Below are 118,363 nucleotides of genomic sequence, written 5' to 3'. Positions count from 1 at the left end.
GCAGGTGGTAGATGTATTTTTGAGCACAGGCACTATGGCGTTAGGGTGGTATTGTGCTGTTAGTGCTATACTATTAGTCTTAGTCCTGTATTGACACTTTGCCTGTTTGATGGTTCGTCGGAGGGCATAGCGGGATTTCTGATAAGCTTCCGGGTTAGAGTCCTGCTCCTTCAAAGCGGCAGCTCTAGCTTTTAGCTCAGTAGGGATGCTGCCTGTAATCCATGGCTTCTGGTTGGGGTATGTACGGTGGGGACGACATCATCAATGCACTTATTGATGAAGCCAATGACAAATGTGGTGTCTGTGATAGCAAAACAGTCCTCTAGCTTAGCATCTGCTTCATCTGACCACTTTTTTATTGATCTAGTCACGGGTGCTTCCTGCTTTACTTTTTGCTTGTAAGCAGGAATCAGGAGGATGGAATTATGGGCAGATTTGCCAAATGGAGGGCGAAGGAGAGCTTTGTATGCATCTCTGTGTGAGGAGTATAGGTGGTCCAGAGTTCTTTTCCCTCTGGATGCAAATTTAACATGCTGATAGAAATTTGGTAAAACTGCATTACAGTCCCCGGCTACTAGGAGCGCCGCCTCTGGGTGAGCACTTTCTTGTTTGCTTATGGCGGAATACAGCTCATTTAATCTTAGTGCCAACCTCTGACTGTGGTGGTATGTAAACAGCTACAAAGAGTATAGATGAAAACTCTCTCGGTAGGTAGTGTGCTCTACAGCTTATGAGAAACTCTACCTCAGGCGAGCAATTGCTCCAGACTTCCTTAGATATTGTGCACCAGCTGCATGTTGATATTGTCGTCGTTCAGCCACGACTCTGTGAAGCATAAGCTGTTACAGTTTTTAATGTCCCATTGGTAGGTTAATCTTCCCAATAACTCATCCATTTTATTGTCCAAAGATTGCATGTTTGCTAGCAGAAATGAGGGGAGTGGGGGTTTATTCAATTGCCTCCTACTCCTCAGAAGGCAGCCTGCCCTCCGGTCTCTCTTTCTCCGCCTCCTTTTCACACAGATCACTGGGGGTCGGTCGGGGCCTGTTCCCGAGGGAGCCGTATATCCTCCGCCTAGTCAGAGTTGTGAAAGAAGAAAAAGGATTCTGCTAGTCCGTGGTGAGTAATCGCAGTCCTGATGTCTAGAAGTTATTTTCGGTCATAAGAGAGAGTAGCGGCAAAATTATGTACAAAAATAAGATACAAACAAAGCAGATAAACGAACACAATCGGTTTGGGGGCATGTAAAACGTCTGCCTTCTGCTTCGGTGCCATTTTACTATTAATGATGACGGTTGTTGATGCCTATCTACTGTACATAAAATGATGGTTGTTGATGTGTATGGCTGCATTTCAGATACATTTTTGTACATTTGAATGTTGCAGTAATAGGACCTAGGCCTAGCTTTTGAGCAAGTGAGCAAGATAAAATTATTTTGATTGCAAGCCCTTATCCCTACGACTCGACTGCCCCCGCTTGGAGAGAAAAATAACTGTTCATTTTCAGGGACTAATGAGGCTCATTTGAATTTCCTGATGCAGCAGGAAAATTCTCAGTGACAAAATAGCGATCAAGTTAAGATTAGACACCTGTAGTAGGCTGATGTACACTACTGTGTCTTTTACCACAATAATGTTCATGGCTGAGTGATTATGCAGTATATGTCACTGGTGAAAACTGAATAGCAGTAGGCTAATTTCATGTCTACCGGTATGTAATAACAAAATGCATGTGTTTCAAGGGCGGGATTTTTAAAATTAGTTTTTGTAGGAAAAAATGTATTTAGTGCAATAATGTTGTCCATGTATCAGTGGACTGCACTACACCAGTGCCTAGAAATGTATATTTACTGTCTATGGCCTAGCCCTAGGTGAAGTAGCAGGGCGGGACTATAGTCTATGTCCCTCCCCCGACGTTGTTTTGCATGATAGACGCACAGGTAGGCTACACAGTGCACTCTGCCATTAAAAGTTGTGAATGAGGGGATGAATTATAGTGCCACTTTGTGAAAACAATGGAGTTTTATCAAGTATCCAGAATTGTCTTTTAACAGAAAATAATGAAAGAATAAACTATGGGGACCTTCCTAATTTTATTGAACAAGCTATTTATTATCAAGCTTTTTCTTCTGTTTCTCTCCAGCGGATAAGTCCGCGAAGGTAAAGTGCAGAAAACCTGTGTGTTTTGTTTTTGCCTTATCAAAACGTTATCTCGAATTTTCCATGACTATTATTATGGTATGATAATGTGATTTGCATCTATCTATTTCATTGTTGACTCACTTGTATGTTGCAATGTAGGCCAACTGTAGAAGCGATGTAATCTTTGTTTGCATGCGATTGCTTGCATTCAGGAATTTCGATGTTTAGATCAAACCACATTCATTTGTCAGATTGTAATAATACTGCCTGTTGTTCAGGCCCTGAAGCCAGCATATGCATATAATAATTGGTACCATTGGAAAGAAAACACTTAGAAGTGTGTAGAAATGTTAAAATAATGTAGGAGAATAGAACACAATAGATATGGTAGGAGAAAATCCTAAGAAAAAACAACTGGAATTGTCTTTTTCTGAGAGACCATCCTCTTAGAAATGCAAGAGAATGCTTGCATTTTGTAAAATATGGTGCAATTCCTATGGCTTCCACTGGGTGTCAGCAGTTTATGTTCAAGGATTCAGGCTTGTATCTTAAAAAACGAATAAGAAATAACAGTTTTTGTGAGGACACCGTCTTGGAAATCCGTTTCATGGCGTGCCAAGATGAAGTTGAGCACCAGCTAAAATCGGTTTCCTATTGAACATACTTCTTTCCGAAATTGCATTTTAGGGTGTCTGAGGAGTAAATACAAACATATTTTGACTTGCTGAAAGAAAGTTTAGGGGTAGATTTTTGGATTTCTTTCTCTGCAATTTGAATGAGTGGATTACTCAAATCGATGGTGCCAACTAAACTGACTTTTTGGGATATAAAACATTATTTTATCTAACAAAACGACACTACATGTCATTGCTGGGACCCTCTGAATGACAAATCAGAGGAAGATGTGAATGTATGAAACTTGTGCCGGTGGAAAAATATTTTGATGTGGGGCGCAGTCCTCAAACAATCGCATGGCATGTTTTTTTCCCGCTTTGATAGCCACTGTAAATCGGACAGTGCAGTTAGATTAACAAGAATTTAAGCTTTCAGCCGATATAAGACTGGATTTAGGTACCTATAAGTATATGTTCCTAAATGTTTAACCGCTATAATAACTATTAGAATTTATTTGAATTATGTGCCCTCCAGTTTCAACAGAAGTTGTCCCGCTATCGGGACACCGATCCTTATATGAATCCAATTAATTAGGATATCTAGACAAGGTAGGAGGACAACTCTGACACCGACCATGTCAAGAGCATGGCATATTATTTCTGTATGCAGAAGTCTCCATTCTCCAAAAACATTGTATGAATTTGATGCCCCAAACTGGACAGATGGTAACTAATAGTAAACTGTTTATAAATGTAAATGTAATGTAAAGTGTTATCCTTGTAACGTTCTGCTGTTTCCATAATAACAGATGTAGGCTATAGTGTCAGTGAGTTGCAACTGTCTGATAGTGTTTCCCCAAATAGACCTAGAATAGTCAATAAAATGGGTGCTTTTTTTATGATGCTAATGTGATGCCAATGACTAACTCAGGTGAAAAACATGCAGTTCTGACTTAGACGACATGTTTTAGGTCAGCGTTTGCAAAGTTGTACTGTCTGACCTTATTAAATGGCACATTTCCACTATTCAGTGTGCAATCATCAAATACCAGTTGTCACCATTGGTCTGGCCTTACCTGATCCTTCTACTCCATGGGGACTGGGTGGGGAGCATACTGTAGGTCGTCCACAAATGTTCTCTACACACTCTCACTTTCCTACCATGAGTATTTAGTGTCACATATGCTCCCTCTCCGGCCTCTAGGTCACCAGGCTGCTCGTTATGGAGCACACCTGTCACCATCGTAACGCGCACCTGCGTGTCATCAGAATCACCTGGACTATCACTTCCCTGATTACCTTCCCTATGTCACTCCCTTTGGTTCAACCCACAGGTGTTATTGTTTATGTCTCAGTTTCCTGTCTGTGCGTTGATCGTGTTTCTTGTTTTGTTCATTTGTTTATTAAATGATACACTCCTTGAACTTGCTTCCTGACTCCCAGCTCACTCGTTACACTTCAATTCTTCCATCCGTTGGCCTACTGCTCCAGATATTCAGAATCTGAATGATGTCTGGTCAGCACAAGATGTCAAGTTTTCCAGTTAGGCCCCAGTTAGAATAACACTCAGGGCACGAGAGCTTACATTCATTTAATTCAGATACAGGCGACAAAGGTCACATGCTCAACAGTAGCGAGCACTTAGTCCTTCGAGCAAAGAGATCAATACTGTTAAATGCAACCTGGTATCAGAGCAGTTCGTATCATTATGTACGTAAACCAAGACACTCCATTTAGTGTGGTATGTGTAGGCCGTCATTGTAAATAATAATTTGTTCATATCTGAATTGCCTAGTTAAAAAAAGGTTAAATAAAAACATGTTACGTTTCATATTAATTTGTCCATCATCCATTTCATATGAAATGTTACGAACTACAATTCATATATGTTACCAATTGCAATTTATAAAATGTGTTACTAATTTGAGAAATGTACAATATGTTACGAATTTGCAAACGTAGCCTGTGATATGTTGCAAATTCCAATTTGCTGTTGCTAACGTTAGCTAGGTGGAAAACGCTAACGTTAGCTAGCTTTAGGGGTTAGTACCTAAAAAGTACCTAAAAAGTAATAAGTAGTTGCAAAGTTGCTAAAAACCTAAAGTTGCCACGAGATTCAAACATTCAACCTTTGGGTTGCTAGACATTCATGTTATATGCCGACCCATCCACCCCCCCTTCTTTCGTTATTGCCTCATGTTAACATACCAAACTAATTTGAGTGTCCAGGATTTACATGTACTATGTTTTTTTATTTAACAAGGCAAGTCATTTAAGAACAAATTCTTATTTACAATGACGGCCTAGGAACAGTGGGTTAACTGCCTTTCTCAGGGGCAGAATGGCAGATTTTTACTTTGTCAGCTCGGGGATTCAATCTAACCTTTTGGTTACTGTCCCAACACTCTAACCACTAGGCTACCTGCCACCCATGTTGGCTCTAGTCTATGAGACCAGGCTGTTAAATGGGATGCTGCAGAAGAGCATACCTAATTTTGCTGGCTGCAGTAAGCTAAATGTTTGTTGTTAGCATTCACATGTGCTCTAACAAAGGGAAAAATAAACTTGGACTAAATTGCTACACTTGCATACAGTGCTTTATGCAAGTTAACTAATTATGAATATCTAGATATTATTTTTGACCCCTTTTTCTCCCCAATTGGTAGTTACAGTCATGTCCCATTGCTGCAACTCTTGTACAGACATGCATCCTCTGAAACACAACCCAGCCAAGCCACACTTTTTCTTGACACAGTGCCTGCTTAACCTGGAAGCCAGCTACACCAATGTGTCAGCAGAAACACTATGTCATCATGCATTGCACCTGGCCTGCCACAGGCCTCATACTGTGACAGGGGTGTCCCCTGCTGGCCAAACCCTCCCCTAACTCAGATGATGCTGGGCCATTTGTGTGCTGCCTCATGGGTCTCCCGGTCACAGCTGGCTATAACAGAGCCTGGACTCACACCAGGTTCTACTAGTGGCACAGCTAGCACTGTGATACAGTGCCTTGGACCACTGCGCCATTCGGGAGGCCCCCAGGCTGGAATACCTTCTGAATGGTTATTGTGGACAGGTCTCTTTTTCAAATGATTATATTAATTATATTAGACATTTTTTTTAATGCGGACCAATCACATCTTTAATTCGTCTGAATTCATGTGTTTACGCACCAGCCAAACTTCTAGGAGAGCACGATGATCTTTTTAAAATGGTACCACCAAAATGGTGGCACAGTGGTCTAAGACACTGCAGCTCGGTGGTTGAGGCTTCAATACAGACACCCTGGTTTGAACCCAGGCTGTACACAACCCGGTTGTGATTAGGTGTCAAATAAGCGGCGCACAATTGGCCCAGTGTCGTCTGGGTTTGGCCGGTGTAGGCCGTCATTGAAAATAAGAACTGACTTGCCAAATAAAATATTTTAAAATGATCTTCAAAGGAAAAATAATGAAATCAACGTAGGCCGTAGTGCAGATGAACCGTAGTTCACTTGAAGAATGGTCCGTGGCAATCATTCAGAGTTCTAGGGGAGTCGCGTCAAGGCTACCCACAACATCCACATAAGAAGAGACAGAGAAAACTGGTGACAGTAGGATGTCTGAATCATGAATAGCTTTGTCTGTCAGTCTATGTTAAAATTGTGGTATTTGTCGGTAGGTCTACTTAGGCTCAAAAAGTCCAGGGCCACTATTTTTAGGGGTAACAACACTGAAATGGGCCTTCCGTCACTTGGGTTTAGAGCAGTTTGCACTTATCAGTACAGAGCTTCAGGCCATGTTTCCAGAGTCTGTCAAACACCTCCTCGCACTGCTGCAAGTGAGAGTCAATATCTAGGGAGTCCACAATTATATCGTCATGGTAAACCAGTTGAGACTGCAATTTATCCACTCAGGAAATGTTGCATTAACCCAGTCCTTCTCAAATAGTGGGGCGCGCCCCCTTGGGGGGGCTCGGAGCGATGCCCGGGGGGCGTGTGTGACCCCAGGGAACATGCTTTTTTTGCAGCAGGGAGTAGAGTTTTTTTGCACTGAACAAGAGCACACAGCACAGAGCAGGAGATATGAAGTGCAGATAACAAACCCTTAAGAGACACCATGGAAAAATATTTAACAGGGATGAAAAGAAAGGCGGAGAGAGACGGAGATAATGAGACAAACGTAAGTCTCCCGAAAGCTAAGACGAGGAGATATGATGAAGCGTATGTAGCGCTTGGCTTCACTGTGACTACGGTGGGAGACGAGGAGATATGAGGAAGCGTATGTAGCACTTGGCTTCACTGTGACTACGGTGGGAGACGAGGAAATATGACGAAGCGTATGTAGCGCTTGGCTTCACTGTGACTACGGTGGGAGACGAGGAGATATGAGGAAGCGTATGTAGCACTTGGCTTCACTGTGACTACGGTGGGAGACGAGGAAATATGACGAAGCGTATGTAGCGCTTGGCTTCACTGTGACTACGTTGGGAGACGAGGAGATATGACGAAGCATATGTAGCGCTTGGCTTCACTGTGACTACGGTGGGAGACGAGGAGATATGACGAAGCGTATGTAGCGCTTGGCTTCACTGTGACTACGTTGGGAGACGAGGAAATATGACGAAGCGTATGTAGCGCTTGGCTTCACTGTGACTACGGTGGGAGACGAGGAGATATGAGGAAGCGTATGTAGCACTTGGCTTCACTGTGACTACGGTGGGAGACGAGGAAATATGACGAAGCGTATGTAGCGCTTGGCTTCACTGTGACTACGGTGGGAGACGAGGAAATATGACGAAGCGTATGTAGCGCTTGGCTTCACTGTGACTACGGTGGGGGACGAGGAAATATGACGAAGCGTATGTAGCGCTTGGCTTCACTGTGACTACGGTGGGGGACGAGGAAAGACCAGTATGTTTATTGTGTCTAAAAATGTTGGCAGCAGGACAGCATGAAGCCAAATAAATGAAGGCGTCACATAAAGACATTACACCCCAATCACGCTGATAAGCCGCTTGAGTTTTTTCGGCGAAAACTTGCCGAATATTGCCAACAATCGTCCCGCTTTGTGAATGCTACTTCAGTAAACCAGCGAGCACTGATAGCATCATTAAAGGTGGTGTACCAAATTGCTCAGTGCAAAAAAAGCCCCACTCCATAGCAGAGGAGCTGATACTGCCTGCAGCATTAGACATGGTCTCTGTCATGCTGGATGACGCAAGTGCTGCAAAAATAACAACTATCCCTCTGTCCAATGACACTGTCGCCAGACGCATAAATGACATTGCTAACGATCTTAAAGAACAGCTGGTAGATAAACTCAAAGAGAAACGTTTCGCCTTACAGTTCGATGAAGCAACTGACCGCAACAAAGACTGTTTGTTTATCGCTTATGTACGTTTAGACATGACAAACTCCCTGTGTGAGGATCTACTGTTTTGTAAATATGTCAGAGACAGAGCCACAGCTGAAGAGCTATTCAAAATGCTGGACTGCTTCCTGACTGAGAATGGGCTAAAGTGGGAGAACTGCATTGGTGTTTGCAGTGATGGTGCACAGACCATGGCAGGGATGAGAAAAGGACTTCGGGGCACTCATCAAGAAGGCCTCACCTAATGCTGAGTGGACACACTGTGTTATACACAGAGAAGCATGGGCATCAAGGCACTTTTCCTCTGAATTAAGTGAGGTTATGACTGACATTGCAGGTGTAGGCAATTTTATAAAGACCAGACCTCTAAAAACAAGAGTCTTCTCTGCTATCTGTGAGGAGATGGGAGCTGAACATCAAGCTGTGCTGTTTCACAGTGAAGCAAGGTGGCTGTCACAAGGAAAAGTCTTGTCCCGAGTTTTTCGAGCTCAGAGAGCAGATAAGAATGTTTTCGGAGCAGGAGCACAAGTATGACCTCACAGAAAAATGTAGTGATGAGAACTTCCTGGCAAAACTGGCCTACCTGAATGACATATTTGGAAAGCTAAATTAACTAAATCTACAGCTTCAAGGGAAAGATAAACACCTCCCTCAGGTCACAGACAAGATCAGCTCTTTCACTTGAACGCTTGCAATGTGGGGCAGGCGACTTGATGAAGGAAATACTGATTCATTCGAGAACCTGCATGAATTTGTTGACACTACTGACTATGATGCCACCTCAGTGATTCCATATATTAAGGAGCATATTTCATTACTGATGGGATTCTTTAAAAAGTACTTCCCTGAAAACAGTTCCAAATATGACTGGGTGAGAGATCCTTTCAATGCACCAGCTCCAACTGGTTTCAGCTCTGCAGAGGAGGACCAGTTCAATGATATGACGTCTGACTGACACTGAATGAATTCTGGCTGAGTGCCATGGGCATTCTTCTTCCTTTTGCAACATCGAATCTTTGTGAGACTGGCTTCTCTGCTGTTGCTGCACTGAAGACCAAGTACAGGTCCCAGCTAAACGTTGAGCAGGAGCTGAGAGTTGCAGTATCATGCTTCAAACCCCGCTTCGAAAAGCTGTGCTCTGCAAAACGTGCTCATTGTAGCCATTAATCCTGACTTCCTCATTTTGATTTAAAAAAAATCAGCACAAATTGTTTTATTCATTTTTGTTTTATAGGTCAAAGTGTTTCATATATTGTGCTCCTGAGTTAATGTTGCTGATCAATTTGAATGTATTATTATTTATTGATTATATTTAATTGTATTTTTCAGTATCAAATGATCAAAAAATGTTTACAGTTAAAATACATTTCAGGCAAATTGATGCACTTTAAGTCTTTTCTGTTACAGACTAAAAAACAATGTTAATAAAGTTATTCTTTGTTGTAAGTTGATCTATATTTCTTTCTTTTTTCTTTTTTTGTTTTCTTTAATGTTAATAAGGATACAATGTTATGCAGAGGTGTACTTATAACAATTTTATAGACAAATGATACTATTTACAAATCCTATACTATTTACAAGTCTCGTCTGATGACCATCCTGACAGTAGTGGACCGGTTTTCCAAAGCCGCCCACTTCATTCCTCTCCCCAAGCTACCCTCTGCCAAATAGACGGAGCAGCACGTATTCCGGATCCATGGACTCCCAGTGGACATGTTCTCCGACCGGGGTCCTCAGTTCTCGTCCCGTGTCTGGAAGGCGTTCTGCACACTCATTGGGTCATCAGTTAGCCTGTCCCAGTCCAACGGCCAGTTGGAGCGAGTCAACCAAGACCTGGAGACGACTCTTCACTGCCTGGTCTCTGCCAACCCCACCACGTGGAGGCAGCAACTAGTGTGGGTCGAATATGCCCCCAACACGCTTCCATGCTCTGCCACGGGTCTCTCGCCCTTTGAGTGTTCCCTGGGTTATCAGCCCCAGGTCGGCATACCCTTGACCCAGATGTTTGTCCATCGCTGTCGTCGTACCTGGAAGAGAGCTCCCGTCGGGTCTTCTCAAGACCACATCCAGGTATCGACGACAAGCAGACCGCCACCGGACCCCGGCTCCCGGGTATCGTCTCAGGCAGAGGACATGGCTGTCCACCCGAGATCTGCCCCTCCGGGTGGAGTCCCGCTGACTTTCCCCCTGGTTTATCGGCCCTTTCACCATCTCCAAGATCCTTATCACCTCTGCTGTTCGTCTTCTGTTGCCCCGTACCCTCCGTATGCATCCCGCTTTTCATGTGTCTAGGATCAAACCCATGTCTCACAGCCCTTTGTCTCCTGTTTCCAGTTCGTTTTGTTTGTCAAGCCTACCAGCTTTTTCCCCTTGCTCCTGTCTTTTTCTAGTTTTGAACATTCTGACTGCCCTGATCCTGCCTGCCGTTCTGTACCTTGTCAAACAACCCTGGATTATTGACCTCTGCCTGCCCTGACCCGAGACTGCCTGCTGTTCTCTAAAAAACTTTTGTTACTTCGACACTGTCTGCATTTGAGTCTTCTTCTGAAACGTGATGAACTCCATATCTGACATGGTAGAGGTGTCTTCTTTTTAAGCCCATAACCATGTGTGTGAGGTGTATACTTTTGTTTCAAAGGAGATTTGTTTAATACTACCAAGAATCACTCTGTGTGACCCTGATTTAACCTACTGCAGTAAAAGGAAAACAGGAAAACAGATAATGTCTTGCAGAGGAGAGCTAGTTAGAACTCTTCTGTGAGGAAGATACAGTAGGTGAGAATGATCAGAGGGCAGGCAAATTTTTAGTATGAGGGGAGAGGCTCTCTCATTCACCACTCGACCTGTCTGTCTCCAACAGATGTGTATGATTGGTTCTTAGAGCTATTTAGATAATCTAGTGAATCCCACTGGTGAGATGTCTAAACTAATAACTGAAAGATACTACTTTTTGCTATTGTAAAATGCCAAACTTCCCAAATACCACCAAATAACTGAAGTAATCTCACGTCTTTCATCTCACCTCTTTTTTTTCAGGTAACCCATAAGGACAGCCTCCCCTCTGAGACAGTGTTCACGGTGAAGATGGCTCCATTCCATGGTTTCCTGGGATAAACTCTCTGGTCCCCTGGTAGTGGTGATCTTCTCACAGGTGTTGACCTATTCAACACCTGTGAGAAGATCACCACTACCAGGGGACCAGAGAGTTTATCCCAGGAGCATGTCAACACTGGCCACATCCAGCACCTCCAGGCAATGGATTATATGACCAATGAGGACCACTCTGGAAAGTGTTTTCCTGTAACTCTTTATATTCTGTTATTCAAATGTACATCTTGTCATGCAACGTTCTATTTGCAATTCAAAAGGAAATGAAATTCCAATTGATTTCATTTAAATGTCATTAAATTCAGGCGGATCCGGACCAGAGCCACGACATTTTCCTCCTGGACAAAGGCCAACGGCATCACAGAGGTCCATGACATCAGGGTCTCTGTGGATATCATCCCGCTCCATGTCTTTAGAGTGACCCCGGAGGAAGGATCATCAGAGGCCCTGACCAAGGAGGTCATATAGGTCAACAACAGACACTTCTCTCAGCTCCACCTTACCTCTACCTACATGTACAAATGACCTTGACTAACCTGTATCCCCGCACGTTGACTCGGTACCGGTACCCTCTGTATATAACCTTGTTAATGTTATTTAATTGTGTTACTTTTTCAACATTTTTTTTTACTTTAGTTTATTTAGTAAATATTTCCAGAACTCTATTTCTTGAACTGCATTGTTGGTTAAGGGCTTGTAAGTAAGCATTTCACGGTAAGGTCTACACCATGTATTGAACATGCATGCATTCCTGGACTCACCATTCCTTTCTTCACACGCAAACAGGTTAGTAAAAGGTTGAAGGTCATCTACTGTAAATTCTTATCTTCTTCAGGAGGACTTGATTGATGTAGAACCTGTTCTACCGGTAGGGTTTTGAGAGTAGTGTCTCTACTGGGCAGATAGATTTCCTAACTTCTGGGTCATTTCTGTGGTTTCAGGTGGATATTTAGGGCATATTTATTATGTCCTTGATGGAAGTGATACACTGGCAGAGAACTTCAACATCATGGCCAAGGACACCGACATCCGGAAGCACAGCTAGCCCTACACGATGTTTGTCCATGTGACGCCTGTCAACGATGAGGCCCCAGTCATAACAGCCAACGGGATATTAAGGTTGAGTGTTTTGGTGTGTTTAAAACACATACGTGTAATAACAGAGATGGAAGAACTGAAATACGCATTGGAAGGAACTTGAGAAACTGGCCCAAAACAGAGTGGAGAATGTATTACCTAAAAGTTGATTTAGTCTCATGGTTTTGTGGATGCGATTTATGAGAAAAATGTGTAATTGGATTCTATCTTTAGGTGAGTTGAGGAAACTGTGTCACTGGGTACTTAGCAACATCTTTTACTTTTCTTCTGTCATGGAAAACCATTGTGTAAGTGCAGAGTGTTAGAGTTTAAAGTTTGCCCTAATTGATCAAATACTTCACATTCTCACAGCTACCCAACACCTCTTTAGAGTAGCTGAGTATGATAATAAGAAAATGAATGACCTATGGAGTATAGCGATCTGGGAAAGGAGATAATCCTAGATTTTTTGTTCACATTTCTGAGCCACCATCCAACAGTTCAATCTGTGTTAATGAAGTGCCCAAAATGTCCATCAGGAGGCTCACATGAGCCACATTTATTTCCACCTACAGATCATTCAAGGGCATCATAGCACTCTACCCACACATATATAATTGTGTCACCATTACTTCCAGGTGTGTGTTATGTTATGCCATGTTTTGTCAGGGTTTGGGTAATGCTTTAACCCTCTGTCCTCTACTGTACTTTTCCCCCCATACAGGTGTGGGTGAACTCAGTCACAGAGATCTGCGTAGATGACCTGAGTGTTGAGGACAGTGACTCTCCTCCTGAGGACCTAGAGTTCATCGTAACCCCGCCTAGCAACATACACCGGGCACTGAAGAGCTCCCCCTCCAGGCGCATCCTGAACTTCACCCAGACACACATCCTTTGGGGACAGCTGGTGTTTGTGCACAGTGGTGAGAATGCTACAGTAGATAAATATCATTAAGGGTGTAGCTTTGCCCTGAGACATGGCTGTAGATTCTACAGTCCTGTTCAAGGCAAGGGGTCGCTGCACCTCTGCCCTTATGGCAGCTGAGGTTGGGTGTGCTGAATAGGACACTAAAAAGAAAGACTGCATGTGCAAGGGAGGATTTACAGTGGCTTGTGAAAGTATTCACCCCCCTTGGCATTTTTCATATTTTGTTGCCTTAGAACCTGTGTAACGGCTTTCTTCCGCCGAAGGAGAGGAGGACCAAAATGCAGCGTAGTTCGTGTTCAACATGTTTAGTAAAAGACGATAACGTGAACACTACACAAAGACAAAATAACAAACGTGGCAAAACCCAAAACAGTCCTATCTGGTGCAGAGAACACAAAGACAGGAAACACAAAAGAACTATGGTCAGAATGTGACAACCTGGAATTAAAATATATATTTTTTTTTGGGGGGGGGGGGGGGTTGTATCATTTGATTACACGACATGCCTACCACTTTGAAGATGCTACAAAAAAACTGAACTTGAGCGTGCATAACTATTCACTCCCCCTAAGTCAATACTTTGTAGAGCCACCTTTTGCAGCAATTGTAGCTACAAGTCTCTTGGGGTATGTCTATAAGCTTGGCACATCTAGCCCCTGGGATTTCTGCCCATTCTTCAAGGCAAAACTGCTCCAGCTCCTTCAAGTTGGATGGGTTCCGCTGGGGTACAGCAATCTTTAAGTCATACCACAGATTCTCAATTGGATTGAGGTCTGGGCTTTGACTAGGCCATTCCAAGACATTTAAACGTTTCTCCTTAAACCACCCATGTGTTGCTTCAGCAGTATGCTTAGGGTCATTGTCCTGCTGGAAGGTCCCAGTCTCAAATCTCTGGAAGAATTTCCCTGTATTTAGCAGCATCCATCATTCCTTCATTTCTGACCAGTTTCCCAGTTCCTGCCGATGAAATACATCCCCACAGCATGATGTTGCCACCACTATGCTTCACTGGATGGTGTTCTCGGGGTGATGAGAGGTATTGGGTTTGCGCCAGACATAGCATTTTCCTTGATGGCCTAGAAGCTAAATTTGAATCTCATCTGACCAGAGTACCTTCTTCCATATGTTTGGGGAGTTGCCCACATGCCTTTTGGCGAACACCAAACATGCTTGCTTATTTTTTTCTTTAAGCAATGGCTTTTTTTCAGGACACTCTTCTGTAAAGCCTAGCTCTGTGGAGTACAGCTTAAAGTGGTCCTATGGACAGATACTCCAGTCTCCGATGTGGAGCTTTGCAGCTCCTTCAGGGTTATCTTTTTGTCTTTTTGTTGCCTATCTGATTAATTCCCTCCTTGCCTTGTCCATGAGATTTGGTGGGTGGCCCTCTCTGGGCAAGTTTGTTGTGGTGACATATTCTTTCCATTTTTTAATAATGGATTTAACGGTGCTCCGTGGGATGTTCAAAGTTTAGGATTTTTTTTATAACCCAACCCTGATCTGTACTTCTCCACAACTTTGTCCCTGACCTGTTTGGAGAGCTCCTTGGTCTTCATGGTGTCGTTTGCTTGGTGGTGCCCCTTGCTTAGTGGTGTTGCAGATTCTGGGGCCTTTCAGAACATGTGTAAATGTACTGAGATCATGTGACAGATCATGTGACACTTAGATTGCTCACAGCTGGACTTTATTTAACTAATTATGTGACTACTGAAGTTAATTGGTTGCACCAGATCTTATTTTGGGGCTTCATAGCAAAGGGGGTGAATACATATGCATGCACCACTTTTCAGTTTTTTTATTTTAGATAATATTTTGAAAAATTTGATAATCATTTCATTTCACTAATTTGGTCTATTTTGTGTATGTCCATTACATGAAACCCAAAGAAAAATCAATTCAAATTACAAAATAGGAAAAACGCCAAGGGGGATGAATACTTTGCAGGGCACTGTATGTTTGATAGTGAAATATATCACACCTGAGAAGACTAACAATGGTTTGGGATTGTTTCACCATAAATGAATAAAGATGGATTATTAATGCAGGTCCCCTGTCAGGAGGATTCCACTTCCAGGTCAATGATGGGGTGAACTTTACCCGCGTCAGATCTTCAGTGGTTCTCAGCCTGGAGAGTAACCACGCCCTCATGGTGTTCCCAGGTACACAACAGGAAATGGATATATAGACCTTGAACCAGACACTTAAGGTATTCCCAGGTAACATAATAGGAAATAAAACTAAAGCCTCATTCTCTAGCCTGGTCCCAGATCTGTTTGTGCTGTCTTGTCAACTCGCGTGACAGTGACCATAGGTGTTGGCAAGACAGCACGTACAGATCTGGGACCAGGTTAGTAAAGCCTTAGTCTTTCTGCTGCATAATAGAGTCATTCTCAGCCTGTACTGAGTCAAATGATCATGGTGCGAGCGGAAGGGGGCATAGTCCGACATTATACAGTAAAGCAGTCCAATCAGCCTTGAAACCATTCTAATAGTGATACAGTATGTGATGCTTCCTGTTATCTATGCATACTTCAACAACAAAGCTTATCACATGATATTCTCAGTTTGTCTGCCTCCTGTTTATGTTTTCAATAGTGCAATCTTCCTAGATATCCTGCCTAGCAGATGAGGCTTGTGGGAGGAGCTATACAGTGAGGGAAAAAAGTATTTGATCCCCTGCTGATTTTGTACGTTTGCCCACTGACAAAGAAATGGTCAGTCTATAATTTTAATGGTAGGTTTATTTGAACAGTGAGGGACGGAATAACAACAACAAAAATCCAGAAAAATGCATGTAAAAAATGTTATAAATTGATTTGCATTTTAGTGAGGAAAATAAGTATTTGACCACTCTGCAAAACATGACTTATTACTTGGTGGCAAAACCCTTGTTGGCAATCACAGAGGTCAGACGTTTCTTGCAGTTGGCCACCAGGTTTGCACACATCTCAGGAGGGATTTTGTCCCACTCCTCTTTGCAGATCTTCTCCAAGTCATTAAGATTTTGAGGCTGACGTTTGGCAACTCAAACCTTCAGCTCCCTCCACAGATTTTCTATGAGATTAAGGTCTGCAGACTGGCTAGGCCACTCCAGGACTTTAATGTGCTTCTTCTTGAGCCACTCCTTTGTTGCCTTGGCCGTGTGTTTTGGGTCATTGTCATGCTGTAATACCCATCCACGACCCATTTTCAATGCCCTGGCTGAGGGAAGGAGGTTCTCACCCAAGATTTGACGATACATGGCCCCGTCCATCGTCCCTTTGATGCGGTGAAGTTGTCCTATCCCCTTTGCAGAAAAACACCCCCAAAGCATAATGTTTCCACCTCTGTGTTTGACAGTGGGGATGGTGTTCTTGGGGTCATAGGCAGAATTCCTCCTCCAAACACGGCAAGTTGAGTTGATGCCAAAGAGCTCCATTTTGGTCTCATCTGACCACAACACTTTCACCCAGTTGTCCTCTGAATCATTCAGATGTTCATTGGCAAACTTTAGACGGGCATGTATAAGTGCTTTCTTAAGCAGGGGGACCTTGCGGGCGCTGCAGGATTTCAGTCCTTCACGCCGTAGTGTGTTACCAATTGTTTTCTTGGTGACTATGGTCCCAGCTGCCTTGAGATCATTGACAAGATCCTCCCGTGTAGTTCTGGGCTGATTCCTCACCGTTCTCATGATCATTGCAACTCCACGAGGTGAGATCTTGCATGGAGCCCCAGGCCGAGGGAGATTGACAGTTCTTTTGTGTTTCTTCCATTTGCGAATAATCGCACCAACTGTTGTCACCTTCTCACCAAGTTGCTTGGCGATGGTCTTGTAGCCCATTCCAGCCTTGTGTAGGTCTACAATCTTGTCCCTGACATCCTTGGAGAGCTCTTTGGTCTTGGCCATGGTGGAGAGTTTGGAATCTGATTGATTGATTGCTTCTGTGGACAGGTGTCTTTTATACAGGTAACAAGACGAGATTAGGAGCACTCCCTTTACCTGTATGTAAAGACACCTGGGAGCCAGAAATCTTTCTGATTGAGAGGGGGTCAAATACTTATTTCCCTCATTAAAATGCAAATCAATTTCTAACATTTTTGACATGCGTTTTTCAGGATTTTGTTGTTGTTATTCTGTCCCTCACTGTTCAAATAAACCTACCATTAAAATGATTGACTGATCATTTCTTTGTCATTGGGCAAACGTTTCTTAATCAGCAGGGGATCAAATACTTTTTTCCCTCACTGTAGGTGGACGGGCTCATTGTATGGAATGGGATAAATGGAACGGTATCAAACCTATGAAAGGTTTGACACCTTTCCATTTATTCAATTGCAGCCATTACAATGAGCATGTCCTCTTACAGCTCCTCCCACCAGCTTCCACTGCTGCCTAGATAGCTGCACCTGAAAAAAATAATAACATGAAATTGCTACTTAGACTGCCTGTCTGTGTTCTAATGTTATTCTAGTAACGTTACAACAGACAAAGAATTTTGTACAACGTTGTTCATGTTGTTTATAGTTATAGCAGAAGTTTGTACAACATGCCTTTGACCAGACAGAGACGCACATGCTCAGAAGGTACACCTATCAGGAAGAGGCATCCAGAGAATCCGTTCAAGGAGCCACTCCATAGATGTCATCCTTACTTTACACAATACTGTTTTTTTCTATGCAGGCTCAGTGAAGATCAACTCTCAGAATGAACTTCTGGTGGTTGCCAATAACAACGGTGAGAAAGGAGGTGACCACTCGATTCTTTACAGTGTTACCAGTCCTCCAAAGCTGGGGAGACTGGTCAGAAAACAGACAGGCAACTCTACCGCAGAGATCTCCTCCTTCACACAATAGTGGAGTTAAAGGGGCAGTGGTGTCTAAATGTGATTTTTCTGTGTTTTACACCTACTCATTCAAGGGTTTTTCTTGATTTGTACTATTTTCTACATTGTAGAATAATAGTGAAAACATCAAAATGATTAAATAATACATATGGATTCATACAAATACATATACAAATACATATACAAATACATATGGATTCATACTACATTTAAAAAGTGTTAGCATTCTCTCAACCATCTTCACCTGGAATGCTTCTCCAACAGTCTTGAAGGAGTTCCCACATATACTGAGCACTTGTTGGTTGCTTTTCCTTCACTTCCTTCACTTTTCCTGCAGTCCAACTCATCCCAAACCATCTCAGTTGGGTTGATGTCGGGTGATTGTGGAGGCCAGGTCATCTGATGCCTCACTCCATCACTCTCCTTCTTGGTCAAGTAGCCCTTACACAGCCCGGAGGTGTGTTGGGTCATTGTCCTGTTGAAAAACAAATTATAGTTCCACTAAGAGCAAACCAGATGGGATGGCGTATCGCTGCAGAATGCTGTGGTAGCCATGCGGGTTAAGTGTGCCTTGAATTCTAAAGAAATCACAGACAGTGTCACCAGCAAAACACCCCCACACCATCACACCTCCTCCTCCATGCTTCACGGTGGGAACCACACATGCGGATATCATCCGTTCACTAACACTGCATCTCACAAAGACATCGTGGTTGGAACCAAAAATCAATTTTGGACTCATCAGACCAAAGGACTGAGTTCCACCGCTCTAATGTCCATTGCTTGTGTTTCTTGGCCCAAGCAAGTCTCTTCTTGTAATTGGTGTCCTTTAGTAGTGGTTTCTTTGCAGCAATTCGAACATTAATTACATAATTCATGCTGACTCCTCTGAACAGTTGATGTTGAGATGTGTCTGTTACTTGAACTCTGTGAAGCATCTATTTGGGCTGCAATATAAGGTGCAGTTAACTCTAATGAACTTGTCCCCTGCAGCAGAGGCAACTCAGGGTCTTTCTTTCCTGTGCCGGTCCTCATGAGCGACAGATTCATGACAGCGCTTGATGGTTTTTGCGACTGCACTTGAAGAAACTTTCAAAGATCTTGAAATGTTCCGTATGGACTCATCTTCATGTCTTAAAGTATTAATGGACTGTCATTTCTCTCTGTTTATTTAGCTGTTCTTGCCATAATATGGACTTGGTCTTTTACCAAATAGGGCTATCTTTTGTATACCACCGCTACCTTGTCACAACACAACTGATTGGCTCAAACGCATTAAGAAGGAAAGACATCCCAAATTAACTTTTAACAAGGCACACCTGTTAGTTGAAATGCATTCCAGGTGACTACCTCATGAAACTGGCTGAGAGATTGCCAAGAGTGTGCAAAGCTGTCATCAAGGCAAAAGGTGGCTACTTTGAAATATATTTTCATTTGTTTAACACTTGTTTGGTTACTACATGATTTCAAATGTGTTATTTCATAGTTTTGATGTCTTCACTATTATTCTACAATGTACAAAATAGTAAAAAAGAAAGAAAAACCCTTAAATGAGTAGGTGTGTCCAAACTTTTGACTGGTACTGTATTTCCACACAATGTGGTTAGAATAATACTGGGAAATTGTGGAAATTATGGTAATACCCTTTTAAGTGTAAGAACATTTATTGAAATTTCAGCTTGTTTTCCATGGGTGGAGTTTTGGCCTGGCTGGTGACATGTTAATACACCGATAACAAAGAGTTTCAAACCTCTCTGCCGATAACATCAAGTTTTCAGGTTACATATCCCTCCCATTAATTAGCCTCTTTTCTTTTTTGAATTTTAAACCCTTTTCACCCCAATTTCGTGGTATCCAATTGTTAGTAGTTACCATCCTGTCTCATCGCTACAACTCCCGTACGGGCTCGGGAGAGACGCAGGTCGAAACACAACCCAACCAAGCCGCACTGCTTCTAAACACAGCGCGCAGCCAACCCGGAAGCCAGCCGCACCAATGTGTCGGAGGAAACACCATGCACCTGGTGACCTGGTTAGCACGCACTACGCCCGGCCCGCCACTGGAGTTGCTAGTGCACGGACAAGGATATCCCTACCGGCCAAACCTTCCCTAACCCTAGGCCAATTGTGCCATGGGCCTCCCGATCGCAGCCGGCTGCGACAGAACCTGGGTTCAAACCCAGAGCCATTAGCCTCTTCTAATTAGGCCCCTCACTCAGACCACTTCTATACAATCCTTCCAACATTATTGCTTGAGAAATTGCTTTTTGCTAAGATGCTATATATGTTTAATATCAACCATTTTAATAAAAAAAAAATAAGACTAAGATACTTAACTGTTACCCAAAATTATTTAATATTGAGACAAAGAAAGCTGCATTGGACCTTTATTAAGAGAGAGAGAAACCACTGTATTTATGCCTGGAATGGGTGTTTTCTTTATAATATTTAGTCATGTTGATTACAGTGACTATAATAGCCACTTGGGTGCTTCTACAGGTAAAATGTACATGATGCATTTATAGTGTACTTGTAACTGCCCCTTGCATTTTGAAGTTACAATATCCTTTCTCTGTTCTATTGTTATTTTAAGTGAATGGGGGACTGATTAGTTATGAGCAGACCCATCCTGAATCGGTGGGATGGACTACTACAGACTCCTCCACATTCACAGTGTGGTCACCACCTGAAACCTCTTCAACCCCACATCTTCAGCATCCATGTTTCCTATGAACCCTGTCCCGCAGAGCGCAACACCATCCTCGCTGCTAACACTGGCGAGTTCTGTATTCTGTGCGGTCAGACAGAGGGTTTGTTATAATGGAGGATTCCTGTAGTGGAAAAGTCCATATTAAGCTCTTAATAGCAGAATTCCTCCTTTGCAGAATTCTATTGCATGTGCATTCATTGTCCAAATCCATCTAAAGCTATTGTTTGTTTATTTGTTTATGTAGCCATTTATTTCCCACATTTAAAATATAAAATCTGATTAGCAATGACAAATCGGATGTTGATGGATGTTCAAATAAAGCTGTGTGTGCTATTCTGTCTCGCCAGGTGCAGTGGTGACTGAGGGTGGTTGCGTTGTGATAGACCAGATGAAGCAGCATTCCCCAAGAGAGGATGGCTTTCACTTCAGCAGTGAAGTCATAAACTTCTTTGAGGAAAAGCTCATGATCATTGGAAAGCAAATTTTGGACTCCTCTTTAAAATCTGCGTATTCCTCCAAAGCTCAGCTGAGTCTGCACAACTCTGCCAGGACCTAGGATCAAGGCAGACGCTCAAGTTTTTTAATACTATATCGCTCGACAAATTGATGAAAATAGTAATGCCTCTAAACCTTCAACCTGCATACTGGACCCTATTTAAACTAAGCTACTGAAAGAGCTGCTTCCTGTGCTTGGCCCTCTTATGTTGAACATAATAAACGGCTCTCTATCCACCGGATGTGTACCAAACTCACTAAAAGTGGCAGTAATAAAGCCTCTCTTGAAAAAGCCCAACCTTGACCCAGAAAATATAAAAAACTAATCGGCCAATATCGAATCTCCCATTCCTCTCAAAAGTTAGAAAAAGCGGTTGCGTAGCAACTCACTGCCTTCCTGAAGACTAACAATGTATATGAAACGCTTCAGTCTGGCTTTAGACCCCATCATAGCACTGAGACTGCACTTGTGAAGGTGGTAAATTACCTTTTAATGGCGTCAGACCGAGGCTCTGCATCTGTCCTCGTGCTCCTAGACCTTAGTGCTGCTTTTGATACCATCGATCACAACATTCTTTTGGAGAGATTGGAAAACCAAATCGGTCTACACGGACAAGTTCTGGACTGGTTTAGATATTATCTGTCGCAAAGATATCAGTTTGTCTCTGTGGATGGTTTGTCCTCTGACAAATCAACTGTACATTTTGGTGTTCCTCAAGGTTCCGTTTTAGGACCACTATTGTTTTCACTATATACAGTGCCTTGCGAAAGTATTCGGCCCCCTTGAACTTTGCGACCTTTTGCCACATTTCAGGCTTCAAACATAAAGATATAAAACTGTATTTTTTTGTGAAGAATCAACAACAAGTGGGACACAATCATGAAGTGGAACGACATTTATTGGATATTTAAAACTTTTTTAACAAATCAAAAACTGAAAAATTGGCCGTGCAAAATTATTCAGCCCCCTTTACTTTCAGTGCAGCAAACTCTCTCCAGAAGTTCAGTAAGGATCTCTGAATGATTCAATGTTGACCTAAATGACTAATGATGATAAATACAATCCACCTGTGTGTAATCAAGTCTCCGTATAAATGCACCTGCACTGTGATAGTCTCAGAGGTCCGTTAAAAGCGCAGAGAGCATCATGAAGAACAAGGAACACACCAGGCAGGTTTGAGATACTGTTGGGAAGAAGTTTAAAGCCGGATTTGGATACAAAAAGATTTCCCAAGCTTTAAACATCCCAAGGAGCACTGTGCAAGCGATAATATTGAAATGGAAGGAGTATCAGACCACTGCAAATCTACCAAGACCTGGCCGTCCCTCTAAACTTTCAGCTCATACAAGGAGAAGACTGATCAGAGATGCAGCCAAGAGGCCCATGATCACTCTGGATGAACTGCAGAGATCTACAGCTGAGGTGGGAGACTCTGTCCATAGGACAACAATCAGTCGTATATTGCACAAATCTGGTCTTTATGGAAGAGTGGCAAGAAGAAAGACATTTTTTAAAGATATCCATAAAAAGTGTTGTTTAAAGTTTGCCACAAGCCACCTGGGAGACACACCAAACATGTGGAAGAAGGTGCTCTGGTCAGATGAAACCAAAATTGAACTTTTTGGCAACAATGCAAAATGTTATGTTTGGCGTAAAAGCAACACAGCTGAACACACCATCCCCACTGTCAAACATGGTGGTGGCAGCATCATGGTTTGGGCCTGCTTTTCTTCAGCAGGGACAGGGAAGATGGTTAAAATTGATGGGAAGATGGATGGAGCCAAATGCAGGACCATTCTGGAAGAAAACCTGATGGAGTCTGCAAAAGACCTGAGACTGGGACAGAGATTTGTCTTCCAACAAGACAATGATCCAAAACATAAAGCAAAATCTACAATGGAATGGTTCAAAAATAAACATATCCAGGTGTTAGAATGGCCAAGTCAAAGTCCAGACCTGAATCCAATCGAGAATCTGTGGAAAGAACTGAAAACTGCTGTTCACAAATGCTCTCCATCCAACCTCACTGAGCTCGAGCTGTTTTGCAAGGAGGAATGGGAAAAAATGTCAGTCTCTCGATGTGCAAAACTGATAGAGACATACCCCAAGCGACTTACAGCTGTAATCGCAGCAAAAGGTGGCGCTACAAAGTATTCACTTAAGTGGGCTGAATAATTTTGCACGCCCAATTTTTCAGTTTTTGATTTGTTAAAAAAGTTTTAAATATCCAATAAATCTTGTTCCACTTCATGATTGTGTCCCACTTGTTGTTGATTCTTCACAAAAAAATACAGTTTTATATCTTTATGTTTGAAGCCTGAAATGTGGCAAAAGGTCGCAAAGTTCAAGGGGGCCGAATACTTTCGCAAGGCACTGTATTTTACCACTTGGTGATGTCATTCGGAAACATAACTTTCACTGCTATGCGGATGACTCACAGCTGTACATTTCGATGAAACATGGTGAAGTCCCAAAATTGCCCTCGCTGGAAGCCTGTTTCAGACATAAGGAAGTGGATGGCTGCAAATGTTCTACTTTTAAACTCAAACAAAAAAGAGATGCTTGTTCTAGGTCCCAAGAAACAAAGAGATCTTTTGTTGAATCTGACAATTAATCTTGATGATTGTACAGTTGTCTCAAATAAAACTGTGTAGGACCTTGGCGTTACTCTGGACCCTGATCTTTCTTTTGTCTAACATATCAAGACTGTTTCAAGGACAGCTTTTTTTTCCATCTACATAACATTGCAAAAATCAAAAACTTTCTGTCCAAAAATGTTGCAGAAAAATTCTAGGTTAGACTACTGCAATGCTCTACTTTCCGGCTACCAAGATAAAGCACCAAATAAACCTCAGTTAGTGCTAAACACGGCTGCTAGAATCTTGACTAGAACCCAAAAATGTGTTCATACTACTCCAGTGCTAGCCTCTCTACACTGGCTTCCTGTTAAGACAAGGGCTGATTTCAAGGTTTTACTGCTAATCTACAAAGCATTACATGGGCTTGCTCCTACCTATATTTCCGATTTGGTCCTGCCATACGTACCTACACGTACCCTATGGTCACAAGACGCAGGCCTCCTTACTGTCCCTAGAATTTCTAAGCAAACAGCTGGAGGCAGGGCTTTCTCATATAGAGCTACATTTTTATGGAATGGTCTGCCTACCCATATGAGAGACGCAGGCTCGGTCTCAACCTTTAAGTCTTTATTGAATTAAGTCTTTATTGAATCTCTTCAGTAGGTCCTATGATTGAGCGTAGTCTGGCCCAGGAGTGTGAAGGTGAACGGAAAGGCCCTGGAGCAACAACCCGCCCTTGCTGTCTTTGCCTGGCCGGTTCCCCTCTCTCCACTGGGATTCTCTGCCTCTAACCCTATTACAGGGGCTGAGTCACTAGCTTACTGGTGCTCTTCCTTGTCGTCCCTAGGAGGGGTGCATCACTTGAGTGGGTTGAGTCACTGACGTGATCTTCCTGTCTGGGTTGGTGCCCCCCCTTGGGTTGTGCCGTGGCGGAGATCTTTGTGGGCTATACTCGGCCTTGTCTCAGGATGGTAGGTTGGTGGTTGAAGATATCCCTCTAGTGGTGTGGGGGCTGTGCTTTGGCAAAGTGGGTGGGGTTATATCCTTCCTGTTTGGCCCTGTCCGGGGGTATCGTCGGATGGGGACACAGTGTCTCCTGACCCCTCCTGTCTCAGCCTCCAGTATTTATGTTGCAGTAGTTTATGTGTCGGGGGGCTAGGGTCAGTCTGTTATCTGGAGTATTTATCCTGTCTTATCCGGTGTCCTGTGTGAATTTAAGTACAGTGGGGAGAACAAGTATTTGATACACTGCCAATTTTTAAGGTTTTCCTACTTAGAAAGCATGTAGAGGTCTGTCATTTTTATCATAGGTACACTTCAACTGTGAGAGACGGAATTTAAAACAAAAATCCAGAAAATCACATTGTATGATTTTTAAGTAATTCTGAGCCCTAAGGGGGACCTGAGCCCTAGGACCATGCCTCATGACTACCTGGCCTGATGACTCCTTGCTGTCCCCAGTCCACCTGGCTGTGCTGCTGCTCCATTTTCAACTGTTCTGCCTGCGGCAATGGAACCCTGACCTGTTCACCGGACGTGCTACCTGTCCCAGACCAGCTGTTTTCAACTCTCTAGAGACAGCAGGAGTGGTAGAGATACTCTGAATGATCCATTTACTCCTGAGGTGCTGACCTGTTGCACCCTCCACAACCACTGTGATTATTATTATTTGACCCTGCTGGTCATCTATGAACATTTGAACATCTTGGCCATGTTCTGTTATAATCTCCACCCAGCACAGCCAGAAGAGGACTGGCCACCCCAGCCTGGTTCCTCTCTAGGATTCTTCCTAGGTTCCGGCCTTTCTAGAGAGTTTATCCTAGCCACTGTGCTTCTAAACCTGCATTGCTTGCTGTTTGTGGTTTTAGGCTGGGTTTCTGTACAGCACTTTGAGATATCAGCTGATGTAAGAAGGGCTTTATAAATAAATTTGATTGATTCCTCTAACCTGCTGGATAAGCTATTGGAACCCCAGCGACATTCTTATGAGGTCTGGTCACCTCTCTACCCCAGCACAGAGTCATCATTGTGGGGGTAACAACCTGACCAGCACCAAACCCAAATTATTTTAGTTCATCCAGGATAAGTTCGGCATTGCATACCAGCATGACGACTCCGAGACGATCCAAGACGTGTTCACCTTCGATGCTTGACTGAACCGCATAGGCCGTCCTCCCCAGGGACCCTCAGACCACAGCCTGATAGTGACAGAGTCCTTTGACCTCACGGTGACCCCCGTCAATGACCAGCCACCCCTGCTCCAGACCAAAGCCCCCAGTCTGAGGTTGGTGCAGGGGGACACACGGTGGTCTTCAGCCCTGAGAACCTCCAGGTGGAGGATCTGGATGCCCCTCCAGAGGAGATCCACTTCAAAGGTCTATACTCGTTTTTATTTTCAGTCATATGCTTCGTGCCTTGCTTTACACCCGCCCGTGCATTATTTATACAGGACTCACAGCCCCTCGTTGTTTATACCCTACTTATTATTGTTGTAATTATTACAGTGATTTTATTTTCACCGGTGTCGTTTACACTATCAATGTTTGTGATCGAATCAACGTAATATTAGCTCCTTTAAATGCAACATACCAAGACAAATCTAACTATGCACGACTGTGATTTTATTTTAGGCAAGGCGCATCAGAGGATTCTATGGCATTGACAGGCATGTGCGGTCGAGTGTAGATGCGCTTGTTTTGAGATCAAAGCGCAGATCCACGTGGAGTCGCGTGTGCACCTTTGTTGATATTCTTTGTTAGTTAGTGAACTATTAGCCCGGTTATAGCCCCTTTCTGGATAGCAATGCTGGAGTGATTGCTTCCTACAAGAGCACAAAACGTGTACATTTCTAGCCATCTTTGAAAAGCTTTATGTCTTAAAGAGGCAGTGTTGTATTTTGAGACAGGCTTGAATAAGCTAAGAAGCCAATAGGCAGAGGATAGCATAGAGAACCGTACAAAAATGTAGGCTGTCATATTAATGGCATGGAAATAATAATATATTTTATTTTGTAAAGTGGTTTCTTGCGTCACACAGCATTTTCAGTCACCTACTTGTCTGTAGAACAAATCGATAAAAAGGTTGTCAAGCCCGGCACAATGTTTTTAAAAAGTCTTATGGAATTAGGCCTACATTGAGCTATTTCAATCTATTTCCATGTGAAAATGTCATGGGATGAATAAATGGTAGGCCACACTGATAGGCCTTCATCTCCAGATCTCAACCCAATAGAAAATCTTTGGAGGGAGTTGAAAGTCTGTGTTGCCCAGCAACAACCCCAAAACATCACTGCTCTAGAGGAGATCTGCATGGAGGAATGGACCAAAATACCAGCAACAGTGTGTGAAAACCTTGTGAAGACTTACAGAAAGCATTTGACCTCTGTCATTGCCAACAAAGGGTATATAACAAAGTATTGAGATAAACTTTTGTTATTGACCAAATACTTATTTTCCACCATAATTTGCAAATAAATTCATTAAAAATCCTACAGTTGAAGTGTACCTATGATGAAAATTACAGGCCTCTCTCATCTTTTTAAGTGGGAGAACTTGCACAATTGGTGGCTGACTAAATACTTTTTTGCCCCACTGTATATGGCTCTGTTTTTAGACTACAGTAGATCTGCCTTCAAGGTGTCTTTAGTTTAAATGCAGTCAGCCAGCCATCATGTGTTAATGATACACGTCTTCTCGTCTTGTTAGGAACAATAGACTTGACTAACACACTCTTTTGTTTGTAAATAATAATACTTCATCCAGTATTTTTTGTATCCAAATGATAACTGTATCATGCCTGTGATTCGGGCATGCCATACCCGAATCAGTGTTTTAAATGACTGAATGCATAGTAGCCTACTGTACATACAAGTAAATACAGTCTGCGGTCCACTATTCCTATGGAAATTAATATACAGCATTTGATAAGTATTACTGTGTAAATCTGTTATCACTTTTCTGTTTGACTCAGTATCATATTGTTCCTAATTCTAGTGAAATTCAAATGAAGTGACTTGGAAGATGTCTCTGGCCCTGATACGTTGTTACCATGGTAAGTCTGTACTTAGATCAGATCTACACCCTCGAGGATAGCTAGGATGAGAACACCCAGTGTCTTTTCACACGTACTCCACCCCCGCCGATGAGCATTCTGTGCTGCAGCTTGCAGAAATCACATTGTCATTTCAGAAGTTCTGCATGTATGGCAAAAGACGCAGATATCCTATACAATATATACATAATTATATGGCAAAAGATCTGTGTATTTTTTCAAATTAAATATACATGATATATACAAAAGTATGTGGACACCCCTTCAAATGAGTGGATTTGTCTATTTCAGCCACACCCGTTGCTGACAGGTGTATAAAATCGAGCACACAGCCATGCAATCTCCATAGACAAACATTGGCAGTAGAATGGCCTTACTGAAGAGCTCAGTCATAGGATGCCACCTTTCCAACAGGTCAGTTTGTCAAATGTCTGCCTTGCTAGGGCTGCCCTGGTTAACTGTAAGTGTTGTTATTGTGAAGTGGATATGTCTGGGAGCAGCAACAGCTCAACCACGAAGTGTTAAGCCACACAAGCTTACAGAACTGGACCACTGAAGCGCGTAGCGCATAGAAATCGTCTGTCCTCGGTTGCAACACTCACTACCGAGTTCCAAACTGCCTCTGGAAGCAATGTCAGCACATGAACAGTTTTTGGGAGCTTTATGAAATTGGTTTCCATGGCCGAGCAGCCGCACACAAGCCTAAGATCACCTTGTGCAATGGTTGGTAGTAGTGTAAAGCTCACCACCATTGGACTCTGGAGCAGTGGAAACATGTTCTGTGAAACACCATCTGGCAGTACGACGGACAAATCTGGGTTTGGCGGATGCCAGGAGAAAGCTACCTGCCCGAATGCATAGTGCCAACTGTAAAGTTTGGTGGAGGAGGAATAATGGTCTGGAGCTGTTTTTCATGGTTCGGGCCCCTTAGTTCCAGTGAAGGTAAATCTTACGCTACAGCATACAATGACATTCTAGACGATTATGCGCTTCCAACTTTGGGGGAGGCCCTTTCCTGTTTCAGTATGACAATGAGATACTGTCATATTGAAATGGTTTGTTGAGATTGGTGTGGAAGAACTTGACTGGCCTGCACAGAGCCCTGACCTCAACTCCATAATTCACCTTTGTGATGAATTGGAATGCTGACTGCGAGCCAGGCCTAATCGCCCAACATCAGCGCCCGACCTCACTAATGCTCTTGTGTTTGAATGGAAGCAAGTCCCCGCAGCAATGTTCCAACATGTAGTGGAAAGCCTTCCCAGAAGAGTGGAGGCTGTTATAGCAGCAAAGGTTGGGACCAACTCCGTATTAAGTCCCATGATTTTGGAACGAGATGGTCAATGAGGTCATGTAGTGTAGGTTGTGTGGATGTTTTATCCTTTGCATGCTGTTTATTTTGTAACTTGTGCCAGCCCAGTATTGCATACCTTTAAACATCATCTTAAATGAGTAGCCTATGTTGGTCTTGACTGACCTTTTTAGTTTCCTTAAAGACTATAGTTCACCTTTTGTTTCTTTATATCCTTCCATTAAGCACTACACTTTTCCACCAGACCAGTTCATGGGGGCGATGTGGGCTGGACTGGGGAAGAGTGAGGTACACACGAGGGGGAGGATATGATTTCACATACACAAACTCTGTTTAAAGGGAACTCAACAAGGTTTAAGGAAGATTCAAAAGTAACATTCCACAAACATTGCAATATGCTTCTGATTACTATCAGAAAGGACATCGGGCCCATTTTTTTTTTTTTTTTACAGTTAGGAATATTATTTAAATCAAGCTCTAACAGGCTTAGTCTGTTTCCACAGAGAGGGACAACCCAAGAGCCCCAGCCAGTGGAAATAAAATGTCTTCCTTTGTTCTGGGTAATGAATGGACTTATACTTCTTGCGTGAGCATGAACAGTAACTTCAAAAAGGTGTCGCCACAAAACAGTCTTCAATGATTGTGGACTGTGGACATTACATAAACTGTCAGTTCGGATCACATTAATAATTAAACGGGTATGATGGTAGCGGAAATCCCTCCAACTGTATAGAGAGACCGTGTTTTTGACATTGATGCCATTGCAGTTTGGCTGCACAGTTCAGAAGACTGCTATAATAGTCTGAATTTCACATTTAGAAACACCCTTCACAGCCAGACTGCAATGTAGTCGATCTCAAACATGCAGTCCTTCTGAGAGAGGAGAACAACCAGCCTGTGTAGCAATGAGTCATAACTGAATCAGCTGGTTGTGCTGTGCTTTGAACTTTGCTCTGAGAGAGAGAGCGTATGACCAAAAGCTGTTTGGTTGCTGCTTTTCCTGACTAACTTAACCCACCCAGGCAATGTTTGTGAATGTGAACTTCCGTGAGGACAGACTTGAATAGGGGTCTGGAGGATTACTGTTTCCCTCTTACTTCAAAAACGTAATGTGTATGTCCAACGATTATCAGGACATGGGCCGTGCTTGATTTGGGCTGGAGCTGTCCGGAGAGCCATACCAGCGCCTCTATAAAACAAAGTAGCCCATCACCGGCCCAGAGCCAGGACTTGAACCAATTTTTCTCTGCAGATCCTCTCATGCTCTGTCAGGTTGGAAGGGGAGCATTGCTGCTATTTTCAGGTCTCTCCAGAGATGTTCTATCGGGTTCAAGTCCGGGCTCTGTCAGGGCCACTCAAGGACATTCAGAGATTTGTCCCAAAGCCACTCCTGCATTGTCTTGACAGTGTGTTTATGGTTATTGTCCTATTGGAAGGTGAACCTTCGCCCCAGTCTGAGGTCCTGAGCGCTCTGCAGCAGGTTTTCATCAAGGATCTCTCTGTACTTTGCTCCGTTCATCTTTGCCTCGATCCTGACTAGTCTCCCAGTCCCTGCCACTGAAAAACATCACCACAGCATGATGCAACCACCCCCATGCTTCACCGTAGAGATGGTGTTAGGTTTCCTCCAGAAGTGACGCTTGGCATTCAGGCCAAAGAGTTCAATCTTGGTTTCATCAGAACAGAGAATCTTGTTTCTCATAGTCTGAGAATTTAGGTGCCTTTTGGCAAACTCCAAGCGGGCTGTCATGTGCCTTTTACTGAGGAGTGGCTTCCATCTGGCCCCTCTACCTTAAAGGCCTGATTGGTGGAGTGCTGCAGAGATGTTGTCCTTCTGGAAGGTTCTCCCCTCTCTACAGAGGAACTCTAGAGCTCTGTCAAAGTGACCATCGGGTTCTTGGTCACCTCCTTGACCAAGACCCTTCTCCCCCGATTGCTCAGTTTGGCCGGGCCCACAGCTCTAGGGAGAGGCTTGGCGATGGAGGCCACTATGTTCTTGGGGACCTTCAATGCTGCAGAAATGTTTTGGTACCCTTCCCCAGATCTGTGCCTCAACATAATCTTGTCTCGGAGCTCTACGGACAATTCCTTCGACCTCATGGCTTGGTTTTTGCTCTGACTGTCAACTGTGGGGAAATGAAAAGGGGGATACCTAGTCAGTTGTACAACTGAATGCCTTCAACTGAAATATTTCTTCCGCAGTTAACCCAACCCCTCTGAATCAGAGGTGCGGGGGGCTGTCTTAATCGACATCCACGTCTTTGGCGCCCGGGGAACAGTGGGTTAACTGCCTTGTTCAGGGGCAGAATGACATATTTGTACCTTGTCAGTATTTATTATAGATCCAGTCTTCCTGGGGTCTGATAAAATTAAGGCAGTTATACAATTATTATTATTTTTTTTTTTTTACATTACAATACATTCATTACAGAATACTTTACTATTTACATTTTTGACAACTTTTACTTCAACTACATTCCTCAAGAAAATAATGTACTTTTAAATGTACATTAATTTCTTTATGAATGTAGTGAAGTAAAATTTGTCAAAAATATAAATAGTAAAGTACAGATACCCCAAAAAAACAACTTAAGTAGTACTTAAAAGTATTTTCACTTAAGTACTTTACACCACTGAACTTCGGTAAACATAATCTAATGGATGGACTTGGGAAAAGACAGCTCCTGCACTTCTTTCATCCCGAGTCAAGCACTGGACATGGGTGAGCAAACACAACAAACCCAGTTCAGCAAGATAGCAAGATAACAAGAACAACAAACCATTTAAATTCCCTTCAAGTGTTTCAGATGTAACTTGACCCAGAGCTAGTGGAAAAGGAATCTGGTCTAAATAATGGACGCAATGGAGGTGGAGTAACTTGACCTATTGGGAGAGGAGAAGAGATGGTGTCCTATATCAATAACAGTGGGCCTGGTAGTAGTACCTGAATTGCAGCCATGCTGTCTGCTAAATGTAGACCGGGCAAACATGAGAAAAAGGACTACACAGTGTTCTTTGTGTGATCAAGTGAATATACTGTGATAAAGGTTCCTTCTACATGTATTAGGCTGTTCAGGGGCGATGTGTGTCAAGTCATCTAGCACTACCCTAATCAACCTGGTAAAATAACTTACATTCATTAGACTTTTGGCTGTCATCCGACAACTGTGTTTTGGGAGGATACCAATCAATGGTCCTTCAATCGTCAAATTCACATGCAGTACATGTGTAGGAGGAAGGATTTCATTTCAACAATGTCCTTCGACACCAGGGAATCCCACAGAGACATCATTTGCAGTATTATTCTGGCTGAGTTATTTGTGCCTCCATCTCCATTGGGAACAATACGAAGGAATAAAAAAGCAGGTGTTCTGTTCTCCTCCAGTGTTCTACAATCTTAAAGCTTGTTCCTGGCACAGAGCTCTCTGGGAGGTCTCAAATAATGAGGTTCAGAAACTACAACAGAATATTGAAATACCAACCCCCCCATGGTTGCCCCCTCTATAATAAGACACACACACACACAAACACACACACACACACACACACACACACACACACACACACACACACACACACACACACACACACACACACACACACACACACACACACACACACACACACACACACACACACACACACACACACACACACACACGTCATTCATATTTGCCATGAAACTGAAATTGTTATATTTGTTCAGAGAAAAAGGCAAATAAGGGGGATTCAATGCAACAGGTTAAACATGTATTTTAAGAGATATCTTTGCAATTCTATACAGTTCCTTATGGAAGACATCCCACTCATTTCATGAAGTGACAAGTCTTGTATGTGATGACTTAACATATCCCGTCAAGCTAGACTACGCGATCAGGTTTTGCGGACAACAACGTCAACGAAGGAGTGTCTTCAGTATCTTTCTACCCCATTTTCCCCCATCCGTCACTGCATCACCTGCATAGATCCACTCACTTCCCACTGTAGAATGGATGAATAATCTGGTCACGGAGAACTGAACAAGTCATTCAAGTGCCCCATCTCCTCCGGGGCACTTTATTTATCATCTCTAGCCATCTTTCTTTATCTCCCTCTCTAAGTCCCCCTCCTCTCTCTCCCTCTGTCCCCGCCATCCTCTCTCCATCCCTCTGTAGCCACCCTCCTTTCCTCAGGTCCCTTATATTATGTATTCGTCGTACTTCTGAAGTGCCTCCTCTAACTTCCCAGTGATCTTCTGGAAGAAGCTGATCTGCTGCTGGAGGTGGTGTTGCATCTGGCTCTTGAAGTCACGTACGCGCGTACGGTGGAAGTGCTGGATCTCAGCCAACGTGGCACAGGAAATGATGTTACAACGCTCGTTGATGGTTGATCCCTCCCCTTCCTGCTTCTGGCACTCCTTCACTTTGGTAAGGGCACCTGAGGAGAGAGGTGGCGGAGAGGGAGAGGGGGAAAAAACGTGGGTGGGAAAGGGGGCATGGAAAGGGTTTCGAGAGAAGGGGTGTCAAAACTATTCCTTAAAGTGGGGGAAAGGAAAAAATGATATCTTTAGTCATGCAAACTCTAGTTGAATCCTAAATCTGTCTCTGAAAAGTTTTTACATGACTCAGGGAAAAGAGTTGACTGTGGTTTCATGCCCTTTCTGGCCAATAGAGTAGTAGACTGAAGCCAATGCTCTACTGTCTCACTCACACAGAGTTATAATCTTCTAACTAAAAGCAGTCTGTCTAATTTACAACTTATTGCACTGTGGAGTATTCAGGCTAAGAGGTTCTCCAAGGCCGCAAACACAGAGCAACCTTTTTACTAAGTGAATAGCTAAAGAACAGCGATAGTTTTACAAGTTGTAAATGAGATATGAACCGTACAAATGTTGCAGTGAAGGACACATACTTGAGCTTTGAATGTGTAAGTGGAAGATCTGACTTAAGACTTGGCCGCTGCCTTACTGAAATAACCTTCTCTACAGCCATTAGAATAGACCCTTATCTGGGGAATACAAAATACCACACAAACGTCACACTCACGCAGTCAGTCTCCCACGCAAACGTGGATGAATAGACAGACATACTAGTGATGTGAAATGAACTTGGTTATTTTCAGCGCTCGCATGCGATTACAGTACCAAAGCACCAATAAGTTGAACTGTTTCACCGGTGCCAGTGGGAAGAGATTTGCCCAGGCATATTGTGGAGCAGCTCCCCAGATCCCCACCCTTGGAGAGGAAAATAATTTAATCCTGAGGCTGCTTCCATTCCGACATTCCAACATTCCCAGGGCAACGCCGGACAAGGGGCCCCGGAATCTCCTCCTTCTCATTCTATTCAGATGTAGGATAACCTAACCTTCGACGTCTCAATTGAACTTGGGACTGCATAGCGTGTAACAAACAGTTCCCCGTATTTGTGTATCTCCTGTGTGATAAATCAAAGTGACAAATCAGAGAATGTTGTCTTACTTGGTAAAAAACGAGAACGAGAGAGTTCCGTTGAACCGTGTGTCCTTCCTTGAAGACTAGGCCTATCTGCAGTATCTTCGAGCCCTGCGCTCTGATTGTAGGCTCCTTTATCAGAGTTCTATTCAAAAAGTTACATACTTCAGCATTTGGCAGATGTCCGTGGTTTTATGTGCCAAAGCCCCAACCTCTGATCTCACTCTCTAGAGTGGGTGTGAGACAACATTTCTGCAAGGACAGGTAATTACATGTCATGCCTTCCAGTCATGTTCGAGTGCATTACTCAACAGCATAAACTGTAACAGCAAACTTTTGCCAGCAAGCACAAAAGTTTTACATAATACAAAACATGTGTGCATCAAGCTCCCGAGTGGTACAGCGGTCGAAGGCACTGCATTGCAGTGGTAGACGTGTCACTACAGACCCTGGTTCGATCCCGGGCTGTATCACAACTGGCCGTGATCAGGAGTCCCATAGGGCGGCCCACAATTGGCCCAGTGTCGTCCGGGTTAGGGGAGGGTTTGGCCGGGTCAGGGCCGTCATAGTAAATAACAATTTGTTCTTCACTGACTTGCCTAGTTAAAGAAAGGTTACATAAATAAATGTTACATGAACTGACGCAACATTAAAAACATAAAGGATCTCGATGCAAGGGACTTCACGGAATGCCAGGGCAACATTTGTTTTTTCTCATCATTAACATAACATCCGCGTGACATGACCCCTATGGGGGTAGTGACCAAAGAAATCAAATACCTATGAGGCTACACTCAAATGGCCATGGTCAGAGGGGCTTTGACTGGTCTCTGGACTATGGCATTTCTATGGCATAGACCAGAGACAGCTGTGACACCGTACTGTACCTTTCTGAACATGGATGATATCAGGGTAGTTGGCCAGGTGTCCCTTGTACAGGTCCAGCAGGTCCGATATGGGGTCCAAATCCTGTCTGGGCTGCTCGGCAAAGTAGTCTCCTATAACCTCGTAGGCCTCTCCTGTGAATGCTATGGCACGGTTCAGTCCTACGGAATAGGCCTGTTGGTCCATCTCAAAGGCTTGGCCCAGCAGTTTGAAGGACTGGCCCACTTTCTGATACTCTTTCTTGAAGCCGGTGATCTGCTTCCTGGCGAACTCGTTGATGGTAGCGTTGACTAACAGACAATTCTCATCCATCTTCTTGGTGAAGGCTTTGAAACCGTCTATTTTGCTCTCCACCTCCTGTAGGTCCAGTGGAACGGCCGGGGTGGAGATGGTCAGGAAGAAGTTAGCGCCAGTCAACTCATCCTTCTCCGCCTTTCGCTTGCCCATCTTCCACGTCTTCTCGTCTGTGCTGGGGCAGGTGAGGAAGTGCTGGAAGACGTCACACCTGGCCAGGACAGGATGGCTCGTCATGTGGTTCATCCACCATATTAAACCTTTTCTGCGCTTGGAGACAAAGTCCTGTTCGAAGCGCCCCGTGGCCTGTTTCTCGGGCAGATGGGGGACTGATATGACAGGGAATCGTTCCACTAGGCGGGCATAGAGCCAGTCAAAGTGCTTGTACCTTCTATTCACCTGGCTCTGGGTATGAGAGGGCGTTAGTCTGTATGACATGTAACTCTTCATGCCTTTGAATTTAGTCTGTTTGGTGGGGTCATCGATAGAGCAGGCGAATGGATATGGGTCTTCTTGCCACTCTGGCCCATACTGGCCCATGACAACACAGATCTTGTCCCCGTCCTTGACAAAGGCAGCCGCCTCGCCCAACACAAAAGCCTCTCCGCCTGATTTCACAAAGGTTGAAAACCTGTTGAGGTTTTTACTCACTGTGGCTGAACTTTTGGCTTGGGCACTGCTACGTCTCTCAGGTAAACTGGTAGTGACCGTGTATGCTGTGGAACTAGTTCCATCATTGTCATGTATCGTTCCAGGTTCATCCGCCACAGTCGAGCTGTCATCCCAGTCATCATCCCAGTCGTCATCGCTACCTTGACTGGTCGGGTAACTGTGGTGCTGTGGAGTTTGCACAGGATAAGCAGAGTGGGAAGAGTTCGGGACTGTAATGCTCTCAGCACGAGAGTGGGACTGGGAATGGTATGATGAATCATATCCACTTGATGGCAACTCGGCTTGACCATGACCTGCCGACATGCCATTGTTGTTGGAGGAGATGTCAGATAAATCATTTGTGAGAATCTCCACATATGAGGCTGGAAAAAGACCAGTCTCCCCTCTGCTGTTAGTCCCCTCTAACCATCCCTCGACATCTTGTTCGCTGTACAAAGTAACAACTTCGTTCTCAGTAATCGATATCTCTCCTGGATTTTCGGAACTAAAGTCGTACAACGCTCTCGCTCTAAACGCCATAGTTTATATTAAAAAAATAGGAGCGCGCAAGACTGAGTACTGATATTAATTAGTCATGCGAGCGAAACATGGGATCACCGTTTCACTTTGTATTCAGCACCAACCTCTTTAGTTTTTAGTTTTAGTCCTTTGCAATCAATGCGGCTGTAGAATCTCGTCCGAAAATAAGTTTCGAGTTGTAAAGCATGTGCCTGTAGTCTGTAAATTCATGCGTAAAAAGCAAAGAACAATGTCTTATTTTTCTTCATGAATAGGTAGGAGGGAGAAAGTCTTATTCCAGATGCTTCAGGCTCGTAACAGGACTAGTCCTCACACGTAATAAGCCTGAATAGTCGAGGGTGGAGCTAGTTCTAGGTTACATTCAACCTGGTTTTAATGTCTATGCATCCAACAGGCAACACAGCAGCAGTCACCAACAGATTTGGTCAAGTTGCCATATTGTTGCTGTATTGTTACAATGTTGCCATATTGTTATGACGTCGTTATAATTATTATTACTGCACTATGCATGCAGTGTGCATTGGGATTTTGGAAAAATAAACGTAACCATTTCATGCAACTGGAGTCTGTCTGTTTTACTATTCTGAGAGGTTTTGGGCATTTGCAACATCTAGGTAGCCTCTACTGCGAGATTTTCACTGTCCCCGTATTTGTTATATCATTCAAATTAACCAAGAATAATCTAAACCTGAAATTATACCACGGCTGTGTGATAATGTAACACAGGTCTGTGAAGTGTGGCCTAACATTGATTGTTTCTCTGTTATCTATGTTATCCCATAAGGTACACCTCATATTCATCGTTTATATATTGTACATTTTCATTAGGCTACAATGCAGGAGTGTAAAGTACTTAAGTAAAAATATGCCAAATCAAATGTATTTATAATTAAGCAATAACGCCCGAGGGGATGTGGTATGTGGCCAATATACCACAGCTAAGTGCTGTTCTTATGTATGACGCAACGTAGAGTGCCTGGATGCAGCCCTTAGCCGTGATATATTGTCCATATACCACAAACCCCCATGGGTCTCCGGATCCTCAAAAAGTTCTACAGCTGTACCATCGAGAGCATCCTGACCACTTGCATCACCGCCATGTATGGCAACGGCTCGGCATCTGATGGCCATACAGAGGGTAGTGTGTGCGGCCCAATACATATATACTAAGCGGTGTCAGAGGAAGGCCCAAAAAATTGTCAAAAACTCCAGTCACCCAAGTCATAGACTGTTTTCTCTGCTACCGCACGACAAGCGGTACCGGGGCGCCAAGTCTAGGTCCAAAAGGCTCCTTAACAGCTTCTACTCCCAAGCCATAAGACTGCTGAACAATTAATCAAATGGCCACCCCAGGACATTGACTCGGTACTGGTACCCCCTGTATATAGTCTCGTAATTGTTATTTTATTACTTTTTACTTTAGTTTATTTAGTAAATATTTTATTAACTCTATTTCTCGAACTGCATTGTTGGTTAAGGGCTTGTAATTAAGCATTTTACGGTAAGGCCTTTAAAATATTTTTTAACCTTTATTTAACTAGGCAAGTCAGTTAAGAACAAATTCTTATTTACAATTACAGCCTAGGAACAGTGGGTTAACTGCCTTGTTCAGGGGCAGAATGGCAGATTTTTACCTTGTCAGCTCGGGGATTCGATCTAGCAACCTTTCACTTACTGGCCCAACGCTCTAACCACTGCTGGTCTACACCTGTTTTATTTGGCTCATGTGACAACACAATTTGATTTGATTTATTGCTATTAAAAACTGGTTACCAATGTAATTAGAGAAGTAAAAAATAAATGTTTTGTAATACCCGTGGTATACCATGGCTGTCAGCCAATCAGCATTCAGGGCTCGAACCACCCAGTTAATAAAGCAATTTTTACATCAGCAGATGTCACAAAGTGCTTACACAGAAACCCAGCCTAAAACCCCAAACAGCAAGCAATGCAGATGTAGAAGCATGGTGGCTAGGAAAAACTCCATAGAAAGGAAGGAACCTAGGAACAAACCTAGAGAGGAACCAGGTTCTGAGGGGTACCAATTAAGTCGTTTTTGAGGGTATCTGTACTTTACTATTTATATGTTTGACAACTTTTACTCCACTACATTCCAAAAGAAAATAATGTACTCCATACATTTTCCCTGACACCCAAAAGTACTCATTACATTTTGAATGGTAAGCAGGACAGGAAAATGGCCCAATTCGTGCACTTATCAAGATAACATCCCTGGTCATCAATCTGCTGCCTCTGATATGGCAGACTCACTAATCAAAATTGCTTCATTTGTAAATTATACTGAACAAAAATATATACGCAACATGTAAAGTGTTGGTCCCATGTTTCATGAGCTGAAATAAAATATCCCAGAAATGTTCCATAAGCACAAAAAGCTTAATTCTCTAAAATGTTGCACACACATTTGTTTACATCTGTTATTGAGCATTTCTCCTTTATCAAGATAATCCATCCACCTGACAGGTGTGGCATATCAAGAAGTGTGCAATGGGTTTGCTGACTGCAGGAATGTCCATCAGAGCTGTTGCCAGAGAATGTAATGTTAATTTCTCTAGAGAATTTGGCTGTACATCCAACCTGCCTCACTACCGCAAACCACCTGTATCACATCATGTGGTCGAGCGGTTTGCTGATATTAACATTGTGAAGAGAGTGCCCCATGAACAGAGTGCCCCAAGCACAACTTGTATCGTCACGTATAAACCACTAGAGGTCAAGACTCGCACATTATTGGAGGGAGGAAATTCTCTTACTTTGAAGATACAGTTAATTGTCATGTTTTTCAAATAATAAAACCCTGATGTAACGATGGTGACTGGTTTAGTGTAGCAAATGGGACAGCCTTGCAAAATTGTTTAATCGTTCAAGTAAATGAAGCAAATACTGTACAAAGGTCACGCGACGTCCAATGACGAGTGGGGGAGGTCATAAAATTCAAGAAAACCAACTTAAGTACGTTTCCGGGTTTCGACCAAGTTCCAAAACGGTGGTTGAGGTTTTGATTTGAACCCATCCAACTTTAATCGATAATATAGCATCAACAACATTTATTTTGATGTATAGGGTTTCAAATGTCTGCGATATATCATATAGTCAGGTGTATCCAAATTAAGACTATAGCCGGATATCACCGTTTCGCTCGAATATCTTTCATAATGCTACGCCTGATAAAGGGCTATCACTAGTTACCACAGCCACAAAATGGCTATATAAAATGGCTATATCGTAAAAATCCATGAAAACACAAACGTGATTTTTGGTCTTAATATAAGGGTAGTGTTAGCAATAAGATTAGCAGTGTGGTTAATGTTAGGTTTAAATAGGATTTTACGAAAATAAATTATAGAAATGGGCGGGTTTAGCCATAATTATGACTTTGTGTCTGTGGTAACTAGTGAAGACCCTGAAAAAACTATCCATACTTCCTGCAACATGTCCTGTACAGCCCAAAATCGGATTCTTGCTAGGGAATAAAGACCAAAACAAAGCCAGGTGAAAAGAAGGCCGTGCATAGAATATCATGTTTAGATTTATGTTAGCTAGTCTATAAGAAAATAGCAATTGCATAACCCACAGAGTTTCAACGCGTCGAAACCAACACGCTCTGCACACATTGATTATATTGCTGTTTTTGGCCAAGGTGGGGAATACAAAGGCTAAATATTTTACACCAAAACAAGATTTGAATGCATCCATTTTACCTGGAATACGCCGACCCCAACCAACTTCGTAGTTGAAATCTCATTTTTTTTGAAGAGCACGTCAAACTGAAGAATTTCATGGATTATCTGGTATGGTATATTCCTCTGCTTTTCATGCTGCCATGTGTGACTTTAGTTTACCTTAACTTCAGACAATTAGCCAGTTTTGGTGTTTTATAATTGATTGATTGAACACCGTATAAAGGCTTTTGGGGTCAGTCTATCGATCTGATCTGCTTGGAGGAGCGCTAGTTTATTGACCATTTTACACCAACAAAAATTGCAACCATTAAAACTGGGCCAACAAACAATCTTGGACTGCCTGTAGTTTTAGCCATAATAGGCTAGTAGCCTAGTCATAATGGCTATTAGACCGGCTGTTTAAAGCTTGAGCTCATTCTAATATTTTTTTATCACATTATATGGTCTTCATCGTATGTATGTATGTATGTACACTACCATTCAAAAGTTTGGTGTCACTTAGAGATGTCCCTGTTTTTGAAAGAAAGCACTTTTTTTGGTCCATTAAAATAACATAAAAATCATCAGAAGTACAGTGTAGACATTGTTAATGTTGTAAATGACTATTGTAGCTGGAAACAGCATTTAAAAAAAAAAAGTAATATATACATAGGCGTACAGAGGCCCATTATCAGCAACCATCACTCCTGTGTTCCAATGGCACGTTGTGTTAGCTAATCCAAGTTTATCATTTTAAAAGGCTACTTGATCATTAGAAAACCGTTTTGCAATTATGTTAGCACAGCTGAAAACTGTTGTTCTGATTTAAAGAAGCAATTAAACTTGCCTTTAGACTAGTTAAGAATCTGGAACATCAGCGTTTGTGGGTTCAATTACAGGCTCAAAATGGCCAGAAACAAAGAACTTTCTTCTGAAACTCGTCAGTCTATTCTTGTTCTGAGAAATGAAGGCTATTCCCATGCAAGAAATTGCAGAGAAACTGAAGATCTCGTACACAGAACAGCGCAAACTGGCTCTAACCAGAATAGAAAGAGGAGTGGGAGGCCCCTTTGCACAACTGAGCAAGAGGACAAGTACATTAGTGTCTAGTTTGAGACAGACGCCTCACAAGTCCTCAACTGGCAGCTTCATTAAATAGTACCCACAAAACACCAGTCTCAACGTCAACAGTGAAGAATAGGCGACTCCGGGATGCTAGCCTTCTATGCACACCTGGAATTGTGCAACATTTGCCTATTTATTCTTTTCACAATTCTTCAAGCTCTGTCAAATTAATTGTTTATCATTGCTAGACAACCATTTTCAGGTCTTGCCATATATTTTCCAGTAAATGTCATTTCTCATTTCTCTCAACTTGGCCACTCAGAAATGGACTACTTGGTAAGTAACTCCAATGTCAAATCTAACTTTATTTGTCACATGCACTGAATACAACAAGTGTAGACCTTACTGTGAAATGCCAAATGTGCATTTGGCCATGTGTTTTAGGACATTGTCGCGCTGAAAGGTGTATCCATATCCCAGTGTCTGGTGGAAAGCAGACTGAACCAGATTTTCCTCTAAGAGTTTCCCTGTGCTTAGCTCCATTCTGTTTCTTTTTTATCCTAAAAAAACCTCCCCAGTTCTTAACGATTACAAGAATACCCATAACATGATGCAGTCATTACTTGGCTTGACAATATGGAGAGTGGTACTCAGTAATGGGTTTTATTGGATTTGCGTCAAACCAAGCACTTTCTATTCAGAACCAAAGCTTAATTGCTTTGCCACATTTTTGTAGTATTACTTTAGTGCCTTGTTGCAAACAGGATCCATGTTGTACAATTAATTTATTTTTATTTTTATTCAATGTCAGCTTTTTTATTTTTTCATCTACCAATAGGTGCCTGCCTTTGTGAGGCATTGTAAAACCTCTGGTGTTTGCTGTTGAATGTGTTTTTGAAATGCACTACTTGACTGAGGGACCTTACAGACAGTTGTATGTGTACAGAGATTAGGTAGTCGTTCAAAAATAATGTTAAACACTATTATTGCAACTTAATATGTGAATTGTTAAGCATATTTTTTATTCCTGAACTAATGTAGAGTTGTCATAACAAAGGGGTTGAATACTTATTGACTCAATACATTTAAACTCTTCTTTTTTTAATTCATTTGTGACGTTTTTGAAAAACATAATTCCACTTTGACATTCTGGAGTATTGTGTGTAGGCCAGTGACAAATCTAAATGTAATCTATTTTAAATTCAGTCTGTAACCCAACAAAATGTGGAACAAGTCCAGGGGTATGAATACTTAATGAAGGCACTGTATTTCCAAATATGTATGAAAGTTAGCTGGCTGACTCATTGATTCTGCTTTGTCGAAGGAGATGGCCACCCATAAGGTAAGCTCATGTAAATGTCTGAAGACATTCTAGGGGTCAGAATGGGGTATGGTGGACATCGCAAGATTGTGGCCATCGAGGGGGCTGTCTATACCAGCCCTGTTTGTGTTTAGGGGCTATATGGCTAATGCTTTTGACCTGTCTGTCGGTATGACTGTCTTTTTCTTAGTTTACAGGCATAGCCACGAAGTTCAGTACTCCTGCATGAATGCAGAATTACTCCATTCATTAGCTCGTTGTTCCTTGAACTGTAAAGGTCCTTGTGTTTTCTCCCATGGGAAGAACTGATAAGAAGTTGTCGTAGGATGGAGCTTTTCCTAAAGAAGTAACTAGGCTGAAATTATCACTGCAAATGTTGGCTGCAAACCAACCAAGGGAAAGATAATGATCTTGCAGTGAAATCAAATCCATTAAACAACAGGTGTGGACTAACAGTCAAATTTTTACTTACGGGCCCTTCCCAACAATGCAGAGATTTTTTTGGGGGAGAAATAATAGAAAAGCAAAAAAGTAATAATAGATACATAATGAGTAACAATAACTTTGCTATATACAAGGTGTAACAGTACCATGTCGATGTGCAGGGGAACCAGGTAATTGAGGTAGATGTATATATTTTTATTGAACCTTTTATTTAACTAGGCAAGTCAGTTGAGAACAAATCCGTATTTACAATGACTGACGACGCTGGGCCAATTGTGTGCCGCCCTATGGAACTCCCAATCATGGCCAGTTGTGATACAGCCTGGAATCGAACCAGGGTCTGTAGTGACGCCTCTAGCACTGAGATGTGGTACCTTAGACCGCTGCGCCACTCGGGAGCCATACATATAACTACGAATAATGTGACCGATAGTAAACTGTAGCAGTAGTAAACTGTAGCAGTAGTGTATGTGATGAGGCAAAAAAGTTAGTGCAAAATGGGTAAATGCAGATAGTCCGGGTAGCTATTTAATTAACTATTTAGCAATTTTATGGCTTGGGTAGAAGCTGCTCAGGGTCCTGTTGCGGCAGCAGAGATAACAGTCTATGACTCGGGTGGCTGGAGTCTTTGATCATTTTTAGGGCCTTCATCTGACACCGCCTGGTATAGAGGTCCTGGATGGCAGGGAGCTCAGCCCCAGTGATGTACTGAGCTGTCCGCAGTACCCTCTGTAGTGCCTCGCTGTTGGATGCCATGTGGGTGAAAATGGAGTACAGGAGGGGACTAGGCATGCACCGCTGATGGGCCCCCCATGTTGAAGGGTCAGCGTGGTGGATGTGTTGTTGCCTACCTTGTCAGGAAGTCTAGGATCCAGTTTTATAGGGAGGTGTTCAGTCCCAGGGTCCTTAGCTTAGTGATGAGATCGGAGGGCATTATGGTGTTGAACACTGAGCTGTAGTCAATGAACAGCATTCTCGCATAGGAGTTGCTTTGTCCAAGTGTGAAAGGACAGTGTGGAGTGCAAGAGAGATTGCGTCATCTGTGGATCTGTTCGGGTGGTATGCGAATTGGAGTGGGTCTGGGGTGATGGTGTTGATGTGAGCCATGACCAGCCTTTCAAAGCATTTCATGGCTACAGAAGTAAGTGCAACGGGGCAATAGTAATTTAGACAGGTTACCTTTGCGTTCTTGGGCACACGGACTATGGTGGTCAGCTTGAAACGTAGGTATTACAGACTGGGTCAGGGAGAGGTTGAAAATGTCAGTGAAAACAGTTGCCAGCTGGTCAGCACATGCTCTTGAGTACACATCCAGTTAATTTGTATGGTCCTGCAGCCCTGTGAATGTTAACCTGTTTAAAGGTCTTACTCAAATCGTCTACGGAAAGAATGATCACACAGTCGTCCGGAACAGCTGGTGATCTCACGCATGGTTCAGTGTTGATTGCCTCGAAGCTAGCATTGAAGGTATTTCACTCGTCTGGTAGGCTCATGTCTCTGGCATCTCGCGGCTGAGTTTTCCTTTGTAATCCATAGTAGTTTGCAAGCCCTGTAACATCCGATGTGCTTCAGAGCCGGTGTAGTAGGATTCGATCTTAGCCCTGTATTGACGCTTTGCCTGTTTGATGGTTTTTTAGAGGGCATAGCAGGATTTCTTATAAGCGTTCGGGTTAGTGTCCTGCTTTCTGAAAGCTTAAGCTTTTCGCCTTTAGCTTAGTGCGGATGTTGCCTGTAATCCATGGCTTCTGGTTGGGATATGTACGTACAGTCACTGTGGGGACAACGTCGTTGATAGACTTATTAATGAAGCCTGTGACTGATTGGTAAACTCCTTTAATGCCATCAGATGAGTCCCGGAACATATTCCAGTCTGTGCTAGCAAAATCGTCCTGTAGCTTAGCTACTGCTTCATCAGGCCACTTTCATATTGAGCGCGTCAATGGTACTTGCTGATTTAAGTTTTTACTTGTAAGCAGTAATCGGGAGGATAGAGTTATTGTCAGATTTGCCAAATGGAGGGTGAGAGAGAGCTTTGTATGCGTCACTGTGTGTGGAGTAAATATGAACTAGTTGCACAGGTGACATGCTGGTAGAAATTACATAAGACTTATTTCAGTTTTCTGCATTAAAATCATCGGCCACTAGGAGCGCCGCCTCTGGATGAGAATTTTTGGTTTTGCCTATGACCCTATACAGCTCGTTGATTGCGGTCTTAGTGCCAGCATCGGTTTGTGGTGGTAAATAGACAGCTACGAAAAATCTAGATGAAAACTCTCTTGGTAAATGTTAGGGATGCACGATATATCGGTGAACATATCGGAATCTGCCAATATTAACTAAAAATGCCAACATCAGTATCGGCCCGATGTCTAGTTTAACACCAATGTGAAAAACCGATGTCAAAGCTGACGTGAATACCAATAGAACGTGACGTAATGACGCCACATAAAATGTAATACTACACGTGCAACACAGCATTCCTAACCTAGCACACAACGTCTGCTGTGTGGCTCGAGCAGACAAAAAGTCGAGCAGTCATTTGAAAGAGTAAGAAAATTTCAGCGAGACAATTCAAAGGTGAAATCCATTAACGTCAAGATAATGGAATTCATTGCCCTTGACAATCAATCGGTCTCTGTTGTGGGTGATGTTGGCTTTCGCCGACTGGCCGAGCACCGGTAGACACTACCAAGTGCGCTATTTTTCAGATGTTATCCTACCGGAGTTACACAGTACTAGCATCACTGCTATTAACTTCACAAAATACACACTATGGAACACCGTTTAGAGCTTTGCTTGTGTCAAAAAAGATACAGTAGCACTGTCAAAGCTGTACAAAAAAAAGTCTGCAAACACCAGCCACGAACGATGTGTTTACAATACCGTGTTGGTAGTAAAGCATAATTTGCTCGACCTAAACTTCTGGGGTAGCTAGCTTTAGCTTGGTAACGTTACCTAGCTAGCACCAATACAACCAGCCTGAAAACAATGACCAGTAGAAACTGTAGTCATTTTCATTATTCTTAGCAATGATTTAGGAATCCTTGTGAGTAAGTATTAGCTAGGTTGCCGCTTGTTATTCGCCTATTGAAATTGAACTTCAGTTCAATAAATAAATAGCTAGCCAGCTACTTAACCCTGTTTCCCAAAGCTAATGTTATTAGCAGCCAGCTAGCTTCATCTGTCTAGTGAGGCTCAACCGGAGTTTGCCTTCAAAATAAGTGTGTCATTGGCAGTGATGCAAATGAATACAAATGGTAGAATTGTGCCATACTTTTATTTTGAAGGCTAACCGCAAAGTCCACTGTTTTGGCTAATCCTTATTGTGGCTAGCTTCACATCGATGGGTCCGACCACCATTAATCAAATAAGAACTGTGTTATAGATTAGGGTTATTTTAAATATTGACACCAAGCTATATAGTTAGCTAGCTAACTATAGCTACTGGAACAGATTTTTGTTTTTGGGGAAGAACATTGTTTGCATCTGTAACAGTATAACTTTAGACCGTCCCCTCGCCCATACCCGGGCGCGAACCAGGGACCCTCTGCACACTTCAACAACAGTCACCCACGAAGCATCGTTACCCATCGCTCCACAAAAGCCGCGGCCCTTGCAGAGCAAGGGGAACCACTACTTCAAGGTCTCAGAGCAAGTGACGTCACCGATTGAAACGCTATTTAGCGCGCACCGCTAACTAAGCTAGCCGTTACACATCCGTTACACATCCATCAGCTAGCTAGCTTTTTTTTTATGACCAGCACTGTAGGTTCGCGAGACAACTTTACCAGCATCATAGCATACGTATCGATGAATCCTTGTGACATATGCAATACGAGTGATAGTGTAATCAATGTGTAATAACTACGTAAAAAATGTTTGAACGCGTTAAATTATTATGTGACATGCAGTCATATTCAGGTCCTGATTGGTCAACAAGCTTATTTCACACGTCAAATAGTGTTATTTTACGTGTATCTTTTTTGACACGCAAAGACCCAAACGGCGTTCCATAGAAATTCTGTTTGACAATGAAACGACTGAACAAATGAACAACGAAACAGCACAGCAAGTAAGTGAAAGAAATAGGTTTTGATTATGTTTTACTGGTAATGGGGACATACGTAAATGCCAACAAAATAACTTTTTGGTCAGTGTGGTGTGCGTGTAACCTTTATTTAACTAGGCAAGTCAGTTAAGAACATATATTTATTTACATTGACGGCCAAACCCGGACGACGCTGGGCCAATTGTGCGCCGTCTTATGGTACTCCCAAACACGGCCGGATGTGATACAGCATGGATTCGAACCAGGGACTGCCTCTTGCACTGAGATGCAGTGCCTTAGACCACTGCGTCCGTGTGTGTGTGTGTTAACTATTTAACTGTGCTAGAATGCTTAAAAGGCCGCAAAAATTTAAATATCGGTATCAGGTTTATTTGGCAAGGAAAATATTGGATATCGGTATCGGTGTATCACTAGTAAGTAGTATGGTCTACAGCACGTGCCGAACTCGCTCCACGGATGGCAGAGTGTCTGCGAGTTTTCGTTCCTCCCTTTTACCTAATTGATGAATTTTAAGGTCACTGATTAGTAAGGAACTAGGGCTGAGCGATATATCGAATTAATTTGAGGAATCCTAATATGTGTTTTTGCGCGATATTCCAAGAGCGTTTATGTTCTCATGTTGTATTTTTGGTCTCGTCTCTCTCGCTCCTTTTTGTCCTGTGTGCACCTCCCCAATGGGAGTCATTGTCCCAAAGGTGGGAAGGCAGGTGACAAACTTAGGACAAAAAGGGATTGTTTGGGTAGGCCTTCTCTTATTACTGTTACAGATGATGAGGTTTTATCTTTGGTGTTGTGGTATGGGCAATTCCACGTTCACTTAAAATGTATGCCAAACAAAAAACATTGATTTCACAGTTTAACAAACCATACAGCTCTATGCACAATGACTACTTTTAACAATTTACACTGAACATTTGACAAAAACACCATTTACTGGAAGAACTGTTCAGATGCCAACAGAGTTTTGGTAAAATCTCCTTCAGTTTTTTTTATTTTTATTGTTTCCTAGTTTTTCAAAAACCCTGTTAAATATCTGAAACGAATTAAGATTCAACGATGTCTGCAGAAAGAATGGGGTGCCAGCTATGACATGACACTGACAAAATGTATTTAGATGATTGAACTACAGTAAGTGTAGTGGATTTACACCCTGTAACTCCTGATCTGTGCAACACAGAAATGCATAATTATGGATATGGTGATGAATCCTAAATAGGAACACAAATGTATAAATATGCAATATCCACCTTTGTATATTTTAGGTATTATTTTACGCACTGGCTATTATTTGCCCCCAAGCATGACGACATTTGGTTGCGCCGGACCAAATCTGAACGTAGACGTCTGTTTCACAAGTTTGGACATCAAAGCACAGCTAAGTAGAGTACAGCACATAACAGTAGAGTATACTAGTGTACAGTAGAGTAGGGCTGGGCGATATGGCCTAAAACTCATATCTCTATTTTATTTTCTAACCTTTGGGCGATTCACGATATGCATCTCGATTTAAAACAAATTAGAATTATCTAAATAAACTTTGTACAATTTTCAAAGTCAAATATACTGCATTTTAAACAGCAATAATCGAATGAATTCAGAGTTTGAAATTATGCCTAGGCTGAAATATATGCCTTCCACAACCGTAAGACTCCACTAATCATTTCATTATTTTGTCAGTAATCACTGATCTGGCTTTCAGGTCTGTGTATAAAAACCATGCATAATGCACATTCAGTAATAATCTAGCAGGCATTATAGAAAATGAACACCGGCCTCATTAACAATCTTTCAAGCACAAGCCCACGTGCTAGTGAGTAGCCAGCTAATATTTATAAATCAAGTTTAGCCAAGTTGGATCTAGGTATAATTTCACAAGCTCTGAATTCAGCTAACAAGGTAAAACAGTTGAATGGTTATGAACACACCCTTCTGTCCGTCTCCAACTGTCTCCAACAGCATGCCAGCCTGTCCACTTTGTTCAGATGTTGAAATAAAGTGGCCTACCTTATTTCTCGGAATGAGAAGGAGTTGCCAATTCCTTATATAATTGTTTTATGCTTATTGCACATTTATAAAACACAGACTAAACCGCTAGTATAACAATCTTTATTTGATTAAAATGTTGCTAGCGATACGTGGTACCGTAATTGTGCACGAAACAAACTGAGTGTTAATTTTCCAGAATGAATGTTCATTGGTACATGCGTTTTATTATTGTCTATTATGATTGAAATTTGAGGAGTTGAAGCATATACAAGGAAAGGTTAACTTCTCCTCTATTACAGTAAAAATGATGTCTCCGTGTTTCGGTGTCCAAATTGCGAGTTGAAGCTGTTTGTCAGAGAGGAAGAAGTGATCTCTCATCTTTTGTTGTTGTGAGTGGTAGAGGGAGGGGCTTGGGAGAAAGAGGTGAAGAGAGAAGTTTCACTCTCCTAAAAATTTGTCCCAAAATAAGCCCCATGCGCTTATTTTGAACTTAAGCTTGTCGCCTGCCTTCCTGCCTTTGGGACAACGACTCCCATTGTTAGGGTGGAGACCATGAGAATCTCGTCATTATTTACAGATCTCGGGTGTAAATGGGAAGGTGCCCAGCACAGAAGGAGCAGACGAGACCAAAAAAAACACATGAGAACAAGTGGAAATGAACGCTCATAAAAACTACATTTACAAACAACCTCGATTCTGCGATACAGGCATTTGGAATATCGCACGAAAACATACATAGGAATTAATCAGCTTCATTCAAAATATCTCTCAGCCCTACAGTAGAGTTCAGTGCAGTAGAGCATAGTTCAGTACTCAACTCTAATGTATAGTACTGTACCGAACTATACTTACTTACTTTTCTCTACTGCGCTCTACTATGCTGTACTGTATAGTATTGTGCTGTCCAAACTTATGAACCCAACTGTGGTTTGTAACTACTTTAATTTCCCATTGTAGCCAATGAATTTGCAGAAGAATTGATAAACAAAATTGATATCAGTAAAAACACGACAACTAACTGATAAGTCTACTTTGACCTGTTACTTCTGTGAACTTTCATTATCCTCCTTCCTTATGCTGGAGAGAAATTAGAAAATATCTTAAAGACACAGTCAGTGCCTTGAGAAAGTATTCACGCCCTTTGACATTTTCCACATTTTGTTGTTTTACAAAGTGGGGTTAAAATGGATTGAATTGTAATATTGTTTTGTCAACAATTGTACACAAAATACTCTTAATGTCAAAGTGGATGGAAAAATGTAAAAATAAAAAAAATTATGTAACTAATGAAAAATAATACACTATGTTTTGATTAGATAAGTACCCCCCCCCCCCCCACCTTAGCTACATTCCCTTTCTTTTTATCCTGAAAACTCCCCAAGTGTACAGAGGAGTTGGCAAGACGATAGGATAGTGATATTACTGTGCATGGAGAGGGACTGAACCCCACTAGACTGGATCACAGGCAATAAACAGTTAAATTAAAGATTAGCTACTCGCTCTCCACTCTCCAGTCCACTCTCTACTTAACCTCAAGGATTACAATTTTCCATAGAATTTGTTGAGGGAAAACATTATTGGAGCCCTGCAGTGCATCACAGCTGTTATGATGGAAAAAAAAACATCCACGGGAGATTTTCAGCTTACATGGAATGGGTGGACCCGTTGCCCTTAACGGTTGGCACAGAGACGAGTGTTCTTTCAACTGCCAGTTGTGTTTTTTCAGATAGCTTGGCTTCCTCCACTGTGTGAGGTGGAGGAGAGGGTGGGCGCTTCTTTTATTGTTATTTTATTCACATTTTTACAACTTCTGTCTTTTCCCATCACCACAGTCCTTTCATTTGTTGTATTATGGACACGGATTCATTTCTGGATTTGACCTGACATTGTCAAATTCATTTTTTTTGAATGGCACAAAGTTATCTGCCCTTAACTCACAGAAGGAACAGGTCACCTCCATGAAAGAGGCTGTTGATTCGGGTCAAGAAATGTATATAGTGCACTACTTTTGACCAGAGCCCTTTGAGCTCTGGTCAAAAGTAGTGCACTTTATAGGGAATAGCATGCTATTTGGGATGCAGCACCACCTGTTTAACGCAGATGATCAGATGGTGACCTTTGATCACTGAAGAGATTTGAATGTCCACAATGCCTGAATGACTGAGCAGGGCAATAGGACGAAATATCCACACAGTTCAGTTGACGTCATGGCCACACTTCATGCTTGCAGCCAGGCCTAGTTTTGTTACCCGGATCTTGGGAAAGATCAGCGATATCACAAAGGCTGCGTTCACACCAGCAGCCCAATACTGATCTTTTTTCCCCCACTAATTTTCCCCACTTTTGACCAGTTACCTCAGATCTTTTCACAGCAGATCTTTTTTTCTGAGCTGATTGGTCTATGGGCGATTTCCACGCCAGCATAAGCTATTCTCACGTTGAAACTTCATTGGGAGGAAGGATGTTGTATCACATATCATTTGATATTGTTCTAAGCAATATGTATTTTTTTTTTTTTTTAAGAAATCAAAAAAGGGTACTTTGAGCTATTAATAATAATATATTTAATCTTAAATAAATGAACGGGAGAAGTTCTATTTCACAATCTAAACATAGTCCTTATTTTAAAGCATGCTATGAGGAGTATAACGACACCAAGATGTCGTCTGTACCATGTAGCGTTCACAGATCATTAAATTTTTTTGCTTACGTTGGCGGGGAATCGCCCATATAGCCTATTTAGATATAATTTAGATTACATTTATGTAGGCTATTATCTGAATATACTGTATGGGTCTGATAGTGCTAGCATGTGGGGAATTAGTCACCCGGTATCATCATTATTATCCTAGTTATTATATAAAAAATACGTCTGTGTACAGAAGGCTACATTATCTCGAGCTGCCTACTCATCGGATAAACTAGGTCTACATCCTTTTAAGGAAGTGAGGTCATTTTGGATCTAGAAGTCTTAATTTCAACTCTCTTTCTTTGGATGGGATTTAGAACCACAGGTGAAAAACAGTTCAGTTCTAGAGTCTCAAACATTCCACTCTCGCTTCCTGTCCTCTCAATGATTTTCTAGGCCTATTACAAAAATATGTAACTTTTCTTGACTAGTGAGTTTTGAGTCAAGTATCTGTCCTTTTTTTATGTCTTCTGTTTTTCACAAGTCAGTCTTAGTAAGACATCCACTTTTCCAAGTGCCTCTGCCTCCTTTCATCCAACAGTGTAGCTTGCAGTCCAAGAGTCCCTGAAGAACTCTGAGAAATTGGTTATTGGTGAGCGGTGTGGAAACCAGTTTGTAAAACATTACCAAGACAGGAGTGAGAGACTAGCCCATTGGTTCACATTCGTAGGGAAAGGTTTTGAGGATAGGAGTGTGACACAGACCGTGAGAGAACAGACTGTAAACAGAGGTACCTTTTCCAGATCTGCTTCTAATAAACTCCTCTGCAGGGCCTTGACAGACTTGACCAGCTTACTGTAGCTCAGTGGAATCAGGGTTTGGAAGGCCGGAGGACGGTAGATGTTTTTTTGCATGTTGTTATAAGGATTTTCTTTTTTTTAACTGGACATGTTGACTGTATTGTGAAGACCTGTTAATCTTCAAACTGGACATCGAGTTGACGGGACCGGTTATGTGTGATCCGCTAGTCTAACCCTTTGTAGATCAGACATAGCCTAGCAGCCATAGGCCTCGTATAGTCTGCTGAATCACCAGTGTCATAACTGTCGTTTGATCGAAATTAGTGTGAACAGATTTCCTGTCTCTCTCTCTCCTCTCTCTCTCTCTCTCTCTCTCTCTCTAGCCTCTACTTCCCAGATGAAGTTGCTGAGAGCTGGCGATGGGCTTCGTTGGATCATAACTCTGACTAGAGTCCTGTCGCTTTCCTCCTGCTGCTGCTCTGTCTCACTCTGTTCTGTCTTCCTCTCTGACTGTGTCCTCTTGTCTGTTGCTGTCGGTGGCTCGTTAAGTTGTTGAGGAAAGCGCTTGCCTTTAGCCGTGGCAATGTCTGAGTGCATGCATCTCACCCTATGCATTTGCAGGATTGGCGCCTATACGGTAAGGACAACAGCATGTGTCTTTAGCATAATAGCTTTGAGTGCACCTTCCTCCGTCTCTGTCCTGTCTGTTGTTACGTTGGTGATAAGTCTTATGTCGGTTGATAAGATTGTGTGATCTTCCATGACCCCCCCCATGAAATGTATATGAACTATTTCCTTCTGCTCCTCCCTTGGAATGTGCGTTGATTGTATACTTGGCCTATTTTGTGCTTGTACTGTAGCTAGAGAGAGCAGCTAGTGCTGTGGGCTGTGGGCAGAGAACCACCTCTGCTCCAAGGCCTCCTCTCACACTCTAGGCAGGATTCCAGAAGAGAACTCTGATCAGGCATGTCCAGTCGTGCCTTCCTTCAGGAATGCTCTGCTCTGGTCTGTCTGGCACAGAGTGATCAGCTGGAACCCACCTGATCTCTGACATTCCAGCTGTGCTGGGAACAAATCTTTTGATCCCAGAAGTCGGGTGGCAACGCTTCCCCTGCTGCTGGACTGAAGTGCATCAGATATGTGTTAAAGGAGCTAGAGTAATATGAGTGTGGTGGTTTGCTGGGTTTATGTTCAGTACGAGGTTGCAGTATGACATGGAATCCAACCAGTGCCAGAGTGTGGAAATGTCTTAGATGTTGTGCTTGGACTGGAGTCAGTTGTTTATCACGTGTGTTTTATCAGATGTTCCTGGGCCAGTTGACCTTTTGAAAGATGATGACCTATCAGCAAGCCATCCGATGGAAAAAAAATTATGACGCTGTTATTACAGTACACTGGCTGCTTCGTTTAACACTTTTCAGCAGTTATGTTTGAGTGGTTTTGAGCGATTTTTCTTTAAGGGGGGGGGGCTCTGGTTAGGCCTAGGCCGTGTGATAATAGGTAGGTTTGGTTGAGTGGCCAGCGCTCGTGGCTGTGGGTGTTAATGTCTGTCATTAGAGCTCACTGGTCTTTAGTGGAAGTGGTAATTGTGTTTTAAAATCGCTTTTATCTGCCTGATCTCTCCCTAAAGGGGGAAACGGGGTAACCGGAACCTTGTTCTAGAAGTTCACAGATATCATCATTATTCAACAGCCTCGGGGAACTGTGCTCAATGAACTGTGAAAAAACAGACATATTAGGCTACTCGAAGACGTGTCACATGCAGTAGGCAACTAGGCCTATTATTATTATTATTATTATTATTATTATTATTATTTGACCCTGCTTGTCATCCATGAACACTTGAACATCTTGGCCATGTTCTGTTATGATCTCCACCCGGCACAGCCAGAAGAGGACTGGCCACCCCTTATAGCCTGGATCCCCTCTAGGTTTCTTCCTAGGTTCTGGCCTTTCTAGGGAGTTTTTCCTAGCCACCGTTCTTCTACACATGCATTGCTTGCTGTTTTTGGGGGTTTAGGCTGGGTTTCTGTACAGCACTTTTTTTCTGCACATCTCAAGTTTCCTACGACAGGGAATTTGTAAAGGCCTGAAAGCTGTCAGTTCAAGCTTGAATGGTGAGACTTAGGCCTATGGTGATTATGAAATATTTATGTGGTCTCAAATCCCAACCCCTGTTATGTGTTGGTATACAGTTGATGGGTCATACAGTGGAGTGGAGATAGGTGATGTTTGGACTCTGGAGGGAGGGGGATGCTGAATATAGGCTACTGGGCTCCACCCAGCTCACTGCACTTCCTCACTTTGATAAAGCAGGATGTGGCAGGCCGGCCTGTCGGTCGTTCCACCCCACCAAGGGGAATATCCCACGGTTCAGTTATTCAGCTGAGATTGACCCTGCCGTTATGCGGCCAAGGCAACCACCCCTATGGCCTTCTGGGAAATGAGGGCCTTAACAAGCCCAAACAGGAAGCTATTGGAGAAAAACATCCACTGAATGGGCTGTTTGAGTTAGGGGAAACAAAAATTGATGTCTGCTTTGTGCTTCTCACGGGTCTGGAACATTAACCCATAGGCCATGGTGGAGGCAGCCTTGTTTGCCAGATGTGAGACGGGGTGGCTGCGGCAAGAGACTTTGGTGGAGGAGGTAGACTGACCAGTCAGTTACCCAACATACTGACTGGCCATTCGACAGTTAATCAAATGTTTATCCAACCCCTCTCGTGAACAAGATTCTGATTTACTCAGCTGATGATTTACAGATTTAGCTCATGATTTACCCTCTCAACAGCTTTTTCTGTTTTGCTCAGAATTTGAGTTACGATCATGCACCGTGTGTACAAAACAGTAAGGACACCTGCTCTTTCCATGACAGACTGACCAGGTGAACTCTTATTGATGCCACTTGTTAAATACACTTCAATCAGTGTAGATTAAGGGGATGAGGCAGGTTAAGAAGGATTTTTAAGCTTTGAGACAATTGAGACATGGATTGTGTGTGTGTACCATTCAGAGGATTGAAGTGCCTTTGAACGGGGCATAGTAGTAGGTGCCAGGTACACCGGTTTGTGTCCAGAACTGCAACGCTGCGGCGTTTTTTCACACTCAACAGTTTCCCGTTTCGTATCGAGAATGGTCCACCACCCAAAGGACATCCAGACAACTTGGCACAACTGTGGGAAGCATTGGAGTGCAACTCAATTAGGACGGTGTCCTTAATGTTTTGTACACTCAGTGTAGATTAGCCAGAGCTCTGAGCCTCAGCAAGACTGTCTGAATGCAGGGCCAGCCAGGGAGGGAAAATGCGCTGCTTCCCAAATGGCACCCTATTTGCTCTAGGCAAAAATAGTGCAATATATAGGGAATAGGTTGCCATTTGGGATTCACACTAGCTTTCTCTGCCAAACCGAACGGACGGACGGCATGTGAATGATACTGGGCTATAGACAGCAGGGGACCACCTCACAGTTTAGCTCTTAGCAGGAGCTTTGCGGAGTCTGACGCTAGTCGTAACATCCTGAAATATGAATACAGAAACATCCCTCTGTTGCATCATGTAGCACTCTACTTCACCACTGAGTGGAGAGAGAGTACGTACTGGAGAGGGCTAATGTCCTCATGTACACTTCTCCAAGGTCTATTGGATGATATGGCATCTATACTGTACAGATTTCCTGATTTCCTTGGGGTAGGGTATCTCAAAGACATATATAATCTCTTTCAGACATGTCGTGTGAAAAGAAAGGGATCCAACTTCTTTCTCGTAAAGGTGCGTCTATAGATCAGCATTGATGATATGTCCATTCACAGCAGACAGGGATTTAAAGACCAAATATAGTTTGAAGTGATTTAAGCATCTCTGCTATGTGTTTGTGTGCTGTTAATGTGTATTTCTGTAGCCTTTTGAATTTTTTCAATTCCAATTATGCACTTCCTCAGTTCAGTTGAGTCCCAGTCTTTATAACCTCCAATTCAAAGTCCCTTTCCTGTTTCCTGTTGTTCCCCCGGTCCCGTCCAGTTGTCAAACTGGCCGGATTCTCTGGCCTTGGCCTGGCACTGCCCACGGTTACCATGGTGACCAGAATAGGAAAACTCACTTCACGCTGCGGGCTACTTCCTGTTGCGATTCTGTACCTGTGGTTTTGCATTAGGTCTAGCCTCGTGGTCCAGCCTGTTTGTGCTTTAGTGGCCAGTCAACGTTTGTTCATTGCAGTCTATGGTTCATTGTCATGCCAAACCACAACAATCATCATGATGTATCATAAATAGCTGTATATTACAGCAAAGAGCCAGGCTAGTTTTGCATTAGCGAAGTTCTTCCCCCATGTGCAATACAGGATGTTTGTTCAGTCTGAATAATTTAGTGTGTTTGTAACCAGGGTTCCATCCAACCTTTTCATGCAAGTGAATTACATGTCGGATACATAAAAAATGTCACGGCAGGCATGATGGAAACAGCTAATTTTGTCGGTAAGCTTTCCAAATGTCTTTTTTATTTTATTTGAAATATGCTAGACAGGGTCTGATCTTTTTGTGTCGGCAATATTAATTATGCGAGAAATGGCAGTGGAAACGACATGTCGTGTGGACCTCCCACTTACGCCTCAGGAAGGCATGCAGTTTATTAGGCTACAGATGAAATAGATTATGATGCAAGTGCAAGGGGGTGAGCTTGATGCTCCTTTCCAATCAATATTGAGGGTCTTATTCTGGTGGCGTGATGATCAATGCCTGGCTGCCGTTTGACAAGTCAAAAAGAAAGTCTTGCTATTTTGTCCATGATAATCATGTAGGCTGTATCTGTGAGTTGTTGGGTAGAGTGCAGGTGTCAATACCACAGTGGGCACATTCGCTATATAACGTGACAAAACCATCAGTGGAGTTGAAAATACGACGATAAACTCATTTAACTTGTCGTTTTTATTCGGTAAATGGGAATTTGAACGCAAAAGTAATTTTTTATGGGCACTATGTCATCACGCACAGCCTTTTATTCGCAACAAGTCCATCTTTTGAATATTCACATGAAAATCTGTCGCCAACTTGATGGAAACCTAGCTATTGTGATGACGAGGCAAACCTGAAACTGCCAGATCTTTGAACTTTTACACTGTCTCTCTGATTTAGGATCCTAAGCATTTCCGTGTAAAAAGCCCCATGAGCACTAAGATGTGAAGTTCATAGGAGCATGTCAAATTCTGTCTTGAATGAAAGGTAAGAGTCTATTTTTGAGAAATTAAGGCATACAGTGTTATAATCAATCAAATATATACACTGCCTTTTGGCAGTGATTACAGCTGAGTCTTTCTGGGTAGGTCTCTAAGAGCTTTCCACACCTGTAACATTTTCCCATTTATTATTTTCAAAGTTCTTCAAGTTCTGTCAAATTGGTTGTCCATCATTCCTTGACAACCATTTTCAGGTCTTGACATAGGTATTTAAACAGATTAAGTCAAAACTGTAACTCGGCCACTCAGGAACATTCTCTGTCTCTCTCATAACTCTACCTGTTCTGTGCTGGGGGTTTTTAATTACATTTTTATTTATTTATTTAACTAGGTTTGTATAGCTATCATTCAAGTAATTGTCCTTGAAACCGGTTTATTTTTTTTTATAGTTGGACTTAAAAGACTGTCAAAATACCAGCAAATCAGCTACAAGTGATTTCATTTAGCAAATCTGTTCCAAAGTATTCCCACGCATAATAAAGAGATGTTATCATATACAAATGTAAGCAAGGCTTGAAATGATTGTGTTTTAGTCAAATAGTATAACTGTTTGAGCTTCTTGCAGGCCAATTTGCAGTCTACAAATGATTTGTAATTATGTTCCAGCCCCCAGACCATCTGCTCAAGAAAAAGCAGACCTGTTTTGCTCAGTGCCTATAGAAAGTCTACACCCTTTTGAACTTTTTTCACACTTTTTTCACAATTATACAGTGCCTTGCGAAAGTATTCGGCCCCCTTGAACTTTGCGACCTTTTGCCACATTTCAGGCTTCAAACATAAAGATATAAAACTGTATTTTTTTGTGAAGAATCAACAACAAGTGGGACACAATCATGAAGTGGAACGACATTTATTGGATATTTCAAACTTTTTTAACAAATCAAAAACTGAAAAATGGGGCGTGCAAAATTATTCAGCCCCTTTACTTTCAGTGCAGCAAACTCTCTCCAGAAGTTCAGTGAGGATCTCTGAATGATCCAATGTTGACCTAAATGACTAATGATGATAAATACAATCCACCTGTGTGTAATCAAGTCTCCGTATAAATGCACCTGCACTGTGATAGTCTCAGAGGTCCGTTAAAAGCGCAGAGAGCATCATGAAGAACAAGGAACACACCAGGCAGGTCCGAGATACTGTTGTGAAGAAGTTTAAAGCTGGATTTGGATACAAAAAGATTTCCCAAGCTTTAAACATCCCAAGGAGCACTGTGCAAGCGATAATATTGAAATGGAAGGAGTATCAGACCACTGCAAATCTACCAAGACCTGGCCGTCCCTCTAAACTTTCAGCTCATACAAGGAGAAGACTGATCAGAGATGCAGCCAAGAGGCCCATGATCACTCTGGATGAACTGCAGAGATCTACAGCTGAGGTGGGAGACTCTGTCCATAGGACAACAATCAGTCGTATATTGCACAAATCTGGCCTTTATATGGAAGAGTGGCAAGAAGAAAGCCATTTCTTAAAGATATCCATAAAAAGTGTTGTTTAAAGTTTGCCACAAGCCACCTGGGAGACACACCAAACATGTGGAAGAAGGTGCTCTGGTCAGATGAAACCAAAATTGAACTTTTTGGCAACAATGCAAAACGTTATGTTTGGCGTAAAAGCAACACAGCTGAACACACCATCCCCACTGTCAAACATGGTGGTGGCAGCATCATGGTTTGGGCCTGCTTTTCTTCAGCAGGGACAGGGAAGATGGTTAAAATTGATGGGAAGATGGATGGAGCCAAATACAGGACCATTCTGGAAGAAAACCTGATGGAGTCTGCAAAAGACCTGAGACTGGGACGGAGATTTGTCTTCCAACAAGACAATGATCCAAAACATAAAGCAAAATCTACAATGGAATGGTTCAAAAATAAACATATCCAGGTGTTAGAATGGCCAAATCAAAGTCCAGACCTGAATCCAATCGAGAATCTGTGGAAAGAACTGAAAACTGCTGTTCACAAATGCTCTCCATCCAACCTCACTGAGCTCGAGCTGTTTTGCAAGGAGGAATGGGAAAAAATGTCAGTCTCTCGATGTGCAAAACTGATAGAGACATACCCAAAGCAACTTACAGCTGTAATCGCAGCAAAGGGTGGCGCTACAAAGTATTAACTTAAGGGGGCTGAATAATTTTGCACGCCCAATTTTTCAGTTTTTGATTTGTTAAAAAAGTTTGAAATATCCAATAAATGTCATTCCACTTCATGATTGTGTCCCACTTGTTGTTGATTCTTCACAAAAAAATACAGTTTTATATATTTATGTTTGAAGCCTGAAATGTGGCAAAAGGTCGCAAAGTTCAAGGGGGCAGAATACTTTCGCAAGGCACTGTATATTTGTTCCAACAGATCTACACAACCTACTCCACATTTTCTTTTTCGAAGTGAAAGAAAGTTATTGAACGTATTTGGTTGGAAGCACCTTTGGCAGCCATTAAAGCTGTGAATCATGTTGAATAAAACTCTTATCAACTTTGCACAACTCACTTCTGTCACCATGAAGTGCTTTCCGAGGCTAGTCAAAGACCACATCACCTCCTCCCTCACAGACACACTCAACCCGCTCCAATTCGTCTACCGCTCAACAAATCCACGGACAACGCAATCGCCATGAGGATGCTGTTCATTGACTACAGCTTGGCCTTCAATACCATCGTGCCCTTTAAACTCACAACAAAGCTCACAGCCTGGGTTTAATTTCACAAGCCCTGAATTCATTAGATTATTGTTGACTGTTTGAAATGCAGTGTATTTTACCTTTAACCTCTACGGGATCGGTGTTGCCCCCCGCGGGACGGTTGAGCTAACGTAGGCTAATGTGATTAGCATGAGGTTGTGATTAACAAGAACATTTCCCATGACATAGACATATCTGATATGGGCTGAAAGCTTACATTCTTGTTAATCTAACTGCACTGTCCAATTTACAGTAGCTATTACAGTGAAAGAATACCATGATATTGTTTGAAGAGTGCAAAATTATGAGCTTGAAAATGTATTAATAAACCAATTAGTCACATTTTGGCAGTCTTGATACAACATTTTGAACAGATATGCAATGGTTCATTGGATAAGTTTAAAACTTTTCACATACACTGCTGTCATCTAGTGGCCAAAATATAAATTGTGCTTGGGCTGGAATAATACATTATGGCCTTTCTCTTGCATCTCAAAGATCAGATCGAATGTGTTTATGTTCTCCTACATTAATTTCACATTTTCATAAACTTCAAAGTGCTTCCTTTCAACTGGTATCAAGAATATGCATATCCTTTCTTCAGGTCCTGAGCTACATGCAGTTAGATTTGGGTATGTCATTTGTAGGCGGGAAAAAAAGTGTCCGATCCTTAGGGGATTTTTGTTGTTGTTGAGATATATATATTGTTTATTGTCCATACGCTTTTGAAAAAATTGAGATATGAGTTTTAGGCTATATCGCCCAGCGACTGAACTTCTCCCTACGAAACTGGGTCCTGAACTTCCTGACCGGCTGTCTTCAGGTGGTGAAGGTAGGCAACATTACCTACTCCACACTGATCCTCAACATGGGGGCCCCACAAGGGTGCATCCTAGGGCTGTTACGTATTCTAGGGCATCCTAGGGCTGTCAGTATTCCCGCCACACCAGCGGTCACGAGTAATGATGTCAGTCAAATTCCACGTAACCGTTTAGTCACGAAATTAGGCTCCTCCAAGCTCTGATGCCGCTGATGATCATTAGTAGCCTACCAAACTTGCTAACTGCCTGGTAATCAGCACTATATTGTCCCTCTAATCACTCTGACTTTCCTTGCTTTGTCTAACAACTTCCTTGCTTTGTCTAACAACAAATAAGTTGTGTGGGTCAGAGTGCAGTATTTCTTTAGTTTAATAGAAAAACTTTGTTGTTGCCTATCAACTTGACTCGGAGGGAGAACTTCTTCATGTCTCGACAAATTCCCATGATTTGTGAATCTGTTTTCGAACCGAACAGCTAGCGCTAAGATTTCTAATGCTTTCCATGTCTGGACGACCTGGAATGATAGAGTCGATTTCTAATGCTCACTAGCTTCGTCGTCCTCCTCAAAATCACGTTAATTGCGCTAAATAGCTCAACTGGCTAGTTTGCCTGTCTGTAAAGAGGAATGGTGAGCTGTATGCCTCTGATTGGATAGAGCAAATTTAGGAATAAAAAGGTATCAGCTGTTTGTTGGAGTTTAGAGTGACAACATGGCTAGATAACGCCAGCTAACAGCTCTCTGTGTCAGCATTGAGCAGCCCAAACGGAGCTGTTGCTATGTATACTCAGAGGGCAAAAATTATGACCAGGGTGAAGAGTGACTACAATTACTTAACACAACTACTGACCGCAATTACTGACCACAACCACACAACTACTAACCACACAACTACTAACCACACAACTCTTCACTTCAACCACTGACCTCAACTATTGACCACAACCACCGACCACAACCACACAAATATTGACCACACAATTACTGACCACAACTACTGACGACAAACACAACTACTGTCCAAAAATACTGACCACAACCACAACCACACAACTTCTGACCACAACCACACAACTGCTGACCACACAACTACTGACCACACATTAAATCACTATAACTACTGACCACACGCCTAGTGACCACACAACCACTGACCTAACCTTCTAACCACAACCAAACTACTGACTACAAATTACAACTACTAACCACAACCACACAACTACTGACCACTACTACTGATAAACTAAAGACCACTGCTGACTAGGGATGGGCATATGAAATGATTTCACTATTCTAGTAATATAATTATTAGTACAACTTTTTGTTTTACTTCTTCCACTACCACAAAAAGTATTTTAAAGAGCTTTAGCAAGCCCCACAACTTTACTTGTAAATTTACCATCTAGTTCAGAGTAGATATTTAAGAGTTTTTGGAAAACTGAGGGAGCTTTTTACTGTCATTCTGTTACCAAACTTTACATCTGCACTGTTCTTTGAATATTTTTTTTTTTTTGTGTGTTTAAAAAAAAAAACTTTCAGTGTAAATTCTTAAATGTAGTCCTTGTTCATAGAATTGTATGATTTGTTTAACTTACAATCAATGGTTTTTGTTTGGCGTACTTTTATAGTGAAAAATGAGTCCGCCTCATTCTGTTACCGTGGAATTGCCCTCCTTGATCACCTTCTTTACCTATTATCTTTACTATCAACACAAAGCAAAAACACATCTTTACATGGTAAGATGAGGCATTACAGTTATTGTGTATATCTGACAAAGGTATTTTCCACACTCAGAGAATGTGACCCACAGCCGCTTGTATTCAGTCAGGTTGACGCTGACTAACAAGGTGTCAATATTTTAATAACAGAAGGATAAAGTCCATTCTTCACATTGTTTGTGTTGCCATGGCACTGATTTCTTAAGTTTACAGCAATTGGGGGCATGGGATAGGATGGGTAGTTTTTAACCTCCGTTTTGAAAAGCCTGCCTTCGAGGGTGGGAACAAGGATGTATGGCTCCCTTCAGGCTGTAGTCTTTACAAAGCCAGGGAAAATGAGTCAACCTAGATATCACGCAATGTCCTGGCAGATAGGAACATCATTGAGAAAAGTCAAATTGCTCTATTGAACAAGGACAGCCATATCTACTCGCGTGATCGGCGAAACACAAAGGCCACAAAAATTGATACAAAACATGACTCCATTCATTTTTAGATCAGACAGCAATCTCAATCAACCAATGACATCACTGGTTGAACTCTCCCGGCACGAAAATTCTAAAATACAGCTATTGTGCATATTAATGTCTGAAATGCCCTCTCATCATTCCTCTCATCATTCATAATTATGTAGGGAGACTGGAACAACACCCCAGATTGTGTCTAGCTGTGAAGTTTCCCTTTAAAAAATGCAATGTCATTGTTTGAAAAGATTTTATGACCTATTTTGATGTTGATTGTAAAGGGTTGGAGAGTGAGCTCGACCCAGTCCCTACCTACAGTTGATTGTGCTTCAGTCTATGGCACATACAGGATATATAAAACATTAAAAAAATATATTTTAAGCACTAGGCCTATTTTGATGTTTATTGTTAAGTTTTGAAGAGGGCTTTGCCCCTACCTACACTTTACTAAGTTTGTCATGGACCAGGCTTTTCACACAGCCATTATGCCTTTGACACTCGGGGTGGGCGTGCCATGAGTCTGGCAAGTGAGTCTTTCCTGGACCCTGTGTGTCCTCAAGGCAGCATTTTTCTGTCAGGGAGGAGGTAAAAATGCTTCCTTAACAAAGCCTGGTGTCATCCGCTCCGATGACATGGAAGCAATCTCACACGCCTCAATTTCCTTCTTTCTGGGATATTTTCAGAGTCGGCTAAGAATAGGCCAGAGAAATCTCTCCGGTCACAGCAAGCAACACAACGTCTATTATTACACGATTAAGGCAGTCTTTGTTGTTGTGTAGTACTGTGGACTCAATGCATGTGGTTCATTACCTAGGTAACCACATTGGCTGGATGTCCTTTTTGGTGGTTGACCATTCCTAACACACACAGGAACATGTTGAGTGTGAAAAACCCAGCAGCGTTGCAGTTCTTGACACACCCAAACCGGTACGCCTGGCACCTACTACCATACACCATTTAAAGGCACTTAAATATTTTGTCTTGCACATTCACCTTCTGAATGGCACACATACACAATCAATGACTCAATTGTCTAATATCTTTCACCTGGATTACCTTGGTCAGTCTGTCATGGAAAAAGCATGTTCCTAATGTTTTGTACACTCAGTTTATGTTTATGTTAGTGTGGGTGTGTCTTGTTGCTCCTGACCACCTCTTATAGCAAGCCTGCAATAGGGGTCTGCAAGGACTTCCTCAGGTATGACTCATTGGCTATGATCAGCTGGTTCAACCTGTTGTTCATGCTCCTAAAACCCCCACAACCCACGGGAGCCCAACTACAAACACACTAGTCAAGTTGTCTGTTTGTTCTTAGACTCGCCTGTCTGTTATAGGACTGCTAGAGCTTTGTCATCTGATCTTGAAATTCTCAGTAATGGAATAACTTGCTGGCACATGCCACCTGGTGTTGGAGTTGAAATAATAAACTACACTGAACAAAAATATTAACACAACATGTAAAATTTTGGTCCCATGTTTCATGAGCTGAAATAAAACATCCCTGAAATGTTCTATACACACAAAAAGCTTATTTGTGCCGGGGACAATAAAAGGATGTGCAGTTTTGTCACAAAACTCAATGCCACAGATGTCTCAAGTTTTGAGGGAGCATGTAGTTGGCATGCTGACTGCAGGAATGTCCACCAGAGCTGTTGCCAGAGAATTAAATGTTCATTTCTCTACCATAAGCCGCCTCCATCGTTTTAGAGAATTTGGCAGTACGTTCAACCAGCCTCACATTCGCAGACCACATATGTAACTACGCCAGCCCAGGACCGGCTTATTCACCTGCGGGATGTTCTGAAACCAGCCAACCAGACAGCTCATGAAATTGTGGGTTTGCACAACTGAATAATTTCAGCTGAAACTGTCTCAGGGAAGCCCGTCTGCGTGCTCGCCGTCCTCACCAGGGTCTTAAACCTGACTGCAGTTTGGCATCGTAACCTACTTCAGTGGGCAAATGCTCACCTTTAATGGCCAATGGCATGCTGGAGAAGTGTCCTCTTCACAGCTAAATCCCGGTTCCAACTGTACTGGGCAGATGGCAGACAGCGTGTATGGCGTCGTGTGGGCGAGCAGTTTGCTGATGTCAACGTTGTGAACAGAGTGCCCCATGGTGGCAGTGGGTTTATGGTATGGGCGAGCATAAGCTACAGACAAAGAACACAATTGCATTTTATCGATGGGAATTTGAATGGACAGAGATATCGTGATGAGGTCCTGAGGCCGGCCCATTGTCGTGCCATTCATTCACGGCCATCACCTCATGTTTCAGCATGATAATGCATTGTCCTGCATTGACGTATACGACAACACATTCCATTTCCCACCAATATCCAGCAACTTCGCACAGCCATTGAAGAGGAGTGGGACAACATTCCACAGGCCACAATCAACAGCCTGATCAACTTTAATGCGAAGGAGATGTGTCACGCTGCATGAGGCAAATGGTCACACCAGATACTGACTGGTTTTCTGATCCATGCCCCAACTTTTTGTTTGTAAAGATATCTGTGGCCAACATATGCATATCTGTACTCCCAGTCATGTGAAATTTAAATAAATAATCATACATACATACATACATACAGTTGAAGTCGGAAGTTTATATACACTTAAGTTGGAGTCAATAAAACACGTTTTTCAACCACTCCACATATTTCTTGTTAACAAACTGTAGTTTTGGCAAGTCAGTTAGGACATCTACTTTGTGCATGACACAAGTCATTTTTCCAACAATTATTTACAGACAGATTATTTAATTTATAATTCACTGTATCATAATTCCAGTGGGTTAGAAGTTTACATACACTAAGTTGACTGTGCCTTTAAATAGCTTGGGAAATTCCAGAAAATTATGTCATGGCTTTAGAAGCTTCTGATAGGCTAATTGATGTCATTTGAGTCAATTGGAGGTGTACCTGTGGATGTATTTCAAGGCCTTCCTTCAAACTCAGTGCCTCTTTGCTTGACATCATGGGAAAATAAAAATAAATCAAGCCAAGACCTCAGAAAAAAATGGTAAACCTCCACAAGTCTGGTTCATCCTTGGGAGCAATTTCCCAAACGCCTGAAGGTACCACGTTCATCTGTACAAACAATAGTACGCAAGAATAAACACCATGGGACCACACAGCCGTCATACCGCTCAGGAAGGAGACTCGTTCCTTGATGCGAAAAGAGCAAATCAATCCCAGAACAACAGCAAAGGACCTTGTGAAGATGCTGGAGGAAACAGGTACAAAAGTATCTATATATCCACAGTAAAACGAGTCCTATATCGACATAACCTGAAAGTCCACTCAGCAAGGAAGAAGCCACTGCTCCAAAACCGTCATAAAAAAAGCCAGACTATGGTTTGCAACTGCACATGGGGACAAAGATCGTACTTTTTGGAGAAATGTCCTCTGGTCTGATGAAACAAAAATAGAACTGTTTGGCCATTATGACCATCATTATGTTTGGAGGAAAAAGGGGGAGGTTTGCAAGCCAAAGAACACCATCCCAACCATGAAGCACAGGGGTGGCAGCATCATGTTGTGGGGGTGCTTTGCTGCAGGAGGGACTGGTGCACTTCACAAAATAGATGGCATCATGAGGCAGGATATTTGTGGCTATATTGATGCAACATCTCAAGACACCAGACAGGAAGTTAAAGCTTGGTCGTAAATGCATCTTCCGAATGGACAGTGACCCAAGCATACTTCCAAAGTTGTGGCAAAATGGCTTAAGGCGAACAAAGTCAAGGTATTGGAGTGGCCATCACAAAGCCCTGACCTCAATCCTATAGAACATTTGTGGGCAGAACAAAAAAGCATGCAAGTGAGCAAGGAGGCCTACAAACCGGACTCAGTTACACCAGCTCTGTCAGGAGAAATGGGTCAAAATTCACCCAACTTCTTGTGGGAAGCTTGTGGAAGGCTACCCGAAATGTTTGACCCAAGTTAAACCATTTAAATGCAATGCTACCTAATTGAGTGTATTTCAACTTCTGACCCACTGGGAATGTGATGAAAGAAATACAGTGCCTTGCGAAAGTATTCGGCCCCCTTGAACTTTGCAACCTTTTGCCACATTTCAGGCTTCAAACATAAAGATATAAAACTGTATTTTTTTGTGAAGAATCAACAACAAGTGGGACACAATCATGAAGTGGAACGAGATTTATTGGATATTTCAAACTTTTTTAACAAATCAAAAACTGAAAAATTGGGCGTGCAAAATTATTCAGCCCCCTTAAGTTAATACTTTGTAGCGCCACCTTTTGCTGCGATTACAGCTGTAAGTCGCTTGGGGTATGTCTCTATCAGTTTTGCACATCGAGAGACTGACATTTTTTCCCATTCCTCCTTGCAAAACAGCTCGAGCTCAGTGAGGTTGGATGGAGAGCATTTGTGAACAGCAGTTTTCAGTTCTTTCCACAGATTCTCGATTGGATTCAGGTCTGGACTTTGACTTGGCCATTCTAACACCTGGATATGTTTATTTTTGAACCATTCCATTGTAGATTTTGCTTTATGTTTTGGATCATTGTCTTGTTGGAAGACAAATCTCCGTCCCAGTCTCAGGTCTTTTGCAGACTCCATCAGGTTTTCTTCCAGAATGGTCCTGTATTTGGCTCCATCCATCTTCCCATCAATTTTAACCATCTTCCCTGTCCCTGCTGAAGAAAAGCAGGCCCAAACCATGATGCTGCCACCACCATGTTTGACAGTGGGGATGGTGTGTTCAGCTGTGTTGCTTTTACGCCAAACATAACGTTTTGCATTGTTGCCAAAAAGTTCAATTTTGGTTTCATCTGACCAGAGCACATTCTTCCACATGTTTGGTGTGTCTCCCAGGTGGCTTGTGGCAAACTTTAAACAACACTTTTTATGGATATCTTTAAGAAATGGCTTTCTTCTTGCCACTCTTCCATAAAGGCCAGATTTGTGCAATATACGACTGATTGTTGTCCTATGGACAGAGTCTCTCACCTCAGCTGTAGATCTCTGCAGTTCATCCAGAGTGATCATGGGCCTCTTGGCTGCATCTCTGATCAGTCTTCTCCTTGTATGAGCTGAAAGTTTAGAGGGACGGCCAGGTCTTGGTAGATTTGCAGTGGTCTGATACTCCTTCCATTTCAATATTATCGCTTGCACAGTGCTCCTTGGGATGTTTAAAGCTTGGGAAATCTTTTTGTATCCTAATCCGGCTTTAAACTTCTTCACAACAGTGTCTCGGACCTGCCTGGTGTGTTCCTTTTAACGGACCTCTGAGACTATCACAGTGCAGGTGCATTTATACGGAGACTTGATTACACACAGGTGGATTGTATTTATCATCATTAGTCATTTAGGTCAACATTGGATCATTCAGAGATCCTCACTGAACTTCTGGAGAGAGTTTGCTGCACTGAAAGTAAAGGGGCTGAATAATTTTGCACGGCCAATTTTTCAGTTTTTGATTTGTTAAAAAAGTTTGAAATATCCAATAAATGTCGTTCCACTTCATGATTGTGTCCCACTTGTTGTTGATTCTTCACAAAAAAATACAGTTTTATATCTTTATGTTTGAAGCCTGAAATGTGGCAAAAGGTCGCAAAGTTCAAGGGGGCCGAATACTTTCGCAAGGCACTGTAAAAGCTGAAATAAATAATTCTCTCTACTATTATTTGGACATTTCACATTCTTAAAATAAAGTGGTGATCCTAACTGGCCTAAGACATGGAATTTTTTACAGGGATTAAAAGTCAGGAATTGTGAAAATTTGTTTAAATGTATTTGGCTAATCAACTGTGTATGTATATATATATATATATTAGGGCCTAATGAAATTATTTCAATTGACTAATTTCCTTACAGTTCATATAACTCAGTAAAATATTTTAAATGGTTGCATTTACAGTGTCTTAGGAAAGTATTCAGACCCCTTGACTTTTTCCACATTTTGTTACGTTACAGCCTTATTCAAAAATGTATTAAATAGTTTTATTAGAAAATAACTCTCTTCACAATACCCCATAATGACAAAGCAAAATCAGGTTTTTAGAAATGTTTGCAAATGTATAAAAAAAACTATCACATTTACATAAGTATTCAGACCCTTTACTCAGTACTTTCTTATACCACTGTTGGCAGCGATTACAGCATTGAGTCTTCTTGTGTATGACGCTACAAGCTTGTCACACCTGTATTTGGGGAGTTTCTTCCATTTTTCTCTGCAGATCCTCAAGCTCTGTCAGGTTGAATGGGGAGCGTTGCTGCAAAGCTATTTTCTTCAGGTCTCTCCGGAGATTTTCGATCGGGTTCAAGTCTGGGCTCTGGCTGGTCCACTCAAGGACATTCAGAGACTTGTCTCGAAGCCACTCCTGTGTTGTCTTTGCTATGTGCTTAGGGTCGTTATCCTGTTACGCTCTGGAGCAGGTTTTCATCAAGGATCTCTCTGTACTTTGCTCCGTTCATCTTTGCCTCGATCCTGACTAGTCTCCCAGTCCCTGCTGCTGAAAAACATCACCACAGCATGATTCTTCCACCACCATGCTTCACCATAGGGATGATGCCAGGTTTCCTCCAGACCTGACTCTTGGCATTCAGGCCAAAGAGTTCAATCTTGATTTCATCAGACCAGAGAATCTGGTTTCTCATGGTCTGGGAGTCTTTCGGTGCCTTTTGGCAAACTCCAAGCGGGCTGTCATGTGCCTTTTTACTGAGGAGTGGCTTCTGTCTGGCCACTCTACCACAAAGGCCTGATTGGTGGAGTGCTGCAGAGATGGTTGTCCTGGAAGGTTCTCCCATCTCCACAGAGGAACTATAGGGCTCTGTCAGAATGACCATCAGGTTCTTGGTCACCTCCCTGACCTAGGCCCTTCTTTTCTCCCGATTGCTCAGTTTGGCCGGGCGCCTAGCTCTAGGAAGAGTCTTGGTGGTTCCAAACATCTTCCATTTAAGAATGATGGAGGCCACTGTGTTCTTGGGGACCTTCAATGCTGCAGACATGTTTTGGTACCCTTCCCCAGATCTGTGCCTTGACACAATCCTGTCTCAGCGCTCTACGAACAGTTCCGACCTCATGCCTTGGTTTTTGCTCTGACATGCACTGTCAACTGTGGGACCTTATATAGACAGGCGTGTGCCTTTCCAAATCATGTCCAAACAATTTAATTTACCACTGGTGGACTCCAATCACGTTGTAGAAACATCTCAAGGATGATCAATGGAAACAGGATGCACCTGAGCTCAATTTCGACTCTCATAGCAAAGGGTCTGAATACTTATGTAAATAAAAACCTGTTTTCGCTTTGTCATTATCGGGTGCTGTGTGTAGATTGTTGAGGAAAAACATGAATTTAATCCATGGTAGAATAAGGCTGTAACGTAACAAAATGTGGGAAAAGTCAAGGGGTCTGAATACTTTCCCGAAAGCACTGTACATTTTTGTTCAGTGTAATTCACAAGCTGAACATTTTATTTGGGGTAGTTGAGGATCATCATTCTTTAGTATTTCTGAGAATGTTATTATTTTCAACCTTTTGATTAGGTATATTTATGTATACTACATGAGCCTGCCATCTTTTAGGGATTCTATTCCAGACTGGTCCTGCCATAACCATATCTCATAATAGTGATGTGAGAGAATGAGCTTTTGGCCTTTCATCAATTAGATTTGCTCACCTCCTTCGCCCTCTCTCCTCCTCTCTGACCTCCCTCGCCTCCTGAATAAGTGGTCCTGCCATAACCATATCTCATAATAGTGATGTGAGAGAATGAGCTTTTGGCCTTTCATCAATTAGATTTGCTCACCTCCTTCGCCCTCTCTCCTCCACTCTGACCTCCCTCGCCTCCTGAATAAGTGGTCCTGCCATAACCATATCTCATAATAGTGATGTGAGAGAATGAGCTTTTGGCCTTTCATCAATTAGATTTGCTCACCTCCTTCGCCCTCTCTCCTCCACTCTGACCTCCCTCGCCTCCTGAATAAGTGGTCCTGCCATAACCATATCTCATAATAGTGATGTGAGAGAATGAGCTTTTGGCCTTTCATCAATTAGATTTGCTCACCTCCTTCGCCCTCTCTCCTCCACTCTGACCTCCCTCGCCTCCTGAATAAGTGGTCCTGCCATAACCATATCTCATAATAGTGATGTGAGAGAATGAGCTTTTGGCCTTTCATCAATTAGATTTGCTCACCTCCTTCGCCCTCTCTCCTCCACTCTGACCTCCCTCGCCTCCTGAATAAGTGGTCCTGCCATAACCATATCTCATAATAGTGATGTGAGAGAATGAGCTTTTGGACTTTCATCAATTAGATTTGCTCACCTCCTTCGCCCTCTCTCCTCCACTCTGACCTCCCTCGCCTCCTGAATAAGTGGTCCTGCCATAACCATATCTCATAATAGTGATGTGAGAGAATGAGCTTTTGGCCTTTCATCAATTAGATTTGCTCACCTCCTTCGCCCTCTCTCCTCCACTCTGACCTCCCTCGCCTCCTGAATAAGTGGTCCTGCCATAACCATATCTTATAATAGTGATGTGAGAGAATGAGCTTTTGGCCTTTCATCAATTAGATTTGCTCACCTCCTTCGCCCTCTCTCCTCCTCTCTGACCTCCCTCGCCTCCTGAATAAGTGGTCCTGCCATAACCATATCTCATAATAGTGATGTGAGAGAATGAGCTTTTGGCCTTTCATCAATTAGATTTGCTCACCTCCTTCGCCCTCTCTCCTCCTCTCTGACCTCCCTCGCCTCCTGAATAAGTGGTCCTGCCATAACCATATCTCATAATAGTGATGTGAGAGAATGAGCTTTTGGCCTTTCATCAATTAGATTTGCTCACCTCCTTCGCCCTCTCTCCTCCACTCTGACCTCCCTCGCCTCCTGAATAAGTGGTCCTGCCATAACCATATCTCATAATAGTGATGTGAGAGAATGAGCTTTTGGCCTTTCATCAATTAGATTTGCTCACCTCCTTCGCCCTCTCTCCTCCACTCTGACCTCCCTCGCCTCCTGAATAAGTTCAAAGATAATCGAGGAGAGTTGATGTGAATGGAAATGCACTTGAAATGAAACGGTCGTTCTCCACTCGCGCATCATTAGCCAAATTTTACGTTTGCAAGTGCTCATAACGGGGACGACACTCTTCCATAAGCCTACTAACGAAATGACACACTCCTCAACCACTTATAGGGTTCCGGGTTATGGAGGAGAGAGGATGGAGGAGACCAGACAGAGAACGGTCTTTTACCCAAAAGAGAATCTCCCATATATTCAGTGTAGGTTGGTGCAGTTCCTACAATCACCACCAGAGCGCAGTCTCGTCCCTTGTAATGGTAGCCAACAGTTACGGAGCATTGATTACATTGTCCCTGTGTTGTTATCAGTCATATACTGATGTAGACTTTCAAAATCTCAACTTGACCTACCTTTTAATCCTTTCCTGTATATGTTATGTTATGATACATTTTAAGATGTTATTTCAGACTCTGGTAGACACACAGGTCTGTAAGTGGGTATGTACCAGTGATGCACGTGCTTATCTGGTGCAGCATCTGTGCATCATGAAAGGTTTGCCTTGTCTTATCTCGTAGCACAAAAAGGAGGTCAGTGGGGCTGCCGTTTTTTACAGAGCAGAGCATGCTTCTGGTTTGGGTTTCTGTGTTTGACCTGCGTTGTCTGCTGAGAGACCCTGCGGAGAGTCCACAGTAAATCTACAGAGTCTGACCCGTGTCATGTCCTTTATCAGCACCCAGAGAAAGGCGAGGGACCTGGGATCTGTTTATACTGAACAAACCGGAGACTGGAGGCCGATTTGCTTGTTGTGTAGGAAGAAACATGACATCACCTCTATCGGGGCCCTTACTGTCCCTGTGTATGCTCTGTGCGCGTGCGTGCGTGAGACCGTGGCCAGCGTCCCTGGCTTATATTTCAATAGGAGGCCCCCCTTTCTCTTTGATCTTCCATGTTGACGGAGTAGCAGTCCCTCAGTCCCTTGACCATGTTGCATACCAAATCTTGAGGTTTACTTCACTCACAACATCCTGGGCCCCTACACAAGTACCAATGTGTCCACTCTTACTATGCACAGGGTGCCTGTAGTGTGCATTCTATAGGCTATATACGACTCCAAGGTTCCTTATATCACAGTGGTTATGTGAGTTCAAAGGACATGTCGTGTGGCTGAGCACATCTCAATTGAAATGAAAGCGGAGAGCGAGAGGACACAATGTTTTTTCCTCTCCAAATCTTACAGTATCTTTGGCTGGAAACAGATGGCGTTAACAGATGTGATCCTGCCCGGCGTCTCCAGAGTGGCGAGTGGCGTGCTCAGTGACAGAGCAGACGTCAGTAGTGTCACAGAGTCGATCAGTGGGTGACGTGGGTGCCGTGTCCAAATGCCAAAACACGGACTCGCTGTGCACTAGCGCTGGCCCATCACACCTCTCACGACTGTCCTCTGACTCTGTGTCCCTTCTCTCCGTCCCTCTTCTCCCCCCGCTCTCAATCACCTCTTTCTCTCTCTCTTTCTCTCTCTCTCCGTCCCCCTCTCCCTCCTGCCTCCAGTGTTTCAGGACACTGTGCTGTAAAGGACAGCCCCCTCCCAGACCAGAGTATGACCTGGTGTGTATTGGACTCACAGGCTCTGGGAAGACCAGCCTACTGTCAAGACTCTGCAGTGAAGCCACAGACAACATTGGGCCAACCACGGGTGAGGTTCGACTCCACCTGATGAAATCACAGTCCAAATTCTCCTTGTACAGTTCTCTTTACTCTGCATAAAGTTTTTTTTTGCAGTAGAGCAGTCAAGTATCCTATGCATTGAATCAATTTAGTGTCAGTAGTTAAGTGGTGAGCTTTCGGGACCTATTCCCTACCTGTAGAAAAGAGCACGATATGAGTTTTTTCCAAGCACTTATACATGTACTTTCTCTTGCCTCTTTTTAAGCAATGTCTGCCACGTCTTCCTGTGTGAAGCTTTACATTTAATTCTCCTTTCTAGGTTTCAGCATCAAAGCTGTTCCATTCCAGAATGCCATTCTGAACGTGAAAGAGCTCGGAGGTATTTATTTTCACCTATTTTCCATTATGATGTGAACACAATGTTCCCGTTGTCAGGGTACTCAAGTTTTGTAGTTCAGTGGGCAAAACATTTTTTTTTTGCACTTATTGAGTCTTCTTATTGGACAAGTTTCAATGGGACTTCCTCCGTTTCACAAAAAGTTGACTCCCATTCCGTGCCAACTGAACATGACCCTAGCTGTGCACAGTCCAAGACTATCTGCAAAATCTAAACATATAGGAAACCCTAAAGGTCCTAAAACAATGTTAAGGAACTTTTACTTTGCTAGCTAAATGTTAGAATCCCCTAAGATAGTAAATGTTATTGAGGCCTCGAATGACACACATCCTCTGTGAAGATGAGTCATAGTTATCTCTCAACTGATGATCTTTGCATCAGAAAGCAACGTGTCAGACAGACAACACGCAAATGAAGTAGCTAACACATCCCCTCAAATGTCACTCGCCCGCTGGGCGTGCAACTGTGTGTCAGAGAGGCAGTAATGCGTAAGTCCTTTCTGTGATGTGGGGGGGGGGGGGTATGACATCATTGGTGTGGACAGGGACTCTCCCTTATTTTCAGACAGGGATCACCTAGCTGCTGTTCTCTGAAATTGTGTCCCAAATGGCACCCTATTCCTTATTTAGGGCACTACTTTTGACCAGGACCCATAGGGCTCTGGTGGACCATATAGGGGGATAGGGTGCCATTTTGGGATGCACCCTGAAGTTGGGAACATTCAGCCTCTCATCCTACAGTTAGAAGCTGGAGACACACACCCCAAAATGTTGACAAGGTGCAGAGTAACAGTCCGTAAATCTGGGGGGGAAAAAAACAATGATCGCCGCACCCTCTAATCAGTTTAATGTATTAGGCTTACTCCCTTATTCTTTAGGGACCAAACCAAGGTTTCGAAGAAAGCATTTGTGTGCTGAAATGTTAAGGACACACCATAACGAACGCCGGGCCTTGCGCAATAGATCACCTGCTGGGCGTCGACGAATGGTGGTAATTCAACATGTAGAATTGTCGGTAAATGAACAGAAAATGATGGCCGATGATGTTGTTAGATAGAATGGCCACCCGGCACCCGCTGCTATTAGCCATTTAGTCGGCACTGTCTATTTTGTCATTTAGTCCATCACTAAAGAATGAATCATTGGGTGTCTGGTGTAGTTCGGGAGACAAAACTGTAATGTTTTTCTAGGTTATCTGTGGGGTGTTTGGAGGTCAACAGGTCAAACAGTACTGGTAATGTTTCTGTTTGGGTTTCACTCTCTATCTCCATGACTGTAGTCTTGTCTGTCTGCTACGGGTTTTAGTGTTGTTGGTTCGTCTGCCCCCTGGCTGGGATGTTTTTGGTTTGTCTCTCTCTCTCTCTGTGTGTGTGTGTGTGTGTGTGTGTGTGTGTGTGTGTGTGTGTGTGTGTGTGTGTGTGTGTGTGTGTGTGTGTGTGTGTGTGTGTGTGTGTGTGTGTGTGTGTGTGTGTGTGTGTGTATTTATGAGAGATGAGATGGGAGTTCAAAGCCAGTTTCCCATCAATGGGATGGTGACACCATACTGTGTGTGATTCCTCTGTCCGTCTGTCTGCCTGTCTGTCTGTAGCTAGGTTTCCATCCAATTGGTAACAGATTTTCATGGGATAGGTTCTTAAAAAAATCTGTATACAAAATATGTGCACATTTTCCCACAAGGTATGTTTCCATGAAAATGACTTGTTGAGAATAAAATGAATTCTGTGCGTGACGATTTAGTGTATATATAAGCACTTTTGCACTTAGTTTCAGTGCTCGTTTGCAATTTCAACCTGTTATAGTTGGCAGCACTTTTTTTCCAGCGCCAGGATTGGTAATTTACCTGTCTTATATGAGCTCGCTTGCGCCTAGGTTATTCAAAGATCACGTTTGGGAGCAAGAAAACATTGAGAGGACATCTACTTTAAAACCTCCCCCATCTATGTAGGCTACTGTATGTTATTTTAGCCAGCTCTTATTGTTATTTTGGATGTGTGTTAAAAACCCCTCCGTGTACAATAGGCTATATGCCCATCATGAAATCGGCGATGCGATAATCCTGTGACGTTCCTAAATGTAACATATCAGCTGGTGACTCCAAGTTTACTTCGACGTGATGCTATTAGGTCAATATTTACACCCAAATACATTTAGTTTATTTATGCCGTATAATCTATTTCGCTGACTTTTTTGTTGTTGTTGTTGTTGATGTTGCCCACCTTGTTGAGCATATGCTTTGTCGTTGACCTTTTAATATGCGCCATCTCTCCTCCCATCTTTCCCCACGATGCTTTGGAGAAGTGACAAGGGGGGGGGGGGGACCTTCCCACTGGGCAACACACTGATTGACTCAATGTTGTTTCTACGTCATTTCAATTAAATTTAAAACGAAAACGAACGTGGAATTAGATGTTGAATTGACGTCTGTGCCCAGTGGGTTGGACCTTCGGCAATAAGGTTGAGAACAAGGTGAGGAACTAGAATGTGAGGAATCGTTGAAAGAAGGAATTGAGTTCGAGCCCGTCTACCTGGTCGGTTGGCAGATAGCTCCGGGAAGATGCTCTGAATGCCCAGATGCTCCGGTTTAGAGTAGACCAGTGTGTAGCAGTCAGTCAGTTAGTGTGTAGCCCAGGCATCTGAAACCACTTATCGCACACTCTTTATTTTCCTCAGAAACCAAGCATGATGTAATGCCATTTTGTGGAAAGTGTGGTTTCTGTTACTGTCACACGTGATTGTAACACAATATGTTTTCTGGTAAACTGGCTTGTGGTCATGTTTTTGTTACACTAAAGCTACATCTAAGTAGAGAGTGAGATAAACACAATAGCCAATAACCTACATTGTTACAGGAATGACTGGAGACTTGTTGCTATAATAGTCTGTAAAACATCACTCAGCAGGATGACGTTTGAACATTGGTTTCGATATTCATCCCCAGATTCATGTTGTAAATTCCTCTAAAGCCTCGGAGCACAACCACCGAAGTCGCTTTTGGTTTTTGTAGCTAGAACCAGGAGGAGGCAGAATTGAACAGGCCGGGCCACAATAGTGATGGATAGCCTAGCTCTTATGCTTGGCAGATTTTTCAGCATCTGTTCTTGAGCAATACATTAGTCCTTGATAATATGGCCTAGTTGAGACTTAACTTCCTTCCTTCCTCCCCTCTAACCTGCATCCCCCTCACACAATTATTGGAGGTGTTTTGAAACGTAATAGTCAATCTGTAAGCTGTTTCAGCTCATAATACTACTGCCACGCAATATTACTTAATTTTAGAGCAGGCATATTGGTCAAGTGTTTGGGGGTAGAGTTGTTCATGGATTCCCACAGGGTCGTAGTAGGCTAATCGCCTGTAAACACTTGTAACGAGGGGCGGCGTTTCACCGTAAAATAGCCTGGGTCGTGTTCATTAGGGCCCTTTTGTACGAAATTTTTCAATGTGGTTTGCAATGGAAAACGAAAACAAGCCCAGGTAGTCCCTCCCTGTTTCAGAAATGTTTCCTCCATTTGATGCCCTAAGGACTGCCACCGAGATGAGGAACCTTTTTTACTAGCGATGATGGTGGGCGTGGTCAAATTGCAGTCAGGTCCACTTTTACTATAGCCCCAAAGATGGAAGAGTTAAACCATGGCTTCCTCCTCCTCTTCCTCTTTAGATTTCAGAAAAAAATAAGTGGTTGTTTTTCCAGCCACACTCAGGGAGAGTAATTTAACTGACACAACTGACCCTTTTCCTATGGGTTTCTGGTTCTATTCCACCACTCTGTCACTCACGCTAACCAAAGCCATGCCCTGCCTTGTGAGCCTTGGTGGCCACATTTTTGTACCCCCAAATTGCTGTGCAGAAAAGGAACCATATGTTCATTGTAAAAGAAGAAGGTTCATTTGAACTGTGCTGTAGAGTGGCCAGCATAGGAAACTGCTTTAATGTGCTCTCTGAGTTGTTTCTGCTTTAAAGAGAATCTTGGGAAGCCTCCCAACTGGCACACTATTCCATTTAGAGTGCACTACTTTTGACCAGGCCCCTGTTGGGCGCTGGTCAAAAGTAGTGCACTATAAAGGGAATAGGTTGTCATTGGGCCACAGGTTTTGTGTGTTGAACACACTTCATTTAGACAGACATGTCGTTTTCCCCACCGGGCCCCCCCAGCGCAGTGCAGAAGGCTAAAAGTTGGCATGCAGTACTGAAGTCTGAAGAATATATAATGCAATATCCGCAAAGATTTTATGAAAGGAGGGTGGAAGCATTTGCAAAATGCACTCCAGACGTGCTCCGATTTGAAACGATGTTGAAATTCGATGCATTTTTACCCTTTCTTGCTGGAGGTCTCCATTACTCATAGGTATTTATTTGTACCCTTTCTTGCTGGAGGTCTCCATTACTCATAGGTATTCATTTTTACCTTTTCTTGCTGGAGGTCTACATTACTCATAGGTATTCATTTTTACCTTTTCTTGCTGGAGGTCTCCATTACTCATAGGTATTCATTTTTACCCTTTCTTGCTGGAGGTCTCCATTACTCATAGGTATTCATTTTGACCCTTTCTTGCTGGAGGTCTCCATTACTCATAGGTATTCATTTTGACCCTTTCTTGCTGGAGGTCTCCATTACTCATAGGTATTCATTTTTACCTTTTCTTGCTGGAGGTCTCCATTACTCATAGGTATTAATTTGTACCCTTTCTTGCTGGAGGTCTCCATTACTCATAGGTATTCATTTTGACCCTTTCTTGCTGGAGGTCTCCATTACTCATAGGTATTCATTTTTACCTTTTCTTGCTGGAGGTCTCCATTACTCATAGGTATTAATTTGTACCCTTTCTTGCTGGAGGTCTCCATTACTCCATAGGTATTTATTTTTATTTGCCAGATTATCAACGTACAATTGAATTAGGTGGAATGATCCTCTGGAGGTTGAGGTTGAAAAGCCAGTTTAGTTGCAGAAAAATGTGACAGGCACTAAAATAAAACATTTGAATCATTTTTGACAAGTGTGTTAACTTTGATAGGAATGCTGCAGCCAGAGCCAATAGTGTGTGTGTGCAGTGCTGTGCTTTCAGAAAGTGTTCAGACCCCTTGACTTTTCCCACATTTTGGATACGCTACAGCCTTATTCTACAATGGATTACATTTTATGTTTTTCCTCAACAATCTACACACAACACCCCACCCATAATGACAAAGCGAAAACAGGTTTTTATTTGCACAAGTATTCAGACCCTTTGCTATGAGACTCCAAATTAAGATCAGGTGCATCCTGTTTCCATTGATCATCCTTGAGATGTTTCTACAACTTGGAGTCCACCTGTGGTAAATTTAATTGATTGGACATGATTTGGAAAGGCACATGCCTGTCTATATAAGGTCCCACAGTTGACAGTGCATGTCAGACCAAAAACCAAGCCATGAGGTGGAAGGAATTGTCTGTCGAGCTCTGAGACAGGATTGTGTCGAGGCACAGATCTGGAAAGGGTATAAAAAATGTCTCCAGCATTGAAGGTTCCCAAGAACACCGTGGCCATCATTCTTAAATGGAAGAAGTTTGGAACCACCAAGAATCTTCCTAGAGCTGGACTCCCGGCCAAACTGAGCAATCAGCGAAGAAGGGCCTTGGTCAGGGAGGTGACCGAGAACGCAATGATCACTGATAGTGCTCCAGAGTTCGTCTGTGGAGATGGGAGAACCTTACAGAAGGACAACCATCTCTGCAGCACTCCACCAATCAGGCCTTTATGTTAGAGTGGCTATACGGAAGCCACTCCTCAGTATAAGGCACATGACAACCCGCTTGAAGTTTGCCAAAAAGCACCTAGACTCTCAGACCATGAGAAACAAGATTCTCTGGACTGATGAAACCAAGATTGAAGTCTTTGGCCTGAATGCCAAGCATCACATCTGGAGGAAACCTGGCACCATCCCTACAGTGAAGCATGGTGGTGGCAGCATCATGCTGTGGGGATGTTTTTCAGCGGCAGGGACTGGGAGACTAGTCAGGATTGAGGCAAAGATGAACGTAGCAAAGTACGAAGAGATCCTTGATGAAAACCTGCTCCAGAGTGCTCAGGACCTCAGACTGCAGTGAAGCTCCCCATCCAACCTGACAGAGCTTGAGAGGATCTACAGAGAATAATATAGATGTGCCAAGTTTGTAGCGTCATACCCAAGAAGACTCGAGGCTGTAATAACTGCCAAAGGTGCTTCAAAAAAGTACTGTGTTAAGGGTCTGAATACTTATGTCATTTTTATTATTATTATTATTTTTTGCAAAAATGTCTAAACCTGCTTTTTCTTTGTCATTATGAGGTATTGTGTGTAGATTGATGAGGGGGGGAACAAATTAATACATTTATCTTAAGGCTTTAACATAAAATGTGGAAAAAGTTAAGGGGTCTGAAACTTTTCCGAATGCACTGTAAATACAGCGTATATGTGTGCGTGTTGGTATAGTTTGTATAGGGGGCCTGTATCGATTTTTGAAGGGGCTGATTAAATTAAGAGATACTTGAACTGGTACTGTGTGTGTGCCTTACTGTCCATGTGTGCGTCGCCAGGAGTGGACTCCATTTACAAGTACTGTGCTGGTACTAACTGTGTGTGTGTGCACGTGTGCCTGCATTGCTGTGTGTCTATGTGCACATGTCTGTGTCTGACTGCCTGTTCGCCGCTGTCTCCAGGAGCGGACTCGATAAAGAAGTACTGGTCGCGGTATTACCAGGGTTCCCAGGGGGTGGTGTTTGTCCTGGACAGCGCCTCCACAGACGAGGATCTGGAGATGGCCCGAACTGAGCTTCACTCTGCCCTGCAGCACCCCCAGCTCTGTACCCTGCCCTTCCTCATACTGGCCAACCACCAGGACAAACCAGCTGCTCGCACCACACAAGAGGTAGGCCGAACGCGCACACCGGTGCACACTCACACACACCTGCTACACGCTCTGAACAGGAGGAAACAACCAATGATGCATATCAACGCTATAGATTATGGTATAATATATATTTAGTAGAATATGTACACTGAGTGGACAAAGCATTAGGAACACCTTCCTAATATTGAGTTGCACCCCCATGTGCCCTCAGAACAGCCTCAATTAGTTGGGGAATGGACTCTACAAGGTGTCGAAACTGTTCCACAGGGACGCTGGCCCATGTTGACTCCAATGCTTCCCACAGCTTTGTCAAGTTGGGTGGTGGACCATTCTTGAAAAACCCAGCAGCGATGCAGTTCTTGACACACTTTAACAGGTGTGCCTGGCACTTACTACCATACCCCGTTCAAAGGCACTTAAATCATTTGTCTTGCTCATTCTCCCCGTGAATGGCACACATACACAATCAATGACTCATTTGTCTCAAGGCTTAAAAATCCTTCTTTAACCTGTCTCCTCCCCTTCACCTACACTAATTGAAGTCGATTTAACACGTGACATCAATAAGGGGTCATAGCTTTCACCTGGATTCGCCTGGTCAGTCTATGTCATGGACACTCAGTGTATATCTATGGTAACGATAGACTAGCTACCCATCCAGGGGGTGTACTTGTACATCAAGCTGCCTCAGGGTACAGGGATGTTCTGGCCCAGACAAGGCAACTTATGGCAACACTGACATACAAACTAACACCAACCCTGGACCTGGTGACTCAGCTTCACACTCAAGTAGATCAATTATGGTAACATAACACTTAGACAGTGGGCTTTTTACGCACCTCTTTTTGCACATTTTGAATTCAAACAGACGACGAACACTAAAAACCATACCTAGCAGGCATAATTTGGCACATTACGGTCAGGTAAAGACGTCTTCCCCATACAACCAGTATACGACCTGCCAACGGAGTCATGAAAGACATTGTAATGATGTCACTCTAACCAGTTATAGATGCTGGTTATAGGCCAGTAGACACCATTATAGAGTTCTAACTTACAGAGCCTTGCAAAAGTATTCAGGCCCCTTGGATTTCTTCACGTTATAAAGTCAGCAAAAAAAAGAAAAGTCCCCTTTTCAGGACCCTGTCTTTCAAAGATACTTCGTAAAAATCCAAATAACTTCAGATCTTCACTGTAAAGGGTTTAAATACTGTTTCCCATGCTTGTTCAATGAACCATACAAAGTTAATGAACATGCACCTGTGGAACGGTTGAAGACTCTAACAGCTTACAGACGGTAGGAAATTAAGGTCAGAGTTATGAAATCTTAGGATACTAAAGAGGCCTTTCTACTGACTCTGGAAAAACACCAAAAGAAAGATGCCCAGGGTCCCAGCTCATCTGCGAGGCATGCTGCAAGGAGGCACGAGGACTGCAGATGTTGCCAGGGCAATAAATTACAATGTCCGTACTGTGAGACGCCTAAGACAGCGCTACAGGGAGACAGGACGGACAGCTGATCGTCCTCGCAGTGGCAGACCACGTGTAACAACACCTGCACAGGATCGGTACATCCAAACATCACACCTGTGGGACAGGTACAGGATGGCAACAACAACTGCCCGAGTTACACCAGGAATGCACAATCCCTCCATCAGTGCTCAGACTGTCTTCAATAGGCTGAGAGAGGCTGGACTGAGGGCCTGTAGGCCTGTTGTAAGGCAGGTCCTCACCAGACATCACCGGCAACAATGTCGCCTATGGGCACGAACCCACCGTCGCTGGACCAGACAGGACTGGCAAAAAGTGCTCTTCACTGATGAGTCGCGGTTTTGTCTCACCAGGGGTGATGGTCGGATTCACGTTTATCGTCGAAGGAATGAGCGTTACACCGAGGCCTGTACTCTGGAGCGGTGTCGATTCGGAGGTGGAGGTTCCGTCATGGTCTAGGGCGGTGTGTCACAGCATCATCGGACTGAGCTTGTTGTCATTGCATGCAATCTCAACACTGTGCATTACAGGGAAGACATCCTCCTCCCTCATATGGTACCCTTCCTGCAGGCTCCTCCTGACATGACCCTCCAGCATGACAATGCCACCAGCCATACAGTGCTCGTTCTGTGTGTGATTTCCTGCAAGACAGGAATGTCAGTGTTCTGTCATGGCCAGTGAAGAGCCCGGATCTCAATATCTTTGAGCACGTCTGGAACCTGTTGAATCAGAGGGTGAGGGCTAGGGCCAATCCCCCCAGAAATGTCCAAAAACTTGCAGGTGCCTTGGTGGAAGAGTGGGGTAACATCTCACAGCAAGAACTGGCAAATCTGTTGCAGTCCATGAGGAGGAGATGTACTGCAGTACTTAATGCAGCTGGTGGCCACACCAGATACTGACTGTTACTTTTGATTTTGACCCCCCTTTGTTCAGGGACACATTATTCCATTTGCGTTAGTCACATGTCTATGGAACTTGTTCAGTTTATGTCTCAGTTGTTGAATCTTGTTATGTTACAAATATTTACACATGTTAGGTTTGCTGAAAATTAACGCAGTTGACAGTTAGAGGACGTTTCTTTTTTTTGCTGAGTTTGTGTTACAAAGTGGTATTAAAATTGATTAGTCTTTTTTTTTTTCAACAATCTATACAAAATACTTTTAAAAAATATATATAGTCATTGCATAAGCATTAAGCACCCTTTGTTTAGGCAAGCCTAAATTAATTCAGGTGTAAAATTCGGCTAAATAAGTTACTATGAGTTACTATTTTAAAACAGTTACAGCGTTCAATGGCTGTGATGGGAGACAACTGAGGATGGATCAACAACATTGTAGAGACTCCACAATAATGACCTAAAGCGTGAAAATAAGATCTATCTCAAAACATGCATCCTGTATGCAACAAGGCACTAAAGTAATGCTGCAAAAGAACTAAGCAAATGAATATACTTTTTGGCCTAAATGCAAAGCCTTATGTTAGGGGCAATTCCAATACAACACATCACTGAGTAACTGCCTCCTTTTTTTCAAGCATAGTGGTGGCTGCATCGTGGTATGGGTATGCTTGACATCGGCAAATACTGGGGAGTTTTTCAGGATAAAAAGAAACGGGATGGAACTAAGCTCAAGCAAAATCCTAGAGGAAAACCACACCACAGACTGGGAGAGGAATTCACCTTTCAGCAGGATAATAACCTACAAGGCCAATTACACACTGGAGTGGCTTAACAATAAGTTAGTTCTGACGAATACTTATTTTCCACCATAATTTGCAAATAAATTCATTAAAAATCCTACAATGTGATTTTCTGGATTTTTTTTCTCGTTTTGTCTGTCATAGTTGAAGTGTACCTATGATGAAAATTACAGGCCTCTCTCATATTTTTAAGTGGGAGTACTTGCACAATTGGTGGCTGACTAAATACTTTTTTGCACCCACTGTATATTTCACTTATTTCATTTTTATTCATCTTATTTTTTTTTTAAACATTTCTTCCACTTTGACATTAGAGTATTTTGTGTAGATTGTTGACAAAAAAATAATAATAATTTTAATCTCACTTTATAACTCAATAAAATGTTAAGAAATCCATGGGCCCGAATACTTTTGCAAGGCACTGACCTGCACTAACTTCTGGTTGAAGATTACAATCAAGATTACAATCAAATAAACATGTTTTATACAATCAAAAAGACTATGAAGCTCTAAAAGACATCATAATGATATCATTGCAACTCACAAATTGCAAATCACATTATTGTGGGAGCACCTTCTCTAAGAGTATGAATTAGACTTTTTGAGCGTTGAATCCTAAGCAACCTGCCTACACCTTGTTTGAATTACGATAGACCAACAATAGGCGGTGCCTACTTCTCACACAAAACATATTGTTTTTGTGTTTAATAGAATCAGAATTCCATGGTGCCCCAGCGCAGCCCTGTGATTACAGTGGCGGTCAGGCTGTCGTCATGGATACCACTCTAGAGTTGTTTTAAGGTTAGCCGTGCTCATGCGAGCTAAACCAATTAAAGTAGCTGTCTGATTACCCTTGTTAACCTGCCTATTTTAAAGCAGCTGGTAAATGGTAATTGCGTTACTGCCTCAGCTGTGGCTGGCGGTGTGGTTCTGCTGCGTTTTAGTTTTGACAACGAAGAGGATTTGGTCATGGAGGCTAAGTGTTTGTTTGTCAGGTATGTGTGTTCCAGAAGTTAGTGTCGTGGACCCCGGCACACATGTATACGAGAGTCGCCATTCGTGTGGGTTTGAATCCAAACCGCTGCCTTTCTGACTCGCACTCTGTCCTACCTTTCCTGGCTCCTCTTCGCGGTCCTATCCCAGTAAAACAACACACAAAAACACAGGGAAGAATAAAGGTCTGTGAGGTCTTTAATCATGTCTCGCTCACACCTGCCCTCACCGCACTTCTCTCCTGCTGTTTCAGCTAGGGACTGTAGAGTTCTCATATTGATCTGAGGTAAAAAAAAAACAACAACAAACAAACAGTAAAAGTTCTGTCCCAAGTTGTAAACAGGATGTACATGAATTGTTATGTCTTGCGATCAGTCCCGATTATATCCCAAATTACATCTTATTCCCTATGTAGTGCACTACTTTTGACCAGGACTGACTGGGTTCTGTTCAAACGTAGTGCACTAGATAGGGAATAGGGTGCTATTTAGGATGTAACTCCTGTCTGTCTCAGTCACTGGTCTTTGACCCTGCCTGGTACACATATCTTAAAATAAAGGTTCACCCATTTTGAATGTTATATTGTTTTTTGTGCATCTCTGTGTGATGTTCTATCCATTCCCTGGGTAATTTTATGTTTTCTTGTGTATCTGAGCTATTGACGTTCAAGCAGGCAGAAATCCATCTGGTGTTACGTAGCACTGTCGCTTTTAATGTCTTCTCTCGAATGAGCCATTGATCATATGTTTTTCTTACCTCGAGAAATGTGTAATTTTAACGGAGGGTCTAGCACATTTGCATTGTGCAGTTGCCAGAGATATTATACAAAGGAGATAGGAATCCAATGAATGAAGAAACGTTTCACGCTGCACCCAGCAGACTGTCGACCAATCGCGTCCACGTTATCATGCTGTGCCACGCGATTGATAAACTAATCGTCACGCCATCCCTACTCAAAGTCAGTGTATATATCGAGAAAAAAGTATATGTCGAGAAACGTGCCTATTTTCTTCTAAAGTACGTAATGTCACGATTCCAAAGATATACGATACTACAGATGGCAAGATAATTATCTCACATATCGGAAAATATGTGTAATGTTGTGCTTCTTGTTAGCCAAATTCATGTTGGGTTTTTGAGTTTAAGCCCAATAGCCTCCTTTGTCCCAAAACCGCCCAGAATGCAATTACGCGCCATATTGATGTGACATGGGCAACGTTTCCCATCTCCTCAGAAGTATATCTGCCGTTGCGAATGTTAGACTCCAAATTGTTAAGCACATCGATCTGCAGGTTTGAACATGGTGAGATTGTGGACTAATTGTGCAGTTTGTTTAGGCGATTTTTAACGCTAACTAGCTATGTTACATGCTGATATTGTATTTGGTATCATTGTGTGTAGCTATGTTTGCTAGCAAGCTAGCCACCCAGCCTGCCCATAGAGAGAGCATTGCATTTTGGATTTTGTAGTGGAGTTGCGCTGCAACAGATTTCCACAACAATTTTCCATGTTGCTACCAACCTCACTATATGAAACATTTGTTCACCCAAAAAAAACATTCTCACACATTAGTGTTATTTAGTACTGTAAATTTAAGGAATATGTGGTTTTGGGTGGATTTTTCCTTATTATTGGGTGGATTTTTCCTTATTATTATTATTATTACTATTTAGTTTGAATGGATTTACTAGCAGCTATCACTGAAAAAGACTGAGGGAAAACTGGATGGGAACACAGCATTCCCGAGTAGGGTTGCAAAGGGAGGGTACGGTGCCTTCAGAAAGTATTCATACCCTTTTGACTTATTCCACTTTTCATTGTGTTACATTGTGTTACAGCCTGAATTAAAAATGTGTTAAGACATGAAGGTCAGTCAATTTGGAACATTTCAAGAACTTTGAAAGTTTCTTCAAGTGCAGTCGCAAGAACCATCAAGCGCTATGATGAAACTGGCTCTCATGAGGACCGCCACAGGAAAGGAAGACCCAGAGTTAGCTCTGCTGCAGAGGATAAGTTCATTAGAGTTACGAGCCTCAGAAATTGCAGCCCAAATAAATGATTCACGGAGTTCAAGTAACACATATCACAAAATCAACTGTTCAAAGGAGACTGTGTGAATCAGGCCTTCATGGTCAAATTGCTGCAAAGAAACCACTACTAAAGGACACCAATAAGGAGAAGAGACTTGCTTGGGCCAAGAAACATGAGCAATGGACATTAGACCGGTGGAAATCTGTCCTTTGGTCTGATGAGTCCAAATTTGAGATTTTTGGATCCAATCGTCGTGTTTTTGTGAGACGCAGAGTAGGTGAACAGATGGTCTCCGCATGTGTGGTTCTCACCGTGAAGCATGGAGGAAGAGGTGTGATGGTAATTTGCTGATGATACTATGATTTATTTAGAATTCAAGGCACACTGAACCAGCATGGCTCCTACAGCATTCTGCAGTGATACACCATCTCATCTGGTTTGTGCTTAGTGGGATTATCATTTGTTTTCAACAGGACAATGACCCAACATATCTCCAGGCTGTGTAAGATCTATTTGACCAAGAAGGAGAGTGATGGTGCTACATCAGATGACCTGGCCTCCACAATCACCCAACCTCAACCCAATTGAGATGGTTGGGGATGAGTTGGACCGCAGAGTGAAGGAAAAGCAGCCAACAAGTGCTCTGCATATGTAGGAACTCTTTCAAGACTGTTGGTGATGCATTCCAGGTAAAGCCGGTCAAGGCAATGCCAAGAGTGTCTAAAGCTGTCAAGGCAAGGGGGGCTACTTTGAAGAATCTTAACAGAATATTTGCTTACAACATGATTCCATATGTGTTATTTCATAGTTGTGATGTCTACACTATTATTCTACAATGTAGAAAATAGTAAAAATAAAGAGAAACCCTGGATTGAGAAGATGTGTCCAATCTTTTGACTGGTACTCTTAAGTATTCACACCCATGAGTCAATACATGTTAGGATCCACTTTTGCATCGATTACAGCTGTGAGTCTTTCTGGGTAAGTCTCTAAGAGCTTTGCACACCTGGATTGTAGAATATTTGCACATTGTTCTTCTTAAAATTCTTCGCTCTGTCAAGTTGGTTGTAGGTCATTGCTAGACAGCCATTTTCACGTCTTGCCATATATTTTCAAGCCGATTTGAACCTTTTCACACATACCAACAAATGGGTGTCCCTGCAGCGTACCCTCAAATCGGTGTGACTAGAACACTTATTTAGAAAGTACAGTTTCGATTGACGCAGCAGAAACAGAAACATTTAGCAGAAACACAGTCCTTACAAAGTTACAGTTAAAGTCGGAGGTTTACATACACCTTAGCCAAATACATTTAAACTCAGTTTTTCACAATTCATGACATTTAATCCTAGTAAAAATTCCCTGTTTTAAGTCATTTAGGATCACCACTTTATTTTAAGAATGTGAAATGTCAGAATAATAGTAGAGATTTATTTCAGCTTTTATTTCTTTCATCACATTCCCAGTGGATCAGAAGTTTACATACACTCAATTAGTATTTGGTAGCATTGCCTTTAAATTGTTTAACCTCTCTGATCTACCCATCCCGGATCCGGTATCGTGAATACAGACTCAAGCTCATTACCATTACGCAACGTTAACTATTCATGAAAATCGCAAATGAAATGAAATAAATATGCTAGCTCTCAAGCTTAGCCTTTTGTTAACAACACTGTCATCTCAGATTTTCAAAATATGCTTCTCAACCATAGGAACACAATCATTTGTGTAACAGTAGCTAGCTAGCGTAGCATTTAGCGTTAGCATTATCGTTAGCATTTAGCAGGCAACACTTTCACAAAAACCAGAAAAGCATTCAAATAATCATTTACCTTTGAAGAACTTCAGATGTTTTCAATGAGGAGACTCTGTTAGATAGCAAATGTTCAGTTTTTCCTGAAAGATTATTTGTTTAGGAGAAATTGCTCCGTTTGGTGCGTCACGTTTGGCTACCAAAAAAAAACGAAAATCCAGTCATCAATTACGCTGAACTTTTTTCCAAATTAACGCCATAATATCGACTGAAATATGGCAAACGTTGTTTAGAACCAATCCTCAAGGTGTTTTTCACATATCTCTTCGATGATAGATTCTGAGATTCTGCTCATTTCCTGTTAGACGTTTCATCTTGGTTTCGCCTGTAGAATGAGTTCTGTGGCACTCACAGATAAAATCTTTGCAGTTTTGGAAACGTTAGACTGTGTTCTTTCCAAAGCTGTCAATTCTATGCATAGTCGAGCATCTTTTCGTGACAAAATATTGCGCTTAAAACGGGCACGTTTTTTAATCCAATAATGAAATAGCGCCCCTATAGGCTTAACAGGTTTACTTGGGTCAAACGTTTCGGGTAGTCTTCTACAAGCTTCCTGCAATAAGTTGGGTGAATTTTGGTCTGTTCCTCCTGACAGAGCTGGTGTAACTGAGTCAGGTTTGTAGGCCTCCCTGCTCGCACATGCTTTTTCAGTTCTTCTAGGATTGAGGTCAGGGCTTTGTGATGGCCACTCCAATACTTTGACTTTGTTGTCTTTTAGCCAATTAGCCACAACTTTGGAAGTATGCTTGGGGTCAAGCAAAGAGGCACTGAATTTCAAGGCCTACCTTCAAACACATCCACAGGTACACCTTCAATAGACTCAAATGATGTCAATTAGCCTATCAGAAGCTTCTAAAGCCATGGCGTTGTTTTCTGGAATTTTCCAAGCTGTTTAAAGGTACAGTCAACTTAGTGTATGTAAACTTCTGACTCACTGGAATTGTGATACAGTGAAATATAAGTGAAATAATCTGTAAACAATTGTTGGAAAAATGACTTGTCATGCACAAAGTAGATGCCCTAACTGACTTTCCAAAACTATAGTTTGTTAACAAGGAATTTGTGGAGTGGTTGAAAACGAGTTGAAAGACTCCAACCTAAGTGTATGTAAACTTCCGACTTCAATTGTATGTCCTGAATGTGACCAGTTCAGTAGCGACAACATACACAATCATCCAAACCGGGAAATTTACATATCACAAGCGGAAACTGCTATATGAATTAGCCAATAGCAATTACTGTTTAATTCATCACATCACGGGTGAGCTCAACATTGATCTAAATAATTCAGTAAAAAAAAATAAAAAAATGAAAGTAATCCGACGATGGGTAGTTTGCGCGCGCCGCCATGTTTGTTTTTCTCCTCAACCATAGATGATGATAAGAGGAGACAAGATGAGTTTGGTCTGTTTGCAGTATGCATGTTGAAGGGTTTGATCATTCACTATGATCATTCACTTCCAGAAGTTTACCCTTCACATCATTATCACATCTTAGGTCTGACAGACGTTTACGTGATACCCAGCATGCATTGTATAATGTCAACAAACATTGCGCCACACATAGGTGGCAAATAGCTTAGCACTAGCTCATTATAATAGTAGAATGTTCCAGAAAGTATTTTACACACATCATAGGTGCCCTTTACAATCTATGCAATAATCAGAGTGCATTATTTGTCACCAGTACTTGAAAACGTGAATAAAACTGTAAATACATTATGCTCCTTACATTCATACTGTATGCTACAATGGAACTGACAACACAATATGCCGAAAATACGGCACTTACTTTGATAGGAATGCACACATGTCCAAAGTTATTATTTGTACGGAAAACAACAAGGCAGGCAATGCGAGCACCAGCCCGAAAATGTGCCAATTCGTGCAAGACTGCGCACATTTTTGCATACTTGATCTGCGGAAACATTGTTAAAGTGCTTGGGCTGTCCTCGAAGAGAGAAGTTTGTCCGGGTCAGTAAAGCCTCAAACATAAATGTCCGCAACACTGAAATGGGCTCCTTCTATGTGAATTAATGAGGTGGAACACACCTCAATTCAAACTGTTGTTAGAAAGTAAAACTTGGTAGAAAATCATTTGAAATTGACAAATTGAAACGTAACACTATCAAGGCTAACTGTCATGTTGCGTAACAATCCCATTTTGGAACAGTGCACGTAATGCATTCTGACATTACGTGCATAAAACAACTCACGCTTTGGAACTCACATAATGGGTTAAGTAAAAACTGTAACTTGGCCACTCAGGAACATATACAATTATGTTTTGGTAAGCAACTCCTGTGTATTTTTGGACTTGTGTTTTAGGTTATTGTTCTGCTGAAAGATGCATTTGTCTCCCTGTGTCTGGTGGAAAGCAGACTGAACCAGGTTTTCCTCTAGGATTCAGCCTGTGCTTAGCTCTATTGTTTCTTTTTATCCTAAATACAACTCCCTAGACCTTGCCGATGACAAACATACCCATAACAGGATGCAACCACAACCATATCTTGAAAAATGGACAGTGGTACTCAGTGATGTTGTGTTGGATTTGCCCCAAACATACCGCTTTGTATTTAGGACTTAAAGTTAATGTCTTTGCCCCATTTTTTTTGCAGTTTTACTGTAGTGCCTGCCTTATTGCAAACAGGATGCATGTTTTGGAAAATTGTATTATGTATAGGCTTACTTCTTTTCACTCTGTCATTTAGGTTAGTATTGTGAAGTAATGTTGTTGATCCATCCACAGTTTTCTCCTATCACGGCCATTAAACTCTGCAACTGTCTTAAAGATTCCGGTAACTTTGCAACCTTCTTCATGACCTGCAGTCGGCCTGTCTCAATGCACTAACCAGTTTTCTGTCATCTTTAACACTGTATTATCTCTCAATGCTTTTTGTCATAATGTACTTTTTCACATTGCCAGTTTTCTGAGTCTCGGGGTGTTTTGTGGTGGAAGTAGATCAGGTTTGAATGGAATGTTTTCTAGGTGCGCAGTTTGTAGTGAGCATGGAAATTGTGTGTGTGTGCGTGCTTGTGTATTCACTTGCTCGAATGCGTGTGTTCGGCACTGCAGGTCATGGGGAAATGGGTCTGTATCAGGCTGGGGCTATAGAAGGCTCCAGGGGGGAAGTGAAAACCCAGAGCTCTAATGACCTGGCTGAGCAGTAGTCCTAGGTGGGTAGTAAATATCAGCCCCTTATAGAGTATCACCTCACCTCCCAATGCGTGCGTGCGTGCGCATGCTCCTCTCTTTCTTTATACACTGTGTGTGCACTTTCTTGGGCAGTGTTGCACTCAGATTTGTCTCAGATCAGCTGCAGGAGGCTTGCATATGATACCAACAGCTGATGATGTGCAATGAAACTAACATGGAAAAACTTCAATCGGCCACCGTAATTGAGACTCCCATCTGATTTATAACCCTGCATGTGCACACTGCTAGAGAGGGGAGATTAGCACACCATGCACAATGTATAATCAATCGTATCTAACTTTTAAAGGTAGTTGAACCAGTCAGTCTGAATCGTTACAATGGTCTCCTTCTCAATGAGGTAAATCCAACTTTATTGTGCTTTCTCTATAGAAAGCAGTATGTATCCTGCGGTTCAGCTGGACTCGGCTCAGTGCAGTCAGCCAAATGTATGGTGCAAAAATGTGCGACTCACTTGCATGAAATACAATTCCCCTATTCTACCGTTCCTGTGAGGTGATATTTTTCTTCCGAAATACTGCCCTCAAATATTTCACCTTTGCAATTCACACACCTCTGGGATGCGGGCAGTAACGGATGGAGTATCCATCCGATACATTAGAAGCGATGGGGATGTGTGTGTGTTTGCGTGGGTGTGTGTATGTTTGTATGGTGTGAGTGTGTGTGTGCGTGCATGTACTTGTGTGTGTACATGATGAGCGAGGATGTGGGGGCCAGTGGCCTGTTCCATGTGATACTTAAGGGGGATAATGATGATGGATTATCTGGCTGGCTCGGAACACGTTGACTTGGAACGACCATTTGATAATGTGTTTTTGTCCAACAGTACTCCCTGCTGTGTTTTGTGCAGTAATATTGTATTGTTTAGCGCTGCTGTGGTTGCCTGACAGGCAAGGCAAGCGCCTCATTGAATTATGGTCCTCTTGGTTGACTTTTGTAACTTGATTTGTTGTAGCGAAACATTTGTTCAGCATTAGAGGTCAAATGAGCTCGAGTCAGCTTTCTTTCACTACCTGTCTTTGTTCTGGGAACATCAAAGCCCATAACAGTTTGACAACTAGTAGTTATGTATGGGGAATGTAGTCTGTAGGTTTTGATGTATGCTGTAGGTTAAGCTTTAGAGAGGGTTTCACTCAGTCCAGGGCCTCATTCTGCCACCTTCTAGCAGGTAGGATAGCCTTTGTCCAGGGGTAGCCTATTTCTCAATAGTCTAAAGTCTCTTTCTAGTCTAGCCTCATCCCTGACCAGGTGAAAGCCAGTCTTATGATGAGCCTTCACCTGTGTGATCTTGCTTTAAAAGGCTGCATCATGAGACACATCAAGAGCATTATCCCAGACACCCTGGACCCACTCCAGTTTCGCATACCGCCCCAACAGATTCACAGATGAAGCAATCTCAATTGCACTTCACACTTCCCTCTCCCAACTGGACAATAAATGAAATAACTATGTGAGAATGCTGTTCATAGACTACAGCTCAGCGTTCAACACCATAGTCCCCTCCCAATCTCATCACAAGCAAGGGACCCTGGGACTGAACACCTCCCTCTGCAACTGGATCTTGGACTTCCTGATGTGCCGGCCCCAGGTGGTCAGGGTAGGCAACAACACCTCTGCCACGTTGACCTACAACATGGGGGGCACCTCAAGGATGTGTGCTTAGTCCCCTCCTGTACTCCTTGTTCACCTACGACTCCATGGCCACGCACGACTACAACACCATCATCAAGTTTGCTGACAACACAATGGTGGTAGGCCTGATCACCGACAGCGATGAGACAACCAATAGGGGAGGAGGTCAGAGACCTGGAAGTGAGGTGCCAGAATAACAACCTCTCCCTCAACATCAGCAAGACAAAGGAGCTGATCGTGGACTACAGGAAAGAGGGCCAAGAACGCCCCCGTCCACATCAACGGGGCAGTAGTGAAGCTGGTCGATAGCTTCAGGTTTCTTGGTGTCCACAAGGACTTAACATGATCACACACCCGCACAGTCGTGAAGAGGACACGACAGTGCCTCTTGCTCCTCAAGAGGCTGAAAAAAGTTGTTGACTGACTGTATCATCGCTTGGTATGGCAAATGCACCGCCCCCAACCGTAAAGCGCTAAGGAGGGTGGTGTGGGCATCCCAGGACATCACGGGGGCCGAGCTCCCTGCCATCAACGACCACTATATCAGGCGGTATCAGATGAAGGCCCAAAAAATTGCCAAAGACTTCAGCCACCCAAGCCATAGACTGGTCACTCGGCTACCGCCCGGCAAACAGTACTGGGGAATCGCCACTCAGACCAACAGGCTCCTGGACAGCTTCTACCCCCAAGCCATAAGACTGCTAAATAGCCATAAAACTGCTAAATAGTTCATTAAATGGTTACCGGGACTATCTGCATTGGCCTTATCTTGCACTGACTCACATACTAGACTATATACACTGAGTGTACAAAACATGGTGTTGGGGTGCTTTGCTGATGACACTTTTGGTGATTTATTTAGAATTCAAGGACACTTAACCAGCATGGCTACCACAGCATTCTGCAGCGATACGCCAGCGATACGGAAAAGCAGCCAACAAGTGCTAAGTATATGTGTGAACACACCTACCCTTGAATGAGTAAGTTTGTCCAAAACTTTTGACGGGTAATATAAAATATATACAGTGGGGCAAAAGAGTATTTAGTCAGCCACCAATTGTGCAAGTTCTCCCCCTTAAAAAGATGAGAGAGGCCTGTAATTTTCATCATAGGTACACTTCAACTATGACAGACAAAACGAGGGAAAAAAGTATTTGGTCAATAACAGAAGTTTATCTCAATACTTTGTTATATACCCTTTGTTGGCAATGACAGAGATCAAACGTTTTCTGTAAGTCTTCACAAGGTTTTCACACACCGTTGCTGGTATTTTGGCCCATTCCTCCATACAGATCTCCTCTAGAGCAGTGATGTTTTGAGGCTGTTGCTGGGCAACACGGACTTTCAACACCCAGCAAATATTTTCTATGGGGTTGAGATCTGGAGACTGGCTAGGCCACTCCGGGACCTTGAAATGCTTCTTACGAAGCCCCTCCTTTGTTGCCCGGGCGGTGTGTTTGGGATCATTGTCATGCTGAAAGACCCAGCCACGTTTCATCTTCAATGCCCTTGCTGATGGTAGGCTTTGTTACTTTGGTCCCAGCTCTCTTCAGGTCATTTTCTAGTTCCCCCCGTGTGGTTCTGGGATTTTTGCTCACCGTTCTTGTGATTATTTTGACCCCACGGTTCCATTTCCTAATAATTGCACCCACAGTTGATTTCTTCAAACCAAGCTGCTTACCTATTACAGATTCAGTCTTCCCAGCCTGGTGCAGGTCTACAATTTTGTTTCTGGTGTCCTTTGACAGCTCTTTGGTCTTGGCCATAGTGGAGTTTGGAGTGTGACTGTTTGAGGTTGTGGACAGGTGTCTTTTATACTGATAACAGGTTCAAACAGGTGCCATTAATACAGGTAACAAGTGGAGGACAGAGGAGCCTCTTAAAGAAGAAGTTACAGGTCTGTGAGAGCCAGAAATCTTGCTTGTTTGTAGGTGACCAAATACTTATTTTCCACCATAATTTGTAAATAAATTCATAAAAAATCCTACAATGTGATTTTCTGGATTTTTTTTTTCTCATTTTGTCTGTCATAGTTGAAGTGTACCTATGATGAAAATTACAGGCCTCATCTTTTTAAGTGGGAGAACTTGCACAATTGGTGGCTGACTAAATACTTTTTGCCCCACTGTATACACGCACTACTGTTCAAAAGTTTGAGGTCACTTAGAAATATCCTTGTTTTTGAAAGAAAAGCACTTTTTTTTGTCCATTTTAAAATAACATCAAATAAATTAGAAATAGAATGTAGACATTGTTCATGTTGTAAATGATTATTGTAGCTGGAAACTGCTGATATTTAATGGAATATCTCATTTGGTGTACAGAGGCCCATTATCAGCAACAATCACTGTTCCAATGGCACATTGTGTTAGTTAATCCAAGTTTATTATTTTAAAAAGGCTAATTGATCATTAGAAAACCATTTTGCAATTATGTTCGCACAGCTGAAACTGTTGTTCTGATTAAAGAAGCAATAAAACAGTCCTTCAGACTAGTTGAGTATCTGGAACATCAGTATTTGTGGGTTTGATTACAGGCTCAAAATGGCCAGAAACAAAGACCTTCCTTCTAAAACTCGTCAGTCTATTCTTGTTCTGAGAAATGAAAGCTATTCAATGCAAGAAATTGCCAAGAAACTCAAGATCTCGTACAACACGGTGTACTACTCCCTTCACAGAACAGCTCAAACTGGCTCTAACCAGAATAGAAAGAGTGGGAGGCACCGGTGCACAACTGACCAAGAGGACAAGTACATTAGTGTCTAGTTTGAGAAACAGACACCTCACAAGTCCTCAACTGGCAGATTCATTAAATAGTACCCGGAAAACACCAGTCTCAACGTCAAATATCTATTTTCTACATTGTAGAATTAATAGTGAAGACATCAAAATTATGAAATAACATATGGAATCATGTGGTAACCAAAAAAAGTGTTAAACAAATCAAAATATATTATATATTTTACAGTCTTCAAAGTGGCCCCCCTTTGCCTTGACAACTTTGCACATTCTTAGTTTTCTCTCAACCAGCTTCACCTGGAATTGCCTTTCCAACAGTCTTGAAGGAGTTCCCACATATGCTGAGCACTTGTTGGCTGCTTTTCCTTCGCTCTGCGGTCCAACTCATTCCAAGCCATCTCAATTGGGTTCAGGTCGGGGGATTGTGGAGGCCAGGTCATCTGATGGCCAGGTCATCACTCTCTAGCTTGGTCAAATAGCCCTTACACAGCCTGGAGGTGTGTTGGGTAATTGTCCTGTTGAAAACAAATTATAGTCCTAAGTGCAAACCAGATGGGATGGTGTATCGCTGCAGAATGCTGTGGTAGTCATGCTGGTTAAGTGTGCCTTGAATTCTAAATAAATCACAGACAGTGTCACCATCAAAGCACCATCACACCACCTCCTTCATGCTTCACGGTGGGAACCACACATGCAGAGATCATCCATTCACCTACTCTGCGTCTCACAAAGACACGGCGGTTGGAAGCAAAAGTCTCATTTGGACTTTCCACTGATCTAATGTCCATTGCTCATGTTTCTTGGCACAAGCAAGTCACTTATTCTTATTGGTGTCCTTTAGTAGTAGTTTCTTTGCAGCAATTTGACCATGAAGGCCAGATTCACGCAGTCTCCTCTAAACATGTTGAAATGTCTGTTACTTGAACTCTTAGGAGCATTTATTTGGGCTGCAATTTCTGAGGCTGGTAAATCTAATGAATGTATTCTCTGCAGCAGAGGTAACTCTGGGTCTTCCTTTCTGTGGCTGTAACAAAGACGCTGTGAGTTGAAGCAGGTGAAACATTTAGTAAAACAACAAACATGGAACGAGACAACATAACAGTATCGTCAATGCGTAAACACATGAACTGGAGAAAGAATACAGGGGAGGTAATAAGTGAGGTAATGGAGTCCAGGTGTGCCTAATGATGATGTGCAGGTGCACGTAATGATTGATGCCAGGTGTGTGTAATGATGGATCTCAGGATCGGTGGTTAGTATTCCGGAGGAGCGGGAGTAGACGTGACAGTGGCGGTCCTCATAAGAGCCAGTTTCATCATAGAGATTGATGGTTTTTGCGACTGCACTTAAAGAAACTTTCAAAGTTCTTGAAATGTTTCGCGTTGACTGACCTTCATGTCTTAAAGTAATGATGGGCTGTTGTTTCTCTTTGCTTATTTGACCTATTCTTGCCATAATATGGACTTAGCCCTATTTGGTAAATATATAAATATTTTACTTACACACATTAACAAGTCCAATACAGCAAATGAAAGATAATCATCTTGTTAATCTACCCATCGTGTACGATTTAAAAAATAATAATAAAAAAAAAAAATGTTTTACAGCGAAAACACAACATAACGTATATACTGCTCAAAAAAATAAAGGGAACACTTAAACAACACAACACCAAGTCAATCACACTTCTGTGAAATCAAACTGTCCACTTAGGAAGCAACACTGATTGGTAATACATTTCACATGTTGTGCAAATGGAATAGACAACAGGTGGAAATTATAGGCAATTAGCAAGACACCCTTTAATAAAGGAGTGGATCTGCAGGTTGTGACCACAGACCACTTCTCAGTTCCTATGCTTCCTGGCTGATGTTTTGGTCACTTTTGAATGCTGGCGGTGCTTTCACTCTAGTGGTAGCATGAGATGGAGTCTACAACCCACACAAGTGGCTCAGGTATCATCCAGGATGGCACATCAATGCGAGCTGTGGCAAGAAGGTTTGCTGTGTCTGTCAGCGTAGTATCCAGAGCATGGAGGCGCTACCAGGAGACAGGCCAGTACATCAGGAGACGTGGAGGAGGCCGTAGGAGGGTAACAACCCAGCAGCAGGACCGCTACTCCGCCTTTGTGCAAGGAGGAGAAGGGGGAGCACTGCCAGAGCCCTGCAAAATGACCTCCAGCAGGCCACAAATGTGCATGTGTCTGTTTCTGACCGTTTGAGCAGACTCCATGAGGGTGGTATCAGGGCCCGACGTCCACAGGTGGGGGTTGTGCTTACAGCCCAACACCGTGCAGGACGTTTGGCATTTGCCAGAGAACACCAAGATTGGCAAATTCGCCACTGGCGCCCTGTGCTCTTCACAGATGAAAGCAGATTCACACTGAGCACATGTGACAGAGTCTGGAGACGCTGTGGAGAACGTTCTGCTGCCTGCAACATCCTCCAGCATGACCGGTTTGGCGGTGGGTCAGTCATGGTGTGGGATGGCATTTCTTTGGGGGGCCGCACAGCCCTCCATGTGCTCGCCAGAGGTAGCCTGACTGCTATTAGGTACCGAGATGAGATCCTCAGACTCCTTGTGATACCATATGCTGGTGTGGTTGGCCCTGTATTCCTCCTAATGTAAGACAATGCTAGACCTCATGTGGCTGGAGTGTGTCAGCAGTTCCTGCAAGAGGAAGGCATTGATGCTATGGACTGGCCCGCTCGTTCCCCAGACCTGAATCCAATTGAGCACATCTGGGACATCATGTCTCGCTCCATCCACCAACGCCACGTTGCACCACAGACTGTCCAGGAGTTGGTGGATGCTTTAGTCCAGGTCTGGGAGGAGATCCCTCAGGAGACCCAGGCGTTGTAGGGAGGTCATACAGGCACGTGGAGTCCACACAAACTACTGAGCCTCATTTTGACTTGTTTTAAGGACATTACATCAAAGTTGGATCAGCCTGTAGTGTGGTTTTCTACTTTAAGTTTGAGTGTGACTCCAAATCCAGACCTCCATGGGTTGATAAATTTGATTTCCATTGATCATTTTTGTGTGATTTTGTTGTCAGCACATTCAACTATGTAAAGAAAAAAGTATTTAATAAGATTATTTCATTCATTCAGATCTAGGATGTGTTATTTTAGTGTTCCCTTTATTTTTTGAGCAGTGTATTTGTTAGATCACCACCAAATCCAAAAAAACACACAGCCGTTTTTCCCAGCCAAAGATAGTCACAAAAGCAGAATTAGAGATAAAATTCATCACTAACCTTTGATAATCTTCATCGGATGACACTCATATGACATCATGTTACACAATACATTTATGTTTTGTTCGATAATATGCATATTTATATCCACAAATCTCGGTTTACATTGGCGCCATGTTCAGAAATGCCTCCAAAATATCCGGAGTAATTACAGAGAGCTACGCCAGATAACAGAAATATTCATCATAAACTTTGACGAAAGATACATGTTTTACATATCATTAAAGATACACTGGTTCTTAATGCAACCGTCAGATAAAAAAAAAGAAACGTTACGAAAAAAGCATACCATGCAATAATCTGAGACGGCGCTCAGACGTAAATATATTACTCCGCCATGTTGGAGTCAACAGAAATACAAAATTACATCATAAATATTCCCTTACCTTTGATCTTTCATCAGAATGCAGTGCAAGGAATCCTAGTTCCGCAATAAATCGTTGTTTTGTTCCATAATGTCTATTACTAGTGTCTAATTAGCTACTTTTGCTAGCACGTTTAGTTCACATGTCCAAAAGGTGGCGCTGGTCCAGGCGAACTCGGACGAAAACTTCAAAAAGTTATATTCCAGGTCGAATAAACTGGTAAACTAAGTAGAGAATCAATCTTCAGGATGTTATTATCATATATATATAATAACGTTCCAACCGGAGCATTCATTTTTGTCTACAGAGTAATGGAACGCAAGGCGATTATAATGACTACTGCGTAACCAGGAACTGGCATTCTGCCAGACCAGTGACTCAAATAGCTGCCATCCGGTCCCACATCACACTAGAGGCTTCATTCCACGTTCTACTGACTGTTGACATCTAGTGGAAGGTGTAGGAAGTGCCAACAGATCCATATCTTATTTGGATGTGAATAGGCGATGAGTCAAAAATCAACCAGCCCTAGAATTTCCACTTCCTGTTTGGAAGTTTGCCTGCCCTATGAGTTCTGTTATACTCACAGACATAATTCAAACAGTTTTATAAACTTCAGAGTGTTTTCTATCCAATAGTAATAATAATATGCATATATTAGCATCTGGGACAGAGTAGGAGACATTTCACTATGGGCACGCAATTCATCCAAAGTGAAAATGCTGCCCCCTATCCCTAAAAGGTTTTAAGGCACACCTGTTAATTGAAATGCATTCCAGGTGACTACCTCATGAAGCTGGTTGAGCGAATGCCAAGAGGGTGCAAAGCTGTCATCAAGGCAAAGGGTGGCTACTTTAAAGAACTCAAATATAAATATATTTTGATTTGTTTTATACTTTTTTGGTTGCTACATGATTGAATATGTGTTATTTCATTGTGTTGACATCTTCAATATAATTCTACATGTAGAAAATAGTAAAAATAAAGAAAAACCCATGAATGCTTAGCTGACTGGTTGTGTGTGTATCTCACACATCCACATACACTACATGTGCTAACGCACATGACGCCACATACAGTGGGGCAAAAAAGTATTTAGTCAGCCACCAATTGTGCAAGTTCTCCCGCTTAAAAAGATGAGAGAGGCCTGTAATTTTCATCATAGGTACACTTCAACTATGACATACAAAATGATAAAAAAAATCCAGAAAATCACATTGTAGGATTTTTAATTAATTTATTTGCAAATTATGGTGGAAAATAAGTATTTGGTCACCTACAAACAAGTAAGATTTCTGGCTCTCACAGACCTGTAACTTCTTTAAGAGGCTCCTCTGTCCTCCACTCGTTACCTGTATTAATGGCACTTGTTTGAACTTGTTATCAGTATAAAACATACCTGTCCACAACCTCAAACAGTCACACTACAAACTCCACTATGGCCAAGACCAAAGAGCTGTCAAAGGACACCAGAAACAAAATTGTAGACCTGCACCAGGCTGGGAAGACTGAATCTGCAATAGGTAAGTAGCTTGGTTTGAAGAAATCAACTATGGGAGCAATTATTAGGAAATGGAAGACATACAAGACCACTGATGATCTCCCTCGATCTGGGGCTCCACGCAAGATCTCACCCCATGGGGTGAAAAATGATCACAAGAACGGTGAGCAAAAATCCCAGAACCACACGGGGGGACCTAATGAATGACCTGCAGAGAGCTGGGACCAAAGTAACAAAGCCTACCATCAGTAACACACCACGCCGCCAGGGACTCAAATCCTGCTGTGCCCCCCTGCTTAAGCCAGTACATATCAGGCCCGTCTGAAGTTTGCTAGAGAGCATTTGGATGATCCAGAAGAAAATTGGGAGAATGTCATATGGTCAGATGAAACTCCTCATGTTTGGAGGACAAAGAATGCTGAGTTGCATCCAAAGAACACCATACCTACTGTGAAGCATGGGGGTGGAAACATCATGCTTTGGGGCTGTTTTTCTGCAAAGAGACCAGGACGACTGATCCGTATAAAGGAAAGAATGAATGGGGCCATGTATCGTGAGATTTTGAGTGAAAACCTCCTTCCATCAGCAAGGGCATTGAATTTGAAACGTGGCTGGGTCTTTCAGCATTACAATGATCCCAAACACACAGCCCGGGCAACGAAGAAGTGGCTTCGTAAGAAGCATTTCAAGGTCCTGGCGTGGCCTAGCCAGTCTCCAGCTCTCAACCCCATAGAAAATCTTTGGAAGGAGTTGAAAGTCCGTGTTGCCCAGCAACAGCCCCAAAACATCACTGCTCTAGAGGAGATCTGCATGGAGGAATGGGCCAAAATACCAGCAACAGTGTGTGCAAACCTTGTGAAGACTTACAGAAAACGTTTGACCGTCTGTCATTGCCAACAAAGGGTATATAACAAAGTATTGATAAACTTTTGTTATTGACCAAATACTTATTTTCCACCATAATTTTCAAATAAATTCATTAAAAATCCTACAATGTCATTTTCTGGATTTTGTTTTTCTCATTTTATCTGTCATATTTGAAGTGTAACTGATGAAAATTACAGGCCTCTCTCATCTTTTTAAGTGGGAGAACTTGAACAATTGGTGGCTGACTAAATACTTTTTTGCCCCACTGTACACACACACTTTTATAGTCATTAATTGCTGCTATATGCTGCTTTGTTTTATTTTGCCTAGTCACTTTACCCTGCCTTCATGTACATATCTTCCTCAAATACCTCGTACCCCTGAACATTGGTCTGGTACTGGTGCTCCCTGTCTATAGCTTAATTCTTGTGCATATTATTCCTCATGTGTTAATATTTTTTTACTCCGCATTTTTACTCCGTTGCATGTGACAAATACAATTTGATTTGACCTGTCAAGTATTTTCCAATCAGTGCAAATTACGGTAAAGAGACAAGGAGAGGAAGAAGCTGTAGACTATTGAGATGGAGCCCAGGTCTAAGAGGACTGACGGGGACGGCTTAAGCTAAGGGAAGGAGACAAGGAGAGTAAGCCACTGTGGACTTATGAGATGCGCCCTTAGCAGAACTGACAGGCAGACCCAAGCAAGACCCATCTGGATGGAATGCTTGTTGTGGACACTAGGAAGCACTTAATTATGTCTGGCTGCAACCTGCATGGTCTGGGTAACTAGGGCTCTACGGGTGAAAAATGAAAAATTGTTTGTTGGAATTTTCATTTTGATATTACGGCAGATCAGAAACAAATACGATATGCCACAAACTGTGTGCCAGTCTGCACCACGGGCGGTAGGCGTAGTAGGTTGGTATTGGACTCAGAAGGAAAATCATTTGGGTCTGGAATCAACATGCTCTTGTTCCCTCCTGAAACTCAAGTGGAATGTTCTGGATTCTATATTCCAGTGGGCCAACAACACTGTGGAGGGAGGCAGACATGGGTTCAAATACTATTTTAAATTTTTCAGATACTTTGTGTGTTTGCTTTAGCCTGCTTGGAGTTCCCGGTAGGTTGTTTTTGCACTTTTGGGACTTTTCTATTACAGCAGGCAAGCTCAATCGAGCACAGCAAAAGTAGAACAAATTATTTTGAATAGTACTTGAACTCCGGTCTGGGGGGGAAGGGGAGGGCCCACCCAGAGTCTGTGGAGTCTGTTGGACCAGAGTCTGTGGAGTCTGTTGGAATCTGTTTTTGTCCTTGTTTGTCCCTGTGTTCAGCAACTCCGACAGACGGCACGCCCTCCGCTCTCCGCTCCGACCACAACGGGCCCGTTTGTTTTCTGCAGAGGGATGGGAATTCACTCAGGCGACGTTGGCATCGATGCCTAATATGGGTGCCAAGGCCAGTGTCTGATCAGCAGAAGGAACACCAAACCACACACACCAAACCACAGCAACAACCCCCGTCCTCCCTCCCTCTGTCTGTTAGGAACCCCCCGTCATCCTTCTCCTATGACACTTCCTAGTGTGGGGAAGAACCACCATGGATGGTAATACCGCAGGAAGCACACAGAGGCACAGTGACACCCCTTTCTCTGTCTGAAGCCCAAGACAACAAGGCAAGGCAACATGTCTTGGCAGTCCCTTTTATAAAGAAAATTTTCACTCCTAGCTTTAGGTAGAACGTATGCCAATATTTTGGGGTAAGAAAGACAATCACCTCAGCTGCCTCCTCAATGTACTGCTGTGTGCGTGCCTGTGTGTATGCATCCCCCCCCCCCCCCCCCACCCCCCACCCCCATTCACATCATGAGCACACATGCACAGTCGGTGAGTAAACCTCTGTGCTCTTATCCTCATTATAAAACTAAGGCTTTTGCTCTTTTGATTATTGATGTGCGGTGCCCTTAAGCCTCCACTCTCTCCATAACTAAACCCCCATGGCAGCTGAAACTCTACCCAGCCCAGGCTTGACTATCTGGGGTAATTTACTGCCCACGCCCCCCCCCCCCCCCCCCCCCCCCCCGTCTGGGGAGGCTGCCCTCCCTCTGTGCAGTAATGGGGGTCAATGCCTTTCCTTTAAAATAATCTGCTGGGGTCTCACCCCTCCTCCCCCATCTCCCTTCCTCCTGTCCCTGATCTGGCTGGTCATTTCGAACAATAATAGAATTACTTCAGCTTGAGAGACTAGACAGAGCATCCCTACCCAGCATCTGCACCTAATAGAGTTATGACTGACTGATAGAGACGGATGCCTAGGAAACGCGCAGCACGTGGGGCCGCTAGTAGAGGAAGACCTCGTCCAGATCTCTCTCGCGACCTTCTGGTGTGTTCTCTGTCCCGAGGTCGCTTGTACCGCAAGTGTAGCGTAACCGAGATGCTCGTATTCCCTTTGATACGTAAAACTGTTGCAGGGCAGTGATTTTTACCCGTAAAGATACAGCGCTAGCCCGATCAGCGTTATTCTAAATGCACTGCTCAAAGTGAACAGTACCCACGCTTTAGATGTAAAAAGAGGGGGAGGGAGGAGGAGGAGAGGAGAAGTAAAAGAACGAGAGAGCTTTTCATTGCGTTCAGGCTCGATCATTTAGACAAATTTGTTTGGGGGGGGGGGGCTGTAGATGTTATTTTCTACTTATTGAAAGATGCGTTTGAGAGGCGGCAGACAAAGGCCATGTTGTGTGTCTCACAGACAGACAGAGGCGGGACTGTGACAGTGGCATGTCCTGGGGTGTGTTACATTCTGTCTGCCCTGAGAGCGGGAGAGCGGCAGAAAGAGAGCGAGAGAGAGAGAGGGGGGGGGGGGGAAGAGAGTTTAAGGGAGAGCGGGAGAAGGGAAGAGGAGTCCAGACACCATTGTGTGGCGCTCCCATTCTTGGAGAAAGGTCGCCGCGCCAGTCGGTCACACAGAGAGGGGTTGTCATGACTGGCCAGGTCCATGCACGCACGCACACACTGTCTGGTGGCATTGGCCAGGTCTGCTGAACCCACTGGCTCCTTTTGTTGCTGTCCCCAACGCCACCTGTGTTACGTCTACCTTTTAACAGCTAGTACAGTCTAGACTGCTGTTGTCACACAGGCTGGACGTGTGTGTGTGTGTGTGTGTGTGTGTGTGTGTGCGTGTGCGTGTGCGTGCGCCTCTGACATGCATTTACAGACACACACACACATTACGTATTGGCCTTCACTGTCATTAAAGGATGCAGTCATACATATGTATGGCATGGCTGATGTATACGTCTCGACCGATAATTATATAGACATTCAAACCAACATCGTGCATAATATTTCCTCCCACCAGGCCTAATGTACCTACATATTGCACACAGCCACTCAAACCAACCGCATTGGGCTAAATGTAAACTTCACCTATTGCAGAGCGACAGTTCCACATTCTTTACCCACGATGCTCGAGTAACAGGAACAACACGGGCCCTCTGTCCCCCCTGTTCCCCTCGACCCTGTCTTCACCGGCCAGACAGCCTGCTGACATCTATCTCACTATGCCGTGTGTGTGTGTGTGTGTGTGTGTGTTGTGTGTTGTGTGTTGTGTGTGTGTGTGTGTGTGTGTGTGTGTGTGTGTACGCGCGCGTACGCGCGGCCAGATCCCATTTGGCCAGAGCATGCAGACTAATCACATTAACTGCTAGCTAGACTTCTTCTCATGGCAGTAGAGTAGACTACTTTCACCAATAGGTATTTTTATCCAATTAGATTTCTAGGTCTGTATGTCTGAGTGGGAAGTCTGGTTTTGTGAGTGTGTGTGTTAATGGGTGCACGGCATTGTGTGTGTGTGCATGAATCGATGGATGAATTGAACGTGTACATGTGTGCGTGCGTGGTGCTTATATCGATTTAGTAATTTATTAGGATCCCCATTAGCTACTGCTGACGCTGCAGCTACTCTTCCTGGGGTCCACACAAAACATGACATAATAGTTAACATTAATAGACAGGTACATCACAAGGATAGAACTACATGCGTTTATAATTGAGGTCTGCAATAGCTCCTGTGTTCCCAGGTGCCTCTCTGTCTGATTGCCAACCCTGGAGGGAGTGTGTTAATGTGGCTGTGGCATGTGTTCGAGTGGAGGAGCCTCCTCTGCGCCAAGATGTGTGTCTAACTGGACTAGGTTGTGTCCCAAATGGCTCCGGTCAAAAGCATTGCATTATATAGGGAATAGGATGCCGTTCGGTACACACCCCTAGACTGTGGCCCCCGACCTATGGAGGCTCCTGCCGCACCCCGATGTGTTTCAGTTGTTCTGGCCCTTTGGCGCTGAAGCCTCTGAGGGCCCCAACCAGCCGGACCCAGTCTACTACACCATGTGTGAGTTATGGACTACCTACCCCAGCCCCAGCCACCCACTCCACTCAGCAGCCAAAACTCACACACCAGCCTTGCGTAATGGAGTGGCGTCACTAGTCATGACGTGAGGAGAGATTCATCACACAGATGAATGATGGCACCAGATGGGGCCTTTTATCTCAGGTGGGCTTATGTTGGCCACTGTTGCTCACGGGCTATCACAGCCTCTCAACCCCACTCGCACATAACAATTCACTGTAGACTCCGGCTGCATTCCAAATGGCGTACAGCGCCATATAGGGAATTAGGGGTGCCATTCTGCCATTTTTTTTTTTTTTTTTTGAAAGGGGAGACTGGAACCGAAGGAATGAGAGAGAGGAAAAGAGGTAAGTGCTCCTCAGAAGCTTGCCGTTAGATTTGACATGGCTCATAAGTGGTGTGCGAGCGCAGCGTTTTATCGACGCATGTGTGTGTACTCGTACATAGTACCTACATACGTGGGCTACCTAGGTTAATACCTCATCCAGGCCTTGTTCTCGGTGCTCTGTGAACATTTGTTGTGCGACATGTCTGTAATATATGCCGTTCGATTTCAATATGGTGCGTACGTAATACACAAGAACGCCAATGTACATACAGAGCAATTTCATGGAACACACACAGGCCGTGTTCGGGAATATTATGTGTGCGTGGCGTCTCTGACGTTTTTAAAATGTGAATCGGGGGTCTTGGCTCAGCGTTGGTTACTGAGCTATGTTTTTACCGCTGAGGAATCCCCAATGCTTGGCCCTCCTACTGCTCCACCATGAAATATTACTCCCTCCACTGCTGTGGGGAAATAGCAGGGATGATCCCAAGGCTTGTTTGTGGAGGTTTACAGGTCTAACAGGCGGTTTGGGTTTTTGGAACGGTCCGGATTTTCCACCGATTTTATACTAAACTGGAGCTACCCCCAAAAGATCCGACCTTGGTCTGAAATATGAGAGGCATGTCGGGCCATCACAATTGAATCTCACTTTTCAGATGGGAGCCGTTGTTGTTGTTTGGCGTGCTGAAGATCTTTTTCTGAGATGTTTTCAGTATTACGGATTTACATGATCTTCCTGGCTACACCCCCCCCCCCCCCCAATCAGTGAGATATTTAGTCAAATATTGCATGTTACTGTGGCTGTCATCAGCCTCCACTTAATAAGAACGGTCCTGGAAAGGTCTCCCATGACTATGAAAGTTATGTGGAATGTAAACCATTAAAAATACATCAGTTTTACCTCGTGTGTGTAAATCCCCTTCAGATTGATTGGTAGATTTCAGAGTATCTTGGTGTTAAAGTATTGGGTCACCTGTCAATCAATGAGTTGTTTTCTTTGTGAAGCCTTGCGTGGATTTCTCAATTTATGGATGAATAGATGGATGGACAGGGTGGGGAGGGAGGAAGGGAAGGCGGGAGACCTGTGAGGGCTGGAGTCTGGGGCCCTCTCCTTTCCACTGATACTGCTGATGACATGGCATGTTGCCAGCTCCCCAGCCCAGCTCCAGCCTCAGGACCAGATGTTTGCTGTCAGCCCGTTCAGGCGGCTCGTAGTCGTAGCCCCCCTGTAAAATTGAGTTACTGTAAATCTACCAGGGGTGTTTCGATGCCTCCTCCACATCCCCTCGAGGCCTGTTGGGAAACAGGTCTCCTTTTTAGAGGGAGGCCCCTGTTTCTACACAGGGGGTTATACAGGAGTCACTCAGCAGCACCCTATGGTACCAATAGGGTCTGTCAAAGTGTTTTAAGAGGTCAAATCCTTGATTTCTCCTGTCTTTGATTCCTCACCTCCCTCTCAAGGCGCATTGGAGGGAAGGCTTAAACATAGCTTAAACAGTCAGTCAGCACCCTGTTTCATACCTATACCCATATCAAATCTACCATACTCTCTGAGCAGAACAGGAAGTTACTAGCTACTTCAGGGTCATATTTATTAGGGCACAAGGAAAAACAAAACAAGCATTTCTTATGGAACAGCTTTAGGTAATACCTTCCTGTTTCAAAACATTTTGTCTACTGGACATGACCCAGTTGTCTTCCAGATGCAGGTCTGGATTTGCGCAGTTGTGTACTGTCACCACGGGAGGAACAATCATGTTTTGGAAGAGTTTAGTTTTTCTTTCCTCAAATGAACTCTTACCACTTTGATCATTATGTTTAAAGCACATGGCCCTTCCTCAGGCTAACACCATCTTACTGTGGTTTCAGCTCCCAGCCTCCCACCGTTTTTCAACAGATCTTGATCAGATTAGATCTCGTCAGCCCTGGAAACACATATCCTATTGATCCCAGCTTTGAGCGGGTTCTTCTGGGGCTGTGTGACTTATAGGTCACGCCACCACAGTCCGTAGAGTCAAACAATAGAAATATAATGAATAGAAAAGGAGTCCCCATTCAAGTCGACGATGGCATATTGGGTGGACTGGTGGACATTGGGATTGTACCCATAGAAGCAAAGCAGGAAGTGAAATCGGGAAGTGTACACATCAGTCTGTGCTGTGATTTGTTGAATCGACTCATCTGACATTACAGCAAGTACATTCCATTGCATGAGCCACATCAGTTAGCAAAATGTTAATTAACATTCTACAGTACCATGGTAATCCAGCATCAGTTGCTGGAACATTCTGCATTACCATGGAAAATATTGCATCACAATTCGAGGCAGCCGCTGCGAGTGTACCCATGAGTTTACCAGTCAACTTGCCAGGGAGGGAGGTTCCAAGCCCGTTCTAATCATTCTATTTCTATGCCTTCAACCCTTTATCTGCTGTTCACACTGAATGACCTTCCCACATCTACTTCATCTTATTAGCCTCGCACCCTATACTTGCTGTGTGTCAGCTAGCTCCGCCTACATCTAAGTCAGGCTAAGCGAAGAGGCCAGCTTGTCCATCATCATGACCCTGCTGAGACGTCAAGCAGAAAGAAACTCATGTACCTGACAGGTAGCTTTGTTCCCAGGCTAATTGTCTGGTGCACAAGACTAGCTGATAGGTAAACCCCAGTCTGTAAAGAGAAACCCTCTGGTCTTACTGATTTGTCCCACCAACATCTCTCCTCCGGCTTGTTAGCAAAGTCTTGCGTTAGCTAGCTCAGCCTACACGTGGGCTAAGTTGGGCCAAGCGAGGCTACCAGCTTGCCCATCTTGACCCCGTTGAGATGTCCGGCAAAGAGAGACTTGTGAATGGGAAGGTTTCTGCTGTGTCAGCCTTTTCCACCAGACAGTGGATTGTTGTACTGTATCAGGCAAGCCTCGAACCCTTCTGACCCCTAACCTCTCTTAACCTAGCCTTCATTGACCTGTTGCTTTCTCCATGTTGAATTTCATCAACATTCTTCCCACTGTTACACACACGCAGTACACACACAAAAATAAAAACAATAGACAAAAGCTGCGGCTCCTTCTAAGCCTGTTCTCTCTTTCTCTCGCTCTCGCTCTCTCTCGCTCTCGGAGGAGGAGGATTGTGTAATTTCATAGCAGCGAGCGATGAAGTCCCAGACAGGGAAATCTTAATCAGCATTCTTGGCATGCTATGGGAGCTTTGGCTCAAAGGATGTTTTGTTTGATTATTTATTTATTCTCTTTCTCTCTGCTCTGAAAGGAAAAGGGCAAGAGCAGCTCCAGCACTTTCTGTAGAGCTTTTTACAGCCTGTCAGTGCAGATTCTAGTCTCTCTTGTTCCTGTCGGTTTGGCCATCAGTGCAGTGTGGTGTCCTAGGGTATCCTATGATATCCTCCCTAGTCCTATTCTCTGAATGGGTTTGAACATGATACCCCCCCCCCCCTCCTCAGTCTGCACAGAGAAGAGGAAGTTGTCCCTACTGACTGGCACTGACACACACAGGCACACACAGCCAAACACTGGACTCTCCTCTTTAAACACAGATGGACAAGGATCTGTTGGAAAAGTTCACCGTTAAGACTCTGTTTACTCAGATAGTTTTATTTATTTGACCTAATTTCCTATTCTTTTTATCCAAGTGCTGAGTCATGTTCCTTAGGGCACAACGTAGCAAAACATTTTTCCGTGAAAACCCTGCCACCCCCCGAAAACCAGCATTTAGCAGCGCCTCGTTTCGCTCCGTTTCTAACCGTTTTCTTGCCCTACTTACCACGACCCTGCTATAGTATCCACTATCCAGGCCAGTTGTATTCCAAATGTGAAAAATGACTCCTCCGAGTACTGGCCTGTCACTCGGGTGAGGCTTTGCCAGGTATTTATTCTTGGCCTGTGCGGGGTCAAGGTTCTCCAGACACTACTCTGCTCTCTCAGATCATTATTTCCCGGAGAGGGCAACAAGTAGCATTCCGTCACCACACTGTCTGATGACCAGGAGACCAACATGGCCTTACATCACCTTGATAGTAAACTCTCACTGAAACAGTCTGATGCCCTACTTAATGGCTATAGAAATATAATTATATTTATATGGTTATGGCCTGGTTGGCCATGCCTCATCACCCCCCCCCCCCCCCCCCCCCCCCCTCTGGATGTAAACCACCACAGAGACTGACCACTATGGCCTTAAGCTTACGGATTCATATATAAGTGGTCCTGTATATGTGGTTCCCATATATTCCTGGGATGCCTGGTACCAAGTAGTAAACCTTCCCAGAAACGGACTGCTATGATGGCTTGACCACCTATCAATGTGAGTCAAGTGTTTGCGCAGAAGTTTTTTTTAAAGTGTTGAGTGAATCGTAGCCGTGTTATATGTTGTTTTTTTCCCCCCACATTTTTGACATAGCTGGACACTGTTCTTGTTTTCAAAAGTGTGTGTATTTCAGCTCAACTGGGAGTCAGCGGAAACCACAAAGGTAACCTTTCTCCCATTTGATTCCTGGATTGATTGTTATTGTTTTGCTCTCGTGCAGACTTTCAACATAGGACCCGCTTCCATGGTTGGACGTAGTTGTATTGCTTCATTTCTTTAGGCACTCTTTTTAAGTACAACTTTGGCCTAGTTTGTGGTCTCCACTTGGCTCTTGTTAGATGGAATGCAAAGCTTTTGGCAGATATTGGTGTAATTACATGGGAATGAAAACTATTTATTCAAAATCAGCTATCTTATACTATGCCGTACACCCGCGCATCAAGAAGGAAATACCAAATGAGATAATGTTACAGATATTTATTCACTGTTATGTGTTTTTCAATGTGTCCAAACCACTGAGCTCTCACTCTCTCTGTGTCTCTCTCTCTCTCTCTCTCTCTCTCTCTCTCTCTCTCTCTCGCTCTCTTGTTGAAATGTTACTTGAAATGGTGTTAAACCTCTCCCCTCTCTCTCTCTCTCTCTGTCTCTCTCTCTCCTCTCTGTTGGTTTCTCCCTCTCTGCTCTCCTCTCTCTCTCTCTCTCTGTCTCTCTCTTGTTGAAATGTTACTTGAAATGATGGTGTTAAACCTCTCTCTCTCTCTCTCTCTCTCTCTCTCTCTGTCTCTGTCTCTGTCTCTCTCTCTGTCTCTCTGTTGGGTTCTCTCTCTCTCTCTCTCTCCTCTCTGTTGGTTTCTCTCTCTCTGCTCTCCTCCCTCTCTCTGTCTCTGTCTCTCTGTCTCTGTCTCTCTCTCTCTGTCTCTCTCTTGTTGAAATGTTACTTGAAACGATGGTGTTAAACCTCTCTCTCTCTCTCTCTCTCTCTCTCTCTCTCTCTCTCTCTCTCTCTCTGTCTCTGTCTCTCTCTCTGTCTCTCTCTGTTGGTTTCTCTCTCTCTCTCTCTCTGTCTCTCTCTCTCTCTCTCTCTGTTTCTCTCTCTGTCTCTCTCTCGCTCTCTGTCTCTCTCTCTCTCTCTCTCTCTGTCTCTCTCTGTCTCTCTCTCTCTCTCTCTCTGTCTCTCTCTCTCTCTCTCTCTCTGTTTCTGTCTCTGTGTCTCTCTCTGTCTCTTGTTGAAATGTTACTTGAAATGATGATGTTAAATCTCTGTCCTCTCTCCTTCTATGTCTGCTTCTCTGCTAGATAAAGAAGTATTTTGAGCTGGAGCCTCTGGCCCGAGGGAAGAGCTGGATTCTAGAGGGCAGCTCAGTGGACAACATTGATGCCGTGAAGCAGAGCTTCACTCAGCTTATTGAGCTGCTGGAGGACAAGGACCAAGACACGGGCAGGATATGAGCCGGGATGTGCACATCTACTAGGAACTACAAATCCCACAGGAACTACAGACTCCACATAACCTGCACATCTACAGGGAACTACAAATCCCAGAAGACCTGCCGAGTACATGAACTACAATCCCCATAGGTCCTGTACATCTACTGGGTACTACGAAACCAACAGGTCCCACAGGACCTGCTGAGCTACAGAGACTACAAATCCCACAGATCTCACAGGACGTGCTGAGCCACAAGAACTACAAACCCCACACGGTCCTGTTAACCATAGGAACTATAAACCCCACGTCAGTCTGTAGTCGGACCGAACAGGAGCTACATCATAGCTACAAAGCCAACGGGATGGCAAACCACAATGGAGCAACCTGATCCCAGAGGAGTCATAGAGCATGGAGTCATTCCCCGCCACCGAGAACCTATGGGCCTCCAGGGTTTTCATGGTGAGAGGAGGAAAAGTCTACTACGGTTTTCTAGCTGCAGAGACCTAGTGGACTGCACGAAAGAAGGACCACATTTCGTGTTGGGAAATGCATTGTCTCCACTCAAAATAAATATCCCTATTTAAGACTTAAGCGAACACCAGTGAGACACTATCTGCCATGTGTTAGTATCATGCTTGTGTTTCACTCGTCACTGTGAATGACTAATAGTTGGATGACTAATAGTTGCACATCGCCACGAGACTGTCTATAGGAAGTGAACACGTCTGCGGGGCGTTTAGAGTCACTGGAATAGGCTTCATCTCTGTAGCACATTTCTTACAGAGAACGCATTTCGACGTGCTTGACAAATACAGTATCGAAAGGGGAGAGCTAAGAACGCAAGTATGGTTTCTCTACAAATATACACTGAGTGCACAAAACATTAGGAACCCCTGCTCTTTCCATGACACAGACTGACCAGGAGAATCCCGGCGAAATCTATGGTCCCCTTTTATGAATCCACTTCAATCCGTGTGGGCGAAGGAGAGGAGACGGGTTAAATAAGGCTTTTTAAGCCTTGAGAAAATCGAGACATGGATTGTGTGTGTGTGTGCCATTCAGAGGGTGAATGGGAAAGACAAAATATTGAAGTGCCTTTTGACCTGGGTATGGTAGTAGGTGCCAGGCCCAGTGGTTTGTGTTAAGAACTGCAATGGTGCAGGGTTTTTCACACTCGAACAGTTTCCCATCTATATCAAGAATGATCCACCACCCAAAGGACATCCAGACAACTTGATACAACTGTGGGAAGCATTGGAGTCAACATGGGCCAGCATCCCTGACGAATTCAGGCTGTTCTGAGGGCAAAAGGGATGCAATCGGTATTAGGAAGGTGTTTTGTAATATTTTGTACACTCAGTGTATCATGCTCAATAGTGATTTGTCCCACAACGCGTTCTGGTCTGTAACAAATGTTTCTACTTCACTGCCTTAATGTGTTTTAAAGCCAAACCTTTTACAAGTGTCTTCACAAACAAGTGTTGGTTAGAACTCCACAACATCAATTTGCTGGACGCAGATAGAGGTGAGACAAGGCTTTTATTTCAAACTGAAAGGTTCTCCCACTGTTTTCACTGAAATACATATTGTGTAGAATTAACTTTAGATGTTATGTTTTAAGTATTTGAGTAATTTGATAGTCTTGTTACTGAGGGGCAAAGCTCCTGCCCCTCTTGTGTTTTAAGAGAAAGTGTAGTGTGCGATTGGATGCAGTTTGCACGGCACAGCCAATTCAATTGAAATCAGGATGAAGATTTTCAAAGAATAGTACAGAGTCTTCACAGTGGACGGTGTGTTTCGTGTACAGTGACGATGTTGCTACTGTCACTTGAATGTAAGAAAAACACACCTGTTACCTGAGCGTGTCAACACCTAATGTTGTCAATTAGTGCCTCAATGCTGTCGATCATTCATTATTATAACCAATGTTGTCAATCATCTGCGACTGTTGTTCCCTGCTGATGACGTCATGTGTTTGGTCGCTCCCCCCCCCCCCCCCCCCCTGAACCTTTGAGATGACCCACCTGGTTTCCGTGGTTACCAGACCAGCCGTGTGCCACAGGTGTGTATCAAGAGTGCTAGATCTAGGATACCCGGTATATGTTTAGTCTCTGTAGAGCGAAGTATACCAATATCTAAACACGTTGTTGTATTTATAGTAAACATCGATCAAATGTTTATACCCTGATAGCCAAACTCTTCCAACGGCCTATTTTCTAATTCATTTATATCTATATCAATTTGTACATTTTGTTACAGATGGTTTTGTTATAATCTGCAAGGGCAGGCACGTGTCTGTGTTTATACTGGAAGAAGAAATTGACATTTAGCAGTTTGCTTTACTGGCTTAGTCTATTCTGAAGGTCTACTGTGTATATACATAATTTATGCATAACTCCACTTGGCAACATGGACAATAAAGGCAACAACAACAAAAAAAATTACATTTGTGTTCACTCCATCAATTATTTCATTGTGTCAGGTTGCTAGGATACCTTAAGTATCAAGAATCAGAGCCATATAAAGAGGTATGGCTCTGTCAATAACTATCTAATACTCTATTTCAGACCCTCTTTTGAATGGTGTACTGTAGATGTACTGTAGTATGGCTGCAGTTTACCAGATAAAAAAATGAAAGATCCTAAGAAAGATATTCAAACCTCAAGATGAATAGTATAATTTCATAAATTCTATTTTGTCACCAGATAATTATTTGTTATCTTTCTTTGAGTCCGGAAACACAAAGGAAAATATGTGAAATGATTGCTACCCATTGATGTTGATGATGATGTGTCACTGTAAAATGGAGCACCCCAATTCACCCCAGACCTCGAGGAATTTGACATTTACAAGTACGTTAACATGCAACTTAAATACTAATTGTTATTCTGGAGTCATTGATAGGATGTTTTTAATGTTATTCTCTCGATCAGATTTAGTTTGACATTTGAAAAAGCATGATTTTTTTTTATTATTCTGTTGCATTTACTTCTTCCCCTGGACTAGACTGAGCTTCTTGTGAGTAGGAACAAGGAAACCCTCTCCCCGCTGCCTGCTACACCGAGGCCACAAACCCTCTCCCCGCAGCCTGCTACACTGAGGCCACAAACCCTCTCCCCGCAGCCTGCTACACTGAGGCCACAAACCCTCTCCCCGCTGCCTGCTACACCGAGGCCACAAACCCTCTCCCAGCAGCCTGCTACACTGAGGCCACAAACCCTCTCCCCGCAGCCTGCTACACTGAGGCCACAAACCCTCTCCCAGCAGCCTGCTACACTGAGGACACAAACCCTCTCCCCGCAGCCTGCTACACCGAGGCCACAAACCCTCTCCCAGCAGCCTGCTACACTGAGGCCACAAACCCTCTCCCCGCAGCCTGCTACACTGAGGCCACAAACCCTCTCCCCGCAGCCTGCTACACTGAGGCCACAAACCCTCTCCCAGCAGCCTGCTACACTGAGGACACAAACCCTCTCCCAGCAGCCTGCTACACTGAGGCCACAAACCCTCTCCCCGCAGCCTGCTACACTGAGGCCACAAACCCTCTCCCCGCAGCCTGCTACACTGAGGCCACAAACCCTCTCCCCGCAGCCTGCTACACTGAGGCCACAAACCCTCTCCCAGCAGCCTGCTACACTGAGGCCACAAACCCTCTCCCAGCAGCCTGCTACACTGAGGACACAAATCCTCTGCCGGCAGCCTGCTACACTGAGGCCACAAACCCTCTCCCAGCAGCCTGCTACACTGAGGCCACAAACCCTCTCCCCGCAGCCTGCTACACTGAGGCCACAAACCCTCTCCCAGCAGCCTGCTACACTGAGGCCACAAACCCTCTGCCGGCAGCCTGCTACACTGAGACCACAAACGCTCTCCAAGCAGCCTGCTACACTGAGGCCACAAACCCTCTCCCAGCAGCCTGCTACACTGAGGCCACAAACCCTCTCCCCGCAGCCTGCTACACTGAGGCCACAAACCCTCTCCCCGCAGCCTGCTACACTGAGGCCACAAACCCTCTCCCCGCAGCCTGCTACACTGAGGCCACAAACCCTCTCCCCGCAGCCTGCTACACTTAGAGCCATAAGCAAGAGGAACTGCTCATAGTATTTCTCTAATGGTGACTCATTCAGTACAGTTTACGGTCAGGGCTTACCCCAAGTGTGTGTGTGTGTACATGCATGCGTGTGTGTGTGTTGTGTACAGTGATGAGTCATACAGTAGACAAGTATACAGTCAGGGCTTACCCCAAACAAACATATCTTAATTGTCCTGGCATTCAGATCAAAGAATATAAAAAGATAGAGACATCATATCCAAATAAGGACTTCCTGACAGAAAATGACCCTGTGACGTCAACATGGTATTCACTCGGCACGAAATGGAAGAATATATGTCGAAACGGTTAGGTACTATCTGAACATCTGAACTCTATCCAATAAACACTCATTTTAGTTTTCTGTTGCACAGCGGTTTGCAACATTTT

General features: G+C 43.1%; 2 protein-coding genes across 4 annotated transcripts; one reads left to right on the top strand and one right to left on the bottom strand.

Annotated features, from left to right (window-relative positions):
• Positions 1-31,241: 31,241 nt before the first annotated feature.
• Positions 31,242-37,288, bottom strand: LOC139408898 (sorting nexin-18-like). Of its 2 annotated transcripts, XM_071153332.1 has the most exons (3): positions 35,502-37,277; positions 33,386-33,602; positions 31,242-31,312 (listed from the first exon to the last, which is right to left on the bottom strand). In XM_071153332.1, exons 1-3 carry the CDS (start codon positions 36,982-36,984, stop codon positions 31,309-31,311), a joined length of 1,704 nt encoding a protein of 567 aa, XP_071009433.1. In that variant the 5' UTR covers positions 36,985-37,277; the 3' UTR covers positions 31,242-31,308. The 2 variants fall into 2 exon arrangements, with proteins under 2 accessions (XP_071009433.1, XP_071009434.1); XM_071153333.1 differs by lacking the exon at positions 31,242-31,312 and having other exon boundaries at positions 31,570-33,602; positions 35,502-37,288.
• A 3,113-nt stretch (positions 37,289-40,401) lies between these two features.
• LOC139408899 (ADP-ribosylation factor-like protein 15) lies at positions 40,402-116,325 on the top strand. Of its 2 annotated transcripts, XM_071153334.1 has the most exons (6): positions 40,454-40,796; positions 53,365-53,618; positions 74,424-74,568; positions 74,860-74,919; positions 81,612-81,820; positions 113,751-116,325. In XM_071153334.1, the coding sequence occupies exons 2-6, from the start codon at positions 53,565-53,567 to the stop codon at positions 113,901-113,903; spliced, it is 621 nt and encodes a 206-aa protein (XP_071009435.1). In that variant the 5' UTR covers positions 40,454-40,796; positions 53,365-53,564; the 3' UTR covers positions 113,904-116,325. The 2 variants fall into 2 exon arrangements, with proteins under 2 accessions (XP_071009436.1, XP_071009435.1); XM_071153335.1 differs by lacking the exon at positions 53,365-53,618 and having other exon boundaries at positions 40,402-40,796.
• Positions 116,326-118,363: the final 2,038 nt, after the last annotated feature.

Source organism: Oncorhynchus clarkii, chromosome 5, assembly GCF_045791955.1.
Source record: "Oncorhynchus clarkii lewisi isolate Uvic-CL-2024 chromosome 5, UVic_Ocla_1.0, whole genome shotgun sequence".
In the NCBI taxonomy this organism is placed as follows: Eukaryota; Metazoa; Chordata; class Actinopteri; order Salmoniformes; family Salmonidae; genus Oncorhynchus; species Oncorhynchus clarkii.
Note: the sequence above shows the minus strand (reverse complement) of the source record. Positions and strands in the feature narration are given on the sequence as shown.

Excerpts from the sequence above, each read along its gene's own strand:
- LOC139408899 (XM_071153334.1), top strand. The coding sequence starts at position 53,565 with ATGTCTGAGTGCATGCATCTCACCCTATGCATTTGCAGGATTGGCGCC. Across the intron at positions 53,619-74,423 it reads GCAGGATTGGCGCCTATACG|TGTTTCAGGACACTGTGCTG; the intron begins GTAAGGACAACA and ends TCCTGCCTCCAG. Across the intron at positions 74,920-81,611 it reads GAACGTGAAAGAGCTCGGAG|GAGCGGACTCGATAAAGAAG; the intron begins GTATTTATTTTC and ends CGCTGTCTCCAG.
- LOC139408898 (XM_071153333.1), bottom strand. The coding sequence starts at position 36,984 with ATGGCGTTTAGAGCGAGAGCGTTGTACGACTTTAGTTCCGAAAATCCA. Across the intron at positions 33,603-35,501 it reads TATCATCCATGTTCAGAAAG|GTGCCCTTACCAAAGTGAAG; the intron begins GTACAGTACGGT and ends CTCTCTCCTCAG.